Genomic DNA, 144,179 nt, shown 5'->3' with positions numbered 1-144,179 from the left:
AGCCCTCAGAGCTTCCACATCATCCTCTCCTCTCCTCTCCTCTTATGGAATGCCAGGCCTGAACAACAGCGAGATTAATTCCCAATCTTTTTTTTTTTTAAGTTTGTGTAAACTAGTGAAATTTTCCCAGGAACTGGCTCTGGTCTTGCACCTTTCCCCAGTGTCTCTCGGGGCTCCTCTTTTTCAGTTATTGAGACTCTCCCATGCCTTTCTCAGAAAATCTTCTTCATAATATCACATTAACATGGTCGACTAACAGATCTCAGTTGATATCAGAGTCCCCTTCCTTGCAAAGGCCTTCCTGTCTGAAATGCCCCTTAGTCATGTCAGTTACCCTTTTCTTATGCAGAGAGGGAGTCCTTGGCTGCCAGCAGCCCTGTGACCCCTTGAAGAAGGGAAAAGAATTAAATGGAAATCTACTGTGTGATTTTTCAAGCCAGTTTCCTTGAAAATCAAGGGTTTTCTTGTTTTCACATGCAATTAACATCAAGGTTAAAGGTCACCAACTGGTATTTGAGGTATTGTTCATTCTCCCAGCAATTCACAGTTTGAAGAGTATTTATCAGCTTCAACATTGACATTATGAAGCTGCTGACATGGTTTCAGGACCCGGTGGGTCTTCTAATCACAAGGCACTAAACACACACATCATCCCAACTGAACCTCAGAATTCTTTGAGGAGGACCTTTTAAAACATCAGCAGGAGAATTCATCTGAGTTGCCAGGGACTTGGGTTAAAAGTTTGTGAAGAACTGTAAAATATTGTGCTCACCAACATTCTCTCTACCCTGACTCAACTTGTTGAACACAATTATAAATGAATTAGACATGACAGCTATAACCTTCTGTTAACTCCACAGTCGTAAAAGACCAGATGCAACACATTCACAGTAAAATACACACATGTAGACTTTAATTTTAAAAGTCTACTTTATTTTGCTTGGCTTTGGCCAGACTTGGAGAATTCTGTCTTTTCATGGGTCGTAGATGTCTTTTCTTTAGAAAGAACCAGAAAATTCTCTCTTCTACTGCCTAGAAGAACTTTCATAAACCAAGAACCGGCATGAAATCACCCCTTGTCAATTTTCATTCTGGTACATACTGATGGGCAAATGATCCCCTTTGAGGATCAATAATCCTCAAATCCAGTGTAAACAAATATGAGGCGTGCCCATTTGTGGTCCATCTTCCTTAACTGTGTTTGGTTTATTTGCCTCCCTCATGGTTCTTGAAGTATACTGATCTGCACGTCAATTTGGAAATAGGACCAGAAGCTTTGGAGTTTGGAGTCTAAGGTCAGGAACACTCAGTAGTTAAATTTTCTCCATTCATTCCCTGAAATAAATGGAACATGTAACCCAGGGTTTTTTCTTTTCTTTTCTTTTCTTTTCTTTTCTTTTCTTTTCTTTTCTTTTCTTTTCTTTTCTTTCTTCTCTTTTCTTCTTCTCTTTTCTCTTCTTTCTTTCTTTCTTTCTTTCTGTGCAGAACTCACATAGGATATTAAGGGCTAACACTTATTGACTGTTTTCCAAGCACCAGGTACCATTCCAGGTGTTCTACATCTGTTCTCTCAGATACCCTTAACAGTCCAATGAGTTAGGTGCACAAAAATACAAAAGAAATTGAGTACTTTAAAAACCATAGTTCCTGGAAACCATTTCATATATGAAAATTGTCAAAAGTCACTGAATATGTACCTTGCACTGTATGTCACCTCCCGCCCAGCATTCAGACAAGGAACCAAGATGTGGCTGCCATTTCAACCACAAAGTGTTATGTGTCATGAAAGTTCACAGGGTATCAGAGCAGAGAGTCTCAGACTTTAATATCCATCCAACTCACCTGGTGATGTTGTTAAAATGCAGATAATGAGTCAGTGGGTCTGAGGTGGAGCCTGGGAATTTGCAAGTAGGGCTGGACCTGCTCTTCCTTCAAGCACACATTTACCATCATGGAACCAGACAACAGGCTTGATGTGAGCCCTGCTCACGAGAGACATCTATGAGCATTTGCAGGATTGCAGGACTGATGGACTAACCTTGAAGCTGGACTAGGGCAGCATGAGGTAGAGACAGGACTGGTGCCAGGATTCAAAACTGAAAAAGGTCCTTGCTCCAGGTGCTGACCTACATTTTGCACGATGCTATGGGTGAGTGTCTCCTTCAGCCCTCCCCTGTCACCTTGCTTAACCTCTTTCCCTCTCATCCCTGGCTCTGATTTTCTTATCAGATCAGCCACATACCTGAATGAGATATCTTACCCTAGTGCCAAGTTTACCAGTAATTTCTTGGCTACAGACAATCCAGCATTTCAGATGAAGCAGAGAGAAATCTGGGACATCCCATGTAACTCCCAGGGGCTTTCTTCTCTTGTCAGACCCACACTGTCTGGTGGAGAATAATAGATGGGCTCGAAGTGAAGTTCTGTGGAGATCCACACAGCAGGGAGGGTCTCAATGTAGAAACATCCTGTGCTGTGCCCCCGAGAGTTGAGCTTATGTGACATTCTCTCCAGGAAGCCTTGCTTCATAGATTCTGGGTTTATTGACTAAGAGTTATTCATTAGTCAAGACAGCCTGCTAATGGCATTCACTAAATAAAGTCCCTCCCTTCTAGCAGATACCATTAGTCTTTTCACCCATTTGTTTAGCTGACAAGAAGCTTGGCCAGGGCATCTCTCAGTAAAATGAGTGAATGGATCCCAGTCCAGGACCTTCAACTTCTTCCTCTCTCCTACTTGCCGAGAACAATTTTTGGAAATGTTCAATTATTTTTGGCTCCCTCTGTAATGTTTGAGTAACTCTTATAACTTACAAAGCTCATATAAGTGGAGGAGCCAGGATTAGTCGTACACAGTCTGACTGCAGAGCTTGTGTGTTTAACCACACAGTGGACTTCACAGTTGGTGATGACCGTGGAGCCCTCCCTCCTTGCCCACGAGGCTGGCCTGCACAGATGATGTCCTTGGGTTTCCTGACCTTCTACCTCCTGTAGATTTGGGCCACTGTGGATCAGCAGTAGGAGATAGGATAAGAGACAGAGGAGGTTGGGACATTTGTTCTTCCCGCTCCCTCCATCTGGTGTCACCTCTGGCTGGACTGTGACCTGGGACTATGCCACAATTTCTCTCTGGTGGCCCCTGCTATGAACCACCCTCTCTTTTCTTGTTCTTTCAGTCCCAGAGATGCCCCCAAGTGCCGTTCTATCCCTTATGATTCTCAACACTGTGACACATCTTTACAAATAATCATTTTATTAAACGTCCTCAATGGCACAATTTGAGTGTGACATCTGTTTCCTGCTAGGACCCTATGGGAAAAAGTCTGCACACCCATCATCCGGAAGTGCTTGTGTGTGTGTGTGTGTGTGTGTGTGCGTTTAATTAATTATTATTATTATTATTATTTTGGAGAGAGAGAAAGAAGAAAGAACAAGTGGGGGAGGCCAGAGAGAGAGGGAGAGAGAGAATCCCAAGCAGGCTCTGTGCTATCAGCACAGATCCTGACACGGGGTTCAGTCTCACGAGCCGTAAGGTCATGACCTGAGCCTAAATCAAGAATAGGCTGCTTAACCAGCTGAACCACCCGGGTGCCCCTGTGTATGTTTTCAATGAACTTTATCCAAACCAAATCAAATGGCTGAGTGTGGGACTAAAGCAATGCCATATTGTCTCAAAGTCCTCCAGATGGTATGCTAAACTGCCATGTGTTAAAAGCTCTCCCCCTATGTTTGTTTAAAAAGGTTGCCCATGACCTGTATAGCACATGGACCTCGTTGCCCGGGAGGTCATAAACAGTGACATGCAGGATGTTTGGAGCTCTTCCTCCCTCTCAGCAATCCTGGAATGTAGATTAAAACTGTCATCTTCAATTAGCAGAGAAGCCAGCTACAGCAGAAAGAGCTACTTTCTCAAGGTCACTACCAGTTGATGACCAGGATGACAGTCAAGCTCTGATTCTCTGCATTCCCCATCACTTTCTGAGATTTCTGCAGTAACTATGGGGTGTGTCCATTCTGTGCCCAGTGTGATTAGTCTTTGGGATGAGCTATATGGAAAAGGAAAACAACAATTACAATTCCATTTCCATCACTCTTTATTGAGGAGTGGAAACAGATCAAAGGAGACCTAACTCCGTGCTTACTGTACATGCAAATGTTGAAAGTCGGTGGGAGCACTGAACAGCCTGCTGAGACATTTCAGGCAGCTCTTCTCTCCCCTGCCCCACCTTCTCTATTCCCACCATAATTGTAGAATTTCTGTAAATGTAAAATTTCCACTTAAAATTCATAAGTGCCAATTTCATTACTTGTAAATTGCTCTGCATACTAATTGGATCCTAACCTGTACCTATGTAATTTTCCTAAAACCTGTTTATCTCTAGTCCTTGGGATGACTTGAGGCTTGCTTCTGTTTCTGCAGAGGCGATGCAGGACAGAAGTCCCACCAGCTGATCCTCAGGAGATGTACGCTCTCCCCACCCCTCATATGCCTCAGTGGGTGCTGCAGATGAATTGTTGTCCCTTAGCAGAGCACTTCTCCCTGCAGTTTTTCCCATTTGCAACCTTCTTCCTGTCCTGGACTCTTGGAAGATATTGCTGGAGGTTAGAGAGGGAGCTGAGCCGTACTGAAGAATTTTCACTATGGATTAAGGCACTGAGGTCCTAAACTATGATGACAATTGCTATTGCCTGTGTCTACCATCTAGAGATATTAAGACACTTAGACAAGCGTTATGAAATCTTTAGCAGCCATTGTAAATGAAATGTTGCAGCCTATCTTCTTAGCTCTGCCCATGGAGCCTGGCAGGAGAGAAAAGGGCTGACGTGCAGTGTGTTAATCTATGAATGGCAAACTTCTCTTGACTTAAGGATTATGGTCTCCTCCTCAGCCAGAATGCTCAGAAGAGTTGTAAACAAGAAATATATTTGCCCAATGTAAATGTTTTTCAACATTTTATTATGAAAAAGTGGAAATACATAGTGAAGTTGGAAGAATTTTAGAGTGAACACCCATGTTATGGACTGAATGTGTCTCCACGAAATTTGTATGATGAACATATAACCCTCAGTAACCACAGAATGTGGCTATATTTGGAAAGAGGGTCTTTAAAGAGTGAAATGTTAACAACATTAAAATGAGCGTGGGCCCTAATCCAGTCTGACTGGGGTCCTTATAAGAAGAGGAAGTCTGGACATAGGTGGGGACAGAGGGAAGATTCAGGAGAAGACAGCCATTTATAAGCCAAGGAAAGAGGTCTGGAATGGATTCTTCTTTCCCCAGCCCTTAGAGGCAGTAAAACCTCCTGACACCTTCATCTTGGACTTTTAGTCTCCAGAACTGTGAGAGAACAAATTTCTGCTCTTTTAAAGCCACCCAGTTTGTGGTACTTAGTGATGGCAGCCCTAGGAAATTCAGACAAACCATATGGCCATCACCTAGGTACTGCTATGGCCATGTTTCTCTTTTAACTTTATTCTGCCCCTTCTTATATATCCATCCCTCTGCCATCATCATTCTGGCCTGATTTAAATGTTATCTCTGATTTGTTTGTAATCCCATGGCCCAAAAGAATACAAAGGAATGGTCCTCACTTAAGGAGCATTAAACCTTTAGACAATTGAGGGGTGTCTATGGTGGCATAATCAAAAGCATACATGGGTTTTTATAGTTGTATTTGTAAAAACATAACATTTCACATAGATTTGGCTTCTTGGGTATAAAGCAAATCTTGTAGACCATGGGGGAAGGGAAGGGGAAAAAATAGTTTCAAACAGAGAGGGAGGTAAACCTATAAGAGACTCTTAAATACAAAGAACAAACTGAGGGTTGATGGGGGGAGGGAGGGGAAAATGGCTGATGGGCATTGAGGACGGCAGTTGTTGGGATGAGCACTGGGTGTTGTATGTAAGTCATGAATCATGGGAATCTACCCCCGAAACCAAGAGCACACTGTATATACTGTGTGTTAGCTAACTTGACAATAAATTATATTAAAAAAACATAGCAGCACATTGGGTGGTGGCGACCCCTGTCTGCATCCTGAGCTCATGTGATTTCTGTGGGAGGAAGGAAGCACAAGAACTTCCTTGGGATGTGGCTGGCGGGGAGGTGAGAGGAAGTATGGGTAGATATGATGCTTCCATACATGCACAGAACAGCACAAAGTAACCTGGGCAGAGCTGCACTGGTCCTGTGACTGAGGGGCTTAGTCTCCCTTCCTGGGAGGATAGGGGCTCCCAAGCTTGGGTGGGCGACAATGAAAATGTCCCCTTGCTTATGGAGAGTGCAGCCTTGTCCCATGTCCAGAGACATGTTAAGCTAAAAGAGAGAACTCTGACCTGAGAATCATCTCTGGTCACCAGCTCCCTTCTGAGGGTTTTGGTATCTAAACTACTGGTCACTGAAATCACTTAAGGTGGAACCTTTGACAGGATATTAGACAAAATGACACCACTTGGTAGTGTGCTACTGATAAACCTTTCTTCCTAAACATGGTACGTGGGCTTGACCTAGAACCCGGGCTTAGGATGACCATGCCAGTTTTAGAGTCCCCTCTGGGTCAAACTACCAAGCCGCACTGCTGGTGACAGGCTTCTCAAGGAAAGAGAACCAAAAGGGAGAGATTGGTTTCATTTCTGTCTTTTGAGAGAGACACAGTTTGACAGCCTTGTGATCCTTTTTCTTAATCAATCTGCACTTGACATTTAATATGTGCTCGGTGTTGATAGCAATGATAATCACGCATCTGCTAGCATGGGTAATGGGATGCCTGAGGAAGAAACACTGAATATATGAATAAAGACGATTACATTTCTTTTTCTCTTGGATATAGAAGGTGGGTCTCGATTCTAATGATGTGCCTTGTGGATCTCTCCGGAAACATTTTGGAGTACCGGGGCAGTACCTCCATCACGGATGCGGGCCCTTTCACACTTGTTTCAGTGTTGCTTTTCCTGTAGTTTGACCTCAGCACTTGGTTGCGAGCTCACACAGGACAGATGGGGTCTAGCACTTACCAGCTCCTGCTCGCCCAGCCAACGCCTCTCCCTGCTCTCTGCTCACAGTAGGTCCTGAATACACGTGTTTTGAATGGAGAACTGAGTGGAGGCATTTCTATTTTCCTTTTGTGTGAACCAATGCCTGATGCTTCCTTTGCCCCCGACAGCTCATCCTTCAGCAGGTACAGGTTCCAGGGTGTCCATAGGGACAGACACAGAGTCCTTGGGGCAGGTGGCTGCAGTCAGCTGAAGGTCCTGTCTGTAATCCAGGGCCTTCGGTCTTTCCTCTCTTCACCTCCATGCTTCACCTTCTTCCACTCTTCACTCTCTATTCTGTCCATCCTTCATTCTAGATTTTTCTTTCTCCTGTGCTATAGGAGAATTTGAGGGTTCCTGGTGTCCTTGTAGGCCAGATTTCTTACACCAATTCATCTCAATTCATCAGATGCCTGATGATAATCTTGAACTTAAATATTGGTCCCCCTCAAGGAGGCTTCTGTGTGGATTTGTCTGCCCCTCCCAGGAGGCTGTGAACTGAAGCATGAAGAACGGAATCCTTCCTAAAACTGAAAGGAAGCCTGATTACTTTTTCCCCCAGACAATAGGTGTCAACTTATTCTATAAGTAATGTCACAGGAAGCAGATGCTTTCTTTCTGTCTCTCTCTCTAAGAGCCAGAGGCAGAATTCCCCTAGATTTGTGTTGTATAATTCGGTAGCCGCTGTCATGTGCTAACAAGCACTTGAAATGTGGCCACTTGGAATTGAGATGAACTGTAACTGTAAAATCTATGCTGGCTTAAAGACTTATTAAGACAGTAAAAAGAATTTTTAAAACATTGTGGAATACCTTATTAATAACATTTATATTATTTATTGTTTACATGTGGAAATTTCTGATACTTCAGGTTAAATAAAATATTATGAAATATTATTTCCCCTATTTCTCTATTTTTAAATTTAAAACCACTTTATTGGGGTACCTGGGTGGCTCTGTCAGTTAAGTGTTTGACTCTTTATCTCGGCTCAGGTCATGATCTCACAGTTCATGGGACTGAGCCCCTCGTGGGGCTCTCTGCTGACAGCATGAAGCCTACCCGGGATTCTCTCTCTCTCTCTCTCTCTCTCTCTGCCCCTCCTTCCACTCACGCACTTTCTCTCCCTTTCTCTTTCTCTCTTTCAAAATGCATAAATAAACATTAAAAAAATAGGGGCACCTGGGTGGCTCACTTGGTTAAGCATCTGACTTCAGCTTAGGTCATGATCTTGCAGTTCACGAGTTCAAGCCCTGCATTGGGCTCTGTGCTGACAGCTGGGAGTCTGGAGCCTGCTTTGGATTCTGTGTCTCCCTCGCTCTCTGCTCCTCCCCTACTCACAACTCTCTCTCAAAAACAAATAAACATTAAAAAATTTTTTTAAGTTTAAAAAATAAAACTACTTTATTGAGGTGACATTTGATCAACATGAAAAAAGCTGTACATATATTATATGCACAATATGATGAATTTGTAGACAAGTATACACCCGTGAAACCATTACCATAATCAATGTCATAAACATACCCTTCAGCTCCAAAAGTTTCTTCCTATTTTATTTATTTATTTATGTAATGATGATAACACTTAACATAAGAACTACCTTCTAGCAAATTTTTAAGTATGCATCAGCCACCCCTTTTCTGGGATACGTTCCAAGCCCCCCAGTGGGTGACAGAAACCATGGATAATACCAAACCTTATACATACTGTGCTTTTTTCTGAGACATACATACATGTAATAAGGTTTAATTTTCAAATTAGCCACAGTAAGAGATTCACAACAATAACCAATAATAAAATAGAACAATTTTAACATTATCCTGTAGCCAACGTTATGCGAATATGGTCTCTCTCTCACAAAATACTTTATTGTGCTGTTATCATCTTTCTTATTGTGATGATGAGTGATAAGATGCCCACGTGATGAGATGAAGTGAGGTGAATGATGTAGGCATTGTGATGTAGTATTAGGCTACTACTGACCTGTCAACACCCCAGAAAGAGGATTGTTTGCTTCTGGACGGCAGCTGACTGCAGGTAATGTGGGAAGCAAGATGACGGCTAAGGGGGGTTACTATAAATCCAGGCACAGCACTCAACAGTGGATTCCAGGACTTGTTTGTCTTCCATAACCGGAACTTGGGACCCTTCGATAGCACTGCCCCATTTCCCCCTTCCCCAGCCTCTGATAACTGCCTTTGTACTCTGCTTCTACTCATGTTCCTTTCCTCAAGCAGATGGGATCAGGTAGTACTCGTTCTTCTGTGTCTGCTTATCTCGCTCAGCACGATGTCCTCCAAGTTCATCCATGTTGTCACAAATGGCAGAGTTTCCCTTTACATTTTGGCATGTGGCCAACAGAAAATTTAGAATTACAGATGTGGCTCACATACTCTTTCCACTGGACAGAGCTACTCTGGGGAATGAACAGGTTTTTTGTTAATCAAATTATTTTGATGACCCATGGCAGTGAGATGATAGGTCTGAAGAGGGACAGGGTGAGCAAACAGCAGGGCTGGGCACAGGGGACTGACAGGGCAGAAAGAGCAGAGGAAAATTTTTTTAAGAGCAGGAATTCCGAATATTCAGTGATGCTGTTTGCAAGTTAGCGATGCAAACTTTCTCTGACCCTCCTGACTTTCGGTAAAGTTTCTGCTCAGAGTGTTTTCAAGGAAAATCAAGGGCAATCCGTGGGTGTGACGTGAAGGTACAAAGCCACAGGTTATAAAATAGAGATGGGAACCGAGAAGCAGCAAATCCAAGTCAGAGAGCACCAAGGACCATGTGAGTGTCCAGAAAAATGCATAATCCCTGGAGAGACGACTGGACTCGGAGAAGTCATGGGATGGGCTTGTGGGTCTCACCAGCAGTGCAGCCTTACAAAGGGGGCCCAGTCAGACGTCACTTTCTGAATAGTGCAGGCTCTACTAGTGGACACAGCATGGTTTCTGACACTTTATTATGGAAGTTTGCAGATATTTGGCAAAGTTGAAATAATTGTACAAATGAACACCTATATATATCCCCCTGCTTAGACGCTACCATTAACATTTTATTATACTTTAAAAAATTACATATCCATTTGACTATCTAATGCTCCATATATTTATCAATCCATCTCATTTTTGATGCATTTCAAAGTAAATTTCACTTATCGGTATACTTCCCTTTATAAATTTTAGCATCAGGGTATGCCACCCCCAAATATGCCACTTTGGTTTTTTGTTTGTTTGTTTGTTTGAAAATTTTTTAATGGTTATTTATTTCTGGGACAGTGAGAGACAGAGCATGAGTGGGGTGAGGGGCAGAGAGAGAGGGAGACACAGAATCTGAAGCAGGCTCCAGGCTCTGAGCTGTCAGCACAGAGCCTGACATGGGGCTCAAACTCACACACCGTGAGATCATGACCTGAGCCGAAGTCAGTCACTCAACCCACTGAGCCACCCAGGCACCCCAGCCACTTTGGAATAAGGATTATTTTGAGCAGAAGGCAATTGAGAATCAAGAAATGTGTAAAGAATTTTTCTGCCTAAAAGCAGGGCATAAATTTCCTTTTTGCATGGTGACCCTCTCTTCTATACCAAGAAGAAAAGAATAATGTTTATCATTGGAGATGAAGAGTCAGCACGGAGATGAATCTGTGTAAACAGACCGTACTAAAAAAATTCCTTAATTTTCATTAGTTTCCTCCAAGCATTTCCTAATCACTTTCTTACAATCTATGATCTCTCAAACCTAAACTCTCTTTCTTTTTTAAAAAGGTATAAATGTACCGGAGTCTAAGTGCTTCTTCGAGTTTCACTTATTTTTTGTGAGCTCTCATGTGTAACATGTTAATAAAATGTGTATTTTTTTCCCCCTGTTAATGTGTCTTTTGTCAGTTTAATTTTCTGGCTCCAGTCCTCAAACATAAGAGGGTAGAAGAAAAGTTTTTCTTCCTTCACAAATATCATTAATTGGAGTTCAATATATAAGGTAAAACTTATGTACAATGGGTGTGTAATTTTGACGAAAGTATATACCTGTGTAACACAAAGCCCTGTCAATATATGGCAAATTTCATCCTCCCAGAATGTCCCTTATGCCCTTTCCCTCAATCCTCATCTCCATCCACTAGAAGCAACTACCTTTCAGATTTTTCCTGACCATAGATTAGTTTTGTTCTTTCTGGGACTTCTTGTAAATGGAATCATACAGTGCATACTATTTGGGTAAGACTTCTTTTACCCAGCAATTTTTTTTGACATTCTTCCATATTGTTATTAAACACAACATTCTAAAGCATCTTCTGTCACTCTAAAATGAGCCCAAACAATTTTATTTCTACCAGACTAAGCATACACTCTGGAATTTAACATAAAGACGTGGACATCACCATAGTCCTTCACATCCAATATTATGCTCCTGATGTTGATAATAGTAGCTACACTCCAAAATACACTACTTTGGCATAATACTAATTTAAGCTGAAGGAAATTAAGAAAAAGCAGATTACAGGGATGGCCCTCAGAACTTCTCCTTTTGATCTAAAAGCAGAGCATATGTTTTACCTGGAAAAAGGTGCCCTCCCCACACTAGGTAAAGGAGAACATCCTTAACACTGGGTACTAGAAGTCGACATGGAGGGGAATCTATACAAACAAATTACTAAAAATAAGAGTATCTTCCATTGTTTCTCTGTATACTTCCTAGTCCCTTTCCCATAAGTAGCCACCCCTACCTCAGGCCCTTTTTCCCTCTGTCCTGGCACATTTGCATAAGTTCTCACTCTTTGTGAAAAGGTATATGAACTCTCAAGACTACCTGCTCTTTTTGGTTTTTCGTTTCTTATATATGGAGGCCTCCATGTTCCTGTAAAAATATTAACATCAAATATGAACTGTGTGCTTTTCTCCTGACTACCTGTCTTTTGTCACTGTGATTCTTAGGCCAGTCACAGAACCTGAGAGAAGAGGTTTTGTGCTGTATAGTTCTAAGAAATATCTGTGTCCTCAATAATCTCACTTCAAAAGGTACATAAAATATAAGAATACCCAAACATCATATATTCCTGTTGAGGACATACTTAAAAATCCATCAACCATAAACATACTGTAATACTTCTTTAATCTATGTATTTCAATTTTTATCATATCTTTGTATCATGTCAGAAGCTTGCTACCCTCTACACTGAGTAGAACTTTTTCAAAAGCTGCCCCTTCATCTAATACTCTCAAACTGGAAATATACTTTGCCCAAACCCTCCCAAGCTATATGTGTGATGTAGGTCCATTATCCTCTCTCAGCTTCCATCTTTCAGAATGGACGTATTTCAGATTTGCTAAAGTTTTTCATGCTTTTAATTAATATGGCAATCAGTTAATGGTTACTTATCATGGGCCTCCTATGATTAACGTGTTATGGAACTGGTGAATAAGACAGATATGGTCCCTGCCTAAGTAAATCTTGATTGATTGATTTTAAGTGAGCAAGAAGGTATGCAAGAATAGTTCAGATGCTATGAAAATGTAAAGCAAGGGCCCTAACTTAGTCTTCCTGAGAAGAGGCATCAAGCAGGGTTGAGGATGATCAAAGTTAGGTAGTCAATGCAAGCATCCATCAGGCTTCCAGAAGTCGGCTCCCACAGTTGCAGAAGTGGGGGGCAAGCACCTAGCTCACAATTGACCACATGGCGTGAATCAGCCCACTGAGTTTTTGGCTGCCAAAATTCTTTGCCACTCCGGTTTGGTGGTCATTGATTCCCAATTCTTAATATTGCTCTTGGAACATATTGGGAGTGTATTTATTAAACGACTTTGAATGCTCTTATAGTTGCAAAAATAAAAAAATGCTATTTTTCACATCCACGAGCCGCTAATCTGAATGTGAATAAATATGGATGAGCAGTAACTTATGCATATATTGAAAATATGCCTTCTTAGAGATCTATAATGCTTTTTCTCACTCTAGAAGCCTCATCAAAAAAACAATGGAATGAAGTAGATTTTAAGGATATACATTTTACCAAAGGTACCAAAGCCTTTACTAAACTTCAATCCCTTAGTTGAAGAAAGAATGTTGTAAAAAAAAAAATCTTGTGGACTGGCTCCTGGGAAGTTTGTAAACAATTTCTTTCTTTTTCTTTTGTGTCCTTCCATAAAGTAGCCAAGCATTATTCCTGTAAGCTATCAATTCTAACAGAAGGCAAATCACATGTATTTATTAACTTTATGGAATTCTTTTTTTTTTTTAGCTTTTTTACTGTTTATTATTTTTGAGAGAGAGAGAGAGAGAGAGAGAGAGAGAGAGAGACAGAAAGCAAGCAGGGAAGGGGCAAAGAGAGAGGGAGACACAGAATCGGAAGCAGGCTCCAGGCTCTGAGCGCTCAGGACAGAGTCTGATGCGGGGCTTGAACTCCAGACCACGAGATCATGACCTGAGCTGTCATTGGCCGCCCAACCTACTGAGCCACCCAGGCGCCCCTAACTTTCCTGAATTCTTAACATCGCTTGCTAATCCCTTAAAAACAGTTCCCTCTTGATCTGAAGGTAATGGTAGCAATAAAAATATACATTATAGCATCATTAGGAATTGTTTGTTTTGTCTTCAGTCTCTTCTGAAGTTCCTCCACTGGATCAGCTGATAATGATAGCAATCAAAAACATACAGCATGCAGGCAGGGGGCAAGAGAATCCCAGGAAAGACATACAAGACGTTCAATTGGGATTTAAAATTAGATGGAACCAATGAGCCAGAAAACAGATAGGGGAGGCTGCTTGACAGTCTGTAGCAGCAGCAGGAATGAGCATCCACAGAGTGGGGGTCTCAGCTGGGCAGATGTCTGTGTCAGAGTGAGTGAGTGACAGATGAGACAGGATGGAGCAGCCTCCATTCTGGGAAGTGGGTGTTGTCACTACTTGGTACAGTCTCTTTTTGAGGGAGTGGTCCCACTCATTTAAGGAAGGAACACTGTAGATAGAGTTAATAGATGTCGTAGTGGACCTCTGCAAAATTTAAGTACAAACCATGGTATGATGTTTGTTGCTGAACTATCATATATTGAAGTCCAGGGAAGAAACCACCCAGTTGATGTAGCACTAGTGTATGCAAGCCACGTGAAGTGCATCTTCCCTGCTGAATTATGAGAGATTTCCAACATTCTTTATTCCATAAACCAACATTGATTGCATACTTATCTTGTGCCAGATTTAGGATATTTTTTTGTCCAAGTTGTTAAACAGAAGGGAGGCAAGAAAGCAAGCAGCAGGAAGACCAGGTAGAAGTCTCCTGAGATATTCCTCAGAAGAGAGGATGACATTCAGGGTCTCACAAAGGGAGAACTTCAGCATTTGCTCATGGAATGGATATGGCGTATGGGAGGAGAGGAGTCAAGGAGGAACCTGCTGTTCTTATGGTGGGCAAATAGAAGAAAGGAGATTGTATTTATCAAGATGGAGGGTCTGTGGGAGGTACTGGGGAAAAATGGAGAGCTCATTTTGAACATGTGAACTTTGACAACTCCATTAGACATCTAAATAGAGATGTCAAGAAAGCATTTGGGGATACAAGTCTAGAACCCAAGTGCTGAGGATCACTTTGGGGGTTGTTGTTATTTAAATAGTATTTCAAGCTATGAGACTGGATAAGATGTCCTAAAAAGTTACTCAGCTTAGTATTTAAATAGCTGTTAAGTAGATCCGATTAAAATGAAAGGACATATTAACTTAAAAAATCATTATCCAAGGAATCATAAAGATAGAACTTATAATTGGTCTCCTGAGAGAGGTGGACAGATCCCTAGAAGACTGGATCTGAAAACTATGTAACCCCAAAGACACACAGCGATTGTATCATTTATGCCTGTCCCCAAAGTGTCACAGAGCACCTAAAATATAGATGACGCCCATTCAATATCTGATAAGTGAATGGATGGATCAATGAATGAAGCTTGATGGAGATGCAGTCAGGCTTCCCAGAGACAGGGAACCATGATTGTAGGGCTTGGGTGTCCCTGGGTCTTACACTTTTTAATTTAATTTAATTTAATTTAATTTAATTTAATTTAATTTTATTTTATTTTATTATTGAAGTATAGTTGACATACAATGTTATATTAGTTTCAGGTGCCTCACACTTCCCTACTGCCTTTTTTCTTAGCTATTTACGACCAAGTCTTAGGATGTGAAATCCCTGTCTAATTCATGGTGTGAAAATTAACCCTACTGTCTTCTTTCCTCTCATAATAGGAACTCATGGATGAACGCTCAGGAATCACCAGGCTGAGAGAGAGAAGGGTAAATAAGCCAGAGAACCCCCAGAACAGCTCTGGGAAAGCAGCACTGTAGGCTCTTATTTCTATAGTCACCTTTTATTTTGCAGCCGCAGTTCACGGCGAGGAATACCAATGAGCTGAGGCACGCTGCTAATTGCCAGATCAACATAACCTCTAGGGAGAAAAGCAAAAAAGCATTCCTATTAACTTCAGCAGTGGAATAATTTGAATCTCCTTCTAAGATGTCTTGTCTCTTTTTGGTTAATTACTGTGGCAAACCTTATTTTCTCTTTAAATCAAGCCCTGCAATGCCCTTAATTCAACTGGGCTGCTACTAAAGTGCAGCCTTCAGGGGAATGAACTGGGAGTCTTTCATCTGAGAAAAAATAAACCTTCTTGGGGGTTATAGCTTTGTCACTGATCTCAACAAGGATGGCATAGTGTCAGCCAGCCTGCACCTGTCAGGGGGTGGGGGGACAGCCCTCCCACCTTACCACCCTGCTTCAAGGAGAAAGGTGAGGATGCTTCTGTGTAGAGTCACCACTCACTTCTGTTTCCTCCCGAAAACCATCATCTCTCTTATGCAATGTGAAGTGAACACTGTTCAGAAAACTTTTTACTTCATGTTGGCCAGGGCAGATTCACCACGGGCTCTGGCCAGGACAACTCTTGCTTGTTGAGCATGTACTGTGTGCTGAGCACTTCTGAGCACCCTACCCAGAGGCGATCATTGAACACAGCAAGCCGAAAAGTCATTACTATGGTATAGCCTGACTGCAGAAAAAGAGAGGGAGAGGGCTTAAGCAATTTGCCAGCTGATGGGCTGCTAGTGTTAGTGTGGGAGAAGACAGGGCTGCAGGATCCAGACATAAACTCAGAATCACAGCAGGTTGGTGCCCTCATGCTCTCTAATTGGATATTTTATTTGTTTTGTTGTTCAATTGGACGGTAAGCTTCTAGAGGTCAGGGACCCCTTCACAGCACTCATTCTGGGGTTGGGGGAAGCCACCTCTGTGAAAGCTGAGCCAGACAGCAGGATGTTGAGCAGGCATTGGCCAGGCATCCTGCCCTGTGGCCTCTTGGCATTGCAACATGCATGGACTCTACTTTCCTATGGAAACTTTTATGGTGCTGCTATCCCTGCCCTTCTAGAGAGTATGTTCCCTGAGAACAGGATCTATATAGCTTTCTATCTACCAGCATGCCTCTTCTCCTAACTGCCCAGTGTAGCTAACAGAGTAAGTCACTCTGCAGAGTGCTGTATGTACAATGTCCTCTTACCCGTCCTGGATTCACTTATTGACTAATGCAGGGTTCACTGGAGAGGGTGAGAAAATGAGAGATGGCGTCTGCTGAATAACTTTTTGTGTACACACGTGTATACCTCTCCTGTAAGATCTCCAAACAAGACTTTATGTTTCTCTTCTTTGAATGCCCCATCAGCTAGAATAATACCTGGTCCCCAGTACCTGCTTAATACTTTTTTTTTGTACGAATACATCACACAAAAATGCACTTGAAATTTTTTGGTCTGTTCAATGCTGATGATTCTTTTCTTTTTCTTTTCTGGTATGTTCCCTCTCCATGGGGAGTCATGAAAGCCAGTATTCTATTCAAGAAATTTTTTAAAGAATGTAATAAGAATAAAAGGATCAAAAATGAACTCAAGACCAGTGGTTTTAATTGGGACACATTTCATAAACAACAGCAATGTCTCCCCAATGATTTTAATATTTTATCACTTATTGTTATAAATTTTAGCATTTCTTAATAGGTATGCATATATGTAGTTAGTGCTTTTATGAATACAAAGCTTGGCCTTATAATTACATATTACTGAGTCATCATGGTTAATGAAATTCATGGAAAGAACACCAAGAACAATACCATTTCATAATAGAGAATAAATCTGCTTAACTTTCTCTGTGGAATTTCTGATAAATGATGTGTATAGAATTTTACCAATAAACGAAGCCGAGATTCTGGTTTGAGTCTTATTTTAAAACTCAATACACCATAATAAGTACTCATTATAGACCTTTTGTATGCTAGGCACTGAAGATCTGGTCAATAATACACATACATGACTAAAACCCTCAGGATGCCTAGACCTGACACTTTCCAAAATTATCTATAATCAGGGTTACATAAAAGAAGAGAAGTAACTGTTTGAACGTATTGTTTGAACTGTTTGATCTTTTGAAACACAACCAGTGCAGAAGTATTTCTATGCAAATAAAAGAATCAATTTTAATTTCTTTCTGATATGCAGCTTTGTTGGAGCTGGGAGATAATTTTTCAGATGCAAGGATCTTTTCAACACCCTTTATCAGCATAGAGAAAGAAAACCAACATTTATTGAGGAACTACTAGCTCACAAATGTTAGTGATAAGGATCACATACAGACTTTTAAACAATGCATATTCTTGGGCTCTGCCACCAGAGATTGTGACTCAGGAGGCCCAGAAAGCTGGGCTGAGATTGAGTGCCCTTAAAACATTATGAAAAACACTTTGTCCCTCTACAGCCATTAACTGAACTGACTCTGGCTTTGTCCCAAGAGACTGGCTCCTGATTCTTGAGGTGCCCTCAGCTTTCGATTTCTACTTCTCAAACTGGTGCTCCTTCCCTACTCCTGTAAAGACTCCTTTTATTTCAAAACCTAGTTTCCTCATTCCCTCAGCTGCCAGCAGTTGGCATTATGTGAAACCAAGCTGTCGGGAGTGACCACAGCCTCACAGCTGGCCCGGATTCCTGACACAGATGCCCTCATTTAATGTGTCCCCTGGCCCCCTTGGGGGTCACAGTTTCGGCTCCTGGCCTATTCCCTCACCCAAAGCTCCCAACCCACCCAGCGTCTCAGGTAGTACTAAGCCACTCCATTCAGGCCAGGAGGATCACACTCTCGTTTCTCCCTTGGAAGGTATTTGAAGAATTCAGATCAAAAAGATTTTCACATGAACATGGGTCTCTTTAAGATAATCATCATCATCATCATCTAATACCACAAATATATAACAACATTAGTGTGAGCATTTACTGAAGATGCACTATGTGTTAGGCACTGTGACGTCACCTTGTTCCTTCTTCACACGGCCATGTGAAGTAGGTCTGTTGCTGTCCCCACATTACAGTTGAGGGCTCTGGGGCTCAGAGATTTTTGTTGCTTTGCCCAACGTCAAGGAGAGAGCCAACTGAAGAAAGTATCTCCAGCAGAGCAGTTTTAGGCACTGGAACACAAGGGCACTATCCAGAGGCAGAGGAAACTTTCCAAGTGTTTACAAAACTGTCACTGACAGCTCACTCATAACCTTAAGTACAACCTTGATCAAGTGGCCCAGGACGTCAGGAAAATGTAAGGAGACAATCAGTGTATTATTTCAGGTAGCGTTAACTGGGATAAAAAGTCAACCCCCCAGATACATAACAACTTGTGTTTATTTCTTGCTCATGCTCCAGTTCTAAGTAGTTCAGGTCACCGGAGAGTTTGGCTCTAAGCAGCCTCTCAGAGGCCCAGGCTGAGCGAGGTTCTGCTGCCCTCAACTTTCACTATTGCTCTGGTCACCTCTATCAAATTGTGGGAAGAGGAGAGAATCTGGAGCATCACACAAGAGAAGTGTTGGGCCTGGCCAGGAAGTGGGTCCACCACCTGTGGTCCCCTTTCATTGGCTGGAACTAGGCAAGTTGCCCTACCTAATTGTAAAGGAAACTGGCCAAGGTTGTCTGACCGAATATCCAAAAGGCAGGACAGAACCGGTTGGTGTGAAGCCAGCCGTCCCTGGCCTGGTGCCTCTTCCTACCCTCCAGAGAGCATTCATACATGGCTCATCCTTCTATAGAATGCACCAGCTCCCTTCTCTGATGGAGACAATCTATGTCTTATCCTGCCAGTGTGTCAAGCTTAAAGTCCAAGTTCTCAGGGTGCATGCGGCCCCTCCAGTTGATCTGAATGTAGTTCCATGCGCTTTAACAAACTTAAAGACAAGTTAAAGTTGTTTTTCTACCCCTCCTCACTGCCACCATACTCATTCCTAACTCTGAAGGAGGGACAAAATAACCACAATAAAAACGTTCCATGTGGAAAAGGGAAGAATGTGACACACACAGCAATTGCTGCAATGATGATCCTGTCGGACAGAATTTGCAAGGTCCCTCTGCCCTCGCATGGGGCAAAGTTCCTTGATTCAACGCCATTTCTCCTCTCCAGTCTAGAAGGAAGTGCCCTGCCCACTGAGTCCTGTGAGTCTGCCTCCGGAAGGTTCTTTCTGGTTCCTTATTTCATGTGTTCACTATGGAAGGGAACTGCAGGACATTTGACAGTGAAGGGGAGGAAAACAACCATTTCTCCTCTCCTCTCTTATCTACCAGTGACTGGGGCCCACAAATTAAACCGACAAGAGCCAGATTAACAGGAGAAAAGGTATACTCTGCACGCATGTCGAGGCTTTCGTAGAAAAAGAGTGTAGACTCAAAGAGGCGGTTAGACCCAGGGGCTTATATGCCATTCTAACAAAGAGTGATAAGTTCTGGAAAAGTGACAAGACAAAAGGAAGAGGTTTGGGCTTAAAACTGTGGGAAGGTGGATACATGGGTAAAACTAATGGAAGATGAAGATTATTTTAGGAAAGTTTGCTATGCAGATCCAACTTGGTGCCCATTTTTCTGGAATGGTGGTTATTTGCCTCCTGGTATGGGAGAGGGGAGGGGAAACCCCTTCAGGAATGAAAATTTATGCCCTGCTTTTAAGCAGACAGAAGACAGAGACTTTTTTTCTGTATAAGCTGTTTTTTAAAAATATTTATTTATTTATGTATTTATGTATTTATGTATTTATTTATTTATTTAAGAAAGAGAATCTGAAGCAGGCTCCACATTCAGTGCAGAGCACGACACAGGGCTTGCTGCCACCACCCTGGAATCATGACCTGAGCCAAACTCAAAAGTCAGACACTCAACTGGTCTGAGAGTCACCCAGATGCCCCTGCTTTCACTGCTTCTTAATTGCCTTCAGCTCGAATGTTTCTTATGTCACAATGGCATATCTTGGGGTGACATGTTCTGGTCCCTTTCAGTAGGGCTGTGAGCTTCCATGGCCACTTTCTACAGGTTGGAAGGCTAAGGTTTCTTTAAGATTCAAAGGCTTTTGGCTAGGGAGTTTTGTTATTCTGTCTATTCTCGTTGGCAGGGTAATTCCTCCAATTCTTATGATCTGTGTGAGCCCACTCTCTATTGCACATGTCAGGAACCCAAGGACATTTTCTAGATTAACTCTCAAGACTGCATTGTTTCTGTTTTCTTCCTGGACTCCTTCATGTAATGGCATGCTTCCTTCATGTAATGGCAAGGCCATTGAAGCAATTGCTTGGGGCAAGGCCACATCCTTGATCTGATATTTGCCATAGGGATGGGCCACTTTATTTAACTAAGGCCTGATGAATTCTTACTGCTCAAACCTTTCCTCAGTCCTTCTTCTAAAAGTTTGGAGTCTAGATGTTATCTGCTGTTTTTAACCCTGTGAGACCCTATATTTATTCACATTTTCTGCTCTCTTTTATTTTTGCTTGCAAACTGGTCAAACTTTTCTAAATTATCCTCTTTCTTACAACACATTGCTAAATGCAGTGAAGGGCAAGCAGCATATACAAGTGTTTCTAGCTCTCTTCCACCACTTTCTATAAGGTCACAGGCTCTAGAAGTCCTCAGCCAGCTTACCAAGTCATGCTAGGCAATAATTTTACCACATGTTTTGTTTTGACCTAACAGGATCTGTATCATTGTGGAGCTGTTTTCAACATGTAGCTTCCCAAGATCACAGGCCTTCTCCATCTAGTTGTAAAGAGGGGAGGAGGCTGTGATGTGGTGAGCACTGCCACCACTCACACCCCATTGGCTATTGGTTACACTCATTCCTGTGGCCACACACAACTGCCAGGGAGGCTGGATGATGAAGGGTAGCCGAGCACTCTGTATCAAGCCCTCTGGAAAAAATGACTCATGGCCAGTGACTTCCCACTCACTCCACTAAAGTCTGACTCTGGCCACCTTTTAGCCTCAGGAGCACATCTATTTTCTGGTGCAGAAGTCCGGCCAACGTTGCCTCTCCCTAATGGGTGTATGATGGAGTGGTGGCCACAGACGTGGGAAACTGTCTGCTGGCTCTGCCTTCCCCAGCCCTGAGTGCCTGGGTTCTGTGTATTCCCCTCTGCACTGCAGAGACGAGAGTAGCTCCTGTCTCTAGGATGCAGCACCTGACAAATGAAGACTGAAACTCATGTTTTCATCTCAGAGTACATTTCCTAAATGCCTGAAGAAGAGAAGAATGTGGCTTTTGGAGAACATCTAACGAAGTCTGCTACAACTCTGAAAAAGAAGCTTGTTCTCACCACCTTTAGACAGGCTTCAAGTCATCAGATCGACATGATTCATCTCCCTAGAGTTTTGGTGTTGTTATTGGTTTTGGTATTGTAAGATGAGGGCTAGGAAGAGGAGTTGTTTTTTTTTCCCTGCCAAAAGCTCCTCACATGCCTCTGCCCTACCTGCACCCCACCTGGGGGGACTTCATAAACTATCGACCCACTCCATTGGGAAAGGAATGATACACTTGACATTTGGGTTCAAAAACTCTTTAAATCCCAAGTGCTGCCTTTTAGAAACTCTTGGTCAGTTGGAATGTCACTGTCCCATTGACCTCACTGGGTGCTGTGGTAGCACACTGAACTCTTAAACTTCTCTAGAGTTCTCCTCCACTGCCCCAAGCCAGCAAGAGCTAAATCAAAATGTCAAGGTTTTATCCTGCATGCATATCCCATTAACATCTCCATCATTCTTGATAAGCATTTAATGGAGTACAATAAATGTTTTAGCACTGAATCAGGGCAGACTATGCACTTGGGGACTCCTGGAAGACATCTGGGAAGGGAAGGAATATGGACAAGGCAAAGGTTGTGGTCACCAGCCTTGAAGGATTTGCAGACATTCCTCCGTGATGTGCTAGGACCACTGCCAAGAGCCTAATCTAAGGAGAGAACATCAAATCCAAATGCATGCTGGTAAAGCATGTAGGCTTCTTTTAGATAGAAGAGTTACTTTTCAGTAATAAGAATTTAAATTCTGGCCTGTCCTTTAAAAGCAGAATTGCTTTCATCACCAAAGAAATGAGGTTGGGAAAATGCATATCTTGGGCAGGTGCGTATACATTCATTCATGTTCCATTGATCTGAGTTGCATGACCAAAGCCCACAGTTAATGAGATGGAAAGGGGAACCAGTATTTTGTAGTAGTTTACAAAAGGTTCCTCGACCCATGTGTGGTAGTTATGGGTCAGATATGCCAGGTTGTTGTTACCTTGCTGATGCTGCCTTCTGTAGTCACAGGGAATCCAGTGAAACCAGTAGATTCTGAGTGTAAGCTGTCACCACACTTTCTGCACATAAAATTAGTTACCTGGTCAGAAGCCTTGCCCTGTGAAGTGGTATTGAGACAGGGAAACTAAAAGGACCCATGAAAAACTTTTTTGCTCCTTTCCTTGCTTCTGTTCTTGCCAGAATCCGCATCCCTGCCTTACACACACCTTATAGAATAGATAATGTATGTCCTCTTTGTAAAGGTGGATTTAATGATTTCTTTGGAGTCTTCCAGCACAATAGATAACATCTCAGGAGTGATCGGGTGGGGTCATCATGAATATTTTTCAAGACTGCTGACTCATCAAGACCCCTGGTTCCGCGGCAGAAGGGACTTACAGAGAACACCTAAAAACTCATCTTTGTTCGCAGATTACTGAGAAGACATGGGCACCAGACCATCATCCTCAGTAAAAACCCAGGCCCCAAAGAGGAGACTCACTCTCCTTTCCTTTCCGAGTCTTCTCGTGATGCTCAGTCCATACCTACACTCTTCTCTGTATCTTTTATAAATTCTGCTTTCACTTCTTCCCCACTAGTGTTTGATTTCTATCCTGCAAGAAGCCAAGGACACTCTTGGCTCGTCCTTTGGGATACCCTTCTGGGTTCTCACACCCAGTAAGCCTATATCAGTATGACAGCAGATGAGGTCTTTAAAAGTTCACTGACACAGGCTGTGGCAGAACTATGGCAATAGGGAATCCAAATCCATATTCAGTGTAAGTGAGGATCTCAATGAAGAATTCTACATCCCTTTCTTCTACATGATGAAGGTGGGGTCCAATGCATCCAACCAGGTGGCAGAAACAATGAAAACAGTTCAAAAACATATTTCTCTGTGTTTTCTCATTTTGTGAAAGAGTATTGCTGCAGAGTTTTGTTTAGATCACCTTGAAAACAAATCATCATCACAAAGACCTAGTTTTACTTTACTTTTCAAATGTAAACAGATGAAACCTCTCTGAAAAAGCATCCATCTTCAAAGTCTAGCATCCATCAGTGTTCTCTTCTATTAATTATTTAGATGTATTAGACTGAAGAGATCAAAATATGATAATAATAATACCACCACCAACAATTCATATTCACTAGGTGTTAGGCTCTGTGCTAAATAATTTACATGCACCATCTAAATTAATAACTGCAATAATTCAATGAGTAGGTACTGTTATTAACTTTATTTTACATGTGAGGGAACTGAACTTGAAAGAGAGTAAGTAATTTACACAAGGTCATCTACCTAGTGTAAGAGGCAGGGACTGAACCTTGCTTTTCTAATCAATAATGTGATTCCAGGTGCTTGTCATAAGGCATGGTTTTTGTTGCTGGTTACATTGCCGCAGAGCTGGGTACTATCCTAGCCTGTGTGGCTGAGGATATTTGGGGGCTCTGATTTCCATCACACTTGGATCATATAAATGAATAAGCAAAAAGCAGTGTGTAGATTTTCCTCTCTGACTGCCCATATCATCAAAACCTATGCTCTTTCTGCTAGAACATACACACACACACAGTGTAATATATATATATATATATATATATACATACATATGTATACCTATACACACGTATATACAGATATACACATAATGTATGTACAGACCCCCTGGATTGAAAATTAAAGCAATTGCTTATGTTCTTGTCTCTTGCCTGTAACTTTCTTGTGAAGTTTTTCTCACACTGGGATCACAGATCCATCAGCCTCCTCAGATGTATTTTCAGGGTTTTGTGTTTGCTGTATGTGTATTTTAAGTTGTATAGTCAAGAAACAGGTGGGGTAGATAGAAAGTGGTTGCAAATCCTTTACTGTTCCTGCCTTTAAGAGGTGGTGTCTATTTCTCCTCCCCTTGAACCTGGGCTGACTTCGGTGACTTGCTTGACCAGTAGAATGTAGTAGAAATGACATTAAAAGTCTTCTGAAGATAGAGCATAAGAGGTCTCCACCTTCTAACTCTGCCATCTTGGTGTATTCTCGCTGGGGACTATAGGCGGCCTCTGATGAAGTCTGACAATCCTGAGACTGCTATACTGGAGACACCTCCGGCCAATGGTCCCCGCTGTGCTAAGCCTTCTAACCATCCCTGCAAAATGCCAGATGTGTGCATGAAGCCACCTTGGAGCCCTTGGAGCAGCCCATCCACAAGCTGAGTACACAGGGCAGAAGAATCATCAGCCAAGTGCTGCATGAATATGTGAATGATGCAATTACAAGATTTAATAAAATGGCTGCTATTTAGCTCTCTGAAAGTTAATTCTTAGGCAGCGATAGACAACTAGTCCAATAATGTACATCTATTCCAAAACATCTCAATCTGGATCTACAAACGTTTTTGGTAAGCAACAAGATAGTAAATATTTTAGACTTTGAGAGACATAGAGACAGCATCTGACACAATTATTCAATTCTGCTGTTGTATCATTAAAGCAGCCATAGACAATGTGTAATGAATGAGCCTGGCTATTATCAATAAAACTTTATTTACAAAAATGGACAGTAAGCTGGATTTAGCTGCAGAAGATGGTTTGCTGGCCAATCACTGTCATATTTTGGTATTTGCTTTTTTTTTTCCTTTTAATATTCAAGTTGGCCTCATGTAGTACTACTTTAAATGTGGGTTATCGAGACAGGAATGCAAATTTAATGCTGAATGATGTAAAAACACACTCTGTAAATACATTTTACATAAGAGAAAGTGTCAGGAGACTTGGTCTATGATAGGATAGATAAAGGAATTTAAAGGGAGTTGCCCTATTGCAGTCCATACCCAATTTGTGTGATTCAGCTTTAACAAAGCAATATTAGGTCACATCCGTGTTGCTAATGGAGATTTAATTTATTCGGTTGCTAATTCCTGTTTAATTTGAAAATGTTTTTGATGTATAGTTGTGTGAAAACTACAAACATACAGAACTTTTACCTAGTTTTATATTGAAACACATCACAGCATTATTATACTAAAGATAAATTGAGTCGACTGTGGGGGACCAGGAGAAATTTTTTTTCTTATGAGTGCTTTGTACCTTCTCGGTGTGAAAAATGTTAAGAAATACTGCCCTTAGGCCCCCACAGCCGTGGTGTTGGTCACCATGACAACCATTCATTGACCTGTGTTTGGCTAGCTCATGTTGCTGCATTTTCAATGCCAGTATACAGTATCTCCACTTAAGGTGTTTCCAGAATCTTCCTTTGATTCAGAAGTTCCTATTTGGTGTCCATTTAGCTGGCTCCCATAGGTCCAATGAGTCTTCATAGTTTCTTTTCTGTCTGGTCTGGTTAGCATTTTTGGTATACATAGTTTCTCGAGTAACATTCCCCCAAATACTGATACCAGTTTAAATTAACAGCTGTTGAGCCAGCAATATTACAAGGTTGCTCTCTTCCTGCTGGCCCATGGCTAGACTACATTCCCAATGGCAGTCAGGCAAGGGGTACGTGACTGATTCAGGCATGGGGACTGTAGGCAGAAGTAGTACATACCGCGTCAAGGCCCCTAAAATGTCCCATGGCATCCTGCCAGCCCTCTCTTCTCTCATCCTGTGGGGACATGGAGAGAATGTGTGGAGGAATCCAAAGCTGTCAGGGGATTGGAAGAGCCTCAGGTCAGAGGAGCCTGTGTCCCTTTCACCACAAGGAAGGGTGTCAGCCAAACACCCTATTGAGCTGCCACCTAAGCAAAATTCACATCTGATATTGGGATTGATTTCAGCACCAAATACAGCAGTCATCCCTAATTTACAGGGGGAAACTATCATTGTTGGTACTTTCCTGTACAAAATTGCATCATCCAATTCTTCTCTTGAATCTTTGGCATGGAGCATTGCTTATCAGCTAATGACGCCAGCAGATAAGCAAACAAATAAACAAGTAGCAAAGGAAGATACATTGTAAACTTAAGGAATACATTTTAATTTGTAGCTCAGCAATTTGTTTTATTGTTCTTCAGGTATGTCCACGGTTATAATTTTGTATTGACCACATAGGAGAGACAGATATTTCGCAGAAAGAAAGCTATTTCTAGTATATCAATATATACTATTTCTAGTGTATAAGACGAATGCAGCATATTGATATTTGAAAGTTTCACGAACATCTTCAGGTGTTATAGAATCATTCAGTTAAAGCACACCATGAATAGGGACCACATCCCTGAACCATGACTGTTTCTGATTTGTGTTTCATTCAGAATTTTGCCATTTTGCAACTTTGGTATATGGCGATAATAGCATGAAACAGTAATTTAAGGTTCTTTCCTGGTAATCCCTAGTACTCCTGGCTCTTTCTCCAGCTCAGGGGGTGAAGGCGTGTTGCCATCAATCCTCAAATAAGGAATGTATCTGTAAAATAAAGAGAAATAAAGAGTCAGATATTTAGCTTCTGATTTTCTTTAGCTACAGTGGGTTTTAAGACAGAAAATTTGGAAGATTGTGCCATTATGAAGAGCTAGTTTCATCTATATCCAGGCTGGCTAAAGATTCTCCAAACTGTAGGTGGGAGAAAAATCTAGAGTGGAACCAAGAGAAGGAGACACTGGTGGCCCAGAACTAGGAGCCATTTCCCCCGCTCTCCCCACCCTAGGCTGACTCCAAGGTCAGGGTATTGAAACAATCCCAGGGTGGGATTCTCTCCCCAAAAAGAGAGAACACATGACTTGCTTTTCCTGGGAACCATGGGAGGCAGCGAGATACGTAGTACCCCACATCCAGGAAGGTGTAAAGTAGCAAATGGAACTGTACAAGCCATGAACCAGAGAGACTCCAGGCTGTCCCCTCACTCCAGCAAGACACAGCTGTGACTTGTGAGCCTGCCTGAAAAGTGGAAAAAAATAGCTGGCAAGAGGACCAGACTTCAGAGACTTTGAGACTGCAGGGAGGGGTGTGGTGGCAGATCTTGGGTGGGCCTGTGGTTGGACAGCAATGAGGACATTTCAGCATTCATGGATGAATGGTGGCTAGAGACCAGACACTTCCTGTAGGGCCTCAGACCATGAAAGCTGCTCCCTCATGTGGTCATGAATTTTACTTCAATGAAACTTTAGTTTTATTTTAAGTACAAATACATTTGAGTATAAATAAATAAGACTTACTTATTTTTCCTTTGTTAAGATAAAATTAACATACCGCACAGTTCACCCTTTAAAGGGTACAACTCAGTACTTTTGAGCATATTCACAGGCTCATGCAACTATCACCAGTGTCTATTTACAGAACATTCCATCACCCCAAAAAGAAACCCCATACCCATCTGTAGTCATTTCCTATTCCCCCCCTTGCCCCAGTCTCCAGGAACTACTAATCTACTTTAGGTCTCTATGGATTTGCCTAATTTCAGACATTTCAATATAAATGGAAACATAAAATACTTGTTCTGTGACTTTGTTCACTAAATATAATGTTTTCGGGTTAATCCACATTGTAGCATATATCACTACTTCATTCTTTTTTATGGCGAAAAAAATTCCATTGAATGCATATACCACATTTTCCTTATCCATTCATCAGTATGGATGTTTGAGTTATTTCTACTTTTTGGCTGTTATGAATAGGCTTCTATGGATATTCAGGTATGAATTTTTCTTTGGATATGTTTAGAATTATTTTGAGCATTGTATTCATTTTCTATGGTCACTGTAACAAATTACCATGAATACTGGCTTATGACAAAAATTTCTTATCCTATAGTTCCGTATTTTAGAAGTCTGAAATTCATTTCACTGGACTAAAATCAAGGTGCCAGCAGAGCTTCATTCCCTTCCAGAGGCTCTCCCTTCCTTGCCCTTCCCAGCTTGGAGAGGCTGCCCATAGTCTTTGGCTCATAGTTTTCTTCTTTCATCACCAAAGACAGAAACTCTGGGAAATGATCTTTACACATTGCCACCTCTCTGGATCTCCTTATTTGTATCTTTCTCTAATTCTTTTATTACTTTAAAGATTACATTGGGCCCACCTTCATCATCCAGAATAGATCTACTTATTTTGAGGTCAGCTGATTAATCTTATCTGCAATCTTACTATCCTTTGCGATGTGTGAATTCTTTGCTTTAATTAATGATTAATTAATTAATTAATTAATAAGCTCTATGCTCAATGTGGGGCTTGAACTCACAACCCTGAGATTAAGAGTTGCATGTTCTACTGACTGAGCCAGCCAGGCACTACAATACCTTTGTCATGTAACACATTATAATCACAGGTTCCAGAAATTAGGATGGAATTGCTGGGGCATTTGGTCATCATATCTCTAATTTTTTGATGAACCACCAAACTGTTTTCCTAAGCAGACATACCATTTTACACCCCAGAAGAAGAGTAAGAGTGTTCCAATTTCTCCACATTCTCAGCAATACGTGTCATGTCTGGTTTTTGATTATCGACATTCTTGTGTGTGCCAAGTGTATTATGTGATTGTGATTTACATTTCCCTAATGACTCATGATGTGAGCATTTTTTCATGGGATTCAAGGCCATTGGTACATCTTCTGCATAGAATTATCACTTCATTTAAATTGGGCTTCTATGTTTTTTATCATACATTTGTAAAAGTTCTTTGTATATTCTAGATACTAGACCTTTATAAGATGTGTGATTTGCAAATATTTTCTCCCATTTTATGACTTGCCTTTTCACTTTTTTGATGGTGTCCTTTGAAACATAAAGGTTTTTACTTTCGTGAAGTCCAGTTTATATATCTTCAAATACATTAGTTATTTCTTCTGCCTGTTAAAATCTGCTTTGGGCCTCTTTAGCTAAATTTTAATTTCAGGTATCATCTTTTACAACTCTAAAATTTCTATTTCATTACTTTTATAATATCTATATCTATATATTTACTGATATTTAATTTTGTGAATCATTGTTCTTACACTTTTCTTTAATTATTTAGACGTGGTTATCTTTAGTTCTTTGAACATATTTATAATAGCTGATTTAAAGTCTTTGTCCAGTAAGTCCAACATCTGTCTTCCTTACAGATTTTTTTTTCCTGTCTTTGGACTGTACTTTCTTATTTGTCTTATGTCTCATAAATTTTTTGTTAAAAACTAGACATTTAGAATTATATGATAATTCTGGAAATCAGATTCTCCTCCCTTCTCAATGGTTATTTTTTTTTTTTTTGCTCTTTGTCTATTTAGTGATTTGTTTGAAATACTTATGTAAATACTGTCTGTATTCCTTGTGTTTGCAGCCATTGTGGTCTCTGCTCAGTTACTTTAGTGTTCAACTAGTGATTGGTTTTTTTTCAATGCCTTGAGCCATTAAGCCACCTAGCCTTTGCCTAGGGGTCTAACGTGTGTTGAAGCATGTCTTCAACATTTGAATATTGGGTCTTTTCTGGGCATGCACACATCCCTGCATATGTGCATAGCCTTCCAGATTCACAGGAAGACATCAAAGCTTTTTCAAAGCCTGCTGCAGACATCTCTTTCCCAGTTTATTTTGTTCTAAGGTTTTTGGTCAGCCTCTCTTTAGAGTCAACTGGTTAGCATTCAGCTGTCAGACAGCTGTGATGTTAAAGAATTGCTGCTTGTTGTTTTCAAAAAACATCCTAGTGATAAGGCTGTTAGCCCCAGATGGCTCTGAGTTAGGTAAAAGACCTACACTCTCTGAGAAAGGCTTTTTGCAGTGAGCTGCAAGAAATGTCAAACAAGGATGGTTCTCTGAGGCTTTCAGGAAGCTCAGAAGCTGTTCTGGCCCTCCAGTGGCTGGTATGGTTGATAGCTATCAAGATTTTCATGGAACTGGAGAGAAAGGGAAGAGAATAAGGCAAGTTAAAAATACTACAAAGCTCACTTGTCTTACTGTGATTTAGCCACTTTTCTTGAATACACTCTCCTTGGATTGTTTTAATCCCTTAGTTAATGTCCTAATGTCTGAAAATTTTGATTGCAACAATTTCTTCCAGTGTTCTTGTTGCTTTTATGGAGAGAGGGGATTTCTGGAAGGCCTTACCCTGCCACCTCAGAAGTACTTTTTTGCAGTCCAGAATTTAAATACAACTCTGGGAAAGAATGGGATTAAATCCAAGCTAGATTAGAAATATGTTTTTTCATTAACACCAAGATTTTTTCCCCTCATATTTTAACATCCATGAAGTTGAAATGCAATTTGCCATCACTATTTGCCAGTCAGCAGTCTTAAGAATTTGTTCTTATATCCTTGTGGCCATTAAAATTGCAGACTATAGGGGCACCTGGGTGGCGCAGTCGGCTAAGTGTCCGACTTCAGCCAGGTCACGATCTCGCGGTCCGTGAGTTCGAGCCCCGCATCAGGCTCTGGGCTGATGGCTCGGAGCCTGGAGCCTGTTTCCGATTCTGTGTCTCCCTCTCTCTCTGCCCCTCCCCCGTTCATGCTCTGTCTCTCTGTGTCCCAAAAATAAATAAACGTTGAAAAAAAAATTGCAGACTATATCAGTGGCTCTGAAGAAAATCCTGAAGATGATAGTAGTACACCCTTTAGAAAGTGGTGTATCATCATTGCTTCTGATGGTGTAGAGGACAACTGTGGGTTGAAAAATCATGGAAAATTAATGACTCTTATCCAAAAAGTGATTCAGAAGAGAGAGCCTGTGAATACAAATGTTTTAAGAATACCTCAAGTAACGTGTTTCACTTGTATTTTGCTTTTCTATATATACAAGCATGCTAATGTAATAAAAATTTGTCAGTAAGCCTAAAAGTCTTTTCAGCAAATATACAAGTTCAAAGTAACTACTGTTTACTGGAGATATAACGTGAGTGTAGCTACTGCAGATCTTCTGGTAAACATGTTAAAAATGTAAAAAGGAACAAGTAAAATTAATTTTCATTTATTTTTATTTAACCCAAAATGTCTAAAATGCCACTTCAATGTCATCAGTATAACACAATGATTAGGATATTTTACATTCGTTTTTCATAGTCTTGGAAATTCAGGGTGTATTTTACATTTCACATCTCAAATCTGATGAGCCACACTTCAGCTGTTCAATAGACTTGTGTGGCTTGTAGCTACTGTGTTTGACAGCACACAAATTCTCACTAATTACAGCATTTTCTCCCCTAGTGGTACACAAAAGAAAGATGTATCTCATACTTAGTGATGTCTTAGATGAGATGAAATATGGTAGCTTTTACCTTGTGTTGGGAAAGGGAATTAAGATAGAAATGTTTAGTTATGAAAAAAACTAGCTATGCTTCTTGTACACACCCGCTGTGTAGATGACAGCTGTCCAGAACACCATTGCTTGCTCAGGATTCCTAGGTTAGCTCTGAGTCAGCCTCTTGGAGCGCCTATGGTGAGGCAGCCACAGTACCATGGCCGCTGGTTCTTCATTTACTGCCACCCAATATGGCTTCCAAGGTGGCTGTGTGTCTTCCCCTAGATGCTCTGTGCCAGACCTCACTCAAACAGGTTTCATAGAGGAGAAGAGCAGTTCCAAAGTACCTTCTGCAGTGACTTTAGGCCAGCATTGTTTTTAAGACAGCCAAGGGGCATGCTGTTGTTCTAATCCTCTTTTCTTCTCCCTCCTTGTGAGGATCAGGAAGTCAGTAATGACAGGAAGACATTTCTCAAAGTCATTGATTTTTCTTTTATTTTTGTGATCAGTTTCTCAGCTGGCATCTCATTGTTTTCAGGTTAAGTACTGCTTGTTTCTCCAGCATGATGCAATTTATTTAGGACAGTAGCTGGGAATACAGTTAGTTGATGGAATGCCAGGCCTCCGTGCGTGTGCTTTCTCTACTCCACATAAGAGGTACTCTACTCACTAGGTGTGACAAACAGAGACACTGGCTTCTAATAACAAAATGAAAGTTATACTTGCCTGACACATGTAGTTTAGATGCATTTTAGTGTTCTGGGTATTCAGAGAACTTGAAAAGCCTGAAACCTTTGTTAATCTCCATACATTTCATAGCACGGTTTCTCAAAATATTCAAAATATAATTATCCTGAAAAGCTGAGCCCTTGGACTATTGGGGTATGGGATACTTGAATACTAAGGCAGTACCTCTAGGTACTAGAGACTGCTTTAAAAAGCCTAACATAATGGTTCCAACTGTGGGCTCTGAAATCAGACAAGGGTTGCAAGCCAACCTCTGTCATTTCCTGGCTGTGTGATCATACACTGATGAATTAACCTGAGTCCCAACTTTCCTGGGGCTAATATAATATCTACCTTAGAAGGTGATTTTGTGAGATCTATGTGCAACCATCTACTACAAGTCTTGCTTAAATAGTTCTTGGTAAATTGTACAGTGCCCCCAACCCCCGACCTTATCTCTAGGGGATATATTCAAAGACCCTGATTGATTCCTGAAGCCAAAGATAGTACTCAGTGCTATATATATTATATATTTTTAATACATATGTACCTATGATAAAGCTTAATTTACAAATTAGGCATGGTAAGAGATGAACAATAACTAATAATAAAATAGAACAATTGTAACAATACATTGCAATAAAAGTTATATGAATGTGGTCTTTAAGTATATGATTGTGCCACACTCATCCTTCTTGTGATGATGTGAAATGATAATATGCCTACATGATGAGATGAAGTGAGGTGAACGATGTAGGCATTGTGACATAGCATTAGACTGCTGCTGACCTCCTGGTGATAGGTCAGGAAGATCATCTGATTCTGGACCACAGCTGACCTTGGGTAACTGAACCATGGTAGGCAAAACCATGAATAAGGGTGGGGACCTCTGTATTTGTAGTGGGAGGTGGCAAACCTTTTTGTAAAGGGCCAGATAATTAACGTTTTAGGTTTGGCAGGTGGACTGTGAGGTCTCTGTCGCAACTAAGCTCTTTGTATGCGGCAGCATAGACAGCATGTAAACAAGTGAACAGGGCTGTGTGCCAATAAAACTTTATTTACAAAAATAGGCTGTGGGCTGCCGTTTGCCAACCCCTGTTCCAGGCAATGAGGTGCCAGTAGAGGTTTAGTGCAGGAGGGCGTTTGGCCTGCAGGGCTCTGTGCTCCAGGGTCTCTTGAACACATTTAAGTGCACAGAGCTCAGTCTGCCCGCTGAGCTTTTAGCCAGGAGGCAGTTTTGTCTCTGATCGGATGCCTTTGCTATGCAAGTGGTGTCAAAGATCCTGGCACTTGTAGTTCACTCCCCCTCACTTCAGCCTTCCCTTTCCCTACCCTGTTCTTCATCCCTGTCTCCTTCCCCTTGTTCCTCCCTCATCTCTGTGCAGCCTACCCGAAGTTGGTCCTGTTCTCCCCGCTCAGTCCTCCCAAGAGCATCCAGACGGCAGAGACCACCAGCCAGTCCCCCGAGGAGGCACCTCCACGTCACGGGAGGGGCCAGCTCATCACTGGCTGCTCTCTGAGCATCTTTCTAATCAGGGCCCTCGGGGCAATGTTTTAATGATCTGGAAGCAGGCAGTCATGTTGTGGGAAAAGAAAAATGACAGTAACACAAAGGTAGTGGGAGCCCTCTCTGATTCAGCACAACAGTCAGAGGTGATGTCTCCCGAATTCCCCAGCTGCTCCTGTCAGTCCTCACATCAAACACCCCGAATGCCTCCCTTCAAGGCTTCCTTTACATTCCACCCAGAAAGCACAAAGGACTGGGAATTTCTTTCTAGGAGCCTGATTAACCGATTTTCCCTTCACACAGCAAGCACAAAAATACCAAGGCTGATGTGACATTGCAGTGGGTTAAGGTGACTTCACTGTCCCTAGGCCTTCCCTCTAATAACTTACATGTATTTTACATATATATAACTAATAACTTACATATTTTTTCTAAGACCCGAAACCCTGTCAAGCTAAGGAAGAGTCTCCCAAGGCGATAAATTAACCAAAACGCTGGGCTACTAACTCCACCTAAAGATACGTGAGCCTAATACACCTTTCCTGCTTGTTTTTGCCACTGTGGTTCTTTGCATTTGACAATTACCCCTCGGATGAAGACGGCCCCTGCTTCCGGTCTGAGGCCCCAGGGGTGGCCCTACTCTCAGTTCCAGGGCATGCTGTTGTTACCTTGTGTACAAATTTCTAATGAGATTTCGGCTTTGTGCCGCCCTCTCCTAGGGATGGCTCGGGATTCTGCCGGTCGCTCATTTGTATCCGCGACTTTTACAAATTAAAACACAGAAACTTCTAGACAAATGAAAACATGTTTTATTTACAAGAAAAAAGTCTGTACACTGTGTATACATAAAAATATACAAAACCAAAATAGAAAATATCAAAGGTGTTAAAATGTATACAAACACTTTTAAAATGTGACTCCTGGAAAAACCTCAGGCCTTCATTAGTTTGAAGGGTACACATTCCAGTTTAAAAATTATCATACAAAAAAATTCCCAAAGCTGTTAAAAAAGTTCACTGGTTCCCACCAGAAAAATGTCATACATGTTTTATCTGGAGTAGAACAAGATGTGCGGCATCAGAAATGTTAGGTGTTAGCACTATCAGTGCAGTTAATTTGTGTGAAACCTACCTGGTAAGAAGACTATTTTCCACGAAGCCAATATTCAATTTTGCCCCTAACCTTGTAAAAGCCATGAGCTATATAATAAATAACCTTCTCATGAATGTTCAGCATCACATTCTGATGAGGCCACAGTGTTCAGGGTTCTACCTGCATAGTGCCTTTTAAATATTTCTGCCATACTTTTTAACATACCCAGGGTGTGTAAAATATCAGTGTGTGGGAAGACTGAATTTTTTTTTTAATAGAAGGACATATAACATTTACGTTTTTCTATTAAAACACTGGCGTTTGCAAAATTAAAATAAAATTGGTTGTAAAGGTTTTAGGAAAAGTTTGATGAAAAAAGACAATATAAAACCAACATGTGTGTAGATACGTATATATACAATTATATAACTATATCTACATGCACACTTTTGTAACAAAAGTAAGAACTATAGCAATGTCTTTAATTCTTTAAATTCTATCATTCCAAGCTTGTAGAGGGGTATGCTGGATTATTACGTCTTACTAAAAGGCTTCATTTATTTAAGAAAACAAGAATCAGAACTTACATTTTATCCTTGAATTCACAGAGAGATACCTTTCATTTACCAATTGTGTAAATAATGCCCAAGTGACAAGAACATGCAGAATATTTTCACAATGGAAATGTCCAGAGTATAAAAAGAAACAAGTTTGAACGCAGGCACATTTTACCTAAGCAGTTAACTTCTAAATGTAGCTGCCTTCGTCGGCTGTCACAACTGAGAAAGATTCTAACCTATCAGAAAGTGGGAAGTCGAATCGGATAATGTGACAGAGTATCAGAATATATTCAGAGACTATTTGGCCTGTCATGGATTTCTCGATAATTCCCTACCTCCCTCTCTGCCTCTTCTCATAGTTGAGCAGAAATGAGACCAGGTCACTCTACCTATCAGCCTTGAACATGCACTGTGTGTTGATCTCTAAGACAGGCTGGAGAGAGAACTTGAATCATGCCACTTGTGCATAAAAAATGCTTCCATCATATGCCATTACTCACGTGAGACTGATCCCACTTAATGCAGCCGAACAGGACCTAGACCTAATTAATTTAGTGGATGTACGTGTTCCTGCCCGGAAGGGTCAGCTAACAACATAAGGTATTAATCTGTTCCCCTGGAAGGAACTGGCTCATAAGCACGTAACAGAGCAATCCCATGGTAGTTTCAAACTGTTACTTTTATTTCCCAATTTTGAAAATGCTAACGATTATTTCAGCATTGCGTTGTCCAGACACTATGGCTACAATGACAGATTATTACTGGTGAGTTCAGGATTGATTAAATGTCTGGCTCAGAGACCTAGGGCAGGACACACTGGAAGAGTTGTGACTGACGCAGGGCTCCTGGAGTTCTACATACAGGCAGACAAGGAAAGACCCAAAAATTGGAAGATGTGCAAAAGTCCCTCACTTTTAATACATTTTATATTCATTTTAATACATGCCCTTGATGTTGCATGGTGCATATATGCAACTTTTAATTGACCACCTCTTGGCCTATGCACAAAGTTCCCAATAAAAGCAGCCTTGTTAAGGACTTGGGCTGGAAGGATGGTCAGGTATGCAGGGCTGGCACTGGTATTCCCTGGGGACAGTGAGCTTTCAACACCTATTAAACCCCATCCTCATACCTGGTAGAGGAACTGGGGAAACTAGTCAGGGAAAATCTAGATAAAGGTGCCTTGTCATTCTTGGTCAACATTTGTCTCTTTGTGATAACAACCATCACCACCAAAGATCTCCTGAAATTATCTTCAATTGAAGATAATGGCTTCAGGTTGCACCTTAAGGATTTTATCAGTGTCCCTTCCAGAAGTGGATGGAGCATTTTAGAAGGGACAGAGCCTGGGAGAAATGTAATAGGACAGCATTTATTGTTAACTACTCCACAGAAGAGCTGTGTGTTTATTGCAGTTCAGTAAATGTAGCCTAGAAGGACTTAATCAATGTCTGGCAAAATACTACCACTTAGGACCAATTTAGCTAATACCAGATGCAGTCATCATGTTAACTGTAACTGCCTGATATTTTTGAGAGGCTAAACAATTTAAACTTTCAAACAGAAGAATGCCCAGCCATGCTATATTAATATGTGTACCACATTTTCTGAATGTTTAACAGACCCTGATTCCCAAGAGTCTTTAAGGCCATAATAAATTCAAAAATTTTAATTAAATTTCCTTTATGCTCTTCAGTCTTTCTTGTAACCTCAGTGAGACTGAAAGGACTTTTTAAAGTACACGCGTTACAACAAAATGCTATTTAAAAATCTTTGAAGTGTTTTCTGGGGCTTCTGAACTTGAATATTTATATTGACCCGGACAAATTTTCCTTTAGCCAAGCTCTTATGTCACTGAAGGGGGTTGTCCTGGATAAAAAAAAGGTCAGAAGGAAATCCACCAGGAAGGCTATCAAAGGAACTTCAATGTCATGGGCATTTGAAGGCAGAGCCTGGAAGGTCCAGGGAGAACCAAGGCCACAGGAGGACTGCTCACTCACCGTGATCAGAGTTACCTCACCAGCATCCAGTCACTGAACTCCTTATTCCACATGGGGACAAAACTAAGCTCTTTCAGGAAACCAGAGAGAAAAGTGGCTTGACCATGTCTGCTCACACATAAGCTAATGTGTAGGATAAAATTATGAATCTATTTTCATAGTTCAAGAAAGAAAGTTCTAAAAATAGGCTTTTAGTGGATAACGTCATGATTAAAACTTTTCAGTTATTCCTACACTTCACTATCATAATAAGCCATAGGAGATGTCTATTACCTAACCTGATTTCTGGGGAGTTAGCCTAACCAAACAGAAGCTGTCAATTTCTATAAACCATTCTTGCTCAAGAAAGTAGTTTTGAAAGCACTCAGGAAAAAACCAATCCTGGAACAAAAAAGAAAAAAGAAAAAAAAAACTTTCCCACAAAACTCTCTTGACATCTACACGCTTGCAAGGGAGAACAGATTTTTAATGAAAAGAAGTCTTATGTGTACTGCTGAAAAATGTTTCGGTTATATAGAGAGATAGCATGTTTAATTAAGGTATTCCAAAATGTTTCTGTTTCACTACATTCATAGCAAAAAAACCTGTTTTTCAATGTATCAGTGACAAAAGCTGAGATTAAAACCAAAAGAAAACAGAACCGAATACAGTTAATGCACTGGGGTGACACCTTCCTCCCCTCTATGAGCTGTTGCCTCTCAAGCATGTAGGTATTTTCCTTCTTGTTAAAGAGCAACCTTTTCACACAATTTTACTTAATTATGTGGCTTGTGTGTTGCTGACATAAAATATATCTGTGAAAACAGGGGCAGGGTTCCTCACTGTCTGTCTGTAGGGAGAATTAGTGAAAATCCAGAACATCACTGCTAGGTTTCCAGCAGCTGATATTGACCTGAAAGAAATCCCCATGAAAGAGACAGGTGTGCATCCCCATAAGCACAGAATGAAGGCTCTGAAATTCTCCTTTTAGATTGGAAGGAGCCCTTCCTCACGGACAAGGGGGTCACAAGTGTCTTGAGTGTAACAGCGTAAGGGCTGTGAGAACTGGCAGCCGAGGAGGTACAGTGCGCAAAGGCTGGAGCTGGGAACATCCTGGTCCCGGGCCACCCTGCAGCCAGCCCAGTGATTCTGTGTCTACTTGCCAGAGTAAGAAAATACTGCAGGAAAACAAAGTGTCTCCTTTGCAGTGCTATTCCAGGAGTGGCTTTTTCTTGGACTGCTTGAGATGGATGCTTTATGGTTTTAGAAACAAAGCAAAAATTCAGTGGGCAATGGGAAATGGAGCTGGGGAATATGCAACAGTTGGGGAACATGTGCATCTCTCAACATATACTGGGGATTCTGCTGTTAAACACATCTGAGTGATAATTCAGATGGTCGTCATAAACTCTAGGGTATTTAATAACGAATGAATGTACAAGGGACACATTAGGTGCTATAGATACCATACCTTGACAAGGGTGTATAAACCATTTCATAGTATCAGGTATATCATGGAAAGAAACCTGTAGCTGAAACCAACCCTGATAAGGGGTGCCCACGGCATAAGAAAAGGCTAACATTTCTGGAGGTATAGTACCCATTCGTCACACATTTGCTTTTTTCTTTTCTTTTCTTTTTTTTTTTTTTTGCATCTTTCTTGAGCTTTTTCCTTTTAAACTCCATTTCTGTATTCAAAGTAGTAATAAATACTCAATGGCTTAGAAAAAGAGGAATTCTCGCGGCCACCACTAAATTACAGTCTAAAGACTGAAGACTACATTGCCTAAAATATATCTTCAAGTATTCTTCTGGGACTCAGAGTACGACAGTAGTACCTTATTGCACATGGGCTCTCAAGAGCCCCTCTTCAAGAGTGCGGACCGACGCGCCTGGGCGCAGGGCAGCGCACCGCCCGGAGCCCCGGCAGGACCACCTTCCCCTTGCGGTGCAGGTCGCCCTGGGCGCCCGTGTTCAGCCGCTGCACCAGCAGCTTCTCGTAGAGCAGCGGGTGGTACGCGCCGAGCGTGCAGGCCGCGTCGTAGTACAGCTCGTGGTAGTGGCACAGCTCCGTCTGCCGGATGGACGGGATGTATTCATACACGTGCACTTCGCTGCACATGGACATCATGATGAGGATTCCTGCCGCGGAAAGAAAGTTAGAAGCCAATGAACAACTCCGAGCGGGAGCGAGAATGTTCTGGAGCTGTGGTGGACGGAATGACTGTAGCAACAGGCACTTGCCCTGGGCTCGTTTTCCTGTTACTTTTACCGTGGCAGTGTCAGAACCTCCAGCAAGTGGCCTGTCTGTGGCTCAGGGGCTGTGGGGGCCTGAGATGTGGTACTGTTATACATTCATAGGATTCATAGGATTATTGTGGGAGGCGCAGTTACTGTACTTAACAAGACATAACCTAGTGAGTGAGGTTTGCATTCTCCAAGTTCACGTGTTGCAGTCCACAGACAGGTTCTGTTCTCATTTGCAAGAGTAGGGCTCTTACGTTCCAAACAAACACATGTTAAAAAAAAAAAACAAACAAGGGCTATAAAATAGCTTCTTGATTATAAAATATATGAATGGAAAGAGATGGAATTGGGAAAGAGAGTTTAATATTCATAATATCAAAATTATCTCCCTATGTTGCAAATAGAGTGCTATCAAACCTCATCCTAGGCTAGGGGGCTTTCTTTTCCCAGCACCACCACCACCTTTGTTCCCATCCTTTAAACTTTAAGCAAATATATATGCTTATGCCTTTTAGGAAAGAGGTATCCTTTATGAAAACAAGATGGTGGCAACAGTTAGGTCCTGTTAGAGGCAATATCTATCTGCAGAGGACAGTTATATTTCTAATTAATCAACCATGAAAACCCTTACAGCCAGAGAAATTCACGCATAAGGGCCACTGGGAGAGAAGAGAGCAGGGGCCAAATGTTGTCTGGGGGTTCAGAGGAGTTGCTCAGGGAGGTGAGGTCTGCACCTATGGGGCAGCCTGGCAGACAAGGGGAGACAGGGAAGCAGGAGAAAGGGATGCTGGTCCAGAGGTGACAATGGCATCCTGTTTAGAAGCCAGTAAAGGTATGACTTGAGAGCCATGATGTAGTGGTGTGGCTGAGAGTAAAAGATATTCCTAACAGAGAGAAGGAGGTGCTTCTGTTCACAGTCTCAAAAGCAAAACTGTTCTCAAGAGCTATGTCAAAACTTCAAGCTACTGGTCTGTTTCTCCTCTTTTCCTCCCACAACCCACTTCTTCTTCCTCCTCTCCCATGGCTGACTTGCTGCCAGGTTGTGACCCCTTCCTCGGGAAGGCCGAAGGTGACAGCGATTCAGGTGGAGCTAAGGGCAAGAACCTTCCTCCTGAAGTCACCGAGGAGAGCGGGTATCAGTACCTGAAGATACAGCACAGGCGATAATGGAGTCTCCCTCCTTCTGATAATTACTGCTCTAGGAACATTTTGTCCCCCTCCTCATAAAATCATCTGTGAGGAACTCACATTGCAAATGAGAAAGCCATGTGCCCAGGGTGAACTAAACCCCCCACCTTTTTTCTGGTTACTTTACACCTGCAACAAACAATGTGTATTTTCTTCATCAGGGAGTGTCACAGGACCTGTGTCTATGGAGTTGAGAATGGCTTCAGTGTTTTCATTTTTCAAAAAAATATATTTTTTTAATGTTTGCTTTTGAGAGAGAGAGAGAGAGAGAGAGAGAGAGAGAGAGATTGAGAGAGAGAGAGACAGGATCTGAAGTGGGCTCTACACTGAGAGCACAGAGCCAGATGTGGGGCTCAAACTCACGAACCACAAGACCGTGACCTGAGCAGAAGTTAGATGCTTAACTGACTGACCACCCAGGTGCTCCAGCTTCAGTGTTTTAATCAGGAGCTATGGAACAAGTTCTTGAACCACAACACCTGGAAGCTGGCTGCTCTCCCTCCCCTGGGCATGGTACATGGCTATGCCAGCTTTGCACAAGGAACCGCATTGAAGGGTCCTGGCATCCCTCGCATACCTAGATGCCTTTCATTAATACAATTATGACAACTACTTTCCTGCAGATGGCAGTGAAGAGCCTTTGAGGGTGTCATGCACAAAGGCATCTCGAAAACTAGCAATGGAACTGGACCAGTCTCCGTTTACCTGGGTTGTGTTGTCAGCCAGTAAAAGAAACTCCTCCCTGAGGGCTGTAGTCAAATGTGTACGAGTTGACACTTTTGCAACTCTGGTCATTAGAGTGTTAGAGTGGATGGCTTTCAGAAGTTAATCTCATAGTTAAATGTCTTAGCCACATTATTGGCTCTTCTCCTAAAGCAGTTCTCAAACTTCAGCATGAAAAAGAATGACCAGGGCAGCATGCTAAATGTCAGTTCCTGAGACTTGTTCCCATTTCCAGAGATCTGGGTGCCACTAGTGTATGTTGGGATCCAGGAAACTGCATTTTTAAAAAAATTTCCTCATGGCACAAAAACAGACACTCAGATCAATGGAACAGAATAGCGAACCCAGAAATGGACCCACAAACTTATGGCCAACTAATCTTTGACAAAGCAGGAAAGAATATCCAATGGAATAAAGACAGGCTCTTCAGCAAGTGGTGCTGGGAAAACTGGACAGCAACATGCAGAAGAATGAACCTGGACCATTTTCTTACAGCATACACAAAAATAAACTCAAAATGAATGAAAGACCTAAACATAAGACAGAAAGTCATCAAATTCTTGAGGAGAAAGCAGGCAAAGATCTCCTTGATCTTGGCTGCAGCAGCTTCTTACTCAACATGTCTCCGGAGGCAAAGGAAACAAAAGCAAAAATGAACTACTGGGACCTCATCAAAATAAAAAAGCTTCTGCACAGTGAAGGAAACAATCAGCAAAACTAAAAGGCAGCCGACAGAATGGGAGAAGATATTTGCAAATGACATATCAGATAAAGGGTTAGTATCCAAAATCTATAAAGAACTTATCAAACTCAACACTCAAAAAACAAATAATCCAGTGAAGAAATGGGCAGAAGACATGAATAGACACTTCTCCATAGAAGACATCCAGACGGCCAACTGACACATGAAAGAATGCCCAACAGCACTCATCATCAGGGAAATACAAATCAAAACCACAATGAGATACCACCTTACACCTGTCAGAATGGCTAACATTAACAACTCAGGCAACAACAGGTGTTGGCAAGGATGCGGAGAAAGAGGATTTCTTTTGCATTGATGGTGGCAATGCGAGCTGGTGCAGCCACTCTGGAAAACGGTATGGAGGTTCCTCAAAAAACTAAAAACAGAACTACCCTACGACCCAGTAATTGCACTACTAGGTATTTATCCAAGGGATACAGGTGTGCTGTTTCAAAGGGACACATGCACCCCCATGTTTATAGCAGCACTATCAACAACAGCCAAAGTATGGAAAGAGCCCAAATGTCCATTGATGGATGAATGGATAAAGAAGATGTGGTATGCATATATATATGTGTGTGTATATATATATACACATATATATATACACATATATATATACACATATATATACACATATATATACACATATATATATACACATATATACACATATATACACATATATATACACATATATATACACATATATATATACACATATATATACACATATATATATATATACACACACACACATATATACACACACACACACACACACAATGGAGTATACTCAGCAATCAAAAAGAATGAAATCTTGCCATTTGCAATTATGTGGATGGAACTGGAGGGTATTATGCTAAGCAAAACTAGTCAGAGAAAGACAAATATCATATGACTTCACTCATACGAGGACTTTAAGAGGCAAAACAGATGAACATAAGGGAAGGGAAAGAAAAATAATATAAAAACAGGGAGGGGGACAAAACATAAAAGACTCTTAAATATGGAGAACAAATAGAGGGGTTGTGGGAGGGGGGAATGGGCTAAATGGGTAACGGGCATTAAGGAACCTACTCCTGAAACCACTATTGCACTATATGCTAACTAATTTGGATGTAAATTAAAATAAAATTAAATTTAAAAAAATTTCTTTAAAGTTCATTTATTTTTGAGAGCAGGGGGGGAACATGTGGAGGGGCAGAGAGAGGGAGACAGAGGATCTGAAGCAGGCTCTGCACTGACAGTAGAGAGTCTGAGGTGGGGCTCAAACTCATGAACTGTAAGATCATGACCTGAGATGAAGTCAGACACTTAACCAACTGAGCCACCCAGGAGCTCCAGGAAACTGCATTTTTAATAAACATTCCTAAACTATGTGTGGCAAAAGGCTGTTAAAAAAAAAGTCCAATCTATCATAGACCATTACTTCTACAAAATACAGTACAATGATTTACTAGAAAAATTATCACATATTTGGATGCCATGCTATGTCAAGTTACTACAGAAGTTTCTAAATACTGTCAATTTCTATGATGATCTACTTGTAGACCAGTGACTAAAGTTTCTGGACCAATGCCGGTCTGCCTACAATGCATTGATGGCCATTCTTTGAGGATTATGTTGGTCTAACACACATATTCTTTGAAAAGGTCTTCAGTCAGGGATGCCCATCCTGTCTCATTAGTAGCTAGACATTCCACGTATTAGATTAAATCTAGAGTTGAGTTTGCTACCCACACCCAAGTAAGAAGATCCTTGGGTGGTTTCTCAAGTACTTCCTATTGTCTTCAGCTCAAAGAGCATCTACTAACATGTTTCAATCAGATTCTTTTTTTTCTCTAGGAAGTTTCCCAGAGAAAATTTTTACTCTTGCTGCTAGTTATTACATTTTAAATCATGCATTTGCTGGGTATACAATATAGATTTTGTCAGAAGACTGGGCAAGAAGTTTTGGTTTCCCTGCAAGTAAATAGGTACGTTTTAGCACTTTCATATAAAAATACTTTATATTTAAAAATAACTTCTAGGGGTACCTGGATGGCTCAGTCAGTTAAGTGTTCAGTTTCAGCTCAGGTCATGATCTCATGGTTCATGAGTTTGAGCCCCACATAGGGTTCTCTGTTGTAAGCCCAGAGCCCACTTTGGATCCTCTGTCTCCCTCTCTTTCTGCCCATCCCACCCCTCTCAAAAATAAATTAAAAAAAAAAATTAAAAATAATTAAATGACTTCTAGAGCTTCAGAAATGCAGAAACTTGGTTCTTCATTTTAGACAAAATGAAGGCGAGTGGAGATTAAGAAAGTGTGGGTTCTTGCCTGAGTTACCTACACAATTCCTCCTGATCTTTCCTTACCTGATACAGACTTACAGGAGCAATTATCCAGCCCAATGTGTACTCATACGAACTTGTGGCTTTCTAGAACCATGAGCTGAGAGCATCGTAAAACTTAAACAATAGCAGAATCTGCCCTAAGTGTTTAAATGTCAGCCAGCTATAGCACTGACATCACAACTGGTATGGCGACACCTTCAAAAGGAAGGGGAAAAGCAATTTACAATTTGTTGGCTACACGTGAAAGGTGGACAAGATTTGTGGCACCAAAGCTGGAGAATATTTTTATTATTCAAAAGTTTTTTTCAGACAGCATGGTCAATTCATTTGGCATATGCATACTCCACTTTTCGATTTATTAGGGCCATGATTACACACAGATGGGAGTTTAGATTCTGACTCTCTCATATAATAAATACTAAAAATCATTACTGTTAAATGTGGTCAAATATATACAATAGTTATGCTAACAGTTAAGAATACTTAGCCATAAATAAAATCCTAAAGATGAAATTTCTTCTTGTTTTGCAAAAAGAAGCTAGGTAGACATCAATATTTGGAGTTATATAATAGCCCTGGCACAGTTCTCAGTACGCGTGTTAGGGAACTGTGGGATGTGGGTGTAGACACTGCAGGGAGGCAGGGCTGGGACAGGGCTAGGAAAGATCAAAGGCTTCACATTCTGCCGGAGGCCTCTTCAGTTAAATCCAACATTTATTAAACTGGGCACAGTGCTAATCATTGGGGATTAAGAGAAAGTTTCTTTAAGAAAAGAAAGTTAAAGAACTAACCTTTAAATATAAAAACAGGTAGCAAGCCCATAACTGGCAATTCTTTGGATGACTTGGAGAAAGAGTCTTATGTGATGCACTGAGAAAGAATGTTTGAGTACTACCACCAGCATTGCTTCTCAAGTGTTGTGACGCTGAGCCCTACTGTTCACAAACAATGTAAATACCAACAACACGTGGTTCTCCTCTGAATTACCACCAATAAAGTGCCACATTGAGAGCCCCCAACTCACCCCCTCCCCAGGTTTGCTGATTCACTAGGAGGACCCACAGGACCCAGTATATAGTGCTACTCTGCTATGATGTATTAAAGCAAAAGAATACAAGGTAAAAACAGCAAAAGTAGAATTTACATGGGCCAAACTCCAGGAAAAACTAAGGCCAAGTTTCCACTCCCAGTGGAGTCACACAGGGTTTGCTTCATACCCCTAGCAACACATGTGAAATGCTGCCAATCAGGGAAGCTATTGAGAGAGTTGATGCTCAAGGTTTTAACTGGGAACTGGTCATGCAGGCAGTCTCTGCCTGGCACATAGCAAAATTCCAGACTCCCAGAATGAAAGCAGGTGTTCAGCATAAACCATAGTGCTCGAGTGAACAGTCTAGGCAAGGTGAATTACTCTTATTAGTTTCGAGGTTGGGAACCTTCCCAAATCAAAGATCCCAGATGCCAGCCAAGGGCCAGCTTTGCAGGCATGCCTTCCTAAATATCAGCAGTCAGGCCTGTCAGGTTAAATCTTTTCTGCAAAGATACCATACATGGATAAATTCACAGTATCATGTTACTTCATAATCAATTCCCCATTCCAGAATTCACATGGCAAATTCACATCTGGTTATGCTAAAAATGTTTTTAGTATTTTTTTTCATTTCCTTTCTTAGGACTGCTCAGGATCACCTAAAAATCAAAAAGGATACAAATAATTTAATACTAGGCTATTCAGTAAAGAATTTTTAAAAAATCACTTAAACTTTTATGTCAAGTATTTTGTTTATGGACTACCAAAAAGTAACTGCTTTCATCACTAATAAAATTTTACTGCTTTCACCCAGCATTCAAAGAAGAATTAATACCAATCCTTCTCAAACTCTTCAAAAAACACAGAGGAGATGGGAACATTTCCAAATTCATTTTATGAGGCCAGCATTACACGGATACCAAAAACAGAAAAGGATACCACAAAAAAAGAAAATTACCAGCCAATATCCCTGATGAGCACAGATGCAAACATACTCAACAAAATATCAACAAACCAAATTCAGCAACACATTAAAAGGATCATACACCACAATCAAGTGGGATCTGTTCCAGGGATGTAAGGATGGTCCAGCTTCTGTAAATCAATCAATGTGATAGACCCACATTAACAAAATGAAGGAGAAAAATCATATGATCATATCAGTAGAGGCAGAAAAGCATTTGACAAAACTCAACACTCATTTATGATAAAAGTTCTCGACAAAGTGGGTTTAGAGGAACTGTACCCCAACATAATAAAGGCCATACCTGAACAGCCCTCAGCTAACATCATACCCAATGATGAAAAGCTGAAAGTTTTCCCTCTCAGATCAAGAACAAGACAAGGATATCCACTTGTGCCACTTTATCCAACATAGTATTGAAATTCCTAGCCAGAACAATTAGGCAAGACAAAGAAAAAAAAAAGCATTCAAAGTTAGAAGGATAGAAGGAGAGAAAAGAAAGAAGTGAAACTGTCACTCTACAGATGACATGACACTATATATAGAAAACTCTGAAAACTAGCCCAAAAGCTATTAGAACTAATAAATGGATTCAGCAAAGCTGAAGGATAGAAAATCAATGTACAAAAATCTGTTTTGCTTTTCTACACTAATAACAAACTATCAGAAAGAAAAATTAAGGTAACAATCCCATTTACAATTGCACTATAAAGAATAAAATATCTAGGAATAAACTTACCTAAGGAGGTGAAAGATCTGCACACTGAAAACTGTAGGATACTGATGAAAGAAACTGAAGAAAACACAAATAAATGGAAAGATATTCCATGCTCATGGACTGGAAGAATTAAATTGTTAAAATATCCATATTATCCACAGCAATCTACAAATTCATTGCAGTCCCTATCAGAATCCCAATGGCATTTTTCCCCCACAGAAATAGAACAAACAATTTTAAAATCTGCATGGAACCACAAAAAAACCCCAAATAGTCAAAGCAATCTTGAAAAAGAACAGAGCTGAAGGCATTACCATCCCTGATTTCAAACTATGTTACAAAGGTACAGTAATCAGGACAGTATGGTACTGGCATAAAAACAGACACATAGCTCAATGCAACAGAATACAGAGCCCAGAAATAAACCCACACACATATATGGTCAATTAATTTCCAACAAAAGAGCCAAGAGCATACAATGGGGAAAGGACAGTCTCTTCAATAAATGGCACTGGGAAAACTGGACAGCAACACACAAAAAATGAAATCGGACTGCTGTCTTATACCATACACAAAAAATAACTCAAAATAGATTAAATACTTGAACTGTAACCATGAAACTCCTAGAAGAACACATAGATATTAAGCTCCTAAACATGGATCTTGGCAATGAGTTTTTGGATTTGCCACAAACACAAAGGCAAAAAGAAAAACGAAAAGAAAAAAAAAAAAACAAAAAGAAACAAGTAGGACTACATCAAACTAAAAACTTCAAAGCAAAGGAAACAATCAACAAAATGAAAAGATAGCTTACTGAATACAAAATATTTGCAAATCATGTATCTGAAAAAGGGTGAATATCCAAAACATATAAAGAACACAGGCAAAAAAAAAAACCCCAAAACAAAACAACAACAACAACAAAAAACCCAACAATCCAATTTAAAAAATGGGCGGAAGGGGGCGCCTGGGTGGCGCAGTCGGTTAAGCGTCCGACTTCAGCCAGGTCACGATCTCGCGGTCCGTGAGTTCGAGCCCCGCGTCGGGCTCTGGGCTGATGGCTCGGAGCCTGGAGCCTGTTTCCGATCCTGTGTCTCCCTCTCTCTCTCTGCCCCTCCCCCGTTCATGCTCTGTCTCTCTCTGTCCCAAAAATAAATAAAAAACGTTGAAAAAAAAATTAAAAAAAAAAAAAATGGGCGGAAGACTGAATGGATAGATTTCCAAAGAAAACATAAAGATGACCAACAGGTAAATGAAAAGATGCACAAAATCACTAATTATCAGGGAAATGGAAATCAAAACCACAAGGAGATATTACATCACACCTCTCAGAATGGCTATCATGAAAACAATAAGAAATAACAAGTTTTGGCAAGGATGTGGAGGAAAAGAAACCCTAGTGCAGTGTTGGCAGTATTGTAAATTGGTACAGCCACTGTGGAAAACAGTATGGAGGTTCCTCAGAAAATTAAAAATAGAAATTACCGTATCACTCAGTAATACCACTTCTCAGTATTTATCCAAAGAAAACAAAGCCACCTGGAAAGATATCTGCACCCTTATGTTACTGAAGCACAATGTTCACAATAGCTAAGGTACAGATACAACCTGAGTCCATTGCTGGACTCTGTTTCTCTTAACAAAGAATTCTTGAAGGCATTGATAAGTGAAGTAAGTTAGAAGGTGTTATGCTAAGTGAAGTAAGTTAGACAGAGAAAGACAAATGCCTTATGATATCATTTATATGTGGGATAAAAAAAAAGCCCAAGGAACAAAAAAATACCCTTATAGATACAGAAAACAGATTGGTGGCTGCCAGTGGTGAGGGGGGGGGGGGGGCAAAACAGGTGAAGGGGCTCAAAAGGTACAAACTTCCAGCTATAAAGTAAGTATGTCATGGGATATGACATATGGCATTGAGACTATAGTTAACAACACTGTATTGCATATTGGAAAGTTGCTAAGAGAGTCCATCTTAAAAGTTCTCATCACAAGAAAGAAAACTCTGTAAACCACATATGGTGACAGATGTTAATTAAACTTATTGTGGTGATCATTTGGCAACAGACACAAATATCAAATCATCATGCTGTACATCTGAAACTAATATAATATTGTACATCAATTAAGCCTCAATGAAAATTTCCTGCTCCTGACACGAAGCCAGACTTTTAGATAGGCAGATCAATATTTAGACACATTTTAATGTATTTTCCTAAGCCAATCAGATGGGCACGTGGCCAGCTTTTTAAAATCTGTAAATATAATTCAATTAACATTCAGTTTCTTTGGCCAGTTTTTACAAACGAGTCCATACTAGGGATTCATTTAAAGGGGAAAAAAAAGTGCACATTTTTCTGGGCAATCATGACTCAGGAAGCATTCATTTGCCAAATTACATGTCTTTAAGTACTGTATAATGCAATATAATTATCAAACCAATTAAAAAGCATTTCAACTGGTCTTAATAAAATGTCACATTATCTGACTCAGCATACTAACAGTAGATACACTTATTTATTTGCTCCAAAGCCAGGATACAAAGCAAAGTACAACCCATGTTCAGAGTACCATAAATTCTAAATCAGTGAGGCTTCCTCTGTAAAATTCTACTTTGCGTGTCTAGCTGTAGTTGATGTGTTTTCAGATCAGGTATAGTGTGTTCGTGTATTTTAATTGTGATTAAAATTATCTTGCTTTCACCTGAAGTATTCAAAGTAACGTCCAAAATTGTTCAGGATGACAGAATTTTCTCCTTGCTGAATGGATCCTTTTAACACGTGGCAAAATAAACTATGGATATAAACAACACAATGCAAGTGACAGAAAAAAACGCTGGCTTACATCAATTCCAGTTAACACTTGAACATAATTCATATGTGAGGTAAATTAGGAATTTCTGAGCATGACCAACACAACACTGCAAACCAGATTTCTGAATAAGTGGTCTGAATGCAAGAAAATCTAAGTGTATGGAATAGGCCAGTCTCATAGGAATCTAGCACCCCTGTCAGGTTTCCCCATAAATTCATCATAAAATAGAAAATTATGAAAATCATACTTAAGATTATTTTAAAAAATTAATGTTTATTTATTCTTGAGGGGGGGGGCACGCAAGCAGGGAAGGTGCAGAGAGAGAGGATGACACAGAATCTGAAGCAGGTTCCAGCCTCTGAGCTATCAGCACAGGGCCCAACACGGGGCTCGAACTCACAAACCATGAGATTATGACCTGAGCTGAAGTTGGATGCTTAACCGACTGAGCCATCCAGGTGCCCCTATGCTTAAGATTATTTGGGAGCAAAAGTGAGTCTTCAAGTAAGACTTCCAGAAAATATTTGTAATTAAAAGGTGGTTTGGAGATCTGAACTTGATGTAGCAAAATTATAGTTTAAGAAGCATCCACCTCATTAGATAAAATCATATAATGCAAGAATGATACCTGAAAGGCCAATTATTAGCTGATTTTTATTGTATTTATTTCATCTAACACACATTCAGAATTCATTATTTACAGGGAAATGCAAAGGTATTCCTAATCAATATAATTCTGACATGTTTTACATAATCATAAATATGGATGCTAAGTGGCTTCTTATTTTGTGTTAAACATCTGAGTTTGGATGATGTATTGGAAAATTAGAATCCTCCCCCCTCAAAAACAATACAACATGGAAAAGAAAGTTATGACTTGTTTTTAAGCCTATTATTCTTGTTCATAGTTAAACTGCCTGAAATTATAGTGTCTGCATTTATGAATTCCAGAAATATTAGTTATAATACAATCAGTACTGGCTACTGCCTTTTAAAAAGTGGCAGGAGGTGTTGCTGGTTTCTACAATAAAAATACCGTCAGTTGCTCAATTCTGGATTAAAGTAGAGAGTCTTATCTCTGTGCTGCTGGTTGGGATGTGTGCTACCAGGCCTGTCTGCCTGCTGGTACTTAGGCTATGCGCCATGGATGGCGAAGCTGGTGCCTCCCGGCCTGGCTGGATGCCCTACTGCATGTAGATGACAAACCAATCCAGACATGCTTTATGACCCCAGGTGAGTTCACTGACCTTGTATAAAAATATCGGTCTTTATGAGAACAAAATGGAAGCCGTGAGACTCCAAGTAAATTATTCCTTATCCTCAGTCAGGCTATGGTACAGTCAAAACGACTTCAAAGTACCAAATAACATGATAAATCTCTAGTATCCAACTAGTGATGAAAGAGACAAATGCTACTCATATGTGCACAAATCACTCCCCAGTGGGCTCAGGGTAAGGAACCTAATAAAATAAAAAAGTTGCTCCAAAGAAACAAGTCTTTATGGATCATCAAAATTACCTTGATCCACGTTACTTTCTTTTAACTTAAAAAATGCATGTGCCATCCAAGAGGTGTAGGAATCCCTTTACTGCTTCTCTGGAGAAGGGGATGGTACATGTAATACATTTCCAGTGTATCTACTAGTGTGCCTCTTTCTGGGAACTGTAAGGACAAATATGGTCCGATTAGAAATTCAAAGAAAAAGCATTATGTCAACACTTACCAACAGTCACCTACATGACATGTCATACACAGCCTTTGCCTGGCACTAATACCCTTGGGAATTTATCTTAAGGAAATGGTTTACAAGAAAAAAAAAGTTTATATATGCACATACCGAATAAACTATAGTACTATTCATACAGAGATAGTAATGACTCATCAATAAATTGATGATCTCAAATACTTTGAAACAACTTAAATACTGAACAGCTAAAGAAAGGCCTAAGTTATGATATTCCTATTTGATGGACTGATATGGCCTCTGTAATTTCAAAGGGAACAAGTCTATTTTTTATTATGTTTTTATATTTGCCAATATGGTCTTATTTGACTAAGCATAAAGTTTTAGATGGAAACATCACAATAATAGTAAAGAGCAAATATTGGCTATTGTGCTAAGCATATGATGATTCAAACATTATGGTAGTACTGGTATCTTCATTTTCCAGTTTAAAGAACTGAGGTTTGGAGGTTTAGAGTAACTTGCTCTCAAGATCACATATCTAGTTGACAGGTAGAACCAAAGTTTGATTCTGGTCTCTGCAAAACCCAAGGTCTTAACCACAGCACACACATATGCTGTGTTATGGGAGGAAGTGGGCATCCTTCTAGATGTGAGAGCAGCTCTATCAGAGGGGAGAGTCTAGAAGGAGACAAGAATCAGAACTTCCAATTCATTTTTTCATGCCTTCACTCATTCAGCAAACATTTACCATGCACCTGTTGTGTGGTGCCATACATTGAGGGAAGCCCCTTCATTACAACCACGTTAAGAAAACCCAACCCTAGATGTGGTTGCCATTTGGAAGAGCACAGACTAAAACAATCAGATGGCAGTATGCGAGGTGGTGGTGGGGTTACTGGGTGCTTTAAAAAATGTTTAAATATTTAGTTATCGTGTTATTTTCCCCTTTGCAAAGGAGACTCTTCAAAAATGTTACAAGGAGTCCTCAACAAATACAAAAAGATCGAGATCCTATTGTGCATATTTTCAATGCCATGAAACTTGAAATCAGCCACAAGAAAACATTTGGAAAGGTAACAAATACTTGGAGACTAAAGAACATCCTACTAAAGAATGAATGGGCTAACCAAGAAGTTAAAGAGGAAATTAAAAAGTTCATGGAAGCCAATGAAAGTGGTAACACCATAACCCAAAACCTCTGGGACATAGGAAAGGCAGTCATAAGAGGAAAGTAAATAGAAATCTAAGCCTTCCTAAAGAAGGAAGAAAGATCTCAGATACACAACCTAACCTTACACCTTAAAGAGCTGGAAAAAGAACAGCAAATAAAATTCCAAACCAGCAGAAGACAAGAAACAATAAAGATTAGAGCTGAAATTAATGCTATCAGAACCAAAACAAAAAACAAAAAACAAAACAAAACAAAAAAACAGTAGAATAGATCAATGAAACCAGAAGCTGTTTCTTCGAAAGAATTAACAAAATTGACAAACCACTAGCCAGATTGATCAAAAAGAAAAAAAAGGACCCAAATAAAGAAAATCAAGAATGAAAGAGGAGAGACCACAACCAACACAGCAGAAATAAAAACAATAATAAGAGAATATTATGAGCAATTATATGTCAATAAAATGGGCAATCTGGAAGAAATGGACTAATTCCTAGACACATATACACTACCAAAACTGAAACAAGAAGAAATAGAAGATTTGAACAGACCCATAACCAATAAAGATATCGAATAAGTAATCAAAAATCTCCCCAAAAACAAGAGTCCAGGGCCAGATGGCTTTCCAGAGGAATTGTACCAAACATTTAAGGAAGAGTTACCACCTATTCTCTTGAAGCTGTTCCAAAAAATAGAAATGGAAGGAAAACTTCTAAACCCTTTCTATGAAGCCAGCATTACCTTGATTCCAAAACTAGACAGAGACCCCACTAAAAAGGAGAACTATAGACCAATTTCCCTGATAAACATGGATGCAAAAATCCTCAACAAGATATTAACCAACTGGCTCCAGCAATACATTAAAAAAATTATTCACCATGACCAAGTGAGATTTATACCTGGGATGCAGGGCTGCTTCAATATCCAGAAAACAATCAATGTGATTCATCACATCAATAAAGAAGGGACAAGAACCATATGATCCTCTCAATAGATGCAGAGAAAGCATTTAACAAAATACAGCATCCTTTCTTGATAAAAACCCTCAAGAAAGTCAGGACAAAAGGATCATACCTCAAGATCATAAAAGCCATATACGAAAGACCCAACACTAATATCATCCTCAGTGGGGAAAAACTGAGAGCTTTCCCCCTAAGGTCAGGAATAAGGCAGGGATGTCCACTCTCGCCACTGTTATTCAACATAGTACTGGAAGTCTTAGCCTCTGCAATCAGACAAAGAAATAAAAGGCATCCAAATTGGCCAGGAGGAGGTCAAACTTTCACTCTTCGCAGATGACATGATACTCTATATGGAAAACCCAAAAGATTCCACCAAAAAACAGCTAGAACTGATTCATGAATTCAGCAGTCACAGGATGTAAAATCAATGCACAGAAATCAGTTGCATTCCTATACACCAACAATGAAGCAACAGAAAGAGAAATCAAGGAATCGATCCCATTTACAATTGCACCAACATCCATAAAATACCTAGGAATAAATCTAACTAAAGAGGTGAAAAATCTATACGCTGAAAACTATAGAAAGCTTATGAAAGAAATTGAAGAATACACAAAAAAATGGAAAAAGATTCCATGCTCCTGGATAGGAAGAACAAATATTGTTAAAATGTCGATACTACCCAAAGCAATCTACATATTCAATGCAATCCCTATCAAAATAACACCAGCATTCTTCACAGAGCTAGAACAAATAATCCTAAAATTTGTATGGAGCCAGAAAAGACCCCGAATAGCCAAAGCAATTTTGAAAGAGAAAACCAAAGCAGGAGGCATCACAATCCCGGACTTCAAGCTATACTACAAAGCTCTGATCATCAAGACTGATAATCAAGACAGTATGGTACTGGCACAAGAACAGACACTCAGATCAATGGAACAGAATAGTGAACCCAGAAATGGACCCACAAACTTATGGCCAACTAATCTTTGACAAAGCAGGAAAGAATACCCAATGGAATAAAGACAGGCTCTTCAGCAAGTGGTGCTGGGAAAACTGGACAGTGACATTCAGAAGAATGAACCTGGACCACTTTCTTACACCATACACAAAAATAAACTCAAAATGAATGAAAGACCTAAACATAAGACAGAAAGTCATCAAATTCTCGAGGAGAAAGCAGGCAAAAATCTCTTTCGTCTTGGCCGCAGCAGCTTCTTACTCAACACGTCTCCGGAGGCAAAGGAAACAAAAGCAAAAATGAACTACTGGGACCTCATCAAAATAAAAAGCTTCTGCACAGCGAAGGAAACAATCAGCAAAACTAAAAGGCAGCTGACAGAATGGGAGAAGATATTTGCAAATGACATATCAGATAAAGGGTTAGTATCCAAAATCTATAAAGAACTTATCAAACTCAACACTCAAAAAACAAATAATCCAGTGAAGAAATGGGCAAAAGACAAGAATAGACATTTCTCCACAGAAGACATCCAGACGGCCAACTGACACATGAAAGAATGCCCAACAGCACTCATCATCAGGGAAATACAAATCAAAACCACAATGAGATACCACCTTACACCTGTCAGAATGGCTAACATTAACAACTCAGGCAACAACAGGTGTTGGCGAGGATGCGGAGAAAGAGGATCTCTTTTGCATTGTTGGTGGCAATGCAGCTGGTGCAGCCACTCTGGAAAACAGTATGGAGGTTCCTCAAAAAACTAAAAATAGAACTACCCTATGACCCAGCAACTGCACTACTAGGCATTTATCCAAGGGATACAGGTGTGCTGTTTCGAAGGGACACATGCACCCCCATGTTTATAGCAGCACTATCAACAATAGCCAAAGTATGGAAAGAGCCCAAATGTCCATCGATAGATGAATGGATAAAGAAGATGTGGTATATATGTATATATATGTGTGTGTGTGTGTGTGTGTATATGTGTGTATATATACATATATATATACACACATACACACACACACACACATACACACAATGGAATATTACTTGGCAATCAAAAAGAACAAAATCTTGCCCTTTGCAACTATGTGGATGGAACTGGAGGGTATTATGCTAAGTGAAGTTAATCAGTCAGAAAAAGACAAATATCATATGACTTCACTCATATGAGGACTTTAAGAGACAAAACAGATAAACATAAGGGAAGGGAACCAAAAATAATATAAAAACAGGGAAGGGGACAAAACATAAGAGACTCTTAAATATGGAGAACAAACAGAGGGTTACCGGAGGGGTTGTGGGAGGGGAGATGGGCTAAATGGGTAAGGGGTATTAAGGAATCTACTCCTGAAACCACTGTTGCACTATATGTTAACTAATTTGGATGTAAGTTAAAAAAAATAATTAAAAAAAAAAAGAAACCAAGAAGTTAAAAAAAAATAATGAAATAGACATTATTCTTATTCTTGAAAAATCTTATTTTTATTATTTATTATTTGAAGTTAATTTTTAGAAATATTCTCCTGACTTTTTCTGAATGTACTTATTTACTTTATTAATCCAACTAGCTATTCTAATAACAATTAAACCATGTTTTAATTATTGAAACTCAAAAAAAAATGTTACAAAGAAAAATCTTATAAAGCAATAGAATCAGTCTCTCCCTTAAGGTTTGGTCAAAGCTTTGGACCAGTATCCATGTTGGGATAAATAATCTCTCAATCTCCTTCGACTTACATATGTTAATAATGAGCTCTCTTAAAAAGTCAGGTTTTCATTAATTTTCACCTAATGACCTTGTTAACAAAAGTCAGAATATATTCGCACAGTTATATTACAATATTTTGAAAGATAGGGGCACCTGGATGGCTCAGTCGGTTGAGCGTCTGGCTTCGGCTCAGGTCATGACCTCATGGTTTGTGAGTTCGAGCCCCACGTCGGGCTCTGTGCTGACAGCTCAGAGCCTGGAGCCTGTTTCGGATTCTGTGTCTCCCTCTCTCTCTGCCCTTCCCCCGCTTGCACTCTGTCTCTCTCTCTCTCAAAAATAAATAAAAAATTTTTAAAAATTTTTAAAATATTTTGAAAGACAATTATCACTAATCAATGTACAACTTTGAATTAGGTTTCATATTTAATTGCAGTGAATATTCATCTCTTTAGGAGTGATTCTTCAAAATACTTTGGTTGGTAGAGTAGTTTGGTAATAACATGGGTTCGATTGTTATAAAAAAAGGGAGAAAACATAGTTCAAAAATGTTCATTTAGAAATCTGAGAGGACCACCTTTAGTACACATTATAGATATTAAATCTTTAATAAGTATCTTAGTAAAATTAAAGCTTGTAATGAAAGTATAGTTTAATTCACTTGATATTAGTATGCATTTACATTTTGTCAATATTATAAAAATTGTTCACATATGTTCTTTAAGTCAGTTTTATTACAAAGAAAGCAAACTGAAGTTATTAGCTTTGATAAGTCCTTTATGTATGTGAATTAGAAACTTCTGGAATGTTTTGGGGGCGCCTGGGTGGCTCAGTTGGTTAAGCGTCCAACTTCGGCTCAGGTAGTGATGTCATGTTTCATGGGTTCGAGCCCTGATTCAGGCCCTGTGCTGACAGTTCAGACCTGTGTCTCCTCTGCCCCTCCCCTGCTCGTGCTCCGTCTCTCAAAAATAAATAAATATTAAAAAAAAATTTTAAAGAGAAACTTCTGGAATGTTTTTCCAGTGAAGAGGCTCTCAGAGTTTGTTTTCTTCAATGCTAGGTCAATGTGTTCCTTAAATCCTACAACTCCCTGCTCTTTCGTTATAATCAGAAAAGGCAGTTCCTATTACTGTAGACAGAACAAGAAGAATTTATTCAGATGCAAGTTAAATATTTGTGACTGAATCTGATGTTACTAGGACATCTTGCCCAAAAGGAAACTTCTCCATAGGAGCTGATAATACACAGATCCCACAGAACCCAGGAAAAAGTACAGTGCCTATTTGGGTATTGTGATCAGAGTTGACATTGATGCAGCAATATTCCCAACCCTGTTCTAAGGAACATTCAGAATGGTGCAGTGGACAGAAGTTACTTCTAGACCCTTCTTCCCTTCAACATGGTAGTTTTCCCTTTATCTGTAGGTTCAGTTACCCACGGTCACCTGCAGTCAGAAAGCAGATGATTCTCCTTCTGATAGGTCATCAGAAGGTCAGTGGTGGCCAAATGCCACATCCCAATGCCCATGTCATTCACCTTATGTTATCTCATCAAATGGGCATTTTATCACCTCACACCATCAGAAGAAGGGTAAGCACATTGCAATACCAGTTTGAGAGAAAGACTGTATTCACATAACTTTTATCATAATATATTGTTATAACCCAGAAGAACACACACATACCTACCACAGCTCCTATCTACCAGGCAAGCCCACATGATTTGTGTGCCATCAAGGAGACTGCTGGTGCAGGACTAGGGGTTGCTAATGAAGGTACAAATGCTTCTGGAATGGGAGATGTTGGCTGAACTATCTGCCTGAATATTACTGAGGGCGGTTTCCTGAAATCAATGAGAGTTGGGACGTTGCTTATTGGTGCCCGAACTTATACCTGACTAATCAGTACATCTGAGAATCTGGGTCCCAAGATGATAAACCAACCAACCAAATGAACAAAAATCTACTTTTAAGAAGGACGTTGACAGGTAGCTGTTATGTATATCATTTCACAAGTTTTAGGGCATGAAAGAAATCCATCAGTAATGATAAGAGTAAATTTTTTAGCTATGTCTTCAAAGAAACAAAGGAATAATGTATTATTGGTAGCATCCTGTGTTCTCCTGCTGAGCTAAATGCTTATCACCTTGATGGCATGTCTATCAATACAGGACCCACAGACTTGATTTCTGAATTTCCTTCTAACTTCAGGATTCTAAAATGCCAGAAGGGTGGTTCTCAAAGTACAGAACAAGGACCACAGCAGAAGCATCACTTAAAAACCTGTTAGAAATGCAAATTCTTTTTTTTTTCAACGTTTATTTATTTTTGGGACAGAGAGACACAGAGCATGAACGGGGGAGGGGCAGAGAGAGAGGGAGACACAGAATCGAAACAGGCTCCAGGCTCTGAGCCATCAGCCCAGAGCCTGACGCGGGGCTCGAACTCACGGACCGCGAGATCGTGACCTGGCTGAAGTCGGACGCTTAACCGACTGCGCCACCCAGGCGCCCCTAGAAATGCAAATTCTTGCCCCTTCCACCTTCCCAGAAACTCTAGGGGTGGGCCCACTTGTCTGTGTTTTAGAAAGGTATGGTAGCCAGCCTCCAGCATGGCCCCCAATGATCCCTACCTGGTATCCCCATCTTTGGGTAGTTCCATCCCACAACAATGGGACTGACTTGTGTAACAAATAGAATGTAGCCAAGGGGATAGATAGTTTATGACACCATAAAAAGTACTGAGACCTCCTTCTTGCTCTCTTCCTTGGATTGCCTGCTATAGGGAAGCTGGCTGCCATGTTGTAAGAGCATTCAAGTAGACCTATAGAGAGGTGTGGTAAGGAACTGAGGCCTCCAGTCAACAGCCATCTTGTGAGTGAACCATCTAGAAAACAGATCAGCCAAGCCAAGTCCAGACAGCTCAATGCAATCTCATGAAAGATACCAAGGTAAGCCAGCCAGCCAATCTGCTCCTACAATACTGACCACAGAAACTGTACAAGATAACAAATGCTTATTGTTCTGTCCAGTAGCTAAGTTTTGGGGTAATTTGCCTCACATCATTAGATATCTAATACATAAGCCCTCTCTGGGTGATTCTGACACCGATGTTAAACTTGAGAACTTCTCAAGTTCTAAGCTAAAACATTCATTCTCCAAATAATTACTTCTTGTACCTCCTATGCGCTAGGCTAAGAGCAGGAACACAATGGGAAAAGCACACACTTCCCAGCCCTTGATGCATCCTGTTCTCTTCCTTCATTGCCCAGTTTGTAATTTTATTTTATTTAGGGAAGGCGCACCTATGTAATGTCTGTCACTCGGTGCACCATGAGTTCTTTGCCTGGTTTCCTCACCACTGGGCTGAGCCTGGGCTCAGCATCATGCTTGGCACATAGAGGGGCTTAATTAATACCTACTTATTGGATGACTTTCCCCTTCCATTTTCTCCACCTTTCTCCTGTATGATGAATTCAGGCACCAGGAACAAGTCTCCTAATACCACCAATGACATGCCATTTAAAGGGTTCAAGGTGTGCTCCCCTGGGAATCTAACTACCATTTATTTCCATAGAAAGACATGTCTTTTGTGTTCAAAACAGTCAACTTTTAGAGTCCCTCTATTTCACACGTGCAGATTCACAACACGTATAAGGAAAACGTATGCAGCGGGTTTAGAAACATCAGTAATTAAATGTGACACCATTTTCCTTTCCAGAAGAGCACATCCATAAAGCAAAGGGCCTCATCTTGCTTCACCTGCAATGTCTTCCCCACAGGTGGAGCCCTGTGCTAATGAGGAAAGCAGGGCGTCAGAATACTGCTCTCCTCTGATAGAAAGCACCCTGCTGATCGCTGTACCTGGGCAGAGCCCAGCGCTGTGCACACAGAAACATCTTGATCTCACACACCAGCTCTGCAATGGGTTCTTTTTGTCCAGTAATGAACATGAGAGGTTAGTATCTGGACATGATGAGGTGGTGAGACAAGAAGTCAATAGTTTTTTTTTTTTTTTCTACGTGACCTTAGAACACATATTTGGAGAACACTTCTAAATAACAGAAAATAACTCATTGATTTTTAGAAATTCTTATGGCCGACAGATTGAGATGTGAGTGACATCATTCTGCTAATATTTAGGAACATCAGATAAGTTATAAAACAGACTGGCTCTCAGCATATTTCTGAGCAGGATCAAAGAGGAGGCAGACAGATTGCAAAATCAGCAGAGTATTCAGAGGGCGACTGGGGCTCTGCTGGGCACAGCCCACCCCGACTGCATCTCCCGTCCATCCTTAGTGAGAGCTCACTCTTAAATCCGGCCAGGGACGGCAGGCCATGTCTTCTGTGACATCTGTATCCCCAGTCACAGAGCACAGCCCGCCCACTGGGAACTTAAGGCTTCCTTATCTGCTTGCTCTTTTTTCATTCTTCTGTGATTAGCAAAACTTAACAGCACTGTCCTATGCAACTTTGTGTGATGATGGAGATGTTCTCCTGCACTGTCAAGACAGTGGCCGCCAGTGCACGTGGATACTAAGAACCTGAAATAAGGCAAGTGCAAGAGGAACTGAAGCTTTTCTCTCCTTTAATCCTAATTAATTTAAATTTGCATAGCCACATGTGGCTAATAGTTGTCACTCTGGGCAGGACAGTGGTAGAAAACAGGAACCATTGCCCATCGGCACACCAACTCATCTTTAGAAAGATTTTATGAGTCTCATTTCTCATATGAGCATATTTAAGGCTCACGGGGGTAAGTGACATGCCCATGATCAAAAAGCTGGTAAAGGGCAGAGAAGAATTTACACTTAACCTGCCAGACCCAGCCTCCACTCCTGCAATGACATCAAACTGCATTCCTTCATATTCGTGTAAAAGCAGCCTCTAAGGCAAGTATCAGCCTCTGAAAACTCCAAATTCTCAGTAAATAGCTATGAAAGGAAGCTGGCCATGTGTGGCAGGATTCCTTCCAACAAAAACACATGGGAAAATATTTCTCTCCAGCTATGACTATCTATGTGAGTCTTTCAACTGCACATTGCTGTAAGTATATCTGACAGCCCCCACTGTGCTCTAAAACTTCTGCTCCAAGCAAGCAGAAGCCCCATGAATTTGTGAGAAGGCAACAATATGAAAATGATTTTATTAAACTTCTGCCACATCCCGTTACGCTGTCTAAGCATTATACTCTCCTACTTACCCTTTGCTGACAAACTGGATTATACTTTCTTTCCTAAAGCAACAGGATCTCACGAAACTGCAAAAGGTAAAGACACTACGATTTCAAAAAACTGATTTGGACACAGAGTGTCAAAGGTATGACTTTAAAAGGGGGTTAGCTATACTTAAGGCAGCTAATCTACAGAGTCATATCGTAAATTCTGTCTTGAACTCTAGGTAAAATAGTTCACATTATTGCAATGCCAGAAACTCACTCCAAAATCCACAGGCCTCCATTCAGATACTTGTGTGTCCCGTATCCATAATGAAAACAGTGCTATCTCCATAAATCTCTCCTTTATTCAGAGGGACCCAGTTTGCAGCCCAAATTAAGACGCAGGGTGGCTAATTCGTTGAAATTAGGCGGGGAGAACATCACAGTTTTTTGTGGACACAACTAACATCCTTTGGTTCCACTACAGCTTTCATATTGCCAAGGGGATCGAGGATATTCCTTAATATTACCCTACTCGGGTAAAATCAAAGAGATAATGGGATGATTAGCTGAATCATGGGTAAAGAAGTAGAGTAAAACCACAAATTTTGGAGGATCAAAGCCTGGCTGAAATATATATATATATAATAAGCTAAGTGTGATGATTCTGTTATATGGAAAAAATCCATTTTTTAGATTAGAGCTAGTGGACTCTGGCAGCAAGAGCTGTACAAGGTCTTAGAATTAGTCTCATCAAAGCCTGCACTTGCTATCTTGCAGCACATGACACTATCCTACGGTCACAAATTCAGCTCCTCAATCTGGTTATCACGTAAACAATGTGAATGGGTGAGTGGCTAGTGGATCACAGATGACCCAGGTGGGGTCTGTGTGTCTTCCCCCTTGAATCCAGTGGGGCCTTGACTACTCTGACCCGCAGAAGAGTGCAAGTGACATTGTGCAGGTCTCTAGGCCTCAACCTTAAGAAACAGGCAGCTTCTATTTCCTGCCTTTTGGCACACTTGCCAGGGGCCATGAGCTCCCATGTAAGAAGCCCGAGTGCCCTGAGACCACCATGCAAGAGACCACGTGCAGGCACAAAGTCAATAGTCCTGGCTGAGCCCGCCCTCCCAGCCATCCCCGCCAAAGGGGCCAACCACGGGAGTGTAGCCATCCCATGAAGCAGGTGAATACCATGAAGTGATTCCCACTGAAGCCTGTGGAACAGAAGAAAACCCAGCCCAGCCTGTCCTGATCCACAAAACCGACAGAAAATGAAACAGTTTTTGCTGTACATCTTGCAATTCTGGGGGCAGTTATCACGTACCAATAGAAAACTGGAAAAAACAGAGTGTTTCTACTATCTTCAGCTTATCTATGCTTCCTCTAAAACCACCTTTTAATTGTTCTGATTAAATAACATAACTGTACATTTGCTAAATACTAAGCCTAACCCTAACTCTGAGTGCCTGCCTGATCATCCATTTTTATATATACCTACCAATGAAGCCAGAAGATGGTGGGTTGGGCTGAATCTTCTCCTTGGTGTTCTCCTGGATAATGTCCCAAAGCTGCCATATAAATTTAGGATGAAGAATGTAAAATGGCTGATTTGGGTTTCTCTGCCGGTGCTGAACATATGGAGTGAACAGGTTGTAATCTGGCTTCTTGTACCACTAAGAAACAAACAAAAAAAAATCAACGCAATCAAGTACAGAGAACCACACTGTGAAAAGGAAACAGGGCAGCACCGGGGTGGGGTTGGAGACTATTTAGAGGCTAAGGGCCCGGGAGAAGGAGGTGAAGTACAGGCACTGCCTCATGGATGAGGGAACCAGAACAAAAAGAGATAGGGTCCCAGCCCTGAGGGACAAGGATTTGTTCTTTAGTGAAATATGGGAGATGAGCTAGGGCAGGGGCCCCAGACTTTTCTGTAAAGGGCCAGGTAGCAAACCCTTGAGGCTTTGTGGGCCAGACAGTCTCTGCTGCAACTAGTCGATGCTTCTATTGTACTGAGAAAGTCACAGAAGATACATCATGAATGAGCATGGCTGTGTTCCAATAAAACTTTATTTACGAAATGGGGCCAGATTTGGTCCACGGCTACAGTGTGCTGACCCTGGGGCTTCAATCAGTGTATTTCAAAACATATTTTTCATATGTAATACACAGTGACAGAAAGCATATCAGTTATTGCCTAGGTCTGGGGCAATGCTGGGCAGACTGATAGGTGGGGCACAAGGAACTCTTGGGAGTGCTGAAAATATTCCAATTCTTAACTGTGGTGGTGGATACATGACTATATAAATTTGCTAATACTCATCAACATGTATCCTTCCACTGACTGTACATGTTACTGTATGAAAAAATGTACAATAAGGTTGATTTACTTAAAATTTTTTTTTGATGTTTATTTTTGAAGGAGAGAGACAGAACGTGAGCAGGAGAGGGGCAGAGAGAGAGGGAGACACAGAATCCGAAGCAGGCTCCAGGCTCTGAGCTATCAGCACAGAGCCAGACATGGGACTCGAACTCACAATCTGTGAGATCATGACCTGAGTGAAGTTAGTCGCCCAACCGACTGAGCCACCCAGGCGCCCCTAGGTTTACTTTTTTTTTTTTAATTTTTTTTTTCAACGTTTTTTTATTTATTTTTGGGACAGAGAGAGACAGAGCATGAATGGGGGAGGGGCAGAGAGAGAGGGAGACACAGAATCGGAAACAGGCTCCAGGCTCCGAGCCATCAGCCCAGAGCCTGACGCGGGGCTCGAACTCACAGACCGCGAGATCGTGACCTGGCTGAAGTCGGACGCTTAACCGACTGCGCCACCCAGGCGCCCCATCCCTAGGTTTACTTTTAAATGTCTTCAGAACATCCGAGGTACCACCATGAAAAAATGGGATTTGGAGGTATGTGGGGGAGAGACTTAGTTCATAAGGCTCTGAGGGCCCTGTTATGCCTTCAAACAGACACCTTCGGGAAACAGTAGATACGCACTGAGATCCCAAGTAATATTCCATGGTTGAATGGGTTCTGTGGCTTTAACAATTTTGAGAAGGACCGGGGCCAATCATCTTTTGTAAACTTTGCCCCAAGCCAAGAGGCAGCAGAAGGGAAGCAAGAGGAGTGTGGGCCTCAGTTTCTTCACCCCTCCTCCTGCTCCCCAGAGCACAGGCCACCCAGAAAGCAGCCCGGTTGCCTGGGTTTCAGCACTGTTGCTGTCCCCTCCATCGGGTTGGACAGCTCTGTGCCCTGGGCTTGGATGCTTCCCAAGGAGGAAGAAACAAGGTCCAATAGCTAGAGCTCTCAGTCTGTCCACAGATAGTGAGAAAGCTGTCAGAACTTAAAACCAGAGAACTTCAGACCGGAAAGGAAGCTGAAGAGTTCCAACATGCATTTCGTGCCGGATTCTCGGTAGACGGTACCTGTGAAAATCAGCCAGAGAGCTTTCTCAGAAACTACACACTGGGGCTGTAAGTGATATGTCAGGAAATGAGGCTCTGACAGATACATTTGAAAAAATACTCTCCAGGTGATTCTGGTTTGCGCTCCTGGTTAAGAACCAGTTAGGATTAAAAGAGAGAGGGAGGCAAACCATAAAGGACTCAAATGCAGAGAACAAACTGAGGGTTGCCAGAGGGGTGATGGTGGGGGGAGGGGCTAAGTGGGTGAGGGGCATTAAGGAGGGCACTTGTTGGGTCTTCTACTCCTGAAATCATTACTACACTATATGTTAACTAACTTGGATTTAAGTACAATTTTTAAAATTTTTTTAAAAAAGAACCAGTTAGGAATCATGCTAGTTAAATGTCCAGCCTTGGTCTCAAGATGACCAGTGACACAACAGCCCCAGAAGGACCCATCTGACCCTGGGCCGCTGCTCTCTTGGGAAGTCCTCTTGGTAAAGCCAAGGCCTGTTCCCTCATTTCCATCATCTTAAGAAGGATGCATTCTCTTGGGTCATGACAGACAAGTTGAAAGACGCTCAGTGGCACAGCAGACATTATCTTTCATGAGGCTAAAACTATCACACTTCTTTCCCAGCCCTCCTTAAAAGACAAGTGCATCAGCTTTTCATCCAAGTTCTCACCAGAAGTAACTAGCTGCTTGTTTAGATAGGCAATGATTTGCCAGAATGCCATGAATGTAACTTGCTTATATTTTGATGGCTAGCAGTAATCTTGTTTACACTATATCACATAAGGTAAGAAAGGTTTAGAGGAAAAAGCCAGAGTTGCACACTCAAAAAAAGTCTGTAACAGGTTCCACTTAAAGGGCAGTGAGCTGTTGATTCACAAAGTTTAGATTCTCTTATCAAGCACTTTGAATTTACTTCAGAAGGTCTCGTAACTACGTGGAAGGTGATGTAACCCTATCACAATGGAAAACTCAGAGTTTACTTGGCTCAACTTCCAGTGTAACTAGGAATTTCTGAACATTTAGAGCACTGTGATTTGTTTTTGTTTTTAAATCTTCCAGAGCAAAAGCCCTTTTTTCATTAGGTAGGTCACATTCACCAAGTACGCTACCGGAACTGGGTATCAAAATGGTATGAACGCCCATGTATTTCAGTAGTGCCCATGATTGGTTTCATTCTGTGAAAGCTTAATCCTTGACTTGCTCCCATTATTAACCAGTCAAAGGCACTGTCTGATCAGTAGGGTAAGGGCACCAAAGGGAACACTTACCAGGTTAAGATTTGCAGAGTAAGGAGCAGGGTCCCAGGCCACCAAAATGACGTTTTTATACAATGAACTGTCAATGAAGTGATGATTGGGGTTGGTCAGAATCTGCAAATACATACAGAAATCATTTCAAAGCGAGTGGCTCTTCAAAATTATATTTTTAAAAAGAGGAAAGTTTAAAAAAATGAATCAGAGCAAGAAAAACAAAGTTACTCAGACTTTACTATTTTCCTCTGGGGGAGTGAGAGAGGCAGGCATTGCACGCTAATGAACCTGAAGAAATGTCTGGGGAAACTAGGGTTAAAAATAAAATTTAGGAGGGGTGCGTGGGTGGCTCTGTCAGTTACCCCTCTTGACCTCAGCTCAGGGCATGATCTCATGGTTCATGAGTTCCAGTCCCCAGTCGGGCTCTGTGTTCACAGCCCAAAGCCTGGAGTCTCCCTGGGATTCTGTGTCTCCCTCTGTCTCTCTGCCCCTCCCCCATTCTTGTTCTGTCTCTCTCTCTCTCTCTCTCAAATATAAATAAACATTAAAAAAATTTAAAAAACAAAATAAAATAAAATTCACGAGTTCTTACATTTTCATCAGCATTATACCCATAGCCGGTGGTATCGAATCAGCTCCTGAAAGATGCGATGCCTTAGCTAATTTGGCACCCCCGACCTCCTCTCTAACTGCCTTCACAGACAACTGGAGAAGGAGGCACAGATATGAATGACCCACGTTATTAAGGTGCCTTCAGAGTGCCAGCCTCAGGACAAATGGAACAGGGACAGCCAGCAGACTGGTGACAGCCCACATGCGACTTCCTCCCTCTGTGGTCCTAGAGGAGTCCTTCGAGCTCACCTGCCAATCATCTTTTTTAAACTATAGCTTTGGAGGAGAAAAAAAAAATTTGGTTTTCCTCAGTGTTGAGGCGCAACTTTTCACAGTTTTTAAGATGCACTCTCTTTCTTCATACAGATTTCTCAAGTCAGGACATATTTTACAGGTGGCATGTATTTTAATTTGTGGGGATGATTAGCTAAAAAGCTGGAAGTGTTCATAAATGAATGGCGACTCTTACAATCCATGCTGTCTATGAAGCAAGGAAACATGGCGATTGTTTCTTCCCTTGCTGCAGGCTGCCTGGCTCAGGGTCCCAGGCAGAAAGCTAATCTTTTCTTCTGCAAGCAACTTGTCATAAATCATCCATCACCTCATGTTCTTTCTATATAGTTTGAAACTCTAGAAGCTGCCATGGTTTTGAGAATAATTTTGCTTTGAATTTGGAAAACATTTGTATGAAGAACACCAAAAAGAGAAATACTTCCATTTTCAACAATTTCATTTTTAAAATTTTCAGATAATGGACTAAAGTTTCCAAGCCACCCTACTGACCCTTGGATTTTGTAGCCTTTGCTTTTTCTCCCCTTCATCCCTTGCCTTTCACACCACCATGATTTTTTTTCGAAATTTAACTGTCCTTTGCTCCATCTGTAATATACAACACACTAAGACTATGATTATATATATATATGCACATACATATGCATATATGGATATCCATACATGTTTCTATATCTTCTCTGATTTTTCCTTTTAATCTTATTTACTCATTTCTTCCTAGTCATGTCACACATAAATGCCTATTTATCTGCATTTTTTCTCATCAATTCTTTTATGATTACAAGAACCTACAAATAAGCAAGACCATGGTCGTGTACAACTGGGTAATTTCTCTTCATTCACCCAGTTAAACTATTTACCTATAAAATGTACATGCATGAAAACACTCCATACATCTTACCTGGGAATTAATGATGCGCACGGTGGTTTTATTTCCAACATCTTTCTCATAGCCACGTGTAGGTGCCGAGTTAAATCTCAAAACTGCATCATGAGAATCTAAGAACACATGAGTGACAAAGTTACTTAATTTTTTGCTGTAGAATCAACATAATTTAGAAAAGGTTTTAAAGCAAATTTTTTAATACCTGAAGCTAACTGGAAACAACCAATATAGTTAAGATACCCATACATGTCATTTTCAGTGTCTGTAGTGTTTATTTCGAATGAGGTCTTCGCTAGGGGACAAATCAACATGGGAACATATGAATCCATTACATGTGGTCCAATGTCATCTCAGATATATGTAGGTACTTGTTATGTGTTCATATTCTTTAAAGGGGCATGCTTTATGTGGGCATTCTCAGAGATTCCAGGGTATTTCCAAGATGGAATCTATGGGAGCAGACAAAGGCTGCAGACAGAGCCTGCTTGTTTGTGGCCTCTTATTGCTTTAGAGCACGAAGGCTGCTCATGGTGTCGCTAAAGAGGCCACTTGTGCCAGGACAAGGACATCTCCCACACAGTGAGAGCCACAGCCTTCAGTGAAACTTTTATATCTTGGGGTACTGGTTTGTGCTTAAAAAGAACACCAGCCCTATAGAACACTGTACGTTAACTATACTGGAATTGAAATTTAAAAGTTGAAAAAGAAAGAAAGAAAATCAGCTGATTTCTGTGCTTTACAAATTGCTGCTGATTCCCAGAAGGCCCATGTGAGAGCAATCGAGAGCATTCTGCATTTCCAGCAATGGTATGACCAACTGCCACAGGACTGGAGAGCGGGAGACACCACCAGTGGTACTGGCTGCCGAGGCTCTTTACACTCTTTAAGGGCACACCTTGGTTCACCGAGCCTCGACTACAACATAAATCTGTGTCTCTCTTCGTTCAACTTGACAGACTTCCTCAAGTTCTCAGGGGTCCCGGGTGAAAACACACCTCCCACATCCTGGAGGCTGACGAGGACATGAAGAGCTAGAGGTAGGCTAGATGGGAATGGGGACACGTTCCCTTTCCACAAAGCAGTCTAGATGCATGCATATGTCTTGAAATCTCCCAAGCCAGCTACTGTGTTGCCCAGAAACCAGAGTTAATCAGCAATAAGGGAATCGCTACGGGCTATCTTTAGCTTCAAAAATTCTATGCACATTTCAAGCTTACCTTGGAGCAATGACAATGCCTCTGTCTGCGTGAGAGAGAGGTAAGGTTATGTATTTCTGATTCACCAAAGAGCCTGTAGATGTGCCCTATGTTTACCGTGACCATACCCCACACAAGTCCTTAAAGCAGGCCACCTCCTTGAGTGTGCTGCTCCCTCCTGAGCAGTCTTCCTAGGAGAGACTTTCCTACTCCCTAAGTATCAGAGACTGGGCACACACGCCACCATTGAAACAACGTTACCTTAGGGGGGGCCTGGGTGTCTCAGTCAGCTAAGCATCTGACTTCAGCTCAGGTCATGATCTCACATGGATTTGAACCCTGTGGATTTGAACCCTGTGTCCGGCTCTGTGCTGACAGCTCAGAGCCTGGAGCCTGCTTCAGATTCTGTGTCTCCCTCTCTCTCTGCCCCTCCCCTGCTCGCACTCTGTCTCTCTCTCAAAAATAAACAAACATTAAAAAGAAAAACAAATGAAACACAGTTATCTTAGGTGCCTTTCTTGACGGGCCCTGAACTCAGAAGAATTTGTATTCCAGTTTTGAGCACCAAAATTAAACAGAACACAAAGAAGGAATAACGGGTACTTGACTACATAATTGAAAAAATTCTAAAGGGGAGCCTTGGGTGGCTCAGGGGGTTAAGCGTCTGACTTCAACTCAGCTCATGATCTCGAGGTTTGTGAGTTCGAGCCACATGCCAGGCTCTCTGCTGTTATCACAGAGCCCACTTCAGATCCTCTGTTCCCCTCTTTCTCTGCCTCTCCCCAGCTTGTTCTCTCTTTCTCTCTCAAAAATAAATAAGCGTTAAAAAAATTCTACAGTGTTCGTTTAGGGGAAATGGTGCAGGGGGGAGCAAGCTGTGACCACCTGTTTTAGTAAATAAAGCTGGACCACAACACAGACATAGTCATTTGTTTATCTATTGTCTGTAATGGCAGAGGTGAGTTGTGACAGTGACCCCCATGGCTCACAAAAACTAAAATATTTACTACTTGGTTCTTAAAGAAATAAATAAAGAGGTTTGCCAATGTTTACATTCTAGGTGATCCATGCTTTGAATAAATGATGCCTAACAACCTAAACACTTTCTATTTTCTTTACAATATAGGCACTTGTTCATACATTTTTTTTTGTAATGAGCTGTTTGGTTATTTATTTTTATTGGATAGTATTTTCTCATACAAATTCAAATGCTATTGGAGTCAGAAAAATTTGATTACCCAAAGCAGTGGTTCTCACGTTTTGGTCTTAGAACCCTCTTACACTCTTGAAAATTATTGACAACCCAAAGTTCTTTTGTTTATTTGGATTATATCTGTCAATATATGCCTACTTCGGAAGCAAAATAGAAAACTTAAAGATGTTTTAGGGCGCCTGGGTGGCTCAGTCGGTTAAGCGTCCGACTTCGGCTCAGGTCACGATCTCACGGTCCGTGAGTTCGAGCCCCGCATCGGGCTCTGTGCTGACCGCTCAGAGCCTGGAGCCTGTTTCAGATTCTGTGTCTCCCTCTCTCTCTGACCCTCCCCCGTTCATTCTCTGTCTCTCTCTGTCTCAAAAATAAATAAACGTTAAAAAAAAATTAAAAAAAAAGAAAACTTAAAGATGTTTATTAATTAACTGATTATTATTTTCTTAAAGTAGGCCAGCATGGAGCCCAAGGTGGGCCTTGAACTGACCACCCTGAGACCAACACCTGAGCTGAGATCCAGAGTCAGATGCTTAACCGACCAAGCCACGCAGGCACCCTTACTTACTAATTTATTTTAAAATAAAATATTTTTATGAAAAATAACCATATTTTCAAAAAATAGAGGACTTGCACTGGTTTAAATGTCTGCAAATCTCTTTAAAGCCTGGCTTTTTAGAAGACAGTTGGTTTCTCTTAACTGCTTCTGCATTCTGTTGCAACATATTGCTTTAGTTGAAGTATATGAACCCTCCGATATATCTTTGAAAATGTAAGGAGTACTTAAAGTCTTTCCACATTACTGAGAATATTCTTCTTTGATACTTCATCAAAACTTGACAGGTGCTAGTTTCTTAAAAAAGCTTTCCTAAAGTGGAAATGTGAAACCGTATCAATGAACTTGCCATGCTCTGTTACATTAAAATCCATTCAAATAGTTCATCTTGCTCTTAAAATGGATGATTCACCCACGCATGATTTTGCAGCATTGTGCAACGGTCATTTCGAACTACCAATTTAATAAGTTATGCAGATCTTCCAAATATTGATGCACTTCATTATAAGGTATCCCCCCAAGTCACAGCAGTTAATATTACCATGCATCTCATCAGTTTTTAAGGCTGGGACACTTCTAAGTTTGAAAGAGTGCCTCATGGGGTTAATGAGGTTGAAACTAGCAGAAAGTTTAAAGCTTGTTTTTCTGAGAGCTGTTCCCCCCTAATCAGCTGCTGTGTCTTTTCAGACCCCACTAACAGACTCACTTAGCTATTTCTGCAGAAGCCTGGACTCAAGGTCAACTGATATGGTTCCAGCCTAGGAACAAGCAAGGCCCGGCATTCCTTACTCGAGATTACAAGCCCAAGACCCCCTCCAGTTTATACTGGCTCTCAGAGCAAGCCCATAACCCCTCTCCTCATCTGAAGATAACCTCCTGACATCAGGGGCTGAATTCTGCCTCCTTCCAGAGTTAAGTCTCCACCTCAAGGGAACATGGGGTATATGTTACAATAAATGTTTGCTCAATGAACATGCTATCTTTCCTTATGAGTAGTTGTTAAGTTTCCTTGCGCTTTGCATCAATATGTATGCATTCTCAACCCCTATGATTGTAAAAAACTCATTCCCTCCTCCTTGGAGGAAGCAGATTTGAGGCTTATCCTCCCTTCTTCAGGTTTGGCTGCATAAATGAACCCTTTCCTTGCTGCATACCTGACGTCTCAGTGATTGGCTTTGCTGCTGCACACAGGGCAGATGAACTTGGGTTCAGTTACAAGTTCCTGGTTGAAAGCTTGAATTTTATTACTGGCAAAAAAAAAAAAAATACTGTCCACTATTTTCCTAAAAGGGACAGGCTCACTCAATTCCTCTTTGAGAAAATATCTACCAAATATCCAGTGACTGAATAAAGTATGTCTATCAGCCATTTGTTTCAAGTAAACATGGCGTCGCATGATACAAGTGGCTAGTTCTGCTCACTACTCAGCCACACAAGGGCTTTTCCACTATGTGCTGGTGTGCAGAAGCGTTTTCACGTCATTGCCTTCTGGTCTTGAAAACACGTGTACTCAAAGACTGATATTTAATAAAGCCAACATTTTAAAATGTTTTCCTGCTTCCTCAAGGACATCCATAAGTGAAACTGCCTCTCTATTCTTCTCCTGCAGAGCTTGGCTGCAGAAGTCACAACTAGTACCATTGGGCAACACTGCCTTCATTTACACTAAGCAACAGTTTTACCTACCGCTGCCTCTGCACCACCAGTGCAAACGTCAATGGTTAAAAAGACCCCTGTGTGTTTTCGTAAGAAGTTTTCCCCTCATGAGCCCCTGAAGGGGTCTTGGGACCCCAAATGTAAGCACATCACAACGATGTGAACTGCTGATCTGGGGCAACCCACTCCCAAGCCAGAGTGAGAGCAGGCTCCAGGCAGTGAGGCGACCTTTAGGAACAGACGTAATCAGGGCACTATGAGGGCAAGAAGTGTGAGGCCAGTGCTGCTGAACCTTAGTTCTCCTGCTAAACCATGCTGCCCTTGGACACAGCCTCTGTCTAAAGGAGAGGTGAACAAGCCAAGGCTTCCAAGCAGTGGGTGCTTTTCAAATTAATTAGGTAGAAATTCCAAATTAACGGTATCACCCTTGAAAATGTCACAGCTTTTAAATGCCAGTATTCTACACTGAGGTGTGTGTTCAGCCTTCAAGCGACCACACAAGGCACAGGGCACAAAAACATAAACTAGCTTAATTCCTTTGGAAGTGGTAGGAGTCTAAAGAGTTAAAAGGCCAATTTTTGTGCAGGAGGCTGCTATGGATGGAGAAGGAACCTCCTTAAAGCTGTCAGTGGGATCAGGATGGGAGGGGGGAGCGTTTTGGGGAGGATGAGCTGAGAGCGTGTCTATCACGCAGACATGTTTTGTAAACATATTCCTGGCTGTGCATCTCCTTGATAACGCTCTTGAAAAACTAAGCTGTCCATTCATATTTAGAAAAGAAGGAATGGATCAGACAGCAAGCACATGGGGAATAAAGTAAAGCCTCATTTCTGGAGAAGGCATTTCCAGGGTAGAGCCATTTCGTGTTGACCTTGAGAACAGGGCCAGGCTACATGCATTCACTAAGGAAGATTAAAAAACCCTTCAAGAAGCAGCCAGCCAGGAGGCATACCAGCACTAAGTCAGTGCCCTGCCTTGGGCACTGGGCCCCACATCCCCCTCCTCCCTTCCCGCACTCCTCCAGAAAACAAAATTTGAAACAGCAAGGGAGCAAAAGCCTCCAGTCTATAGGGAATGGCCTGCCAAAGAGATGATTCATCCCTCTCAAGACTCCGCCGCCCCTGTGTGCCTCGCCTCTCCCTGGGACTGCTGCAGTGTGACTTCCTTTGTGCCCTCCACTCCAGGCTCTGGAACTCTCTCTGAAATGCAAAGCTGACCCATCACTTCCCTGCTTCAAAGATCGTAATGCCTCTCTCGGCCCCATGGACCCAGGGGTCAGAGCTAGACTTTCTGGAGACCCAGAGTGGGGTTTAATGGAGTCCAGGCTCCACCCACTGTGCCTGTAGGTGCCCCCATAAAACAGGAAGATTCCTTTTCTTGGCTTTGCAACAGTTTACACAAGAGCATTTAGAACAGGACTTTGCAGTAGACACCCTATAAGTGGCACCTTTTATTACAATTATTAAGTGAAATCTAATTTCTGGAGAATGATGTGCAAGCGGCCTGCCTGCCTATCAATGTAAGTCTCTCCCCACTCCCAGCCCCTCATGCTCCCTGTAGATCTCATGCCACCCACCTCCCCCATCTCCCTACCCCTGTGCCCTTCTGTGTGCCCCCCACCCCTCGCCCCGCCAAGCACTTCTCATGCTGTGTCTCACCTACCTCTTACCCTAGACTTCAGCCTGGATTTCCCTCTTTGGGCAGTCCTTGCTAACCTCTCTCTACCCAGTCATCAGCCCTCACAGTGGGTTAGGATTCTGCTGTCATTTCTTCCCCGTCAGTATGCATATCTCTCTGTCCTTCTAACCACAATACTGAAAACGTCTGTTCCAGTTGGTCTTCTCCAATAGACTGCATAGGACTTGAGGTTTATCTCTCAGTCTTATTTATCTTTGCATCGCTAGTGCCTAGCATAGCATTAGGCCTCGGTGGGTTGGGGACTCAATAAATAATCAATTCCTGTTAAATAACTACAGGATCTTCTTTCTCCCCTTTTGAGGCATCAGGATCTGCCAAATCCTAAGCTATTACCACCAAGTACCATATGCCCTGCTTCCTACACAAAGCCCTCCACACCCTCCCATTTCCCCAGACCCTTCCCAGAATTTGAGTTTCAAGCACACAGTCCCTGATTTCCCACATCAGGGCTAGGGCTGTTAAGACATTTCTCCTCTGTAGTGTGTTTGCACAGGACTGCTGGGAGCTGATTTCACTACCAAATTATTATTGTTTATGTGTATGGCTGAAAAAAAAAATCATCTCTTAGTTCTAGGAAAGAATGTCCCATGTTTCCAAAACAGTTCAGTTTGCTTTGCAATAACATATTCAAAGTGGAGGTGTTTACAACTGCTATACTGTTCTCAAAAACAATTACATGGCATGACTCAAGCCTAACAGAAGAGGGAGAAGCAAGACTGCATTGTCAGCGGAGCAACCAGCAGAGGGAGCTACAGGGCGGCTGATAAGCAAACCTGAGGCGCATGGGGTCTCCCACTCAGAGAGGGGAGATTGATGGAGCATTCTCGGCCAGTACAGCCTGGAGGGGCCTCCTGGCAGGGGTGACATGGAGGTAGGTACTTTCTTAGCTTCTTCCTCAGTCTTTCATGAGACCATGACCTTTCTGTAAGTTCTTTGATCTTCATTTAGCCAATTACACAAGTAGAAATGTAGGGGCCAAGATGATTTTAGCTAACCAGCATGGCACGCCCCAGCATTCAAAGTTGCCTGAAGGAATCTGCTTAGTGAATCTGTTTTTATCAAGAGAGACATTAACAAATATGTGTTATAAGCACATATACGTTAGGGGAGCAGGAAGGAGACATAGAAGCACCTGGCATGCACAAGTGCTGAGACTAAGAGACACCCTCGCTTATAAAAATGAAACTTTTTGCTTTTACACACGGAACTGTGCTGATTCCACATTCTTAAAATGGTAGTAAAAAACTGGGTTCAAAGGAACCTGGGCAATACAATAAAGACAATTTCTTAAAATTTCTGAGTTGCGTTCTTCAATATCATAATTGGAAGTCTATAGTTCTAATCATGAAGCTTCACCTAAGGGCAGACAATAGAAGTTAAATTTGGATGCTAGCAACTAACAAAGATGTAAGTGACATTTCACGTTCCCCAGAAATGTGTAATTCCCAGTGTCTTTCACACTCTCTTCCAAACTCTGAATCAAGTAGAATTTATAAGACTCTGGTCAAGGATATTTTTGCCAGAATAAAGAGCAAGAGAAATCTCCCTGACACGCAAGAGCAATCCATATATGCAGCTACTGTGCAGAGGTGTTTAAAATAAAGCAAAACAAAACCGGAAGCAAGTTACTGCCTGCTTTAAAGCATAATACTTAAATTCCTTCTTACATTATTAATAATGGTCCTCGGGAATGAGAAGGAACTTCACCCCAGGGAGCTTTAAACCACTGTTCTTCCATAATCAATTGCAGACTACTCTGCTCCGGCTTTGGCTGCATATGACACATGGACAGTGTTATTATGAGCCTGCTGTAATGTCAGCACTGGGACACTGGGACCCTACACCTCAAGCCCGTGCTCGTGCTTACTTTTTTCAACTTTTTAAAAATTCACATTCAGCTCCATTCCCAAGAATGTCTGATAGGAGGTCTGGGTGGTGGGACCCAATTACAATGGCATCGCCCTATTTCAAGGCAGCTCTGGCATGTCAGCCCCTCCTCAGGAATACAGAACACTGACAGACCCAAGAAACAATGGTTATTCCTTTCTACCAAGTGAGCAAAAGCCCCTTGACTGAAACTTCCAGATTAGCTATGAGCTACAACACTGTCTACTGTGAGAATGTATTAGACACAGTTGTTTTACAACTTGACTTCAGGCCAAGGCTGTGTCCGATTCACATTTTTTTCTTGGCACCTAGTACAGAAGTCTGAGCATAGTAAGGACTAAACACATGTTTACTAAATGAATGGATGATTCTATAGACTCAAACTGCTTGTTTGCCCGTGTGGCAATGGAATGAGCATGGGCACAGAGGGAAGGCTAAGGCCTTACAGCTAAGCCTGAAGTTTGCTGAGAAAGAAGGAATTCTGCCTCCAGATGCAAAAGAGAAGCCCTGCCTCAACTTCCCACCTGCTGGCCTGCCCTACAGACTCCAGCCTCCAGACAGCAATCTCAACTCTTATCCAAACTTCCAGCCTACTCACCTGCCCTACAAATTTCAGACTTGTCTGTCCCCACAACAGCAGGAGCAAGTCCTTAAAAAAATCTCCTCTCTCTCTACATCAATCTGTTTCTCTGGACAGGCCTAATACAGGAACTATGACCCAGATGTGCTCCTGGGCTCTTGACAGGGCTCTGAAGGCAGAGTTCAGAAGGAAAGACGGATACCCAAGGTGTGGTCATGTTATTTACCATCTTGAGAGAAGGTCCCTGATGGGTGTCCTGGCCACGACTCAAAGGTTGGACATGCACTAGCTGGCGTGAGGTCAGAGCTCATTGTGCGGACAGGAAGGGCTCTTCTCTGAGCCACAACATCCATTTAGTCCCTGGGCTAACTAAAATTACCACCATGCATACTTCTCTTTGCAGTTGCGCCCTCTCTAACTGTCTTTGCCCTGCAGACAGTTCTGCTCTTTTCTGGTCCTCTTGCTCCTCTCCCATGAGCCTACAACTTAGGGGTTCATCAGGTCTCTGCAGGCTAGGCCAGGAGCCTGGCCACGTAGAACACAGTCTCTTTGGGAGAAGAACTTGGAGCGGCTGCCAGGGGCAGGACACAGACCTTCCACTCCCCTGCCAGCCAGGAGAGGGGGAACACCATTGCTTTCAAATCGACCCCCAAAAAGACCTTTGCTGCTACCTCCAACAGGCTCGTTCTGCGCCAGTGAGGGAGAAGCACAGGAGACTCTCCGGCTGGCGTCAGAGACATCCAGCGCAGAACCCCCGTTCTGCCCAGCCAGCCAGACGCAAAGAACAAGGCCGAGTGCGCACCGTGGGCGACCGTGCGGGACCCACCTATCTCCTCGCCCAGGGAGGAGTTGAGGATGGCGCCGGCAGACATGACCACGGCGCAGCTCCGCAGGCCGCGCGGGTGCAGCTGGCTCAGCGGCACGGCGGGGACCAGCTTCTGCCAACCGAGCGCGGAGAAGGGCGCCTCCTTGCCGTCCAGCGTGCGCACCCGCACCCGGCTCCGCAGCGCACACAGCAGCTCAGCGCGGCTCAGCCCGGCCGCCCGCCGCCCGCGGAAGCGCACGCCGTGCTTGTTGGCGCTCAGGTAGTCCTGCATGGCCTTCTGCAGCCGCGGGTTGAGCATCTTGGACGAGACGTTTCCCTTCCAGAGCCGGTGGAGGAAGGCCCTGGACATGGACGAGTATAGCCTGTCCCCGTCGTCGCCGTGCTCCAGCGCCGGGCTCCCGCCGGGTTTCCGCTGCCGCTTCCTCGACCGCCTTCTCTGAGCCAGGCGAACCGGTGCAGCCCCCTCCCGCCGGCCTGGGTCCCCGGGGGAGAGGGCCCCCGGCGTGCCCAGAGTGTGGCTGTGCAACCCTGGCTGCCCGGCGGCAAAGAAGTAGTCGTCGTCCTCCGGGTAGAAAGCACTTTGCGATTTTCTCCCGATCTGGGATGAAAAGAACTCTTCGTCATTTTCAAACCCATCCTGCACCTGGGTCCATTGCGGCAGGTCGCCTGGACCAGCGCGGAAGGGGACAGACGGGCGTCCGCCCAGCAGCCGCTTGTTCGCACCCACGCTCTCGGGCAAGGAGGGCTCCTGCATGGCACCCATGATGGCTCTCTGCTTCCCCTGCATGGGCAGGAGCCTCCTGGTCTCCAGGAAGGAGAAGGAGCTGGGCGCAGGCTCAGCTGGGTTGCTGTCGGTGAAGTAAATGAAAATCACCACGAAGAGGAGCCCCCAGGCGAAGATCCCGCAAAGCATTCGTTGTCTCCATTGCTTCAAGTGTGGTTTCATGGCAGGTCTCTGGGGTCAGCACCTTGTGTCGGTAGGAGGCCGAATGAACCTGAAAAACAGCCAGGTCTGCAGTTAGCCACCGGAAGACACCTGCTCAGAGGCCCCTGGGGACAATCTGGCTTGAGCAGTGTTTCTGCAGGGGAGGGTTAGAAGGGGCATCAGAAACCAGGATCATTTGGGAAGTTTGACTAAATTTAAGCGTCATATCCCCCCAGCCCCACCCCACTTTCCTCCACTGGATCCGTGCCAGACAAGAGGTCCTGCCTAGAGTCTTGGGAGACAGCTGGAGGAGTGGCTGTATATATGGAAAACCTCTGCAGGTATAACCACTTCCCCCACCCTGGCAGCTACTGAATTGGGGCCCATCCCAAAAGCCTCTCCCTGAAACTGGGTTTACAGAATTCCATTGGAAAAGCAAAGCAGCTGAGTTAAGAAGCAGAGTCCGTCCGCCCTCTCTTCCCTGCTTTATCAGACAACAAAGGCTCCTATATTGTACAGCTGTAGTACTGTGTGCTTTTAATGGGTGACAACCGTGTCAGATTCTTCCTGGTCTCCCCCAGGCCCTGGGGGCTGCCTGAAATATACCAGAAGTCCACTAGGGTCCTGAACAACCAATGCTTCAGCCAGGTCTGCAGTTAGCCACTGTGGGCGAATGTGATGCCAGGGTATCTGTGGACTTCAAAAATACACTCAAATAAGTAGCCTCCGACTTCACCCCCATCATGAGTCTCTCGTGGAACAGGAAGGTAGTATGTTCACATGTCAAACACGAGAGGAGATGAAGGAAAAGCTGCCTGATTCTAGATGAGCCTCCAACAGAGAAAGGGTGACGAAGAAGGCAGAGATGAAATGGACAAGATAAAAGGTAAGGGAGAAGGAACCTCTCCTTCACACAGTACTCAAGCCCCTGTTTACTGCTACATTGCTGTGTAGGTACAGTGCCTGATACTAATAAAACAGTAACAAGAAACGCCCTTAATGTTTGGGAATGTAAGCAAAGCCCCCAAAAGGGAAAAATACAAGGCACGTGTAATAATACTGGAGCTTTCTGGAACCTACCAATGAGCACAGTGCCCAACACAGGCAGACACTGAATACATATTGGCTGAAAGAATGGCGTGAGCCTGCATGTGTGTGTTGGGGGTGGGGGTTGTGTGTTTGGGTGAGGGGGTTGGAAGAAGTAGGGGAAACTGAACTGGAAAGTGACTCCCATCCAGCCATGGGGGACCCGGAGGGTGTATTTGGATGTTTGAGCCACAGGCTCTGTGAGAAACGGGGAGAAGTGAAGTTCTCTGAGGGAGGGTACCATGCTGGTTGCTTTCAGATTTCTCTATAGCAGGTAGGGGGGACAGGGAGGAGAGGTGTAAGGAGGCAATACAGGGCTCGAGGGGGTCATTGGTAGAAATCGGACACTCAGAAAGTAGAGTATGAAGAACTCAGAGGGGGACTTCCCTCCCTAACATAGGCTGATCGATGTGACTAAAACTCAAAGGCATGTGAGGTGGGGCCATAATGCAATGGCTGGGTTTTTACTTAGATAACTCATATCAAAATGACTGATACCTATATAAACGCAGTTACTGTGGAAGCTGTCCTCTGTCTTTGGTGGTAAAAAACGATATGCCAATGTAAGAAAACCACGTTTTCTTTGTGGCTCTGTAGCCGACTAAATATGGACACAGATTCACTGACCCCCTTCCCATTGAGAGGTGGGGTCTAATCCTGTCCTTGCATTCAGAGGAGGGTTCTGTAACTGCTTTGATCCATTTCCACTCCCTGCTTCCATTTTCTACTTCTTAAAACGCTCATCCGGAGGAAAGCTAGCCACCAACAAGGTTGTCTCTCTAACCTCAGTCCACCCTGCAGTCAGGAAACCCAAGCTAGCCATGTAGAAAGGCCACATGGACTGCAAGATGCCCCGCCAACCCCAAGCTTTTCCGGCTGTCCCAGCCCCAGCATCAAACATGAACAGCGAAGACACGTTGCGGCGCGTCCAGTCAAGTTGAGCTTTCAGATGATCCATCCCTGGCCAACCTCTCACTGCAACTGTATGGACGACCCCAAGTGAGAACCCAGCCAAAGCCCAGTCTACCTACCGCCACAGTGATGATGACAGGTTGTGGGTATAAGCCACACAGGTTTTGAGGACTTTGTTACCTCAGAATAGATCACGGGGGCCGGTGCTAACAGAAATGTGGAATGAGAAGTGCCCCAAACGCTTCCAACATCATGGCATCCTTGAAAGGAGAGCCCAGCCTCTCAGAGATTATATGAAAAGCAATATTCATTTCAATGGAGGAGTTGTGGCTTTTAAAAACATGTTCGCTTTACCTTGTATTCACCTAAAGGCAAGGCTGCAGGTTTCATTTACGGTCATAATTCAAGCACACGAGTACAGAACATGCTTTCACCAAGCTGGGAACATTGATGCCAATAAATTAACACAGAAGAAACAATACTAATGGTTAACCTATGTGCCAGACCCTAGGCTTCCTCTTTCCCCCGGATTAGCTCATCTGGTCTTCCCAGCACCTCATAAGGTAGGAAATACACTTTATAAATGAGGAAACTAAAGCCCGGAGGGGTTAAGTAACTTGCCCAAAGCCGGGGAGATAGCAAGCAGCAGCGACTGCATACAAAACCCATCTGCGTGACTCCAGGGCTCACACGTTTAACAGTAAGTTCTGACTCCATTTGATCATACACACTGAAGCTATATCTTCTAAAGAAGGCTTTTTAAGCTCTCTCTGGTGAAGGATCGCTTTTTTTCTCCAAACTGTCACAATCTGATGCTCTTATATTTCCACTGCTGCATGTCTTGGCAATGCCCAATTGCCGTAAAAGACTCTAAATGCTTACTGTCAAGTTTTGTACACATCTCATCAGGAGCTGGTAACGGACAGTTTGCAGATGTGCACACACAGTCTGGGGACCACACTTTGAGTAGCGTCTACCATATGATCTCTCTAAACCTGTTTTCTCGGGAGCCTGTGCTTCAAACTGTGCTGCCCAAGCTGAGGATCTAGATGCTATTTCCAGTATTTCAACATTTCTATTAGGAAATCAGAAAATCACCCCTAATGCCGGTTATTCTGCCCTTACCCCAGATGACCACACTGCAATACCATTCTGACACTAAGCTCTGGAGTTAGCACGGTCCCCGCCAGTTAGGGACTCAGTCCCACAAGACTGCCTCCACCTCGGACACCAGCCTGAAGTGGGAACCCCAGGCCACATGCACTTAGGACCCTTTCTTTGGCTAGCCATCTGGGAGGTTCCCATGGCACCCCCTCGGGTCCCATAATTTGCCAGAATGAACTATGAGAGCCCTGTACCAACAATTACCGAGGTTTTGTAAGGTATACACGTGGTTCGAGGTCTTGCAGGGAGGATCCCTCTCTCTGTGGTGTCAGAGAACATCACTCTCCGGACTCCACTATGTTCATGAACCATGAACTTCCACCAAGCCCTGGCATCCAGAGATTTCCCCCTACCGTCTGAACACACAGTTCATCTTTCTGGTGACCAGCCTCCAGCCTGAAGCTCGGCAGGGACCCACCAAGAGTCACCTCATGAACATAACAAAGATATTCCTGCCACTCAGGAAATTGCAAGGCTTTTGGCAGCCCCATGCCAGGAACCCCCGGACAAAGACCAGAGAGATTATTCTGCCACAGCAAGGCTGTAGAAGTCCTCATTACGTGGTTGCCTCTCGTTGAACAACAGCTCTGGGCACACAGTCGGTGGCTTGCTGAAGAATGGGGAAGTGGAGATGTCTTTGTCCAGCATTTGCTTGAGAGACTGTTTTTAAAACAGCAAGTCAGAAGGGGAGCGCTGTGCACAGGGTTGCTGTGTGTAAAATGATGAGGAGGAAGCCTTGATCCTTTGGGGAGGGCCTAGAAACCTCTGGCCGTGGGTGGGGTTTGGAGCTGAGGGCCCCACCCCCATGCCAGGTGACCCTGAGCTGCTTCAGAGCAGCAGAGGGGGGGGGGGGTGGGGGGAGAAGGGTATTAGGCATACAGACTTCCTTATTTAGAAAACGCCTCGTTCCCAACCGAAGCAGGCCAAGACATTTTGTTTTTTAACTTTGGGGAGCTGACAGACATGGAAGAGAGGCAGAATCATGACAGGAGCTCTCTGGTCAGAAGACAAGCCTAAAAGAGAAAAGCAGGAGAGAAGGCACTGCCATGGGGCCAGGACCCTGGGGCAGCTCTTGTTGTCTCTGCCCACTTTGTCAGGAAGCAGAAAGGTGGGATTTGTGAAGCCCTCTGGGCACCATGCAGGCACTGGGAAGCCCAATGCAATAATGATGATTTTTCATTAGGTAAGATTTCGTGGCTTCGGATGCACAGTAATAATAGAAAGGAGGGGGATCACGGTCTCAACTCATGATTAGGCTGAACTTTTAATAATCCAAAAGCTTCCCCGCAACCTCTGTCGCTGCAAACCTTCTGCTGCCAATTAAGGGAACATTCTCCAAAATGATTAAATCTCAAGGTAACAGCAAATCCTCCGCCAGCAAAACGCTACACACATCATTTTACGGATCATGGGGCATCTTTATAAAAATCCAGGTCAGAGACAGGTGGAGGACATCACCAATGTTCTGTCCATTGCTCATTCTTCTCCTCAAAATGACCATTCAGCCAGAGGAAGAAATGTTCAGCTAAGCAACAGAAAAAGAAAAAAAAACAACACATTTTTTTTTCCTCTAACGTGGTATATTTAAAATATAATAACGTAGCTTAAACAAAGTAACGTATACTCATTGCTATTTCCCATCATTAGCTGGTGTGATATAAATCACATCGGGGAGTTATAAGAGCTACATCAGGCAAATCATCCGTTCCCAGGTGCCAATGACAAAGTGCTATCTAATCATACGTTCACGTGTGCTTTGTTGGGGGTGATTTTAGTGACTGCAGCAGTTCAGTCCCTGCCAGTTGTCCCCTGGGAAGAGAACTGGCAAGATTATAAGCATCGTTTGTGTGGCGTGGCCCTCTCTCCATAGGGATTTTTTTTAAGTTTATTTATTTATTTATTTTGTGAGAGACAGAGACAGTGCAAGTGGGGGAGGGGCAGAGAGAGATGGAGAGAGAGAGAGAGAGAGAGAGAGAGAGAGAGAGAGAGAGAGAGAGAGAATCTCAAGCAGGCTCTGCACTGTCAGCACAGAGCCCGATGCGGGGCTCGAAACCACAAAGCCAGGAGATCATGATCTGAGCTGAAATCAAGGGTCAGAAGGTTAACCAACTGGGCCACCCAGGTGCCCCCTCTCCAAAGTGATTGTAATAACATGATGACCTACTACTTTAGCCGTGCTAAGGTCTACATTCCAAGTAGACGTTCTCTGCCCACTTGAACTACTTTTCTCTTTTCCGACTTTTCTCCCAATTCCTATTGCCTTTCTAGCCAGGCCTCTAGGAAACTTAACAGGATAACACTAAAGCAATGATCATAGACAAACAAAACAAAATGACCGGCTGCTAGAAATTATTTTGATTATTCCACTTGTTCAGGAATTTCGGTGCCCCTCAGATACTAATTCTCAAAGAAATGAGCCACGTTTCTGCACGGAAGATGTTAACCATAATACAAAAGAGTGTTAATAATCCTCCTTCAAATTGTTGAGGGAGAAATCACATTTTCCAAAAGGCACAATTCATTACAAATGGTCAGATGACGTGAGGAAACACAAGCTGCAGATGAACATTACAGTGCAGCTAAGTGTTAAGAGGGCTAGCTTCCCATTTTGTTCAAGGGTAGAGAGAAGTTAATTCTGGCCTTTGCCACTTCAACGATGTCCCTCTCATAAGCCCTCAGGTTGACAGGCTTGATCACCCATTTCCTTGAATGGAGAGTATTTTGTAGCACACTTTGATGGATGGGTCTCTGTTACAACTGCCATCTGGCCGGGTTTTCTGTTGGTCGGAGAAACACTCGTGTCTTTTTTGTGTGTCGAAGTTGTCTGAAGAATCTTAAATCTAAGTATTTATTTTAACATTGAAATAATAAAGAAGATTTAGGATGTGAGCTATAGTGAGATACTCATGTATCTTAGTAGCCGTCAGGAGACATTTGCTTTCAAGATTCGTTTTTCCAAAATTAGCTCTTGTCACATACCCAAGAAAACACTCAAGTCTGCAGAAAAGAGGGAGGTACCACCCCCAGCTGGAATCCTTCTCTCTCTTCACAACCCCATTGGCTCCTTTCACAAATAACCCCTTTTCTTTCTTTTCATTTTCTATAAATGTAAGAAAGCCTCCAGACTGCTACATGCACGACACGGAGGGCCCGCTCTTTCATTCTTTCTCACTCTGGTCTCAGCCCATTCTGAAGCTAATGCCCAGAAGAGCAGAAAGAAGGAGGTCAGCCTGGTCAGTGGGGCCTGGTGGTGGGAGGGCCGGCCCCCTTTCTAACGGTCCCGGCCGAACTGCTGATTCATTGTCCTACAAGGGCAGCCCTGCAGGTGCACTGGGCGCCCTGAGGGGTGAGGCAGCTTGGCTCAGGCCAAGTATCCTTGTGACCAGGAGCCGCTGGACTCCACGATAGATGTCGCCATCTCCTGTGGGAGGAAGGACGCAGTTATGCTAGGGCCAGCCGACCCAAATGAGCTCTCTTGGCAAAGGCCTGAGTTTAAAAAACCAGTGCCATGGCTTCTGGTTGATTTAAAATGTGGTATCTTGAGTAATCTCAGAGGGGGACAGTGGGAGCTGCCTGAGGGTGGGACCGTATCAGATTCAGTCTTATATTCCCAGGAAACCAGTGTAGGTGGCCCCATGGAAGGTTCCCGATTAATGTTTTAAATAAATGAAATGAAAGACTGCAATTCATAAAATAAAATAAGCAGGACTGCCCGGAGGCGGACTCCTGGGTGGGACAGGCGGGAGGGGCCCCACTGCTTGCTGTCCTTCCCAGGCCAGCGGGAGTGTGTGGGTGGCTCTCTACACATTTAACCAGTTGTCGTATGGTTGGCTTAAGAACAGCATGTAAGGAACAGAATGTAAGGAACAGCAGTCACAGGAGTGGTCCGGGAGATGGAATGAACGAGCAGCGACGGTATCAGATGCTGCCATGCAGCAGACGCCTACCACGTGCTGGGCCCTGTGCAAAGCCCCTCATCTGTACTGTCTCAGTTAAATGCTTCATTCCCGGTGTAATCCTCGTATCAAACTCTACAGTCAACATTGTTATTCTCATTCAGCATATGGAGAAACTGAAGCTCTGAGTGGTCCCCATCATGTACACTGTTCCAAACCCCTTTTGTACCAACTATACAATGAAACCAGGGGATGTTGCACCATGCCTGAAAATGTATTGTATTTATTTTTTTTTTAATTTTTTAATGTGTATTTATTTTTGAGAGAGAGATAGTGCGTGCCCGCGCGTCAGGGAGGGGCAGAGAAGGAGACACAGAATCTGAAGCAGGATCCAGGCTCTGAGCTGTCAGCACAGAGCCTGACTCGGGACTCGAGCCCACGAGGTGTGAGATTATGACCTGAGCCGAAGTCGGACACTCAACCGACTGAGCCACCCAGGCGCCCCCACCATGCTTGAAATTTTAATGAGATTTTTTTTCTCTCGGCCAGAAAGTATTATGCCAAATTTCAGGTTAGCTCCCTACACTGACCAGACCACCTGACATCCCGTCTTGCCTAACATGCTTTTGTCTGCTGGAGAAACTGATCTTCCCAGGTATAGGCCTTGGAATCAACACCTCCCCAGAATCCACCTGCTTGGCCATTACTAGAGACAGCTTAGCCTGGGCACGCCAACCACGTGGATTTCACCCAGTCAGAACAGGCTGCCAGTTCACTAACATTTCCAGCTACAGGTGGGAAGGTCTAAGATCTCAAGGAATTTGTTATCTAGGTAGGAAGACCACAATTCTGACTGCTTGGGTCTCTGTCCCAGGATAAATGAATGTAGAGAGGAGCGAAATGGACTAAAGATGCGGGGGAGTAGGTTTGGACACTGAAGCACACATTGGTTTGGAAGGGAGTCAGTCACCTCCAGCCAGTGGAACAACGGGGCTAAGTGCACCTGGGATGAGAATTTGCATGGTGCAAAGACAGGTGACCAGGAATGTTGGGCTCCGGCTGAACAAGGGTGGCCAATCTTATTAAGACGATGGTATTCTCTTTCTGAGCAAATAATTTCAGCAATACAAGATTTTTCCTCAAGTGGCAGGGCAGATGGGAAATAGTTTAAAAGGCAAGGACTCCCATATGTGAGCCACTCTGGGCAGCTTTTAGCTTTCAGAACTTTCTGCAATGAGGTGGCAGGTGCTGTTGGGGCAGAGGGAGGTGGAAATGATTCCAGACGTCTATTATTGGTTGTGCAGAGACAACACAAGCTGCCTACCAGCTAGGGTCTGCTGGCTTCCTGAAACAGCATTCATCTGCTTTGGACACAGTGGCCTGTTTGTTTTACGATAATTAGCATTCAAATATTTACACTTTATACCAATAATATGCCAAGGCTCATGATTGAAGCTGTAAATTAGCTTCAGCACTGATGTTTAGTAGTCAAGAAGATGAAATGTTGCATACCTGCCACTGAGACTTGAAGGTTACACTCTGCTTCCTCCAATGTAACTGGGCTTCTGGGTCAAAGTGTAGGTGGTCAGCAGGTGGCTCTCCCAAGGAGGCCTCTGGACCAGTGGAAGCCACTCTTTCATAGGAAAAGCATGCCTTCCTGTCCCCACAAGGGTCAGAGCATCAATATGGACTGGCAGTGGATGCATGTGTGATGGTAAGAGGGTGGCGGCACCAATCAGGGGCACATCAGGGCCACCATCTCTGGTCTACACAGTGTTGCACAGTGACATTGATGATTCCACACTGAGAAGGAAAGGCAACGTATGGTTGAGTGGAAAGCCCTTTGGTCAGACAGCCTGTTCAGATCCTTGCCGGCTCTGTTATTTTGGATAAATCCTTTGAGCCTCAGTTTCTTCATCCAGTGTGAGTCATAACACTGCCTCGATCACCACTGCTCTGTGAGATGAATGAGTCAGGCGCTGCATGTGACTTGACTGGCACAGTGCCTGGCCCAAAGGGAAAGCTACATAAATATGATTTCAGTCCAGGTTTTGAAATCCTGTAAAAGCAAAAAAGTGGTATAACCAGCATGGATTTCACTGTATGAATATTGGTCCCATGCGTAAACACATAAAGGCTCACCAGTAGGCATCCCTCTCTTTCAGTGGCCCCAAAAGGACATGCCCTCGTTGAGATCAGCACAAGCAGGGGACTCCAGCTAATAAGCATGGCCCAGACCCTGCCTAAATAAAGGCCTGTCTCTGGTGTCTCCGTCACAAAAAGCAGAACCCATCAGGGGCTGAATGCCCGAGAAGTATCTTCTTTGGGGCTCACCGTGTTAGCTTATTGTAATTCATGTTACTCTAATTCAACAAATAGTTATTAAACTTAATGTCAGGCTGAATATGTATCCCAGGAGACTCTGCCTTTGGGGGAATTGAATGAAGTTCTTGGGGAAATTAAGATTTAAAATCTTGAACACCAAGAGTGCAAATTCCAACATGTCTCTTCAGTCCAGACACTGGGGCTGTCATCAGAGCCCAGGAAGAAAGTGTGCTTAGAAGAATTCCCTTTCAGAAAACTTCAAACCAGGGCACTGGTTTTGCCTATCAGGGGAAAGAGAGTGTTTTCTATGGCAAGAGCCACATCTTAACAAATAGGGACCATAAAAAAAAAAAAAGCCAACTGCTTTAGATCCGTCTCCATAGATCAACACAGGTGGATCTCAAGAATAATCCTGGGGGGAAAACAGAAGCTGCAGAAGCAAACTCACAAGAGTCTTAATCATTTCTGGAGGGTTATAAAATGCCAGTACAAACCTCAGCAGTGACTGCTGAGGAAGGAGGACTGAGATTTTGACTGGGAGGGAGGGTGCTTGCATCATTGCTCAACAATGTCCTTTCTTGAGGCACCTGGGTGGCTCAGTTGGTTAAGCGTCTGACTTAGGCTCAGGTCATGGTCTCACCATTCGTGGGTTCGAGCCCCAGGTCGGGCTCTGTGCTGACAGCTCGTAGCCTGGAGCCTGCTTTAGATTCTGTGTCTCTCTCTCTGCCCTTCCCCCACTCAACTCTCTGTCTGTCTTTCTCTCAAAAATAAGTAAACAATGGGGGCGCCTGGGTGGCTCAGTCGGTTAAGAGTCTGACTTCAGCTCAGGTCATGATCTCGGGGCTTGTGGGTTCGAGCCCCGCGTTGGGCTCTGTGCTGACAGCTCAGAGCCTGGAGCCTGTTTCGGATTCTGTGTCTCCCTCTCTCTCTGACCCTCCCCCGTTCATGCTCTGTTTCTCTGTGTCTAAAAAATAAATAAACGTTAAAAAAAAATTAAAAAAATAAACAAAAAAAAAACTTTTAAAAATGTTCGTTCTTATAAAGAAAAGATTCAAAGTAGTAAGGCAGAATATTAATAGGTATTAAATCTGAGTATATAAACTAACTTATGTATTTTGTGTTTTGAACATATTTAAACATAACAATTTTACACATAACAAAAGTTATAAAAATAAAAGTTGTAATAAGAGTTGTAAAAATAAGAGAAATCACTAATTGTGTTTATATTTACATCTCTACTTCCTAATCTCTTTGGCTAATAACCCCTGCTTCCTCTGTTAGCACAAAGTATAAATCTAACGTTTAGATTCCAGCCTGGATTCCAGCTTTGGTTAAGACTCTCATGTGACAACATCATCAATCCAGCAATGAATAACTTACAGCTGTAATGATTTATGAAAGCATACAAAAGCAATGAGATTTTGGCCCTCACTCTTTCTAGCTATGTGATTTGGGGCAAGTTACTTTAGCTCTTGGAGCCTCAGCTTCATCATATGAAGATGAAAATAATCCTGACTTTAACAGACTGATACAGAATAACAGATTTTAATGAGAATATGCAAATAAAGTTTCTATTGTTGCTACCATAGGTTGTAAGTATCTAAAAACAGCTATGCCCTGTGGCCCCAGGCTCTGCCTTAAGCACTTATGGCTGCCATCTTGTTTACTCCTAATTCCCTGAGAAGATTGAGTCTCTGAGTCCTGTGTTCTCTACTCCACCTCTTAATTCTCCTATAGAGGAGTTCCCAGTCCACTGAGGGACAAGGATAATGGCATGAATCTTGGTAGCACCAAACTAAGCTGGCCCAAAGTCTAGATTTGACAGTTGGGGGAAGCAATGTGGGGGACTGGCAATCCAATTTGTTCCCCACACCCAGGCCACAAGTTATGCATGACTATCTGTAACGCATATAATAATTTAACCTCCATCTGTCTGACATTTGTGGTATCTTGTAAAATGCTGAACAGTTATTTCAGTGTCTCTCAAATCCTACCCTCTGGGAACTATGGTGAAGCCCATTTTATGGGTGAGAAACATGAGTCCCAGGGCGGTGACTTAAAAGTCCCATTGTTAACCCGTGTGGGAGCCAGGACAGTACCTGGTAAAACTGGAAGCAGTCAAAATGAGGACAATGATGATGTGTATCTTCCTTACCTCCCAGGGTTGTTGAAAATGCCCAAGAAAAATGTGTTAGTAGGAACATTTAAAACTCAATGTCCTACAAATTCATTCAGTGTCCATGATATAAGGAATCATAAATACTTAGATTTCATTATTATGTCAAAGTTATCCTAGTTGATTTTTTGGTCCCATAATATATGTGTAAATAAAAAGATAAAAATCACCTTGGCAGATGAAGAATTGCCAGTGAAAATTGTAGACTGGTGAACACTTTTCTGGGCAAGTAAAAATGACAACAGTTTGCTTTGTAAGGCTACTTAGTGGCTTTAGTAATGTAGTCTTAACACTCCTAAAGTTTGGTTTTAAGAATGAAACTATTAAAACATTAAGAGAAAATGCAAGTTGTGAATGCCCTAACACCAAGTTCTTATGGTAGGAAATATTTTCCACAGAAGTAGCAGAAGAAGGCAGCATATCTTCGAAATGCATTAACTTTTATATTAAAACACATATACATATTATGTTGTCAAATATAAATGAACTTGAATTTAACATAAAATATGAGACTTCAAAGAAACTTCTCGGTACAGAGCTTTCAACTCTGCCCTCTGACCTTCCAGAGCTCAGTGTTCTTCTCCCTAATGGAAAAGTCTGAGAAGCTGGGATGAGACTCCAGAGTAGGGACCCCAGGGGCACCTGGGTGGCTCAGGAAGTGAAGTGTCTGACTTTTGGTCTCAGCTCCTGTCTTGATCTCAAGGTCCTGAGTTTGGGCCCCATGTTGGGCTCCATGCTGGGTTAAGCCTACTTAAAAACAAACAAACAAACAGACAAAGAAGGTCCCCAGTGCACTTAAGAATAACTTGGGTGGGGCCCCTGGGTTGCTCACTGGGTTAAGCATCCAACTTCAGCTCAGGTCACCATCTCCAGGTTTGTGAGTTCGAGCCCTGCATCGCGCTATCTGCTGTCAGCACAGAGTCCGCTTCGGATCCTCTGTTTCTCTCTCTCTCTGCCCCTTCTCCGCTTGCTTGCTCTCAATCTAAAATTAATAAACTTAAAGAAAAAATAACCTAGGTATGATTCAAATGTTTCCTCTCTAGTATGCTTCTCCAGGTTCCATTTCCAAAGCCAGTAAAAAAATTCCAGATTATGGAATAATTTCTGAAGTTTCTAATTCTAAGGATTAGCTCACCCTTATAACATCTTCTAAGTGCCAATACACCCAGGCATGGCCAGTCAACTGAGTTATGGTTCCCCTGGGAACAGCAACACGAATGATTTTTTGTATCTGAGCACACGTGTACCTACGAACAGTGTTGATCTTAACATTACTTCACTCATTCATTCGTTCTACAGGTAACTGGGCACCTACTACACACTGGGTCCTGTGTCTACCATGTGGAGCAAATCAAATATAATCTGTCCCCTCCCCTGAGCTTATAGGAAAGGAAAGGCAGAAATCAGGTATACAAATCTTGCAAGATACTGTGTAGTCTTAACTGATTTTTTTTTTTTACCACATTGCTTTTTACCCTGTGACCTTCCTGGTGACCTTGGCAGCTACTGCTAAAGGAGGAGGACCGAGATTTTGAGTGGGAGGGAGGATGCTAAACATAAAACAGGGGTGCTTGGGTGGCTTAGTTGGTTAAGTGTCCAACCAACTTCAACTCAGGTCATGATCTCGAGGTCTGTGGGTTCAAGCCCCGCGTCAAGCTCTGTGCTGACAGCTCAGAGCCTGGAGCCTGCTTTGGATTTTGTGTCTCCCTCTCTCTCTGCCCGATCCCCACTTGTGCTCTGTCTCTGTCTCTCTCTAAAATAAATAACATTTAAAAAAAATTTTTAACATAAGACCTCTAGTGCCTAAAGGAAAATTGTCACAAAGGAACCAGAAGGCGGTGATGTCAATTCTTGCCTTTAAAGTCCAAAAGCTAAATGACTTATTTTGATTAGATAGAGAGAGGTGGGTGGGGGATGGGACAGATGGGTGAGGTGTACTAAGGAAGGCACTTGTTGGGATGAGCCTGCATGTTATATGTAAGTAATGAATCAATGAATTCTACTCCTGAAGCCAAAATTGCACTGTATGTTAACTAAAGTTTTTAAAAATTAATTTATTTTAGTATTAATTTATTATTTTAAAATTAATAAATTAATTAAATAAATTTAATATATTTATTTTGCATGATCAGGGGAGGGGCAGAGAGAGGGAAAGAGAGAGAATCCCAAGCAGGCTCCACACTGTCAGCACAAGAGCCCAATGTGGGGGTCAAACCCAGGAACCATGAGATCATGACCTGAGCCGAAACCAAGAAGTGGATGCTTAACCAACTGAGCCACCCCCTAAAATTTAAATTAAAAAATAAATAAATAGTGGCACGTGGGTGGCTCAGTTGGTTAAGCATCCAACTTCAGCTCAGGTCATGATCTCACTCACGGTTCATGAGTCTGAGCCCTGCATCAGGCTCTGTGCTGACAGCTCTGAGCCTGGAGCCTGCTTCGGATTCTCTCTCTGCTTCCCCTCCCCACCCCTGACTCACACTCTGTCTGTCTCTCTTTGAAAAAGAAATAAACACTAAAAAATGTTAAAGAAATAAATAAAGTTCAAAAGCTGTATTTCAAGGGGTGGGAAAGGGCAGGACAAAAACTGGGAAGAATACTTGCTGAGCCTGTTTTCTCTTGTCCAAAGGGAGACTGGAAAGATCTCTGAACTGATGGAAAAGGAGAGTGGGAATTGAAACAGAACAACTGGGCACTGGTCAGGGCCCCCGAAGATGGTTTCTAATGTCAACCAACTGTGGCCTCCAAAGTAGACAGAACCCACAGACCCAGAGGGGATGCACGGCACGGGCACGGGATGGAAGGGGGACAGTAGAGGGAGCTGTACTATAATGTACTGCAAGGCAGAAGGCCAGGCAGGTAGTTCAAGCCCAGCCAGCCCAAAATGCATGCACCTGCACGCTAAGGACTAGACAATTTCCCTGAAGTCATGAAGCTATCTAAGTTAGAAGAGGGAAAAAAAACCTAAATCACCCACGTTAATGTCAACTTTGGTTAATTTACTCAACTAGAAAAGGTTGGCTGAATTGGTAGTTTGATTTTCCAACACTGGGTGGAATGGGGTCTCAAAATACAGCTTAAGTTGCATTGAGATAAGTTTGCATTTCTTGAACACTTCTGGATGTGGACTCAACATACACACCTGCTACGTAAGTGTACGGATACAACTGTGCTACGTTTTCTATCTCCTGGTGCCGCCCACATTTATATCCACCGTGTTGGTTTCTCCTCTGAACTGCAAACCTATACATAACCAACTACCCCCCTTCTGTGCTTCCTAGCAATCTCGAACCTCATGTGTCCAAACCAAACACCTGTTACTCTCTACTCCTCCCTTAGCCTTTCCCCATCTAGTAACCAGCATGGCCATTCGCCGGGCTGCCTGGGTCAAAGACTTTGGTGTTACTCTTGCTTCTTCTTTCCACTTAAACCTTGCTTCTTCTTTCCACTTAAACCTATGTCCAATCCCAACCACCAGCCCTGACCTGACCTAGATATACCCAATCCTAAAACATACCTGCACTCGCACAACTGGTTGCCTTCTCTGCCGCCCCAAAGTGGTCCACACCACCTCTCGCCTGCACCAGTGCAACAGCCCTGGAACCGGTGTCCCGGCTGGCACCCTGCCTTCCCTCTGTGCGTGCTCCAGGCCACAGAAAGAAACTCTTATGATGGAAATTTAATGTAGCCAGTTACCTGCTGTCAATCGCCCCTCCCCCCTTACCTCCCGTATGTGGTATGCCTCCACTTCTTTTGCTGACCTCATCTTTTAAAATTTTTAAAAAATATTTATTTATTTTTGAGAGAGAGAGAGAGAGAGAGAGAGAGAGAGAGCAGGGGAGGGGCAGAGAGAGGAGACACAGAATCCGAAGCAGGCTCCAGGCTCTGAGCTGTCAGCACAGAACTCGATGCGGGGCTCGAACCCATGAGCTGTGAGATCATGACCTGAGCTGAAGTCGGACACCCAACCGACAGAGCCACCCAGGCACCCCGACCTCACTTTTTTTTAAGTTTACTTATTTTGGGGAGAGAAAGAGCACAACCACAAGTGGGGGAAGGGCAGAGAGAGAGGGAGAGAGAGAGAAACCCAGGCAGGCTGCACACTGTCAGCATGGGACCTGATGCGGGACTCGAACTCACAAACCATGAGATCATCACCTGAGCCGAAATCAAGAGTCAGAGGCTTAACTGACACAGGTGCCCCTTGCTGTCCTCATTTCACACCACTGCTCCCTTTGCCTTCCTCCGTCCTCCTGGCCCCTACAGCTTCCTGCACACTCAGCTCCCACCTGTTGCAGGGCTGGGGCCCTGCCTGGGCCCTTCCTGCTGCCTGGGGCCATCCTCTAGAAGCTGACCTGCCTTCCTCCCAGTTTTTATGTAAGTCTCTGCTCTACTCAGAAGGGCTTTCCCTGAAATACTCCTCCTCCCGACCTCTCTCAGCCGGCTCTGTCTTCACTTTTGGTACTGCTCACCACCTGCTATGTTGTTTGTTTAATGCTATCCTTCTCCAACAGGCTGTAAGCTCTACGAGAGGACCTGTCCTTCCTCACTCCCTAGACAGTGCCTGGCACATAGGAAGTTCTCAGCCACTCCAGGAACAAGGTGGGGAAATGAAGGAGGGACTGTAAGACAAAAGACTTTGGGGCCTAACTTAGGTTGGGGAGCTTGGGAGGATCATACGGTGGCAGTAAAATTTAAACTGAGAACAAATGGGTGGCAAGAATTATGTAGTTGGGGGCCAGGTGCATTTCAAGTGGAAAAATAGGAGCTGTGAGGGGTAGGGCAGGTGGGAATCTGCATGCCTGTATTGTGGTTTGGGTAAGGGCAGAGATACACAATATCTCCTCTTCACAAAGATCAAACCCCTTGTTACTTAATCCCCAAACACACCATGATACGGAAACGCTGGCCTCTATGAAATATACTATCAAGAACTTGGGAGAAACACTATAATTTTAATGTCTTTATCACATCTAATGACAAATAAAATGCAGTGGGTTTCAGCCTCCCCATCAGAGTCAGCCTCCCCATCAGAGTCAGCTAAAAGTCAACCACACACAGTTGGGAAATGGGAACTTAGCACTATGACTTCTGGAAGTTTATTTGGTCATAGATGGAATGAGGAAAAAGGGAGAGATGTGAAAATAATATCGCGTCCACATGTACCCAGCCTTGACGGATGGCACAAAACTTCTGCAGGGCTCCAGCAGGACCAGAAGTTTACAAACAAGGCATCGCTGCCAGACGCTGGAAACCCAGATCTGCCCTGGAGAGGGACCGACCAGCCCCACTCCCGACATGGCAGGGACAGAAAAGTACAGAGGGAGGGAAGGGTGAGACCGGAGTCATGGCAAAATTATCAGAATAGGAGTTTAAAGCAACCAGGATGACACCGGAAAATAGCACCTCAAAGGAGATGAAAAATGCTGTCTGAAGACTGTGTCTCTGGGACGACAACAGGCATCATACATCGTTCTGATGAATTCTGGTCCAGTATCTATGCTAAACAAATGCTCTGGTCATCTAACCCCACTTGCCCCAGCCCCTCTTCCTTCCAGCTGTAACTTTTCTCTGGGCTGCAAAAAGCTCTTTTATCCAATTTGGTAATAAGCCATGGCATGTAAGCTGCCCACCTACCCTTGATGGAGACACACACACACACACGTGCACACACACACACACCACATCATATACACACAATGCACGCATTACGCCTTTATTATATGCCAGGCACTGTGCTACGTGGTAGGGATCAAAAGGACAATACAACACCGTCTTATCCTTTACGAGTCTATAATTTAGTGAAAATAACTTTTTTTTTTTTTTTTACTAAATACAATTTATTATCAAACTGGTTTCCATACAACACCCAGTGCTCATCCCAACAAGTGCCCTCCTCAATGCCCATCACCCACTTTCCCCTCTTCCCCACCCCCCCATCAACCCTCAGTTTGTTCTCGTATTTAAGAGTCTCTTAAGGTTTGCCTCCCTCCCTCTCTGTAACTTTTTTTGTTCTCCCTTCCCCTCCCCCATGGTCTTTTGTTCAGTTTCTCAGGATCCACACATGAGTGAAAACATATGGTATTTGTCTTTCTCTGCCTGACTTACGGTGAAAATAACTTCTAAAGTTGTCTTCATGGTACCTGCGTCAGCCACGAACATTTCACTATTAAAGAGAATTTATGTTCATTTATTTTTATTTCTTACTCTTATGGAAATTTACAAGTAGTAGTACATTTAGGCTATCTGTACCTAATTTCCATGCTGGGTAAGTGAAAGTTCTGTTAACAGAAAAAGAGAGCACTGATCCAACATTGATTCACTCAACAAACATCTCTTGTGAGGCCCACACTCAGACATAAAATTATCAGCAACAGCACCATATATTCCATGCAGCTTAAAGGAGATGCTACCACCAGGGCACCACGGTAATAAAACCGTATGGATATTTATGTTTTCTCTCACTCCACTGTGCATTTGCTCACTTTATTTCTGCTCTTGGCAAGATTTAAATAAAGGCTTTTTCTCCTCTGCTCTACAAATGTTTGCAGCAGCTACATTACACTGACTTAACACAGCATTAACTACAGTACAAATATACAGTCCTCATATTGCTTTTGGAACAAGGAAAACGTTTATGATCTCTGTCACAGAAACACTGAATTCACCAATCTAAAATTTATTTAAAATGTCAGATGACTTTGATAAAAATCTACAGCTCAAATTCAGCTCTCAACAGTGTGGAGTTATTACTTTGAATTTAAAAAAGAATGCACCCTCAAGTATGTTCTGGCTGTCTTCAGAATGTAAAGTTCAAGTCAAGCCATGTGGGCTACTGTGGGTTTACTCTGCATTATGTGCTAGAAAAGCATTCTGACTTGGTTGCCCCCCTCATTTTAGTAAAAACTTCAGTCCCCATTTTATAAGAAAACAAAATATCAGCTCTCAGTGGAAACCACTGAGAATTGTGCACCCGGAGGAACGTAATTTCACTGTGCTTTATGATGTGGACGCTAAACGGAGGCAGGTCATATAAGAAAACCACATTTTCTAGATGGAGACAGGGTAATTGAGAAAACTGGCTTCACACTAAAGAAAACAAGTAAGTGAGCTATTTTAAGTCTAATTAATACAACGCATAAAATACATTTTGGTTTTCCCTCAACCCCAAAATAAGTGAATACAGTAATAGAATCATGAGTTCATGGCTTACAATGTCAATGCCCTTTGTCTTAGAAAAGCCAAAGAACATGAAATCAGTGGTTGTATTTTCTCCCTCCATCCTGGAGACTAGGGAATTTTCACAAAAGCCAGGACAGACCTTACAAGGACTCAAGGACTCCAACTTTTTTTTTTTTTTTCCCACCAAAGAGGAACCCACGGTGTGCAAAAATGAAGCACGTTACCTGTGTTGCAAGGGTAACTGGAGGCAGATACTCACAATGCATTCCCTGTCATCTAATGATACCAAATAGATTGGATCACAGATTTTACTTCCGGAGTATTTTAAAGTTCTGTAGCCCAAGAGAATCCTGCAGGAATTGGGAAGGAGAAATCTGAAGAATAAAATTACTACATTGTAGCATCTGTAGAATCATTCCAATGGAGTCCCAAATATTCTGGGGAGCATAGGTGGTCCCCTCTTTAAGGCACAGTATTTCTGAAGCTGACTGCAGAGCAGATCACCACAAGGTGGCATCCCAGGCACCGGGGCAGCATCCCTCAAGGGCACCATGCACCTGAGGGAAATATACTGGCAAGTATTCGGAAGTCTGGGTCCTCAGTTTGCCAATGGTGGAGCCTGGTGGTACTGGATTAAACCTCTGCCAAAGCTAGGAAGAGCTATTATCATTATTAGGTGCCGGTGCTTTCTTCTTGCTGGTGGAGACAGCACAGAAGTTATAGAACAAGGGCCTGGTACCATCCCAGAATCTCTAGAGCTGCGTGTTAAAAAGAAAACTTCCTGGGTCCCACTGTGACTTCCTGAATCAGAATCAGAGGAGGAGGGCCGCTGAGCCTGCATTGCAGACACTCCCCCTTGGGCCATTCGCCCTTGCCCTTGGCCTTGCCAGGGCCAGTGAATGAGCCTGAAGCCAGGGAGGCCGGTAAGAATGGGCCACTGCATTCTAAATGCTCCTCCAAGGCGGTTGGGCAGGAATCTGCCCCAGACTACCCGCTGACGCCTGTCTGACCACAATCTCATAATCCTGTCACCGCTAACAAAACCAACCTGCACCACAACATGTTAATCCCTGGGGTCACCCCAGGGCCACATGTGGCTGATGCCAGGCACACATCTGCATGTCTTTGAAATGACCTGTCACCTTTTAAGAGCCAGCTTCAGCATCCCTCTCAGACATTCCTTATCATTTCCTGCACTGCCCCAGGACTTCGTCCACACTACTCCTCCCTCCTCCCTCGGGGCAGAACCTCTGCATGACCAATGGGCACCTGCCTTCCAATGCTTGTATGCACATGAATGAAAGGGGAAAAAAAAAGCATTCATTACACTTGCAAAAACCTTACCACAGCATTAATGACAGTATTTCCACTAGACATTCAAATTTCCATTCTATAGGGAAAAGACAATGAGTTGAGTTACAAACACCTACATTCAAATACTTGTCCATGTAAGTTTCTTCCCTTATTAACCATAGCAACGTGGGTAAGTTATTAAACCAAAGACCGGTTTCTTCAACTGCAAGACTGAGGTAACATCACACAGCTTAGCCAGCCTTTAAGAGGATTTTAACTGACCTCTATATGAAAGTCAATTAATGCACTGCCAGGCACGAATGCTTCAAGAATGTTCGTTCCCTTCCCCTTTTTCTTTTGTACACTTTCTAATTTTCTCTGTAATGGTCTACAGGAGCCTATAGAGCTTGTAACAAATCTTCCAAAAGAAACTTCTATGCCAATTTCATTCCTCCTTAGTAATGTGCTGATAAATGTTTGACGACTGGCTCTTGGGAAAGAGAAGTGGGAAGTGGAGGGCTGATTTTGGCATTGTCCCATTTCCCTGGAGTACATCCTTCAGTCATGGCCAGTTTTAAACTACTAAGATGAGGCCACTGAACACAGAGAAGAGATCCACAGAAGCTTATTGTCGTACAGTATTTGCACCATCAGCCACGGCAGATGTGGACACCTTCGAGAGCATAGATGATAGTAAAATGTAACTAAAATAATTAGGAAATGATGAATGTTGAGAAAGGACTGTTTTAAAGTAGTTTAACAACTGGCTCACAAAATTCCCGAGCGAGTATTCACCGGCCGGCTCTAAGCACACCCCTGTATCTCACCTCATCAAGAAAATGCTGACTACAGCTGGGGTGTTCTGATTTGCAGACTATATAGGGGGCTTTATTTATGCAGGACCCTTTAAGCAGATGCAGAAAGTATATGCTTCGAGTTTCTACAAGGGTGAAATATGGCTACAGAACAGTACACGTCTGTGCAGTACTGGGATAGTGCTCCCTGTGCATTAGCTCTGCCGGGCAAAGCCCTTGCTGTAGAGGAGGAAGCTTCTACAGTGCACAGCTCACAGCCAGCACCCAGTCAACATGATGGCAATAATAAAACTGATTTATTGCCACTCTTCTTTCCATCAGGTCCTCATAACATACGTTTGTTAAGCCTTTGCTTTTTATCTTAGGCCCCTTCCAGTTGCTAGATGCTATGTCATGATGCAACGAGTTTTAGTATCCATGTCAGACATCTGACACTCTCCTGGACACAAGGAAGCAAGCTGCCCACAGGTAAAAAGAGGTGTGGAAGTGGAAGCCATGTTTCACATTTTTATAAAACCAGTTGGCTCTTCAAAGCCCTCAAGGCACTACATTTTATTTGCTTATGCATCTGAACAGGCACTGAATTGTTTCAACAGAGATAATAAAATGCATTTGTGGCTTATAATTTTTTTTTCCACCCTGCTCAATTCTAGAAGTTGCATTTCATGACTCTGGCTTGCCTCCACATTTGGTAGTCTTTCCAACAACAAAACCATCTTATTTGAAGATTCACCCTGTAGTCCGAAGTGGTTTCAGAATATATGGGGTGCCTGGGTGGCTCAGTTGGTTAAGTGTCCAACTCTTGATTACGGCTCGGGTCATGATCTTACAGTTAGCGAGTTTGAGCCCCGTGTCAAGCTCCACGCTGACAGTGTGGAGCTTGCTTAGGATTCTTTCTCTCCCTCTCTGTATCCCTCCCCCAGTCACACGTGCATGCATGCTCTCTAAATAAATAAATAAATAAATAAATAAACAAACAAACAAACTTTAAAAAAGAGTGAACTTTAAGTAAAGGCATGCTATGTAACAAGTGTGGTACTTCATACACCACAAATAGGGCTTCATTTAAACTTAAAACAACCAATGAGTTTGGTCATATTATTGCTCAATTTTATGAGGAGGAAAGAGGTTCCTTGAAGTTAAGAATCCATTAGATGTCAGCAGGGCCACCTTCATGGGATGTGACTTGTGTCGTGTCACAGGACCCCACATTCAGAAGGACCATGCTTGCTTTGATTTTCTCCTGCCACTGTCTTAAAGTTATTAATAATTTCACCTTTGAGTTTGTGTTTTCCAAGTAAAATCCAATGGGAAAATGGGGCAATGGGACAATGAAGCATTCCCATGAGCAGACCAGACATGTATAATGTGTGTGCAGTATGTGTGTCCACCTTTCCTTGCCAGCCCCTCCACAGACAGCATGCCTGACGCCCTGTGGATCCGGTGCATTGGAAGTTTAGCAAGACTCAAAGTGAAGACACAGTAAGCATGTTACCTCTGTGACTAAGTAGGGGGATCTGACAGCCCCGAGGGGCCATGCTTTGTTAGAGCCAGAACTGTCTTCAAAAGCAAAAAGAAGCAATGGTGTTCTAAGAAACACAATAGGCCAAGGGCTCTCATCGTGTCCTTTCTCATTGCCCTGGATGAACTGTCCACATATGCTGAAAATAATGATGTAGAAGAAAAGCCTGGAATTCCTTCCTTACGGGAAAGCTGAGGTTGGTAGAATCGCATGTGTCACGAGGTGAAATAAAAAGAGCTGAGTTAGTTTTGAGTTATGTCTCCACTGTTCTGGTAAGAATGAAATATGTAAGCCTGTGCCCGCCAGGAAGTACACATTGTGTAATCTCACTGATTGTGCACAGGAGTTAAATGATCCTACATGTGGATTTAAAAGTGGCATTGCACAACAAAAATGACCAGTAAAATTGATGTTAATAATTAAATTTTAATTTTTCTTTCCTTAGAACATTAAAAACACCATGACACGCAAAAAAAAAATGGAAGGAAAGGGAAGGAAAAAGTGTTTTGTTTGGGTGCTGTTAAGGGCATTATCCCCCCCTGCTTTTTGAACAAGGGTTCCCCCTGCCCCCTCGCATCGTGCATGGAGTCCTTCAGCCAGCCCTGGGTGTCACGCAGCCTGTAAGCGGCAGTCAGAATCCAAACCCAGGCTGACTACAGAGCTTCCTCTACTTTCACATCATCTTAGTCGGCGTCCGGTTAAAAGCAACAGTGCTCCCAGCTTCAGAACATTTTTGTCATTATTCCACTGTTAGCAATCTGGACAGCACACAATTAATTGTTTATTCCCTTTGGCTTTTCTTGTTTTCTTCTTGTTTTCTCTGGATCATTTAAGGCTGTATTTTCTCTATTCACTGAGTAAGTATTCACTCTGAGCCAGGAACATATAAGAGTCTCAGCAAAGTGTGGAATGTTAGAGTCGAAGATGGCAAAGTCATTTCTAAGAACCTTAATAAAAACAAATAAATGAGGAGTTTTATGTAACTTCAAAGTCTTTCTGCTTATTTTCCCCAATACTTAATTACTTTCATAACCAGAGGATGCATTTTACAGCAGGTGTAATCCTTCCGGGGATTGGGCTGGTTAAGACGGAGGAGGGGGGGACTGAAATGAGCATTTGGTTGCTAAATGGGTGTGTCTGGTTGAACACCAAATGTGGGTGAGAAGCAGCAGATGAAAATTCTGTGTGCTTGAGTCCCACAGTGAACTCAAAGTCAGGGAATTTCCACCCTAGGAACTGTCTGCATCTTTAAGACCCCCAAATCATTTATTGTGTTGTAAGTCACATCAGCCAAAACTCACTTTAAAGAGTAAGGTATTCTATAAAAAGGCAATGCAATAGCAAAACCACCACCACCAAAACAAAACCCCAAAACTTTTATGAGGGCTGATGAGGCAAAGGCCAAAAAAATGTGCTAGACCTGTGGCCAAGTTCATTGCCTTTGACTACTGTGTTGTGGTTCTACTAATATCAGCCACAAATGCCCACCCTTGAGCCCGGGATAGGAGTGCTGGTTGGTACTTAAGCATAAAAAAGACGCAGAGGATTTACTCTCATTTTACAAAGGAGAAACTTAAGAACAAGTAGAAGAAACCACAGACCTAAACCCCAAACAGAAAACTATAAAATGCCTCAAAGATAATATAGGGGGGGAATCTTGATGACCTTCAGTATGGCAGACTTGTTAAATACAACACCAAAGGCACCATCTATAAAAGGATGAGTTGATAAGCAGAACTTCCTTGAAATAAACAACCTCTGCTCTCTGAAATACAATCGCAAGAGTGTGAGAAGACCAGTTACAGACTGGGAGAAAATACTTGCAAAAGACACACCTGATAAAGAACTGTGAGCAAAATTATACAAAGAACTCTTAAAACTCAACAGTGAGAAAATAAACATGATTAAAAAATAGGTTAAAGACCTTAACAGACAACGTGTCAAAGAAGATATACCAATGGCAAGTAAGTGCATGAAAAGATGCTTCACATCATAAGTCCTCAAGGAAATGAAAGTTAAAACAACCATGAGATACCCCTACACACCTGCTAGAGTAGCCAAAATCCAGAACACTGACACCAGCAAGGATGTGGGGCCGAGAGGAGCACTCACTCATAGCTGGTGGGAATGAGAAAATGGTACAGCCACTTTGTCGGCTTCTCAGAAAGCTAAACATCCCTCTTGTCCTATGATCTGGCATCATGTTCCAGTCATGTTAAAAGGCACTGAAAACTTACATCCACATAAAAACCTGCACATGGATGTTGACAGCAGCTTTATTCACAAGTGCCAAAACCTGGAACCCACCAAGATATCCCTCAACTGGCTAAATGGATACATAATCCATTGGATAAATATGAACGGATAAATAAGCTGTGGCAACCAGATAATGGGAAGTTATTTGGCACTAAAAAGAAACGAGCTGTTAAGCCATGAAAACACACGGAGGAATCTTAAAATGTACTAAGTGAAAGAAGCCAATCTGAAAAGCCAATCACAAACTTTGTGATTCCAATTATATGACATTCTGGAAAAGGCAAAACTATAGAAACAGTAAGAGTTCAGTGGTTGTGGGAGCTGGTGGCGGGGGGAGGAGGTGGTGGTGAACAGACTGAGCACGGAGGATCTTTAAGGCAGTGAAAATACTCTGTATGACACTCTAGTGGTGGATACATGTGAACATTTGTCCAAACCCACAGCACGTACAACCCCAGGAGTGCACCGCAATGTGAACTGCGGACTCCGGGTGACAGTGATGTGTCAGGATAGGTTCATTGGCTGTAACAAATGTACCGCTCTGGGGGGAGGGGGGGCGGTGCTGATGGTGGGGGAGGCCGTGCATCTGTGAGGGCAGGGGCCTGTGGGTAATCTCTGTGTTCTTCTCAATTTTTGCTGTAATCCTAAAGCTACTCTGAAAGTCTTAATGCTAAAAGATGTAGAAATAAAAGCAGAAGAGAAAAACTCACACACAAATCACCCCGAAGTGGAGGCCCTGGAATCTGAGACTGGGTCTGTTGAGTCCAGGCCTCTCTCCTCAGGCAGCCCCTCCATGGCTTACAAAGCGCTTTCATACACTGTGCGACTCAGTGCCATATGGATTTTGGATTAAATGTTCAATTCTGACCTCAGTTACACCGAAAATAAACTTTTCACAGGTCATAAATTTTTAGAACCTGCCATAATAAACGAAATATCTGTGTACAAGTCCCAAAGCAAAGATAACGGTCCTGAAAACCTCCAGCAGTGGTTCAATAGTGCTTGCTGTTAATGCTGAAGTCCTGACATCATGTGTCACACCAAAGAGAAGGGAGACCAGAAACTGAAGAAAGGTGGGGGTTGACGAAAAACTGTCAACCATCTACCATCGGTGTTGGGGCTGGGGAGCTTAAGAGACAATACAAGCCTACGTGTTCCTCTTTTTAAGAAGGAAATTTCTAATCTCAGAAGGTACCTTCTACAAATTTCTGTTCCCACTTCTGTTTATTATGGCTGAAGAGCACGAATCAGAAAGTGCAATAGAAAAAAAAAATGATTAAATACGTTATTTGTGGTAGGAGTGCCATCACATTCCATGCTAAGTTAGTAGTAAGATCGCTGTGTCCAGCATGAAAGCAGCTTCTTTTATTCAACAACTGCCTATGGAAGGTGAGAGAAGATCCCATATTTAAGAATTCTGGGGGTGGCAAAGGGTAGAGAAGATCTGTGGGTGGTGACCAGAATTCCCAGGAGTCCAGGACAGCCAGGCCAGGAGATACAAGTCGCGCTGAGAAAGTCCTAGGGAGGGAGTCATGACTCACTAGAATCAGGGACTGCAAGGGCTCCCCTCAGGCAGGTGCAGCCAGAGAGTGAGGGGAAGCCATCTGGGTCTCTGGCAGCTTCCCTTGCATACAGAGCTTACCTCTTCCATGCAGATATTCCAGGAAATACCAAAGCCAGGCAGCTCTGTTAATTTCCTTCAGCAAACAGAAAACATATTTCGCCTCATCTTTTCACCTTGTCCTCTAGAAGCCCCAAAACAACAGCTGCCCTTTGAACTCAATGGGAACTGCTCCTGTCCTAGGAAGCCTGCCTGAGATGGGGCCCAAGGGACCCCTTTCCTGCCTGTTTTCTAGGTCAGGGAGGGGAGAGGCTGACAGTTTACACAGTACAGAAGCCCCCTCTGGCCGCTTAAGCTCTCTGGGCAGGAGCAGGGCCTTCAAAGCTGTCAGTCAGACCCTTCCAGAAAGCTGAAGAACCCTGGGGAGGGAAGAAAGGATTTGTTTGCTTTTAAGCCTTTCTCATTAATTTGACTGATAGCTGAGGCCTCACTTGCATGCCCAGCCATGTGGGGATTTGGGGCTGAAGCCCCCTCTCCCAGCTCCAAGGGGGTCCCAGCTCCCCCTTACATCTGCGCCTCACCCCTTCCTGATTCAAAGCAGGACTGAACAGAGGGCCCATCCCGGAAGACACCTGACCTTTGAGCCTGGGAGAAAGATTATCCTTTAGTTATTTATTTGTGAAGACTATAATGGAGCTGACCCCCTCTGTGTTGAGCCACGTTCCACTTCACCTGGTGTGGCTGATGTGATGTGTCTGTGGTGACTGCTAGGGAGCCCATCTGCAAAACGGCCAGGGAGGGGAGCACAGGGAGAGCCAGCTCTGTACAGACAGTCACCTGGGAGATCCCTGCATTCAGCCACTGTTTGGACAAGGAATTCTCCCAATCACTGCATGGCCACATCTCCATCTTTCCCTTGGCAGGGAGGGTGGCAGGCACAATTCACATCACCCTGCAGGATGCTAGTCTTCCTGGGAGAAGGCTTTGCCTCCAAAAAAAAAACAAAACAAAACAAAAAAAAGAATAAATAAATTATTTGGGGGTGTCTGGGTGGCTCAGTCAGTTAAGCATCTGACTTTGGCTCAGGTCATGATCTCACGGTTCATGGGTTCTAGCCCCGCGTCAGGCTCTGTGCTGACAGCTCAGAGCCTGGAGCCTATTTCAGACTCTGTGCCTCCCTCTCTGTCTGCCCCTCCCCTGCTCGCACTCTGTCTCTCTTCCTCTCTCAAAAATAAACGTCCAAAAAAAATTTTTTTAAATACATTTTTTTGCTGTTCAAACTGAATGTTTAATAGTAATTCACTAAGAGGGCCTTCAAAGTTACAACTTTGAATTACTTCAGATATTCATGAAAGGTAAATGCAGGACTTCCTGTTAGATCCATATTATTCATCACTAGTTTCTAGGAAGCCACAAAATTGTGTTTACTTTGAGGCTTACTGCCTGAGAGTAAATCTTCTGAAGGAGTCTAAAGCATTTGGGGGCGGAGGGGGGAGAACAAAGAAAAGAAAACTAAACCAATAAATAAGCAAAACACCAAACCCATTACTAAAAGCACAGGCCAAATTTGGTGCCTCCCCACACAGCCTGGAATCCATCTGAGACCAGTTCCAATATGCAACGATTGTGAGTTTCCTGAAATGTTCAACAATTGTTGGTGGGTTGGTTTGTTGCAGGGGTAGGCCTTCCTGGCTGCCACCAGATTTCCAAAACACAGTAACAGAATCTTTTAACCACATCCAGTTATCAAAAGCCATGTCTGGGACAACAACATAATTAAAAAGCACCAAGAAACCCACTGGCATAGAAAGCCTTATTAAGCTGGCATAGCATGACTCATAAGGAAAATTAAAAGGGCTTGGGGGTGTGTAGAGATCTAAGGTCATTAAGAAAAATGAAATAATTTAAACAGATATTCAAATTTGAATACATCACTTTAAATAACAGCCATGCCCTGATGCTCTGGTGCCTAACCCTGACTTCTACCCGTAGTTTTCTTACTTTAAAAGCTTCCTTTGCCTGGTGTGTGAATCCAGGGACAGATGTGAGTCTGTGCTGATGATGTGGAGATGTACCCATAGCCTCCGGCAGAGGAGGGGTCACCAGAAGGAACTGAGTGCCACAGTCAGCAGCATGACAACTGCTAATAGCCAGCACACATGAAATCATTAAAATCCACTTAACTTGACTATGAAAGCGATTTAAAGCTATTTCCGTGGGTGAGAGGAAATCCACACTTAGGTTCTTCTTTCTTTACTCCCAAGTGGTTCCATGATCTTAAGCATATGTAAATGGAGCACGGAAATAGTTTATTCAAAGGCTCCAAGCATTTTTTAAAATTCCTCCAGCTTTTGTTAAATTCCTGCAATGTTCTATTTACTGCTGGGGACCGCCAAAGGTCCCTAACTTCAACCACGGGTAACATTTTTTATTTTAATTCTAGAATGGGTCCAGAGTAAGGGAAAGTGTCCCCTTAATTAAATGACTCATCCCAGGCATTCCCTAGCTCTAACCCAGTGTTTTGGGAGACTGCAAACTTTAAAACAAAACTCATTTAAATAGTGGGGAGAGAAATGCACAGCATTTGGCACTCTAGAGGATGTGCATCTGGGAAGATACGTTGAAAATACACTAAATTCCACATAAATTTTTGTGGAATGAGTGACCCCAGACACGCACTGACCTCCCTGTCGGGGAAGGCACCTCAGCCCTGGGGGCTGTCTCCTCCAGGGAGCACTGGCAGAATGAGGTCAAGGCCACACCATCAGACACACAGGAAGAAGGCACAGCACAGTGCCTTCTCCAGGCTTTCAGCTAAAGGTGTGCACCTTTCCGCTTGCACCTGGTTGGACTGATCTCAGGATAAAGGGATTGCACTTATAATTCCTCACAGACAGCTCATATTTCATACTGTCCCCGGGCTAGCAGCACCTTTCCCAGTTTTAATACCTATTCATAGATGATTTGTGGGCAGCCAGAAAAAATGCAAGCCCACAACAAAATGCTGCTGAGCCCATTCGCTCTGGAGCAGCCTTTATTATCACACCAGGTGCTGATAATGTATGTAGCTCTAATTGTTAGAATTTGATACATTTATGAATCCTAGACAAAGTGCTTTTATAAAACCTCCCTGGGCAGATCCTCCCCAATTTATTTACTAATCACTTACCAATTACACATGTCCCTCACTTGGGAATGCTTTGTTAAAGGAGGAACAAAGACGCCCAACCACATTTCTACCACTTATGAAAAGAAATGTGAATTTCCAGTGTTCTCGGTGAGATTCACAAGAGGCATAAAGATTACAAGGTTGAACAGTTTAACTCTGATTTCCTAATATCACTAGTAAATGTGTTTCTCCAAAGTGATTAACTGCAACTCTAAAGATAATGTATGTACAGAATGGTCCATTCAGTCCATAGTCCCTTGTCTTTAGAATAGCCTGTTTATAAATGGATGGTTAGAATTGGAGGAGCTATATACGTGGGGATTTGCCTTGAAAAAAAAGGCAGAAAGGATCTCACCCTCTCCCCTTCATGTGTAGAAGTCATGTTTATGGAGTGGACAGTAGTCCTTTCAAATCTGAAATACTTTCAGCTCCGTTCATTCAGTTAACATTGATCAAGCCATCTACTGAGCTCAGTATCTTGAGATGTACTAAGGAGCTGGGGACACAGCCTCACAGGGCTGCCTGCAAGCACCTTACAGTTAAGCAGGGGAGAAAAAAGTAAAAGGTTAATTACAATACAGACTGGGAGGTGCAACAAAGACAAATGGTGCTATAGCACAGGAGGGGACCACACATCGCGTGTGTATGTGTGTGTGTGTGAAAGAGACAGAGACAAAGAGACAGCAGGAGGAAGAAGCAGGTCCATCCTTAAACTCAGCCTAATATAGTCAGAGACACCCTTAAAGTAGTAAAGAGGAGACAAAACTGGGGCCCAATTCAGAAGCACATGATATTCTAAAAACTCCAGGCTGGGTCCTGTATGCCATGGGGTGGGGGTGGGGGTGGGGGAGGGCGCAGCACTAAGGAGAGGAGAAGGTCACATGATCAAGCTTAGGGTTTGGAAAGATGACTCTTTGCCAATATGGACAACATATGGGGGTTCAGGAGGTGAGCAAGAGTGGACAGAGCCATCTGTAAAGTGAATTCCTCATTTAAATGCTCCTTCTGCTAATAGAGCAGGGCTTCCCTCCATTTTTTCTGTAAAGAATATGATAAACAATAGAAGCTGAAGCCCAAAAAACATTTTGCCTTCCAGAAACAGTAAATGTCAGGAAAGAAACTCTGGACAATCACATGAAGTATAATCACATATTTCTGAACCACTTAAGTAGTACACGCCCAAGGGCATGCTGTACAAAAGCCAGCATTTTCAGAGGCAGGTGAGAGATACAGCTTCCTCTTTAGGAGACAGAAACCAAATCATGAGACTCTTAATGCCATGTGAGCTTTGACTGCCAAATGCCCTGCTCTCTACCAACTGGGTTCCAATGGCATCTGGCTTTGGGTTTAAGCCAATCTCTTTGGCTTTAGGCAAATCCTGAATTTATACAATATAATCCAAGTACATCAGACTATTATTAAGCAGTCTGCCTGTTAACCTTTTTACTTTTTTAAATCATATTTCCAATTTTTAATTCTTTTCTAGTAAACGTTAAGATATCATTCTATCTTTTCTTTATATCCCTTTGAACTTTACTTTCTTTGGTACGGTGAAAACCTTTTTTCAAGTTGGTCAGTGTACCAAGTACCTGTACAGGCCTGTACCAAGTACAGGCCAGGCTGATGGCCTGGAACTGAGTTTTCAGGGGTTTTTTTTAGTTTTTTCAGTTTATGGATTTTTATTTATTTCCAAATAGCAATGTAGACTATCTCTAGGCAGACAAAAACTCTAAAGAATCTATATGATTTTAATCTTCCATGTCCTGCTGAATTTTTCTGAGCTAGTCCCTTAAAAAATCTAAAAAAGTCATATTATGTAAAATATCTCATAGAACTATCCATCTATCAGTGTCCACTTACAGTATGAAAGTATGCCAAATTCACAAATCAAAGGCTAAAAGTTGCCAAATGAAACTAAATTCAGTTAGTAAAGAAAGCTTCATTTTGAAGTTTTTTTCCATAGAACTGTCCTATGTTCAATTTTATTTTTATTTATTTATTTATTTATTTATTTATTTATTTATTTAGGCAGGGGAAGGACAAAGAGAGAGGGAGAGAGAGAATCCCAAGCAGGCTCCACACCGTCAGCACAGAGCCCAATGCAAGGCTTGAACCCACTAACTGTGAGATCATGACCTGAGCCGAAACCACGAATCAGATGCTTAACTGGCTTAGCCACCTAGGTGCTCCAGTTTTATTTTTAATAAGGGGAAATACATTAAAATATATCTTCAAGATTTAGAACATAATGTTACTAGCTTTTAATACACTTAAAAAATATTTTTTTTTAATTTTTTTTTTTCAATGTTTATTTATTTTTGGGACAGAGAGAGACAGAGCATGAACGGGGGAGGGGCAGAGAGAGAGGGAGACACAGAATCGGAAACAGGCTCCAGGCTCTGAGCCATCAGCCCAGAGCCCGACGCGGGGCTCGAACTCCCAGACTGCGAGATCGTGACCTGGCTGAAGTCGGACGCTCAACCGACTGCGCCACCCAGGCGCCCCCACTTAAAAAATATTTTGATCCTGTTGTGTAGCGAATGGAAAGGAAGATCTGTAGCATCCAAGAAACAGCAAAACTAAGTGACATTTATGTTACTAACAACCTACAATTGTTAATAACAAAATGCACTTTTGTTCCATGCACAGCATGGAAGTTTCTGAACCAAGAGCAAACTTCTCAACTTTAACAGCACAACCTATATTTCATTGCTGGTTAACGCTGCTTTAACTTTAAAAATATATATACCATACTGTTAAAGCGTCATTTTGTTTAAAACTGAATGCAAGCAGGTGACACAAAACTCCTCTGTTCTGTGAGAAATCAGGATAATGGTTACCTTCCGCTGGACAGTGACCAAAATGGTCAGGCTTCAGGGATTGTTGGCAATATTTTACTCTTTTTTTTTTTTTAAGTTTATTTATTTATTTGAGAGAAAGAGAGAGAGAGAGAGAGAGAGAGAGAGAGAGAGCATGCATGTGCATGTAAGGGAGAGACAGAGAGAGAAAGAGAGACATAGAGACAGAATCCCAAGCAGACTCCATGCTGTCAGCATAGAGCTCGATCTCATGAACCGTGAGATCATGACCTGAGCCCAAACCAAGAGTTGGATACTAAAAGGACTGAGCCACCCAGGTGCCCTGGTAATATCTCATTCTTGACCTAGCTGGTTATATGGGTGTATTTGGTTTATGAAAATCCATCAAACTTTTCACTTATGATCTGTGCACAGTTCGCACTGGCTAAAGATTTAATAATTACCTTTTCTATGCAACACTTCTCTGGTTAGGAACACAGCTGAAGAAAACAAGGCAGGTAAGGCAGTTGCCCAAAATCCAGAAAAAACTGAACTTTGGGGATATGATACAGCTTCCCTCCCACGTCCCACGGACACAAGAAGCACATGACGCACACAGACACATTTCGAGAGTGAGGAAGAAAATAAAAGCTCTGAAGTCTCTGGAGGAAAAAACAAGGGTCACGTGGGGATATGGGGTACAGGTTTCTATGTACTTCATTTCTCCCCCCAGACTGCATCTGATGCCATCCGTTTCCAGTTTCATACTGATTAGTGTCTGACAACCCTGAATGTTTTAGCAAATCTCTGATGGCCTATTTGATCTTCAAGGGATAGCTAAGCTGGATTCTCTGTATCTTCCTGAGACCCCAGAAGGTGGTTTAGGGGCACTGCTCCACCTCTGTCTTTTGTATTTGAGGTTAATGTCATCTGCTTCTTGAGCATACAGGTAGCTGACAAGAAGAATGTCACATGAAAATAACTGTAGTCTTGTGAACTTAAAAATAAATAAATAAAAAAGAAGAAAAGACATGCCCTAGACCTGTTTTGTTCAATGATGTCACTCTTCCAAGCTCCCATTCTACCAATGTATCTACACGTATCTCCCATTCTACCAATGCAAGCAGTCCATGACTCAGTCACTGCTTTTTCTCTCTCTACAAACTGTCAGCACCAAATGAAGGATGCTTCATTAAAAAAAATAATAATAATGTTTATTTATTTTTGAGAGAGAGAGAGAGACAGAGCATGAGTGGGAGAGGAGCAGAGAGAGAGGAAGACACAGAACCCGAAGCGGGGCTCAAACCCATGAGATCATAACCTGAGCTGAAGTCAGACGCTTAATGGACTGAGCCACCCAGATGCCCCAAGGAATTTCATTTTGAAATTTCACACAGATGAAAGAACAGTCCAAGGGACTTCACCTCGAAAAAAGATTTGCTTAGCAACTATGCAAAACAAACAAGGGGAAGATTTAAATACCTCATTGCAATCATCAATCCTTGTTTTCTACCCTCAACATAAATATATATATATATATATATATATATATATATATAAAACAAAAGGCACATGACCTTCCTCCTATAATTTTGTTCTATGTCTACCTTTCCCCACATACAGAATTTGAATTTTTTTCTTGAGAAAAGACTATGTGGGTTCATAGAAAATATGTACCCTGGAAAGTGAATTAATTGATCTGTGGATGCCTTTCAGTTCAACAAGGAATTATTCTAAGGAATGGCCCTCCTTCCAACCTGTAACTGGTGAGGTTGAGCACGGACCTGATGGACGACAAGCCCGGGGAACCTGGCTGTGCACTGCACCAATCACACTAAGCATTTAGGGTCACCACTATGCACCACAGTCATTCCCAGACCAAATGTGTGGGCCATAATGCAGGGTCACTCAGTATATTACAAACTCATATTCATTTTCAATATGGTGTAATGAATTCAAGATAGATCTAAGTTGGGCAACTAAGAGGCAGGGGCCCACTGGGGGAGATTTGGGGCAGGTGAGTTTAGTTTTGCCAGTAAAACATGCACATCATGTATGTGATTATACTCCTGGAGTTCCATGCTATAATTGGGTTTTATATACCATCTACAAAAAACAAAGCTTCTGTGTTCCAGGAGTCTTTTGACTCTCCTTTGTGAAGCACATTGTTTAATGCAATTTAAAGCTTTTCTTTTACCCACTTCTGATTTTACATCTAATACTATGCCTACCAGTCATGAAAATACTGGAAAACCCCCAAACCAAAAATTAATTCTGCTCTTTCAGCATATGTATCAAACAGTAATACGAGGGGTATTACTGGGGTATGATTATATTACATTAATGGTATGTTTTAATTATGTGAAAATTACAGAGTGTGGCCAGTAGAGACATGTTTGGGTTTAACTTACGGAAGCAATCACATTATTTTCAAGTCACATTAGAGACTTTTTCCTGTTACTATCAAGTCAGTTTCTGAAACCCTCCCACCTCAAATAGTTAATGAAGCAATCTATTTAATGGCTGTCTCTGAATGTTATTATAAAGTATCAAGTATTTAGTCAGACAAATTACTTAATTATTTCAACTCTCCCAGCTACTAATTTTGAACATAAGGCAGAGGAATACTGTTTGTACTGTTATTGTAAGGAGGAAAACTACCTTTGAAAAATGTCAATCAAATACCTACATATACATGACATACATACAGATACACAAATCCTAATATAAAGTAAACCATGTTGCACTTGTCAGCTTCCTGGTATTCATTAATTGCTCCAAAAAGTACCTTATGAACCAGAGGGTTTCAAAAAAAATTTTTTTTGAACACTTGAGCTTGCTGCTGTTTTAATTATTTTACCTAAAGTTTAAAGTGATGAGACGACATCGGGGCAACTTCAAATGGTTATCAGAGAAAGACTAACTCACACCCACTATTGGGCCAACACCAGGTTGACCCCGAACCCTCTAAAATGGCTCCACTTCTTTCACCCAGCAAGTAGCTAACTAATGTATAGGACCCCAGCATTGGTTTTCCAGGCTGCCCTGCCCGAGAGGCCTCCCTCGTGAACGTCAACAGTCAAAAACATTCTGCAAACCACCAAAGGGACCTTGAAGACGCTACTGTTGTTAAAGAATATTTACAGATACACACACTCTCACACATATACACAAAGAAGTAAAAGTGTGTTTTCCCATACCTATCCTATTAATAATAAATCCAAGTAAAGCTTAAACGACCTTAAACATTTCTATCTTCACACAAGCCACTGGCAATCTGGAACATGCAATTCTCTCAGAGATAAGTAATACAGGAAAAAGAATGTTCTTCTCTCCGTCAGAAGGCCAAGGCTCTAGGTCCTGATTTTCTCACTCAACAGTTGTGAATCCCAACAATTCATGCATAAGTATCTGAATTCAGGTTCCCACTCCAAATTACTAATGGTAAACCATATTAATGCAGGGATGCAGTCCCCCTGTATTTGCAAGTTTATGTGTGCACACGTCTGTGCACGTGTGTGTGCGTGTTCTTGTTATATTTTTATTTTTTACTTATTTTTTTAAGTTTATTTATTTTTGGAGAGAGAGAGAGCAAAGGCAAAGGGCAGAGAGAGAGGGAGAGAGAAAGAGAATCCCAAGCAGGCTCTATGTTGTCAGCACACAGCCTGACACAGGGCTTGAACTCACAAACCCTGAGATCATGTCCTGAGCCCAAACCAAGAGTTGGATATGTAACCGAATGAGCCTCCCAGGCATGTTCTTTTTAATGACAGTGGGAAGGAAGGAAGGAAGGAAGGAAGGAAGGAAGGAAGGAAGGGAGGAAGGAAGGGAGGGAGGAAGGAAGTCCTCTTTTCTGTATGGGAGATACAGTTTTACTAATTTTAAAATAGAATTTACAGAGCAAGATCCCTCTTCTCACAGTAAACCCAAATCCATTCATTCAATCACGCACTTACAGTTCCACAGCATAACTGGGTTAACTGTATCATTCAGAAAATATACCAATCTTACCAGTACCTTTTCTACCTGTTTGTGGTCAGAGGTACAAAGACAGGTTTTAAGCACCTAGTAATATACTTATCCTCCAGAAAAAAAAAAAAATCATCACTACACTTTCAAGGAAGCTACTTTTCAAATTTCTTTCTGAATAATGAAAGCTACCGGATTATCTAAGAGATTTACCCTCTTCCAAATTTAATTTAAAGCTAAGTCATTTTAGAAACCACAATTACCAACATGCAAGAACCTCTACTTGAAAAATTTGTATAATTTGAACATGGAGAACCAATTGTTTTAAATTTAATAATGCGTTTCCCTCTCGGGCTCAAAGACTAGGAGCAGCCAAGAGCAGAACATAACGTATGAATTATAAACTTCTGAAAGCAGAAGGTTATAATCAAGATATCGCAGGATTTTTCTTTACAGTGTCTTCTCTAATGCTTTAGCCAATATATTTCTCAATGTCCCAAGAGACTACTTTCTGAGCTTCCTCTCCTCACTGACCCAATAACTTAGACAGTAGGGATCATTTTCTCAAGTCTTTGCTTAAATTTTTCCTTAGAAATTTCACTTGATGAGAAACCCTTCATATGAGCCTGATTTTCATTAGAATACTGACTGCCTGGGATATTCTCAACTGCAGGGGTCATTTTTAGGTTGCGTTTCCTGCCTTTTTCTGCTTCCAGGTTCCAGTGAATCTGCTGGCTTTGTGTAATGAGTGCCCCGCCAGCCCCTTCCATCCTGTTATAAAAATCTTTCTGATCCAGCAAGCTCAGCCATGGTTTGAGACGAGCAAGCTCAAGGTCACAGCCCTTCTCTGACCCCAGCATACAGACCACGAGAGGAGTCATACCTTTTCCTCCACAGAGTCTGAGCATAGTCTCAACAGCATGGACTTTGGAACACACAAACCCAGGGCTGCTTTCCCACTGTGGGACTTTTGAGGAAGGCACTTCATCTTTCTGAGGCTCAGTCTCCTCACCTATGAAATGGGGATAACAATACACCCCAGGGTTGTGGCTAAGGTATACTGGGATAACCTATGCAGAGCAGGTGGCAGGGTATAATCCATAATAAGTCTGAAGCAATTGCTGTTATTATTCTTTGAGTTACTACTCCCTTCTGGGCTACATGGTGTTTGAAGGGATACGAAGCACAGTAACTAAAGGTGAATTCTCCTCTGAGCATGGGAATTCACTTTTAAGTATGTCAGAATATACAATTCTCAATTTCACGGAATCTCAGCATGAGGAGACACCTTGGAGAGGATTTAAGCTAAGCCTCCATTTCCCAGCCCTGGAAACCAGGCCCTGGGAAGGCTCAGACTTGCTCCAGTGACCTGTGGTGCAGGGACAGCACTCCCGAGAATTCAGGTTTGAGGGCGCCAGCCAAGAATTTCCTTTGCGGCTTCTTCACTGAGGAAGTCCAGTGCAAACTGCAAACCCAACCCTCACACCCTTCTAGCTTGTTAGAGCTGGTGTCTGCCTGGAATTCAGAATTTTTTCCTAGAGAAGACCACAGGGGGCAGCAGAACCTGGAAGGGGGCACAGAGCATGTCTGTGCAGACCAAAATCCCTGAGAGAGTGGGTAGTATTTCTCTGATGCCACTTCCATCCAGAGAGCAATTCTTCCCCAAATCAGAAGGGTCTTGGCACAGTGGGATGGCCAAGAAGAACCTGCAAGTGGCCAAGTGAAGACACCGGCCAAGCAGCTGCTGGTACCCCATTTTTACCAAAGCAGCAGGTCTAGGACCCATGCTAGTGCTGGACCAAACCACTGATAAGGACAAAGCCTCAGGAGTGCCAGTTCATATATCACATCCTTTAAATGCACGGCCGCTATTTCACCCACAGCTTGGGTGGGTTCCAAGCATCCATCCCAGGGGGTGGGGGGGGGCACGAATTTCGGATCAGGATGGGATTTGATAAGGGGCATAATAAATCCATATTTCTCTGATGCTTCTTCCCCCCCACCCCCCCGATTCTTCTGTCTGTGCTCTGTGTACTTAATAATGCTTCCAAACAAATCTCTCCAAAGTAGGAAGGAGCGCTTTCAGAAAAATGACAGACAATGCTAAACAGAAAGTCTGAAGTTTATCCACTAACACCAAGCAGCTGGGCAACTTCTAAGCACACTCAGTTCTTGCCCTTGACCTCAACCTGTTGAGAATACTGAAAATTGCTATGTAAATGTACACCTGCACTTTCTGGATTCCAAAATTAGCGTTTGATTCTGTGTAATTATTTCTCTGACAGTCAGTTGTGAACTTCATCCCATAGTTCTTCTTTGAGGAGGCTCAAAAACTTAAAACTTAACATACACCTAGCACGAGGGCACTATTTTTTGCTTAGACATGTAAACAAGTCAAATTAAGTATTTCATTTAATCTAAGCAATTAAAATTTATGATCATATAACAGAAGACCCGGGAGGGTAAAACACATTACAATGAAAGAGAAGGTGAATATTTAACAGACTGTCCCTATTATCAACACATAAGATATTTTTATTCAAAAGTATCAGGAATGAGGCATGAAATCTGAAAATCAATTAAGTTTCTCAAAGGGCAAATATTTCTAAGTTTTTTGGAATGCAACCCATCGTGTATCTATCTAAGCAGCAGATGCAGGAAACTGAGAATTAGTTTGTCAATTTAGGGAAGATTTAAGTGCTTGGCAAATGCTTGGATACATTCTGGACCCACAGTACACAATTGCAGTTAGTATAAGCAATAGATAAGAGACTCACACAGGTAAATCATCTCAGAAAGAGAATCTCAGGGGGAAAAAAGCTCTAGAGAAACAAGCACCTAGAAGAATTTCTCAGCAACCCCTTCGCTATTTAACCTATCTCACTGGCTGACCAGAAATCCTTCCCGACACCAACTTAATTGTTCACCCCCTTCTTACATGTCCTCATCAGTAACTGAGTCTAGTTGATTGACTCCCCTTCCCTGCCTAATAAATCTATTCACATATTTTCAAACATTAAGTTATCTCAGGCTTGAATCCTCCTGCCTGCATATCCTCACTGTATCTTTACTTCCTAGATGGCGTGCACAACATAAGAAACCCCCCAAATGCTGGTCTCTGCTCTGAACACTCTCCAACAGTCTCTACCTTCTGTTTGAACTCTGGGGCTCAGGATTCCACAAAGAGCTGAGGCTCCTACCACACGTTCGTCAAGAGACTTACCTCAAAACTAAGCGGCAGCTGCATTTTACAAAAAGGTAAAATGCTAAAATTCATATCAATCACAATAAAAACTGGATCAAGAATTCCAACATGTTTGAGTGCCCCCATTTTTCACTGTGGCTACAAAATTCAAGGCGACTGCCCTACTATTTTAGGTTGTTCTCCATTTTCATCATAATATTCATTCACCATTGTCATCAGCTTTTCTAAACCTTTAGTAGGAAATGCAAACCCCGGAATGTTGCAAAAGTCTGGCGGTCAAGTTCAGAAAAATAATGGAGGAGGAAAGTGGGTAAAAATAAGTTCAAGGCCATTTAAAGGAAGTGTTAGCCCTAAGTTTGCAACAACGGGATCACACACAGCATTTCAGGTTTTGAAATTCGTCGTTAGTCACAATTATTTCAAAATTGCAAAAATATGTTGAGCAAAATTTCAAAAAGAAAAAAAAAACTGTAAATATCTAGTAACCCGCACGAGGCTTTTTAAATACGTACAAAGCACTTCACTCACAATGTGTTGCAAGCGCTCCAACAATACCCTCACCCAAGCAGCCAGTCCCCGTGGGAGATCAGCAAGCCCCTTCGCTGTTAGAACACAAACGGTACAGAAAACAAAGATTGCTACCAAATATGGTTTGCGTCTCCTCCAATTTTCAATATGACCCTGTAAAAATAAGTTCACAAAAAACCAGCCAAGCATTACTTTTCTCCCAAAGTGCTTCTCGGATTATAAAACAGCTTTGAAAGTTCAGCCTGACAAAACAAATATGGTACTAGGAGGAGAGACCTGGAAGACAACCACAAAAAGTCTCATTTAAATTCCTGGAAAGCAGGGCTTCTCCAAACACAGCTATTCAGCTCGCTTTGGAAGGCATCACTCGCTGCGAGCCACAAGTTGAACTTCACTCCCCGCCCCAGCAGCACCGTCACATCCGAAAGAGACGGGTGTTAACGTTGCTTACTCAAAAGAATTCATCAAATATCTTCTCCCTACACAGTGAAAAGTGTTAACAACTTAAAAGCAAGAGTTTTCCCCCAGCAAGCGCGTAAGAATTAACACCCGGGTATTTGGGATTCTAAGGATCCCTTCTGTCCCTAAACATTATACCTACAGCAAACTAGAAACCAATAGAACACACTTTAAGCCTTAAGAAGCGCAGTCTTGCATGGGGGTGGGGTCAAGAAAGGCAATTAAAAATCTCGATTTCCTCCCAGAGCCAAATTAAATAAAATAAAGGATCGCCGTTTTATTGATTGAACCGCAGGAGCACAACTGTGTCTGCCCGTCCCCAAAGCTCAAGCCCTCAGGTTCACTCACCTTCTCGAAGAATGTCCTGCTTCTCCCCCAAAACCCTCAGCGTCCCCTCACCCCCCTACACAGGTCTGGCTCCCGGCCACCGAGTCTAACTCCGTGCCGAGCAGCGCACAGGCTGCGTCGACCCGAAGGCAGACGTCGCCCCACCGCCCGAGCCCCGCGCCCTCCCCTACCAACCTTCTCCGGACGCCGCGCCTCGCACCGTCCGACCCCGCGGTGCTCCGCGCTCCCCAGTCCGCGCGGCGCTGGAGTCGGAGACGTGCGTGTCACATTTTATTCTCCGGCAGCCGCTCGGGCGCGCGCGCCACGCGCTCCCACACTCACACGGCCGCCCGCGGGAGCCGGGACCCGGGGCCGGGGGCGCCCGACGCGCGCCGCGGAACTTGGGGGCTGCGAACGCCGAGCGCGCGGCTCAGATCCTGCTGCCGGTGGCCACCCCCGCCTCCGCCGCGCAGCCTCCCCGCGCCACCTCGGGAGCCCCGAGCGACCCGCGCTCGCGTCCCGGGCGGCCTGCGGGATCACCTCCCCCGGGCCAGAGCTGCTCGGCGGCGGGCGGCAGCTGCGGGCGCGGCGGGTGCTCGGCCTCGGGCCGGCGCGGCGCTGCGCTTAGCCCCGCGCCGCGCGCCTCATTGTTCCCGGCAGCGCGGCGGCGGCGGCGGCGGCGGCGCGGACGGCGGGAGGGACCGCGGCCCCGAGCCCCGGGGCTAGGCGGAGGCTCCCGGCCCCCGCGCTGAGCTTGCGCCGCGCCCCGCCCCCGAGCTCCGCGCGTCCCCCCCGCCCGCCCAGGGCCCCCCCCCCACTCCCGCTCCCTCCGCCCGTCCCCCAGTCCTCCCCCTTCCCGGCCTCGGCTCACCTAGCGGCCGGGCGCCGGGAAGTTGCACCGTCCGCTCCCCGCGCCCCTGGCCCGCCAGGCGGGGTGCACGGCGGGACGCTCCCCGGCTGCGCGCCGAGCCCTGCCTCTGGCAGAGGAGCGACTGCAGACTTGGGCTGCGTGGGGCGGTGCGGGCGGCGCGGCTGCCTAAAAAGGCATGCCTCTCCCTGGCCGCCGCCTGCAGCCAGCCCTAGTTCCTCCGAGGGTTACCTGCACCCGCACCGCCCTGGGCGCCCGGCGGGCACGCAGGTCCCGCGGGCGTCAGGGATGCAGGAATGTGAACAGGCTGCGAGTGGCCCCGCGGAAGTGAGTCTTTGTGTTCCCCGCTTGAACACACCCTCCCGCCTCGCCGCAGGCCGGGCTACCTGCGCAGGAGGCAGCGCCCGAGAGCCGGCCGGGTGGGGCGCGGGGGAGCGCAGCATCCTCCCCGGCCCGCTGACTCCCTTTGTTCCGCCCGCGCGGCCGCCGGCTCCTCGCTCCGGGGAGCTTCTCCGGGGCGCCCTGGGGTCGGGGTTGGACTTGGGGACGAGCCACTTTCCACTTGCGAAGGGCCGCCCGCCAAGTCCCGGGAAGGAATTTCGTCGAGGCCCCCACCTAGCCGCCCCCTCCCCACCGCCCGCCCCTAGCCCTGGGAGGATTGGAAAGTTCTCGGGACGGTGGCGCCAGAGGCTGCTAGCTGGGCGCGTGGAGAACCCGCCGAGGAAGCGGGCGGCGACTGTGGGCCAGGCAGCTGGAGGCGGTGGGTGGGGCCGCCGGGAGCCGCAGATCAGGTGTCGGTCTGCTCGCGTGCGGAATGTCCATTTGTCACCGCGGCCCTCCTGCCCCTCCCGGGAGGCCGCAGCTGGTCCCGGGACCGGAGACCGCGCCGCCCTTTGTTTGCTGGTTAAACACGCTCCTTTGAACTTCAACGTGGCTCGCAGCGTGCGTGCGTGTGGCTTTGGGCCTCCGTCTTTCCCCGGGGGTCCTCTCGCTGACCGTGAGCTGTACCGGTGTGGGGGAGCCTCCAGCTGGAGTTAGGTTGAGTCGGATGATATTACCAGATAGCGCCCATCCACCTCAGAGGGACAGGTTGCCCACTGTCCTCTCCATCCTAGGGCCCTGCAGGGGCTCACATTTTGGAGACACAAATCCGTCACTAAATATACCATTTTAAAATTTGCGTGTACGTTCGTTTAACTGAGGCTTTTTAGAGTAAAACAATTACCTGGATACCCAATTCAGTCAGTGTTACCGAGTGACTGTGGGTTGGGGACTGGGTTCAACAGTAGACCTGTTAAGGTGAATAAAATCTCTTTCCTACCCTCAAAAGGCTTGCAGAAATGTAAAACATCACGAGGGTTCGACTAAAACTGGGCAAAATGCGTTGCACTCAATCAAAAGCGTGGGCCGAAAAAGCTTACTCAGTGTTTCCCCAGTTACATTAATGGTTTCTGACACTTGGAATTCTGCAGAACTGCACGAAGGGGTAATGTGTCACACGGATTTAACAGCAACAACAACGACTCTGTTTCACAAATGTGAAATATTATAGTGTGGCTAAAAGTAACTTTTAAAACAAGAGAGACATGATAGAGGCCATTGGCTGGTGGGGGAAGGAAGTAATGCAGAAAAATCTACCCCTTATCAGCTGAGAGGCCTTGAGCCAGTCACTGTCTTGTTTTCTCCTTTGTCTAACACATATAATAGTGCCTACCTTCAAGATTTGTTGTAAGAAGTAGAGATTACGTGTTGAAAGTGTCTCCCCTAGTGCCTGGAATCTGATACTTAATAGTAGTAATTCATAAACAATAGTGTTAAATACTTTGGTGAAGTAAAGGAATAATTTTTATACACTTCTTGTGCTGTATTTGTATTTTATACACTTCCGTTTCTTTGCATTCTTGCTGCAAAAGTTGATGTTGACTACCTTAAAGAAGTCTTAATGAGAAGTTAAATAAGAGTAGCCATGGGGGCTCCTGGGTGGCTCAGGTGGTTAAGCCTCCGACTCTTGATTTCAGCTCCGTCATGATCTCACTGTTCAGGGGAAGGAGCTTGCTTCCGCTGCTTTGGGCTCTGTGCTGACAGCATGAAGCTTGCTTGGGATTCTCTCTCTCCTTTCTTTGCCCCTCCACTGCTCTCTGTCTCTCTCTCTCTCTCAAAATAAATAAATAAACTAAAAAAAAAAAAAGAGTGGCCCAATAACAATTAACTTGATGCTTGTAGAAAAATTACCACCTGAAGGCAAATATGCAAATCATTGTTGTAAAATTTTAAGTGGATTGTATTTATTATTTATGATTGGGGGTAGTAAATGAAATGATGCTAAACTAACTTAATCTGTTGCTTCCTGAAGAAATCAGAAAGCCAGTTGATGTACATAAAACTATCAACTGATGATTATTTCTGTTAAAGTGTAACGATAAATAACATATTTGGTATCTTTTAGTTTCATTGCCTAGAAGGTACACCAAGTAGGAACAAATGATTTAATTTTTGTGTTAGTCTACTGATTTGTAAGAAATTCCAGGGCTCATCTGACACTTTAATATCCCTTTCCTCAAACAAAACAAAACCCAACAAAGAGCCAGAATAAACTTACTCCTGCAAATAAGAAAATTCCTGCATCAGAAGCCTGCTTGCTATTATCCACTTACTTATAAAAACTTCAATTTCTTTTTCTGTTTTTAAACTCCGGGCTCCTCCCCTGACCTTTTTTTCACATCCACTCTTGACCGATGGTGGGCTGTGTTTCACAGGAAACATTCCTTCTGTTTTCAGAAACTTGTTATTGGTAAGCAGTCAAATCGGGAGGCGGGGTGAATCTCTCAGCGGAGAAGTATTCGAGCTTGGGTAGGAACTGAAGAGTCAATATTTCCTAACTGTACCATTGCTGAATCTGGGGGTTTGTTTTCACTTAAAATACTGTTCATAGAAAATATTTCTCTCCTATTTATTTTGCCATTCTGCTGTCACAGTAAACCCAGGGATTCTTTTACAGATGAGGAAACTGAAGGTGGCAAGTTTTGTTTTGTTTTTTTTTTGTTTTTTTCCACTTCTCCAAGCATGACATCTTCTGGTTCTGATTTACTTGTGATTGCTATTCTACAAATGCATTTAGTACCTCAGGGAGGGAAATCACCTATAGATGTGTTCATACTTCATCAGCGAAACAATTCTGTATGTGGTCGGTGTAAAAAATGAATTTCAGATACTCATTTGTTTGGATCCCATATACAATGCAAAGATCAGGAAGAAACATTTGTTTTCCAGCCAACCTATAGATTTTTAAAAATAAGATTAATTAATTTACTCTTTAGAAATGTTAATAAGGAAACAGACCAGTATTAAGAAGAAATAGCCTTGAGTGTGTGGATGTGTGTAGAAGCTGGAATCCTGGCCATACAGGAGTTCCCTCCCCCATTCCTTCAATATTTGCAGGTGGAGAAAAAAAAAAATCTTTGCTAGCATAAGAAAGATAGCTTTTCAGCATGTGATATGGAGGAGAGGACAGAGAAATGCAATTGGTTGCCCTTAGGCTTGCCCCGTCCACAGTTTGCACCCCTTCTAGCCTGCCCTTGGACTCCAGGCAAGGTCACTGAGCTGGCCTCAAGGTGGGGTCAGGAGGTCACAACCTGACCTCCCATAGGCCATCCCTACCTTTCATACAGAGCAAGATGAGAACAGGTCAGGTGTGAATGTTTTCTTTTCCTAAACTTTTCCTTCCTATCTGAAGGACTGGATGGAAAGCCAGGAGCTCTGGGCTTTGCTTCTGACCTTGTCACACTTAGTGAATTTGTTTGAATTTTCTGTACCTCAATGACCTCACCAACACTACAGATTAACCCACTTCACAGTTATCTACAAGAATCTGACCTCACGTCGCAAGCTTAGAAACATTTGCCAGGGTACACAGTTTCTGTAAAGGCTTTCCTGTGAATTGTTTTCCTGGATTTTCCACAACTCTGAATGAGGAAGTGAAGGTATGCAGGGGCAGAGTGAGGTGGCCCCATCACTTCTTAATTGTGTGGTAATAAGAATACCTAGTCACTAAAATTTTAGGGCCTGTGTTCTAAGTCCTTTATAAGCATGAACTCACTCAATCCTTACAGTAAGGGTTTTAAAACTCCTTTTCCATCTTTAACCTTTTCTTTTGAAATAACCTCAGACTTAGAGAAAAATGGGGTAAGTAATACCTCCCCCCACCACTCCCCACATATTGACACTCTGCTGTGTTTGCTTTCCCATTCCTTTACCTTCTCTTCATGTCCCTGTCCTCCCCACCCCCCCAGCAGTCGAAGCGTGCATTGCATACATCATGCCTCTTTTACCCCTAAACACTTTGCTTTAGTTTTCTGAAAACAGGGACGTTTTCTTACATAACCAAAGTGCAACTATCATACTTAGGAAAATAAAATTGGTTATACTGTTGTCTAATCTCTGACTGTATGCACATGTCAATTGTCCACTAATGTCCTTTATATCAGGTGAAGGGGTTCAGGACAGCCCCCCCCCCCAAGAATGTGCCCCTTTGGCATGTGGATTATTTGGAGCTCAAGATAATTGAGACCCGGTGGGCTCAAGAGAAACTTTTGCCCCTCCCTTAAGTATCCAGAAGAATCTAAATTGGAGGATCTTACCAGAATAAGGGTTATTAACAAAGATACATTTTATCTGAGTGACCCATCTGTATGGCAGGGCAAACATCTAATTACCAAACATCTGCTGTCTTATCACTTGTGAAGTGCCTTTATTTCCCCTGAAACCCCAGACCCCTGCCTCCTTCTGCTTGGTTCTGGATGACATAGATCCATCATTTTACCCCACTGTCTTTGGAATTTCTCTGTGTATGTGATTCCCCATACATACACCTATTACATTTTATTTTCTCCTGTTAATCTGTCTCTCCTTGATTTGATTCTTAGTCCAGCTAGAAGGACCTTGAAGGGGACAGGAAATTCTTACTCCCTGTGAAGGGGGTGAGGCACTCTTGCTCCCTGACACAGGTCATTAAGGAATAATAATAATAATAATGCCCAGAATCCAATCCAGGATCATCTGTTATACTTGGTGTCTTTTTGGTTTCTTTAATCTGGAACATTTTCTTACAGTTTCTTTAACCTCAACACTTTTGCAGAGTTCAGACTATTTATATCATTAGATGCCCTCAATTTAGGCTTGTCTGCTGTTTCCTCACGATTAAATTCAGATTAGTTTCAGGTTATGCTTTTTTCCTTTTTGGCCGGGAATACCAAAGTGTTATGTATCACTCAGAGCATCGTTTCAAAGTTAGGCTTTCTGTGCCTTTGTTCCAATAGCAGTGGGCTTAACTTCTGTTCTTGGCGAAGGTGGTGCCTGCCACCTTGCTCCACAGTGAAGTTACTATTCCTTCCTTTATAATTAAAAAGTAATTTGTGTGGAAATACTTTGAGGGCATGTACATATTCTGTTCCCTTCAAATTTGTATTCACTAGCTTTAATCTCCACTCATGACTCCTACAAGCAATGGTGGCACCTTTTTTTCTTTACACTTAGTTGTTGGCATGTTGCCACAGAAAGAGCTGTCCCTTTCCCCCATTTATTGATTTTATAGCAGGATTTTGATATGAGCATTTTTTGTTGCCCTCTTTCTAAAGACGATGAAATGAAGGGTCACAGAGAGGGGATGCGGATTGTCCTGGATCACACATCTATTAACTGTCACTTGGGCAAGGTAGTGCCTCTGATTTCTCTCTTTCAGTTTATTTATTTAATTAAAACCATTTTTTTAATGTTTATTTTTGAGAGAGAGAGAGAGAGAGAGAGAGAGAGAGAGCAGGGGAGAGACAGAGACAGAGAGAGAATCTGAAACAGGGTCCAGGCTCTGAGCTGTCAGCACCACACAGCCTGATACGGAGCTCGAACCCGTGTACTCTGAGATCATGACCTGAGCCGAAGTCAGACACTTAACTGACTGAGCCACCCAGGCATCCCAGTTTATTTATTTTTGTGAGAGACAGAGTGGGGCAGGGGAAGAGAGAGAGAGGGAGAGAGGGAATCCCAAGCAGGCTCTACGCTGTCAGCACAGAGCCCAATGCCAGGCTTGAACTCACAAAACTGTGAGATCATGACCTGAGCCAATGCTTAATGCCACCCAGGTGTCCCATCTTTCCTCATCTATAAAATTAAAACAATAATCCATGTTTTGAGGCTGTTTGGAGAATTAAATGAGATAGTGACTCCGAAGTGTCTACCCCTATTGAACATATAGTAATGGTCATTAAGATGATGGGAATATGCCCATTTTGTGGAAGAGGAAATCTGGTTATAGAGGGTAAGAGAAGTGTGTAAGACTTGTTATCAAGGGACATTGTGACCTTGAAATCTTTCCTTCAGCAACTATTATTTGAGTGCTAGCTGTCTACCAGGTTCGGTTCTAGGAGCTGTGGCTGTAGAAGTCAACGACACAACATGCGCTTGCTCTCGCTGCCTCTTTTTCCCAGGTGAGACTAAATATACGAACCAACAACAGCCAGATCGTATGTGATGATGAAACTCTGACTCACAATCTGCAGCAACCAAACCAGGAAGCCAGACCTTTGTGTGATCCACCCCAAACAGTCAGGGCTTCATAACTGCCGGCTTCTCCAATTTTTGTCCCCACTTTCAATTTAAGACCTTATGTAGAAAGCCAAATATGCTCCTCTAACCAATCACATGGGATGCCCCATGTCTAGTTTCTCCATGGTTATAGATTACATCCCCCCAAAATTCATGTGTTGAAGCCCTAACACCCTGTATCTCAGAATATGACTCAGTTTGGAGACAGGGCCTTTCAAGAGGTGATTGATTAAAATAAAGTCATTAAGCGGGCTCCTAATCCAGTCTGACTGGGGTCCCTATGAGAAGGAGAGGGTAGGATACACAGAGAGACATGAGGGTTCCCTCTCACGGAGGAAAGACCATATGACACAGCCAGAAGCTGGCCATCTGCAGGCCAGGAAGAGAGGCCTCAAGGGACGCACCCCTGCCACTCCTCAATCTGGGATTTCCCGCCCTCAGAACTGGGAGATAATGGATTTCTGTTGTTTAAACCACCCCCTCTGTGGTATCTTATTCTGGTGGCCCTAGCAGGATTGCACACCACCTACAGCTTCCTCTGGCTGACAGTGTCACTCAGGGCACCCCTGAAGCCACCTCTTTTTTCCATTTTAAGGCTTTCCCCCTCCTCAGCCTGCCTTTGAGTCCTTGCCAAATGCCTATGATGGTGGCTGACTCCCTCCCTTGAGCCAGCTCCCAGCAAATAGCCTTTGTCGGTTCTCATTTGGGTGGGCTTCATTTATTTCCACACAGGAAGGGGGAAGACCCATCAGCGCATTACCTGAAAAATACCTAATCCCACCCCCAATCCTTGGCAGGCTATGGAGGCAGACCAAGGCTAGTCAAGAAACTTCCTTTCTAAACACAGTGATTCAGGAACAAACAGCCCATATGTGCTGATTCTTTGATTATCTGTTCAAAGGCCTCTCTTCTAACAAACTAGCAATATAATTAATTAAAACCCTACCTCAACTACTGGGTAATTTTCCCATTGATTGGCCTTGCAATTTGTTATACATCCCTCACAAAACACTAATCATTTTAAGGTGAAGCAGCCTATCCCGACATATAATTACAACAGAGGTGAAAACACCGTTCCATTTCAGTGTCTAAATCCTACAGCAATTTACACTTTTCTCAGTCAATACTAGAAATGGTACAAAATAGCTTTAGCTATAGAAACTAATGGATAATAATGGCACTAATTTAAGAGCCACCAGAAGCATGAATACAAAGTAGAAACTTTGCACCAAAGTTTTCTTTAAAAAAAAAAAAAAGAAGAAAGAAAACCTACCAACCTGTTAGTTTTTTAAAAGAAGTGCTAAGTCGTCTTGATATTTCTCTTGTTCGGTTCAAGTTATTCTCCCCAACGTGTTTCTCATCTAACACCGTCTAAAATCAATTCTTGCATGACTGGGGTTGATTGTAAGGTATATATTAAATACTACAATTTTTATTTATTTATCTATCTATCTATCTATTTATTCATTTATTTTTAAAGTTTATTTATTTATTATTTTTCTGGGAGAGAAAGAGACTGCATGAGCGGGGCAGGGGCAGAGAGAGGGGGCGGAGAGAGAATCCCAAGCAGGTTCCACATTGTCAGCAAAGAGCCCCATGCAGGGCTTAAACTCACCAAACCTGTGAGATCGTGACCTGAGCCAAAACCAAGAGTCAGACGCTTAACCTACTGAACCATGCAGGCACCCCTAAATAGCACGCTTTTAGACAGCTATACTTCTCTCAATTCGAAAATCAACCAAAGTGAAAAAGAATCACCAAAGCAAACTGTATCCTGTTACAGGCAGGAAATAATTTGTAGATTTTTGACTGACTTGGCTAAGGGGAACCAATTACCTCATGGCATGTAAAAATATTAGAAGGACACAATCAAAGTCTGTTGCCTTATTTGTTCAGCTGGATCTTATGGTGCAAGTATTGATGACACAGTGAATAATTTATTCTTCTGAAAATGTTAGCACTTTTAAAATCTTACCTCTTTTTCTCTTTGTTTCTTTCTACCTTCCTTCCTTCCTCCTTCCCTCCATCCCTCCCTTCCTCCCTTCCCTTCTTCCTAGTTTACATGGATTCTGGAAGATGCTGTTATCTATGGAATCATTGAGATATGGTAAAAGAAAAATACACATATTCATGATTTTACTCTCTTTTTTTTTTTTTTGAGAATAACTTAACACTCTTGAAGGACACCTGGGTGGCTTAGTTGGTTAAGGGTCTGACTCTTGGTTTTTTCTCAGTCATGATGTCACAGTTCATGGGTTCGAGCGCATTGGGTTCTGCGCTGACAGTGTGGAGCCTGCTTGAGATTCTCTGTCTCCCTTTCTCTCTTCCTCCCCCTTGCTTGCACATGCCCTTTCTCTGTCTTTCAAAATAAATAAATAAATAAAATAAACTTAAAAAAAAAAAAAGAACGCTTTTGAAGGAAGAGTCCAAGATGGGTTGCATTCCACAGACATCTTCCTGAACGAGAGAGCAGCCCCCTCTATGTGTGGCCAGGGTTTGGGGGCCTCAAGACCCTCCCCAAAAGAGCTCTTGAAGTCAAAACTATTTTCCTAATAATACTGGATATTATTTTCCTTTTTCATTCTCATTCTGTCATGAGCGTGCACTGGTTTTCTAGATGCAGGGTGACATGTGACATGTGATATTGCAGCAGATTGATGGCAGAAGCAGCTGTGAATTCACCTGTATTTTCAATCAGACATTAAAGCAGTTTGCAAAAGTGTCGAGCAATGTGGTTCTTCTTCCTAGATTTTGTTTTGCTTTGTTTTGAAAACTAGTTACTTTGTCACAAAAACATGTGATTTATGTTAACATACAATAGCTTTATATTATTGTTACTTTTTTAACTTTCAAAAAAATTCCATTATAAACACACAGTGTTATATTAGTTTCAGGTGTACAATGTAGCGATTCAACACTTCCAGACAACACCCATACTCATCATCACAAGTGCACTCCTTCATCCCCATCACCTATTTCTCCCATCCCCCCACCCACCTCCCCTCTGGTAACCATCAGTTTGTTTTCCATAGTTAAGAGTCTGGTTTTGTTGTTGTTGTTGTTGTTTGTCTCTTTGTTTGTTTTGGTTCTTAAATTCCACATATGAGTGAAATCACATGGTACTTGTCTTTCTCTGATTGACTTATTTTGCTTAGCATTATACTCTCTACACCCATCCATGTTGTTGCAAATGGCAAGATTTCATTCTTTTTTATGGCTGAGTAATATTCCATTGTGTGTATATACCAGATGATATCCATTCCTCTATCAATGGATACTTGAGCTGCTTCGATAATTTGGCTATTGTAAATAATGCTGCAATAAACATAGGCGTGCATATACTTTTTCACATCAGTATTTTCATATTCTTTGGGTGAATACCTGGCAGTACAATTGCTAGATGGTAGGGTAGTTCTATATTTAGCTTTTTGAGAAACGTCCTTACCGTTTTCCACAGTGGCTGTACCAGTTTGCATTCCATTCAACAGTGCACGAGCGTTCCTTTTTATCCACACCCTCACCAGCACTTGTTATTTCTTGTGCTTTTTTATCAGTTATTGTTATTTTTAAATTAATTAAATATTAAAAATATTTTGGCTTAATTTTGGTAAATATGCAATAAAGTTTGAGAACCACTAAGCTACAGCATTAGAGCACATTTGATCATGAAAATGTCCTGAAATGTGGTGAGGTCCTGGATTAGTGGACTCGGCTTGTCCCCCAGGCCTTGTGTGAACTGGTTCTCCTGCCGCTTCCCTCTTCCTAGCACAGCACTTCTTTGGCTCCCTCCACTTAGGGGTCTTCTGGTCACTGGGCCTTTGCTTGCTCACTTCCTAACCTTTACATCTCAGTTTCAATCTAAATTTTTCCTGAAAAAAAAAATGCCCCCAGACCATGTTAAGTACTTTTCAGATATAACTTCATGGGGCACCTGGGTGGCTCAGTTGGCTAAACGTTGGACTTTGGCTCAGGTCATGATCTCACGGTTTGTGAGTTCAAGCCCCAAGCCCTACATTGGCTTGCTGCTATCAGCATAGGCCTTGCTTGGGATACTCTGTCTCCTTCTCTCTCTGCCCCTCCCCTGCTCACGTGTGTGGACACTCTCTCTCTCCCTCTCAAAAATAAAGAAACATTAAAGAAATAAAATGCAATTCATGGCACATGGTACTTTTCTTCTGTTGCGTGTAACAAAACTATATTCACATTCAAAATACTTGTCAAGTAATATTTTTTGAGTGTCTTCTATATGCTTGGGCCTGTTCTAGGGGCTGAGAAACATGAGTGAAAAACATAACAATAATCCCAGGCCTTGTGGAGCTAATGTTCTGGTGCAGGGTGGGTAGGAAACAGACAATAAGCAAATAAACAGATAAATTATATAGTATGCCAGATGATAATAAGAGCTCTAGAGATTAATAAAACAGGGAAGGAATATACAGGGTCCTATCAGTGGGAGAATTGCTATTTTTAAAAGGTTGATCAGGGAAAGCCTCACAGAGAAGGCGAAGGAGCAAACCTCCCTGGAGAGGGCCCCAGAATAGTAGAAGAGGGAACAGCAAATAGCAATGATAATGGATGCTATTCATTTGTTAAATATTATAAGGAGGTATATATTTTTAAAGCACAAGTATCTAATTTCTGTGGCATCCCATTTCCCTGTTTGAATCAATAAAAACAAGGATGGCATCTCTTGCATTCAGTGCTCTGCGAATGTCTGCTAGGTGCAATCAACAGGGCTAGCTGCGTCCAACTCTCTTCCGTCCACCCTTCAGCCCCGCCCTAAGGCACGGATTCACCCTTGGTCCTGAAACCGGCTCTTCCTGGAATCTCTGTGGGTCCTTCTCTCCACCCGTGTCATTTAACATTGACAGAGAAATAAACCAGTGAGGGATACCAGCAGAAGTACTAAAGGTTACTGGCATCTGGAGTAAAACTGAACTTTAATTCATCCTTCTCATCTAACACTGGTGAAGAGAATTCTAAACTCGAGTCTGAAGATAGCTTGGTTAATGGCATCATCGTCCACCCTGGAAGCTGAAAGTGAAACAACACCCCTCCCTCTCTATCCTTAATAACTAGTTAGCTTCTTGAGCTCCTGTATTTGCTTTGCCTCTTAAAATGTTCCTTTCCTTTTCCATTGCTTTGGGTCAGATTCTTAGCATCTTGTGCTGAAATTAGCTTACAGTCTGGTCTTTCCACCTCCAGTTCTCCCTGATTCAATCCATCCTTCATAGCCACCATATTGTGTCCCATATATATATATATATATATATATAATTACATATAAGTAGACATAATATATATCTTTTACATATTACATGTACATATGCATATTTTATTACATATAAATATATCTACTCATTTATATTTATAATTTTATATATTATATAAAATCATATATATTTATTCATTCATTTATATCATATACATTTTTATAACTGTAATTTTAGATTTACTTATATGTATAATATATATTTTTCAGATATATTAAGTATAATACATACCTGAATTCATCTATTTCTATGATAGCTATGTCTACATATTATTGAAACATATCTACATACAGATTTGCCAGTCTGCCCTTCTTCCTTTAAAATCTTCTTTGACTCTCTAATGCTTTGAGAATAAAAGCACTTTTAAAGTGATGTTCAGAGTCTTTCTCTGCTAGTTCAAACCTCATCTTCTGGCCTCATTTTCTACCATTTTTCTCATAAATATGCAATTTTTCTCCATATTGGAAAAATAACCAAATTGGTTATTCCTGAAAAGAATATTCAATTTCAGTGTGTCTTTCTTTTTTCTTTAATTAGATCCATGGTTCTCAAAATGTGTGCAGAGGGGTTGTTGGTGCCACAGCAAACTAAGCGAGATGCTGCAGAAATATTTTAGATTCTCAAGGGAAACACAGTGGTACCTGATACCTGTAGGATAATGCAGTTCAGGCAATCTCAATGCTAGATTGTGCTACATTGTTACTGGTGATATCTCATCTTTTTGAAGTTGTGTTTCCAGCAGTTGTTGTGATTGAATTAAGTATCATGTACAAGCTAAAGTGGAACCAGAAATGAAAGCAGCAGTGTTCGATCTGATTTCATGTGTGAGAAGTTGTGCAGTGCCCAACTGAAACACACATTATTGAATAATTTTGGATATTTAAGAAGGAAGAGAAAACATGTTGTTTCTTCAATTTATATGAATTGTTTTCCAAATAGCTACAGTGGATTTGGGTTGTTTGTAGTAGTTATGTTCCAGAATGTTCCCACAAACAGTGAATTCGCAAATACTGAATCATTGCTCTGAGAGGAAATACAGGGTTGGTTCCTGGGAGGTCCTGACCACAACATTTTCATCAACTGATCAAATTTTAAGCGTGTTTATTAGTGGTTTTGTTTAAAGGCATCTTATGTAGTATACATTGTTGAGTCTTTAACATTCATTGAACTCACAGCTCCTGGGAGTAACGCATTGCTGAAGGAAGTTTATCTAACACACGTATTTTCTCTGTAGGGCACCTCAGAACCTTCCAGCCCTTAGGAACTTCAGTGCTATACTTGGGGTGTTTTAAACGGCAACGTCACCAGTGAAAAAGCACAGAAATGTGAGAAATATGGCACTTAATAAACACTTAAGGACCTTGTTTACAGAGAGCTGAAACAAGAAGGCAGAGCGTCATCTTGTTTGACTCAACTGGAAACATGTTCTCAAAATTTGACTCAAGATTTTCAGTGCTCCGTGTATGTCTGCAAATGACCATGGAAGTGTCGTGAGTATTGATTTGGGGATGAGTGATACATGGAGCAAGTAGGTGAATTTGCAAATATATAGACGCCACGAATAGTGAGGATCAGCTGTGTGAAGATGTCAGACTGCATATACTTTTAAAGTTGTTCGTCCTAATTAATTAATACATGAATCAAAACTATTAGACGTTCCTTCTGGCCTAGAGGCATCTTGAAAAATTTCTGAGACACTGAGGGCACTGTAAACTACCAAAGTTTGAGAACCTTTGGTTTCTACTTTTCTTTTCTCCTCCCCAAGTCGTTGACATTTGGTCTTCTTTCTTAAACCAACTTGGTGCTCCGCCCCCACCCTTTAAATTTTTTTTTTTTTTAAGAAACTGAAAGAGAAAGAGAGAGAGAAGGGGGTTGGGGGGAGAGAAAGTGCGTTCAGGGGAGATGAGCAGAAGGAGAGAAAGAGAGACTCTCAAGCAGGTTCTGGTGCAGGGCTTGATCCCATGACCCTGGGATCATGACCTGAGCTGAAATCAAGAGTCTGATGCTCCACCCACTGAGCCACCCAGGTGCCCCTGGTGCTTCTTTCTTCTTCTTCTTCTTCTTTTTTTTTTTTTAATTTTTTAAAATGTTTATTTATTTTTGACGGAGAGAGAGAGGGAGACACAGAATCCGAAGCAGGCTCCAGGCTCCGAGCTGTCAGCACAGAGCCTGACTCAGGACTCGAGCCCACGAGGTGTGAGATTATGACCTGAGCCGAAGTCGGACGCTCAACCGACTTAGCCACCCAGGCGCCCCCCACTGGTGCTTCCCTCTTATCTGGCCCCTTCTCCCTCTCTTCAGTTAACATCGGCCACTTTCTCTTTGGCGCTGATGTCGCAAGTGGTAAGTGGTACCATGGTACCACTTATCACAATACAAAGATGCATCTCTGTCATGAGATTGGAAACTCTGAAATCTGGAAAAGTATTTCATTCTTTGCCCACTTCCCTCTGCCCCCCTCAGGCTACAATGTCCTGGTTCTGCCACCAGTAACAAAAAGAATTTCAGCAGATCTAGTTCCCTGTTGCTGGACACCGTGAATTGTCTCACAGTCTTTCCTATTTTATTTTCAGTTTCCCTAGATTTGAAGGAATGGAGAGAGGAAGGAATAGGATCTGACTGGTGCTCAAAAATCAGTCTTTTCTGTGTTTCAGCCCTCGCTGAGCACTATCTACCTCTCAAGCAGCCAGTGCCAAAGTTGCGCCACAGAAGCACCCTTACTTATCTTACAGACTTCATCCTCCTTCCCAGATGGTGCCATTGTCATGGGAACAGCAAGCATATTGGCCTCTCTGTCACCTTGGGATAGGAAATTTCTCTGTACTGTCTGAAAAGAGGTTCATCCAAAGATATTGTTAAGAGAATGAAAGGTAAATTCACAAAATGGGAGAAGACACTTGCAACACTTATAAATTAGCAAGAGACAGATAGACACCCTGTAGAAAATAAATAAGAGAACTGAACAGGTGCTTCATAAAACAGGATATATAAATGGCCAATGAATCTGAAAACGTGTTCAGCTTTCTCAGTAATCAGAGAAATGCAGATTAAATCTTTAATTATTCTCTACAACAGAAAAACTAAAATTAATAAAAGACTGACAATACCAATAAGAAAAAAAAATTTTTTTGTAGCAGTGTCATTTCTATTCCTCCAATCTGGAAGCATCCCAAAGTCCTTCAACCATAAAACATACATAAATTATGGTATATTCATCATGAAGTATTATACAATAATGGAATTGAACAAACTGTAGCTACGTGCGACAACGTGGCTGAGTTCCACAAACACACCGGCTTGAGTGAAACGGTTCAGAAACAAAAGGACATATGGTTTTTGAGAGTTGCTCTCCCATATTACATTCCCACCAGCAATATATGAGTGATTCAGTTTCTCTATACCCTTTCCAGCATTCACTATTGTCACCATTTTCTAATGTTTAATTTCAGTTGCTCTGATAAATACTTATAATTCTTTACCCTAAAAATATGTGTGTAGGGATATCACACCTTGGTCTTAATTTGCATTTCCCTAGTGGCTAATAATACTGAACATCTTTTTGTGTGCTTATTTGCCACCCATATTTTCCTTCATGTCTTTAGCCATTTTCTACCCAGATTGTTTGTGTTTTCAGTGTTGTTTTTTGAGAGTTTTTGCATAGTGTAGATGAGTCCTTCGTCATGCATGTGATTTGCAAATATTATCTTTTCTTTCCATCACCTTAACAGGGTCCTTTGCAGAGCAAAAATTTGAAGTTTTGATTTATTTAAATTTATTATTTTTCTCTTTTGTGGATCATATTTTTAGGGCCACATATTAGAACTCTTTATTGAGCCCTAGGTCCTGAAGATTTCTGCCTACATTTCTTCTAAAAGTTTAATAATCTTATGTTTTACATTTAAATCTATTTTGATTTTTGTATAAAGTATGAGGCAGGTCTAGGTTTACGTTTTTGTCTATATATACCCAATCACTCCAGCACCATTTGTTGAAAAGACTACCCCCTTCCTCTATCAATTTGTTTTCCCATCTCTGTCAAATACTAGTTGGTCCTCATTATAGGGCTATTTCTGGGCTGTCAAAGCTGAACCATTGACCTATGTATCCAAATCAACTCCAGTACCACTTGATTTTGCTTACTGTATTATATAATAAGTCTTGAACTTGGGCTGAGTGATTCCTCCAAGTTTATTCTTCATTTTCAGAATTATTTTAGTTAATCTCATTACTTTACCTTTCCACATAAATTTTAGAATAATCTTGCTTATATCGTGAAAATTCTTTCTGAAATTTTGATGGGAATTTTGTTAAATCTGCGCATCAGTTTGGGAGGAATTGACTTCTCTAATATGTTGAGACTTCCATGACTATATGACTCTGGTATGTCTCTCCATTTATTTTTATCTTCTTTTGATTTCTTTAATAAACATTTTGTAGTTTTCAGTACAAGTTTTGTTAGATTTATTCGTCAGAAAATTATTTTTTAAGTATCAGTTTCCATGTGTTCATTGCTATATAGAAACATAACAGATTTTTGGATGTTGATCTTATCTGTGCTAATGTATATATTCAGGGCTATAAATCTCATTCTTGCCACTGCATTAGCTGCATGTCATAAATTTTGGTATGCTGAGGATTCGTTTTCATTCAGTTCCACATATTTTTTATTTCTCTTGAGACTTTCTCTTTGACTAATGGATTATTTAGAAAAGTTCTGTTTGGTTTTTATGTTTTGATGATATCTCTTTTATCTTTCCATTATTGGCTTCTGGTTTGATCCCATTGCAGTCAGAGAACCTGGTCTTTAGGATTTTTATTCTTGTAAGTTTGTTGCAGTTGGTTTTATTCCAGGATGTGGTCTAGGTTGGTATATGTTCCTTGGGTATTTGAAAATAATGTTTTCTGCTATTGCTAGGTAAAATGTTCTTAAGTATCAATCAGGTTCTGTTTGTTGATGAAGTAGTCAGGTTCTTCAGTGTCCTTGCTGACTTTCTCTTTAGCTGTTCTATTAATTCAAGAGAAAGGAGTATTGAAGTTTCCAACTGTGTGGATTTCTCTGTTTCTTCTTTCAGTTATGCTCACACACATTTTGTAGCTCTGGGTTTTGTTGTTGTTGTTGTTGTTGTTTGTTTGTTTTTTTTGTTTTTTGTGTTTGTTTCTTTTTGGTTTACACACATTTAGGATTGTTGTATCTACTTGATGGATTGACCTTGTTATTATTTTGTGTATCCCTCTGTGTCTCTGATAGATTACTTTGCTCTGAAAGCTACCTTATCTGATATTAATATAGCCATCCTTCCTTTCTTTTGATGAATATTTGCATGGTATATGCTATTTCATCTTTTTACTTTCAAACTATGTATGTCATTATATTTGAAGTGAATTTCTTGAAGAAAACATATTTTTGGGTCATGTTTTAATCCACTCTGATAGTCTCTTTTAAAAGTCCTTTACATTTAATGTAATTATTATACGCTAAAACTTAAGCGGATGTTTTATATTTTGTTTTCTGTTGATTATCTCTGTTTTTCACTTCTGGTTCTCTTTTCCTACTTCCTGTGAACTACCAACATTTTTTTTTTTTTAGAATTCTATTCTCTTTTGTGTATAGAGTTTTTCAGTGTGTCTCATTTATAACTTTTTTAGTGGTTGCTTTGGATATTATATTACAGGTACATACTTATCAAATTCTACTGGTATTCATATTTCATTAGTTTAAGTGAAATGTAGAAACTGTACTTCCCTTTGCATCCATATATTTCCCCCATTTATAATTGTCTAAATATTTCCTCTACATCCATTGCAAACCACACTAGACAGTGTCACAATTTTTACTTCCACTACTGAACATAGTTTAGAAAACTCAAGAGAAGAGAGAAATTTTTTTGTAATTACACACATGTTTGCTTTTACCAGTTTCTTCTGTGTCCTGATGTTCAAGATAATAATTTCCTTTCCATTTGAAGAACTTCTGTTAGCCTTCTCTATTTTAAGGAAAATATGTTGGTGACAAACTTTCTTAACCTTCCTTTATCTGAGAATGTCTGGATTTCCCTTTCATCCCTGAAAAGTAGTTTCCCTAGATATAGAATTATAGGTTGTCAGTTCTTTTTTTTTTTTTAAGCATTTGAAAACTGTTGTGCTATGTCCTTTTGACCTTCATGGTTTCTGATCAGAAATTCTGTCATTGGAAAAAAAAATTTCTGTCATTTGAATTGTTTTTCCTCTGTTGGTATGTGTTATTTCTTTCTGACTGCTTTTAAGGTTTGTTTGTTTTTTTTTTCTCTGTTTTTAGTTTTCAAAAGTTTGCCTATGTATCTTAGCATGGATTTCTTTGGTTTTATTCTGTTTGGAGATTGCTCACCTCTTGATTTGTAGGTTATGCTTTTGTCAGGTTTAGCAAGTTTTCAGTCATTATTTCTTCGAATATTTTTTCATTCCCATCCCCTTTCTGGTCTTCTTCTGGGATTTTAATGACATAAATGTTTGATCTTTTGTTATAATCCCACGTGGCTCTGGGACTCTGTTCAATTTTTTTTTTTTTTTTCTTTTTTGCTCTATTTTTTCTCTGTGTTGCAGATTTGATCATCTTTATCGTTCTGTCTTTAAGTTCACTTATTTTTTCTTCTTTCCTCTCCACTTTACTATCGATCCCATCACTGAACTTTTCATTTTGTCTATTGTTTTTAGTTCTAAATCCTTTCTTTGGTTCTTCTTATGTCTTCCATATATTTGCCAAGATTTTCTATGTTTTCGATGTGTTTCAAGTTTCTGTATTTGATCACTGAAGTATTTTTATGATGGCTGCTTTAAATCCTTGTCAGATAATTCCAAGATCTGTGTCATCTTGGTGTTGATGTCTGTTGATTATATTCTCTCATTTAGTTTAAGATATCCCTAATGTTTTATATGACAAATGATTTTATTTTTCAGATCCAGATATTTGGATATTATAAGAGTCAAGATATTGTTTAAAGCTTGTGTTTGGGAAGGGCCTTTCTGACACTACTCCAGTAGGGGAAAGGGGGTGCGGCTTTGTTACTCCTGAGTGGCCATAAAAGTCTCAGTTCTCCATTTGATCTCTATGGGGACAGGTGGGACTCCTTTGTATTGCTGCATGGGTAGGGTGGGGGTTTAGTTACCCCCTAGGCCTCTGATGATACCACCTTGGCACCCTGGCATACTTTCTTTTCTTCACATATTTAAAATGATAGATCTAAAAGTATTTCTCCATCAACAATCAAATCATAAGCCAACAAGGAAACTACGTATTTAGATCTGGTAACTGTTCTGGCTGGTTCCTTTTGAGAGGGTAAGATAGCACTCCTGGCAGGAAAGGCCTTTGTGAATGCAAAGCCAGCAGTCATTTAGGCAGAGGAAAGTTCTGGTTACGCTAACCCTGCCAATTGTTTTAGTTTGGTTTCCCCAGAAGCAAACCTTGAGGTAAGTAAGCATTCGTTTGAAGGTGCTCCCAGGAAACAGCAAAGGAGGAGGAGCCGGGAAAGAAGGAGTGTAAGTGGAGGCAGCCAAGAAAGTTTCTGCTCAAGGGCTGCCTGGAATGTGGGGGTGGGTGCGAGGGGGTGTTCATTTTTTGATGCTGGCTAAGAGGATTCCAGCTGTCACAGAAAGTCCCCAGCGCAGAGCTTAAATGATGGCAGCTGGAAGTCAGCCTGGTGCACTACTGTGACAAGGCCTGATGGAGAATGGAAGAGCACCAACAGTACTAGCAACACTAACCGAGTAGTTAACTAGAAGCTACCTGCAATGCTTTACTAGCATATTTTGGTACCTGGATGAAAAAAAAATGTGGTCATTAGCTGGATCCGTCCCTCCATGATTGTTTCTTTATAGGTTGCAGGAACACTGTTCACTGGGGGAGCTTATCTGCCCTCTGTCTTGCTTTGCCATATTCACTGTCTTTTTTTTTAAGATTATTTATTTTGAGAAAGAGAGAGAGCAGGCACATGAGCAGGGAGGGCGCAGAGAGAGGAGAGAGAGAATCCCAAACAGTCTCCGCTCTGTCAGCACAAGCCCCATGCAGGGCTCGAACTCTTGAAGCATGAAATTATGACTTGAGTGGAAATCAAGAGTTGGTCGCTTAACTGACCCAGCCACCCAGGCGCCCCCTCCTATCTTCACTGTCTTTTTAAAGAACTTTCCCTATTCCAGCCTTCTTCAAAGCCATCCTCAGTGTTCACCAACAACCCCGAGTCTCCTCTCTCTAAGGTGGTTTTGGGCAAATCAAGGATGAGAGGCTAAAAACTGAGTGTGCTACCATTGCAGGTGGAGCTACATTCTAACAGGGGAATGAGTGAACTTCTTGCAGGCAGGTTCAGGCCTCTGAGCCTCTAAGAGAGGCTGCCTGTTGTAAAGTGGGAAGGGAATGCCAGCCTCGCTCTTCTCAGGCTTTGATAACATACAACAGCAACTGCAAATGGGTGGCCACCTACCGCTCTTCTGGATCCAGTCCACCTCTGGTTTCAGCTTAAGGACAGAGCGCGCCCCTCTAAAGGTTCCATCAGGCAAGTGAACCCTGTGACCCAGTAAATTAATAGTGGGCCCAGTGTTGTAATGCAGATGCCTGGGAGGAAGAGGTCGGTCATTTCCTGAGCCACTCAATGCTTTGGGGGAAAGTAATCTAGTACTTTGGTTCTTCACCTGTCAAGGGATTAGAAATAATATCGAACTGTCTCACTGAGGCAGATTGTAAGAATTGATTGCATGAATCAATTGAATGTACAGTTGTTTCATTTTCCCTATAATCACATAGGATGCTTTCCTTGCTGGGACCCTAAGACACTATAAGGAGGAAGTGTTACTTCTGTGCCTTGGTTGCATCAAGCCTTAGAAAAATGTAAAAATGTGAAGACCCCAATTTACATGTATGGAGACCATGTCTCTTATTTCCTAAAGGCTAAATAGAAATATTTTCCATTTTTATGTTTTGTCTAGGCTCAGAATGGAAGAATATGGAATCAAACAATGAAAACCCTTTTAAATGCCTTCAATGTACCTGTAAAATACTCACATGGTTAGAAATATCCCACCCGCTGTAAGAAATGTGAAATTTAGTGAAGATAAAGATTCCCTCCGAATGATCTTTCTCTGCCATCTCTAGTGGCAGCCAAAAATGACAGCGCTTTTGACTTAAGAAATAGGACTCAAAACCAGTCTGTGAAATCAGTCCAGGACTTTCCCCAAATCTGGCCTCGGTTGAAAGAAAATCTTTTTGGATAACCCCCCCCCCCCAATTAATATTCTTTTAATGTCAGACCAAGAATTAACATGAACAAGAAATTGGTTTTAGGTATACACCTCATATAGCCAAAGTTTTGAATGATTGGATGATTCAGCAAACTATTCTTTTATTTAGTGTTTGTATTAGTTTCTTAGGGTAATAGATGAAGATAAGCACGGTGGGTTACAACAAAAGAAATGTATTCTTTCATGGTTTTGGAGACTGGAAGTCAAGAATCAAGGTTTGGGTAGGGTTGTCTTCCCCCTGAAGGCTCGAGGGGAGAATCCTTCCTCACCTCTTTGGGCTTCTGGAGGCTCCAGGCCATTCATGGTTTGTGGCTCCATCACCCCAATCTCTGCTTCTGTCTTTACATGGCCTGATCCCCTGTATGTCTCCTCTATCACACTGGTAATTGGATTTAAATTTCACCCAGAGAAGCCAGGATGGCCTTATCTGGAGATCCTTAACTTAGTTATATCTTCAGAGACCTTTCTCTTAAATAAAGTCATATTTTATTTTATTAGGGGCCACTATTTAATCCATTACAGTATTTCTTTTTCAAAATTTTTTACTTATTTTTTTTTGAAAGTAAACTCTATGCTCAATGTGGGGCTTGAACTCAGGACCCCGAGATCAATAGTCACATGTTCTACTGACTGAGCCAGACAGGTGCCCTAGTATCTTTTTTTTAAATATGTTTTTCATGGGATTAAAATTGTAGTAAAATTATGGCTGTCTCAGAAAAGCAAATTCCTTTTCATTCTTTATTCATATTTTCTCTCTCTAGCATTTCAGCTCTTTGAGAAGACAAAATTACTTAAAGGTTTACAAATCCACTTAAAGGTTTAAAAATCCCTCTAAAGGTCTCCAAATGCCTGCCATTCTCTGTTAGTTCAAGAAGGATTCTCTACAAGGTGATAGGGCTTCATGAATTGAACCATTTCTGGGGTGCCTAGGTGGCTCAGTTGGCTAAGTGTCTGACTCTTGGTTTCAGCTCAGGTCATCATCTCGTGGTTTGTGAGTTCGAGCCCCCAGCAGGGCTCTGCTCTGACAGCTCCAAGCCTGTTTTGGATTCTCTCTCTCCCTCTCTCTCTGCCTCTTCCAGCTAGTGCTCTCTCTTTCTCTCTCTCTCTCTCTCTCTCTTTCAAATAGATAAACAGTAAAGAAAAAGAAGAATTGAACCATTTCACTTTCAGTCATCTCCTTTATCTCAAAAGTTAGAAACCAGTGAGGAGGAAGGACTCTGATTAGCAAGGCCAGGGTCATGTGTGCTGCCCTCTCTCAACCTCTGTATGGGGGTATGGAGTGAGCAAGAATGCTGAGCAGGGGAAAGCATGGCGTTCCCACAATTTCTGAAAATAGTTCTCAGTGAGGGATTCTAGTGGAAAGGGGGTACTTCCAGAGAAAGAGAGAAAATTTCCATAGCTGATCCAAAACCTAACTTTCAAAATTGATCTTCTCCCCATTTCCATGTGTTTCCTTGGTGTGTCTAGACAGCCTGACAAGTAATTCCTTTTTTTATGACCATAGACATCTCAGGCCACCCGTGGTTGCTACCACTTCATGCTCAAATGGACTGATGCTGATGATATGCACACAAACAAACTTGTGATGATCATGCCTCCCGTGTGGCTTGCCTACTGGGAGAGAATTCAACAGCAGGCCTGAAATCATTTTCTGGCCTGCTTGACTGTAAATGTAAGAGCTGGCCTTCTGGTTGCATACTTTCATGACTTGGGAGCTTTCCCAGGGAGAACGAACAACCCCAGTTCTTGTCAGATTTCAGGAGTCATGCATGTCTCTCCTTCCATTTACAATTCTTGAGGATCAATTTAATTTGAGTCCTTCCTGGTTCTATCAAAGAAGGCTAAGAGTTTAGGGTCAGACTTTATAGACACAGCTGCTCCGGGTCAACTCCTATACCTGGTAACACTGACAGTAGGGGGATAACTTTTTGTGGGGTGGGAAAGTATCTTAAAAGGTGTCTATTTTACCCAATATCCCTCTTTCCTATGCTTATAAATGTTTCTTTTTCAAAAGAAGTATATGAAAATACTGTTTTAATAACTTAAAAAGAGAAATGGGCCTGAAATATTTCTTAAAAAGGATTATTAAAAAAATTCAGTGGCTCATGATACCTTTTACTCTGAAATATTTGTGCAATGAATAGGTTATGATTGTTAATATAACATTTTATTATAATCCTATATTCATGTAAATGCTTCTCCAGCTTCAAAGTACATTTTTTGAGGGCAGGATTGTGCCTTAATAATCTCTGTTTTAGTTTCTGCACACGGAGAGCTCAACTAAGTTTGCTAAGTTTGTTATTCTAGGTAAGTGCTGCCCAACAGAACTCTCCGTGAAGATGGAAATACCCTTTATCTATGCTGCCTGCTACAGTAGATACCAAACATTGTTGGCTGCTGAATATTTGGACAATGGCTGCTGTGATTACAGAACCAAGCTTTTTATTTATTCTTAATTAATGTGAATATAAATTGAAATGGCCACATATAAACAAGGAGG

At 42.4% G+C, this 144,179-nt stretch overlaps 2 protein-coding genes and 1 long non-coding RNA gene across 6 annotated transcripts; 2 read left to right on the top strand and 1 right to left on the bottom strand.

The window, feature by feature from the left end:
- Window positions 1–36,308: 36,308 nt before the first annotated feature.
- ST6GAL2 (ST6 beta-galactoside alpha-2,6-sialyltransferase 2) lies at window positions 36,309–121,033 on the bottom strand. 3 transcript variants are annotated; one of them, XM_043603035.1, is made up of 6 exons: window positions 120,932–121,033; window positions 78,110–79,104; window positions 68,522–68,619; window positions 66,736–66,837; window positions 63,548–63,722; window positions 36,309–39,768 (listed from the first exon to the last, which is right to left on the bottom strand). In XM_043603035.1, exons 2-6 carry the CDS (start codon window positions 79,053–79,055, stop codon window positions 39,497–39,499), a joined length of 1,593 nt encoding a protein of 530 aa, XP_043458970.1. In that variant the 5' UTR covers window positions 79,056–79,104; window positions 120,932–121,033; the 3' UTR covers window positions 36,309–39,496. The 3 variants fall into 3 exon arrangements, with proteins under 3 accessions (XP_043458970.1, XP_043458971.1, XP_043458969.1); XM_043603036.1 differs by lacking the exon at window positions 120,932–121,033 and adding an exon at window positions 120,549–120,700; XM_043603034.1 differs by lacking the exon at window positions 120,932–121,033 and adding an exon at window positions 119,873–120,218.
- On the top strand, window positions 59,424–72,434 carry LOC122496661. 2 transcript variants are annotated; one of them, XR_006300888.1, is made up of 3 exons: window positions 59,424–59,836; window positions 60,668–60,843; window positions 72,150–72,434. It is a non-coding gene; the product is annotated as an uncharacterized LOC122496661 (long non-coding RNA). The 2 variants fall into 2 exon arrangements; XR_006300889.1 differs by lacking the exon at window positions 72,150–72,434 and adding an exon at window positions 61,332–63,489.
- LOC122467065 (translation initiation factor IF-2-like) lies at window positions 118,893–121,583 on the top strand. The gene is made up of 3 exons (XM_043553317.1): window positions 118,893–118,982; window positions 119,762–120,368; window positions 120,553–121,583. The coding sequence occupies exons 1-3, from the start codon at window positions 118,893–118,895 to the stop codon at window positions 121,581–121,583; spliced, it is 1,728 nt and encodes a 575-aa protein (XP_043409252.1).
- The last annotated feature ends 22,596 nt before the right edge of the window (window positions 121,584–144,179 follow it).

The sequence above is a fragment of the Prionailurus bengalensis genome, chromosome A3, assembly GCF_016509475.1.
Source record: "Prionailurus bengalensis isolate Pbe53 chromosome A3, Fcat_Pben_1.1_paternal_pri, whole genome shotgun sequence".
Lineage (NCBI taxonomy): Eukaryota > Metazoa > Chordata > Mammalia > Carnivora > Felidae > Prionailurus > Prionailurus bengalensis.
This window is presented reverse-complemented; position numbering and strand designations above follow the sequence as displayed.

Bases quoted from the DNA above. Each gene is read 5' to 3' on its own strand.
- LOC122467065 (XM_043553317.1), top strand. From the start codon at position 118,893: ATGTGTTGCAAGCGCTCCAACAATACCCTCACCCAAGCAGCCAGTCCC. The intron at 118,983-119,761 runs GTACAGAAAACA...CCCCCTACACAG, and splicing joins TCGCTGTTAGAACACAAACG to GTCTGGCTCCCGGCCACCGA. The intron at 120,369-120,552 runs GCGGGAGGGACC...CGGCTCACCTAG, and splicing joins CGGCGGCGGCGGCGCGGACG to CGGCCGGGCGCCGGGAAGTT.
- ST6GAL2 (XM_043603035.1), bottom strand. From the start codon at position 79,055: ATGAAACCACACTTGAAGCAATGGAGACAACGAATGCTTTGCGGGATC. The intron at 66,838-68,521 runs GTAAGATGTATG...ATGTATTTGCAG, and splicing joins TGCGCATCATTAATTCCCAG to ATTCTGACCAACCCCAATCA. The intron at 63,723-66,735 runs GTAAGTGTTCCC...TTTGTTTCTTAG, and splicing joins ACTCTGCAAATCTTAACCTG to TGGTACAAGAAGCCAGATTA.